Genomic DNA, 144179 nt, shown 5'->3' on the forward strand with positions numbered 1-144179 from the left:
TGTATTCATGTTATGGGTTATATGTGGGTCAATGATGGTCTCTGCATTATCTGGCGGTTACTACAATGCTCTCTGTATTATCTGGCGGTTACTACAATGCTCTCTGTATTATCTGGCGGTTACTACAATGCTCTCTGTATTATCTGGCGGTTACTACGATGCTCTCTGTATTATCTGGCGGTTACTACGATGCTCTCTGTATTATCTGGCAGTCACTGTTACACTCTATGCAATACAATAGGGGGCATTACTTCTGGGGGTAATATTATAGGGGGCATTACCACTACCATTGTGGGCACTACTACAGGGAGCATTACTTTTGATGGCACTACTAATGGGGGCATTACTACTAGGGGCATTTCTACTGAGGGCATTAATAATGGGGTCACTACTATAGGGGGAACTACTATAAGGGGCATTACCACTACCGCTGGGGGCACTATTGGGGGGCATTACCACTGGGGACATTGCATAGGGGCACTGCATAAGGGGCACTACATACGGGGCACCGTGTAAATGTGTCTGCTGGACTGGTATTTGGGGAGAGTTTGCGGAGCTGCGCATCAATTTTTTTTTTTTTTTGGTGGGGTGGGGGGGGGGTGTCACCATGAGTTATAGCACCGGGTGACACCAACACTAGTGACGCCTCTGATTGTCCGGATGGGATGCAGACCGACCGCACTGCTACTTTTGACCTTGTTACCTGGCTGGGGATTTAGACTGCTACTGCTACGTATAGAGTTAACAACTTCCTCTATGAGTGCAGTGGATATTAACACTTCCTGTACTATCACTGATGAAGATAGGGCCTCCACTCGTGCTTGTTGTGATGGAGCATCTAACATGTGTACAGCATGGGAAATGGCAGACATAACAACAGGTTCATCATCCGCATTATAAACATTTTCTTTGTGATTACTCGAGAGGGTACAAGTTACCTGTTATATTTTTATGAGTTTTTATATCGACTGTACCTCCACCCCCATCCGCATAGGGCGGTGGTGGTGCGCGTGAACCACTGGCAACACCTTCTGCAACGCTACCTTGCTGTGCGTGCGCACTATTTTGAGGCGCACACGCACCACAGTTTAGCGCTGCATGTGCACTCTCCTGCATCGTGCTCGTGACGCTAGTTTGCACACCTTTGTCACCTTTAAACCACGCATCCCCCTCATACTGCCACAACTTTAAACCAGGGGCATATCTACCCATTGGCCAGGATGGCACTTGCCAGGAGCGCCGACCAAAGGGGGGGCGCCGCCCGGCAGTGCCACCAGTAGCCAAGGGGTGGACACGTCCCTTGGCCCCACAAGTGTAGGGCAGACCGCAGTGAGAGCGGTCTGCCCTACACAGTTTACAAACAGACAGCCACCAGCGGCAGCTGTGTGTTTGTGATAGCAGCCACCTAATGAGAGTCAGACAGACTCTCATTAGCTGCTGCGTCGTCCGCGGAGGGAGCCGGCTGGAGCTCACTCATGAGCTCCGTGTTCCAGCTCCCCCCGCAGCATGTGACAGGAGAGACGTCATACGTTATGATGTCTCTCCTATGCAGGAGAAGAGCGGGCCGGACTCGGACAGCGGCGGGCGCGTCAGGATCGGGGACCAGGTAAGTTGAATTTTTTTTTTTATTGTTCTTTGTGTGTGTGTGTATGTCAGCCTGGAACTACGGGGGGGACACTGAAATAGGGGGTGTCCGCTACTGGGGCACTTTATGGGGGGGTGCCCGCTACTGTATTGGGGTGGCCACTACTGGGGGCAATTTATGGGGGGTGGCCACTACTAGGGGCAATTTATGGGGAGTGGCCACTACTGGGAGCACTGTATAGGGTGGCCACTACTGGGGGCACTGTATAGGGGGTCTACAACTGGGGGCACTGTATAGGGGACTACTACTGGGGGCACTGTTTAGGGGGGGCTACTACTGGGGGCAATGTATAGGGGGACTACTACTGGGGGCACTGTAAAGAGGGGACTACTACTGGGTACTATTACTGGGGGCACTGTATAGGGGACTATTACTGGGTCTACTACTGTTGGCACTGTATAGAGGGGGCTACTACTGGGGGCAATGCAGCATAGGGGGGATTACTACTGGGGGCAATGCAGCATAGGGGGGATTACTACTGCGGGCACTGTATAGGGGCGCTACTACTGAGGGCAATGCAGCATAGGGGGGATTACTACTGGGGGCACTGCATAAGGGGGTAGGGGGGTGCCAGTACATTACATTGCCAGGGGCGCTTGGATCCCTAGATACACCCCTGCTTTAAACACTCGTTATCTTTTTATTTCGAGAATGCACCATACAGATGCTGTCTCGGACATTGTTCAATACCTCCTTATCAAACCTGCCAAATCGGTCTAACACTCTTCCTCGGCATTTTAAACCATACATCACAGTACCTAGTTGCATAAGCACCAAACCTAGTATGCATAATATGCCGTGCCGACCCAAGCGGCGCTTCAAACAGCAGCACATCATCTAACATCTCTACCGTTTGCTTTGCTCCCATTTCTGGGGAAATAACCCTAAACTTTTCAATAGAGATTTAGACCGGTGAAAGAACGTCAAGGCTACTTTCACTTACCTGTGGACGATATTAACAGGATGTGCCCAGACACCTATGGAAGAATAACCAGGCTGCTTCCACTCACCTAATCCCTTTTTGACTACTTTTCAACTGTTAGGCATTCCAATAACACCTACCCTTTTCAGTGATTTCGTCAACCCTCTACTCAGTTCACAATCACAATTTGAAACAACTGTGCGGTTCAATTACAATGCTCAAATAACCCTAACTGATCAATGAATACTGCAATCACACTGAGAGCCGATACCTACAACAAGGACAACAACTACACCTGCTTATGTGTATAGAATGTGGTATCTACTACCGAGCCACTAGGCCGACACCAGGCGCCTAGCACTTAAGGGTCCTACGATACCCTTAACTAGGGAGCATGTTACCCCTACCAACAAATGTTCACTGTTACACACTCTTTTCCTGCGCAGAAAAATACACGTTTTCCAAGATTATGGCAACACTGATCAAAATATTTACAACAATGCTATCTATCAATATCACAATGCAATATCAACGGCTTTGTTTGAAACACTTGGCAGCAATACAGGAAATACGTATACGCTATTTTGCGACTAGTCGCATACACAATGCGACTACTACACAAAACTTATTATTACCCTTACGCTATTGTGCGACTTCCCCTTTTTAACATGAAATTCTATCAACGAAGGAAAACAAACTTTTTCCTCCCTTGTCCCTGGATTTTAATCAGCGCTCCTTGAACAACACAATAACGGGTAGCGGACTCTCAGCAACAAAGTGGTAGCAGATTTTCGAAGGCACAATGCGTTCTTTCCTGCTATGGCCCCTCCACCCTTTTGCTGAGAGATCGCTGACCGAGTGACCGGTAGCGTGATTTCACACTGCGAGCTCCCAACTATCGATTCCTACCTACCTATACACTCTAAAATAATTGTCGTTGTTTAGCGTTATGAGTTGCACAACAAATAATTGCTTTCAGACTTTGATTGTGGTTCCAAAGCACAAAAGTTATTATTCAACACAAAAACAGATAGTTACACGCTGTGATCTAAATACAATTAGTTCAAATAAATTATACAGACCCAAGGAACAGTCGTTACATACGTAGGCGCTCTGGATCCAGATCCCTGCATCAAAGATGAAACCTCTGTCAACAACAAAACAAGAAGACTGACATCCAGTTTCAGAGAGCCCACATATATACCCTTACAGATATAGGCAATACAATAGAACAAATTGGCATTATTCCATTGGTTCTTCTTCCTGGTTCTTCTGTTCCAGTATAGTTCATAGGTCAGTTCGTATGGTCACAATCCAGCCTCCAACAGCTCTTTGTGTCCATTTTTCCGCTGCATAATAAATCTAAGCTGGCTACATTACAGTGTACATTTAAATGTTTAACTTTATGTTCCATAGTTTGCAGACACATGTTGCGATCTCCTCACCGATAATACCGGAAATCTGCAAAGACACAGTGGTTTAGATTGACACCAAACACGATCTCCTTACCATGTACTAAACCTTAGATATCAAATAACATTTATTTCACAACATTACTAATACTGAATAAACCTTGAATATTACACTTCAATGCTAGGGAACCTTTTTATGTAAGTGTGCAGTGTGTAAGTATTGGGGTATTGAGAAAAGACGCTAGTTAGCGTTGTGCGACTACGTGTTTGTGGAGTACACCATGGTATGTGTTTTGCAGGGTTGATAATTTTATATGTTTAAGTGACGGTCTGTATTTGTTTAATGAGGCCTTTTAACATCTTTCTATTGCGTGGGAATCGCACGATGCTAAATAATAGCATCGCTGTATGTACTTATAATGTGCGAGACTAGCTAAAATGGCGCTGGGCGGCCAGTCGCAAAATGGCGTCTCAATGCCATTCGCAAAATGGCGTTGTGTAGATTTAATTTTAAACCGATTCTGTCTCAGCCAATTATCCGGCTTCAACAAGGTCTCCACATCTGAAGCAACGGACCCGATCTCCTCAAGGTCTGAAGAAACCTCAGAGTCCAAGGCATAAGCAGGCTGGGGGGGGTAGTGCCTTTCCGTCTGGATGGTCCACGTTTTGAAGCATGGTCACTTACAAGCATCTGCTGGAAAGAGGCGGACACCTGCACCAAACCCTCATCCATGGTGGTTCCAAAATCGGATCCTTGCAAATTAGACTGCAGAATCGCAGCAGGGTGGGCCCCCATTGGAGGGACAGGAGGATTGTGGGTTGTCAAACTGTCAACCAGCTGTAACATTACTTGCGACAGGGAGGCAGCCCAAGCCGGCTCCTGGTTGGAGGCTGTGCATCTGTGCAGAACAGGATACAGAGACTATCCTGGACTGGATCCTACGGGGAGAGACCAACAGAATAAGATCTACATGTGCGCAACACAGGAGCTGCCACCTCCTTAGGTGCTTTGTCCCTGGAAGACATGGTAGAATCCAAGGCAATCACACACAAAAGAAACCCACCGGCGGGTGAAGTCGCACCAATACTGGTGTCCAGCTGCAGTCCTCTGTGCTTGTGGAGGTCCCGGCCAAGGATGCTGACTCGGATGCCAGCGCCTGCTCACTCAAAAGAAAGTTAAATAAAGAAAATAAATAAAATAAAAACTTAGGCTGCACAAGCAGCCCCCTTGTTATAAGTGAGCTGGCTCCTTCCGGCACCAAACAAGAACTGGCCTGCCTGGGGCTGGGGGCAGGGTATGAGGGAGGACGCTGGGAAATCTAATGCTGGGTACACACTTAGCGATGTGTACCCAGACGATATATCAGGCCGACATATCGTACCTCAGGTACACACTGAGCGATGTAATGAATGACAAAACGATTTTTGTTCCACCATTCTATACCTGCAATGGTGCAGCATGCGATATCGTGCGGTTCGCCATGCAGCACGGCTGACTGGACGATATCGCGTGCAACCGAGGGAGCGTGCATATAGTCTGTACACACTGGCCGATCTGGTCGGTATGTTGCTCCAATTCGGCCAGAAATGACAAATCAGGCCGACATTGTCCTAGTGTGTACCTAGCAAAAGACTTTAACTGTTTGGTGCTTAGTCCTTCTACACAGCCCATACCCAGTGTAGTCCCTGTGTCCCCTATGGAAAGTAGAAGAAAAGGCCAGACCCACATAAAATACATTGAAAAGGCCAGATCCATATAAACTACATTGAAAGAGCCAGATCTGTATAAAATAGATAGAAAAAGTCAGATCCACATAAACAATTTTTTTACAAATCAGATCCACAAAAAACATAGAAAAAGTATGATCCACATAAAAAAAAATTTGAAAATGCCAAATCCAAACAAGATATATTTTGGAGAGCCCCAGGGGAACACATGGGTAGCTGGGGTCAGAGGAACACATGGGTAGCTGGGATCAGAGGAACACATGGATAGCTGGGGTCTGAGGAACACATGGGTAGCTGGGGTCAGAGGAACACATGGGTAGCTGGGGTCAGAGGAACACATGGGTAGCTGGGGTCAGAGGAACACATGGGTAGCTGGGGTCAGAGGAACACATGGGTAGCTGGGGTCTGAGGAACACATGGGTAGCTGGGGTCAGAGGAGCACATGGGTAGCTGGGGTCAGAGGAACACATGGGTAGCTGGGGTCAGAGGAGCACATGGGTAGCTGGGGTCAGAGGAAAACATGGATAGCTGGGGTCTGAGGAACACATGGGTAGCTGGGGTCAGAGGAAAACATGGGTAGCTGGGGTCTGAGGAACACATGGGTAGCTGGGGTCAGAGGAACACATGGGTAGCTGGGGTCTGAGGAACACATGGGTAGCTGGGGTCAGAGGAACACATGGGTAGCTGGGGTCTGAGGAACACATGGGTAGCTGGGGTCTGAGGAACACATGGGTAGCTGGGGTCAGAGGAACACATGGGTAGCTGGGGTCAGAGGAACACATGGTTAGCTGGGGTCAGAGGAACACATGGGTAGCTGGGGTCTGAGGAATACATGGGTACCTGGGTTCAGAGGCTCACATGGGTAGATGGGGTCAGAGGCACACATAGGTGTGGTGGGATAGAGCAATCACCATGATGTGAGCCCTGAACATAGTATAGCACAGCTTGCTCTCCTGGGGGCAATAATACAGTCTGTCTGACACCTACAGCGCACCTTGTCCCTGACTGCAGTTCTGTTGACATGGGTGAGCAGTGGCCATCTTGCAGGCATCTGGCTGGCAGATCAGGGTTCTGACGGGCTCCTATTATACTTGGTATTAGTTACCAATGCAAGCTGCGCTGTACTATGCTGCAGGCAGCAAACATTATATTAAAAATATCTTATTATGCGGTTACGATTATGGGCCAAGTTTTGTATGGAAGCCTGGGGCTGTAGTCCCATCCGCCCCATTGTTAATCTGGCCCTGCCGCTGTATACTCATCATGTTATTCCCGGCGCAGAGTGGCCCTCCGTCCACACAGTGATTGGTTAGACCCGTCGCTGTATGAGGAGCCATTGGGAAGTGCGCAGTGGCACACACCCCAACTCTTCAAGGTGCCTACACACTAGACGATTTTTGCACGATTTGGCCGATTCCAACGCATCGGAACGTTAAATCGTGCAGTCATTGGTTGTATCCTCAGATCTTCCCTACATGCAGTAGATCTGGCAATCTCGTTAACGAGATTAAGGTCACTGGTCAGATTGCACATTTTCATGCACGATATCGTTTGTCCGGGAGTTCAAGGGAAATCTTTGATGACATTGCATCGTTTGCGAGTCTAGTGTGTTTAGGTACCTTTACTGCACTGGAGATGGGACAGACCTTAGCTGATTTTAAATATAAGACCTGTACAGAATAATAAAACATATACAGAGACATGGAGTTGGGTATTTTGTGATTTCCCAACATACACATAGCACAAGTGATTATGGAGCATTATTACAGATTTCCCAGTGACAGTCTATAACACTACACCAGTAAGATCTACACACAGCTATTTCTAACCACAAAATCCCCTTTCCCCCAGTGTAGTGCACACACTATGCTGTGCTGCCGGCATGTGCGCCTGAGTGACAGTAGTAGAGAGGGAGCTGAGCTGTGAGGCGGCGGCTGCCGGGACTTGTAGTCCGCGCTGAGTCCAGGGCGGCGCTGGCGTCACTGTGCCGGCGGGGGGAGCTGCTGAGCTCCGGAGACCCGGAAATAGAGGAAAGGAAGGAAACCGGGAGAAGAGGGACCGGCGGCGCCCGGACCGGCTCTGGGAGTCCTGAAGGTACTTGTCCTGTGCCGTATAATGTATTTCTGTATTCATGCTGGAGGCAGGGGAATGATTACATGCTGCTGCCACAGTGACCGGGGCTCCACCTCCTCTACTGCAAGGGATCCCATCACATTTACCTGTGCAATATCCCTCTGCATACAGGGACCCCATCACATTGCCCTGTGTAATATCCCCCTGACACTCCTACACGCAGGGACCCCCATCACGTTTATATGGGTAAGATCCCCCTGACACTCCTACATGCAGGGACCCCCATCACATTGCCCTGTGTAATATCCCCCTGACACTCCTACATGCAGGGATCTCCATCACGTTTATATGGGTAATATCCCCCTGACACTCCTACATGCAGGGACCCCATCACATTGCCCTGTGTAATATTCCCCTGACACTCCTACATGCAGGACCCCCATCACATTACCCTGTGTGCCCATAATACTGCCCCTGACCCCCCCTTACATGCAGGGACCCCATCATTACCATGTGTGCCCTGCAAAACTACCCCTGACACTACCTACATGCATGTGCCCATCACATTGCCATGTGAGTCTTTTAATTCTGCCACTCACACCCCTTGCATGCAGGACTCCGAACATAAGCATGTGTCCTGTAATATCCCCACTGCATGCATGTACCCTGTAATACTGCCCCTGACACCCCCTACATACTGTATCCCATCATTACCCTGCGTGCTCTGTAATACTGCCCCTGACACCCCTACATACTGTATCCCATCATTACCCTGTGTGCTCTGTAATACTGCCTCTGATACCCCTTACACACAGGCCCCCATCATTACCCTGCGTGCTCTGTAATACTGTCCCTGACACCCCTACATACTGTATCCCATCATTACCCTGCGTGCTCTGTAATACTGCCCCTGACACCCCTACATACTGAATCCCATCATTACCCTGCGTGCTCTGTAAAACTGCCACTGACACCCCTACATACTGTATCCCATCATTACCCTGCGTGCTCTGTAATACTGCCCCTGACACCCCTACATACTGAATCCCATCATTACCCTGCGTGCTCTGTAATACTGCCCCTGACACCCCTACATACTGTATCCCATCATTACTCTGCGTGCTCTGTAATACTGCCCCTGACACCCCTACATACTGTATCCCATCATTAACCTGCGTGCTCTGTAATACTGCCCCTGACACCCTCTACATACTGTATCCCATCATTACCCTGCGTGCTCTGTAATACTGCCCCTGACACCCCTACATACTGTATCCCATCATTACCCTGCGTGCTCTGTAATACTGCCCCTGACACCCCTTACATACTGTATCCCATCATTACCCTGCGTGCTCTGTAATACTGCCCCTGACACCCTATACATACTGTATCCCATCATTACCCTGCGTGCTCTGTAATACTGCCCCTGACACCCCTACATACTGTATCCCATCATTACCCTGCGTGCTCTGTAATACTGCCACTGACACCCCTTACATACAGGCCCCCATAATTACCCTGCGTGCTATGTAATTACTGCCCCTGACACCCCTTACATACAGGCCTCCACCATTACCCTGTGTGCTCTGTAATACTGCCTCTGATAACCCTTACACACAGGCCCCCATCATTACCCTGCGTGCTCTGTAATACTGCCCTTGACACCCCTACATACTGTATCCCATCATTACCCTGCATGCTCTGTAATACTGCCCCTGACACCCCTACATACTGTATCCCATCATTACCCTGCATGCTCTGTAATACTGCCCCTGACACCTCTTACATACTGTATCCCATCATTACCCTGCATGCTCTGTAATACTGCCCCTGACACCCCTTACACACAGGCCCCCATCATTACCCTGCGTGCTATGTAATACTGCCCCTGACACCCCTACATGCTGTATCCCATCATTACCCTGCGTGCTCTGTAATACTGCCCCTGACACCCCTACATACTGTATCCCATCATTACCCTGCGTGCTCTGTAATACTGCCCCTGACACCCCTTACATACTGTATCCCATCATTACCCTGCGTGCTCTGTAATACTGTCCCTGGCACCCCTACATACTGTATCCCATCATTATCCTGCATGCTCTGTAATACTGCCCCTGACACCCCTACATACTGTATCCCATCATTACCCTGCGTGCTCTGTAATACTGCCCCTGACACCCCCTACATACTGTATCCCATCATTACCCTGCGTGCTCTGTAATACTGCCCCTGACACCCCTTACATACAGGCCCCCATAATTACCCTGCGTGCTATGTAATACTGCCCCTGACACCCCTTACATACAGGCCTCCACCATTACCCTGTGTGCTCTGTAATACTGCCTCTGATACCCCTTACACACAGGCCCCCATCATTACCCTGCGTGCTCTGTAATACTGCCCCTGACACCCCTACATACTGTATCCCATCATTACCCTGCGTGCTCTGTAATACTGCCCCTGACACCCCTACATACTGTATCCCATCATTACCCTGCGTGCTCTGTAATACTGCCCCTGACACTCCTTACACACAGGTCCACATCATTACCCTGTGTGCTCTGTAATACTGTCCCTGACACCCCCTACATACTGTATCCCATCATTACCCTGCGTGCTATGTAATACTGCCCCTGACACCCCTACATACTGTATCCCATCATTACCCTGCGTGCTCTGTAATACTGCCTCTGACACCCCCTACATACTATATCCCATCATTACCCTGCGTGCTCTGTAATACTGCCCCTGACACCCCTTACACACAGGCCCCCATCATTACCCTGCGTGCTCTGTAATACTGCCCCTGACACCCCTACATACTGTATCCCATCATTACCCTGCGTGCTCTGTAATACTGCCCCTGACACCCCTTACATACTGTATCCCATCATTACCCTGCGTGCTCTGTAATACTGCCCCTGACACCCTATACATACTGTATCCCATCATTACCCTGCATGCTCTGTAATACTGCCCCTGACACCCCTACATACTGTATCCCATCATTACCCTGCGTGCTCTGTAATACTGCCCCTGACACCCTATACATACTGTATCCCATCATTACCCTGCGTGCTCTGTAATACTGCCCCTGACACCCCTACATACTGTATCCCATCATTACCCTGCGTGCTCTGTAATACTGCCACTGACACCCCTTACATACAGGCCCCCATTACCCTGCGTGCTATGTAATTACTGCCCCTGACACCCCTTACATACAGGCCTCCACCATTACCCTGTGTGCTCTGTAATACTGCCTCTGATAACCCTTACACACAGGCCCCCATCATTACCCTGCGTGCTCTGTAATACTGCCCTTGACACCCCTACATACTGTATCCCATCATTACCCTGCATGCTCTGTAATACTGCCCCTGACACCCCTACATACTGTATCCCATCATTACCCTGCATGCTCTGTAATACTGCCCCTGACACCTCTTACATACTGTATCCCATCATTACCCTGCATGCTCTGTAATACTGCCCCTGACACCCCTTACACACAGGCCCCCATCATTACCCTGCGTGCTATGTAATACTGCCCCTGACACCCCTACATGCTGTATCCCATCATTACCCTGCGTGCTCTGTAATACTGCCCCTGACACCCCTACATACTGTATCCCATCATTACCCTGCGTGCTCTGTAATACTGCCCCTGACACCCCTTACATACTGTATCCCATCATTACCCTGCGTGCTCTGTAATACTGTCCCTGACACCCCTACATACTGTATCCCATCATTATCCTGCATGCTCTGTAATACTGCCCCTGACACCCCTACATACTGTATCCCATCATTACCCTGCGTGCTCTGTAATACTGCCCCTGACACCCCCTACATACTGTATCCCATCATTACCCTGCGTGCTCTGTAATACTGCCCCTGACACCCCTTACATACAGGCCCCCATAATTACCCTGCGTGCTATGTAATACTGCCCCTGACACCCCTTACATACAGGCCTCCACCATTACCCTGTGTGCTCTGTAATACTGCCTCTGATACCCCTTACACACAGGCCCCCATCATTACCCTGCGTGCTCTGTAATACTGCCCCTGACACCCCTACATACTGTATCCCATCATTACCCTGCGTGCTCTGTAATACTGTCCCTGACACCCCCTACATACTATATCCCATCATTACCCTGCGTGCTCTGTAATACTGCCCCTGACACCCCTTACACACAGGCCCCCATCATTACCCTGCATGCTCTGTAATACTGCCCCTGACACCCCTTATACACAGGTCCCCATCATTACCCTGCGTGCTCTGTAATACTGTCCCTGACACCCCCTACATACTGTATCCCATCATTACCCTGCGTGCTCTGTAATACTGTCCCTGACACCCCTGCATACTGTATCCCATCATTACCCTGCGTGCTCTGTAATACTGCCCCTGACACCCCTTACATACAGGCCCCCATCATTACCCTGCGTGCTCTGTAATACTGCCCCTGACACCCCTTACATACTGTATCCCATCATTACCCTGCGTGCTCTGTAATACTGCCCCTGACACCCCTACATACTGTATCCCATCATTACCCTGCGTGCTCTGTAATACTGCCACTGCCACCCCTTACATACAGGCCTCCACCATTACCCTGTGTGCTCTGTAATACTGCCTCTGATACCCCTTACACACAGGCCCCCATCATTACCCTGCGTGCTCTGTAATACTGCCCCTGACACCCCTACATACTGTATCCCATCATTACCCTGCGTGCTCTGTAATACTGCCCCTGACACCCCTACATACTGTATCCCATCATTACCCTGCGTGCTCTGTAATACTGCCCCTGACACCCCTTACATACTGTATCCCATCATTACCCTGCGTGCTCTGTAATACTGCCACTGACACCCCTTACATACAGGCCTCCACCATTACCCTGTGTGCTCTGTAATACTGCCGCTGATACCCCTTACACACAGGCTCCCATCATTACCCTGCGTGCTCTGTAATACTGCCCCTGACACCCCTACATACTGTATCCCATCATTACCCTGCGTGCTCTGTAATACTGCCCCTGACACCCCTACATACTGTATCCCATCATTACCCTGCGTGCTCTGTAATACTGCCCCTGACACCACCTACATACTGTATCCCATCATTACCCTGCGTGCTCTGTAATACTGCCCCTGACACCCCTATATACTGTATCCCATCATTACCCTGCGTGCTCTGTAATACTGCCTCGGACACCCTCTACATGCCAGGACTCCATCATTACTTTGTAATATGGCCTCTGACAATCTCTACATGCCAGGACCCCGTCATTACCCTGTGTACCCTGTAACATAGCCTCTGACACCCTCTGCATGCAGGACCCATCATTACTCTCTGTGCTTTATAATACGCTTCCTGACACCTCCTGCTTGTAGGATCCTTATCAGTATCCTGTGTGCCCTGTAACATCCCCTTGGCCACCACTGTATGCTTTACCCCTTCATTTTAGTTTGCCGTATAAAGTATGTGGTCAACTCCTACGTACATGATTCCACCTTTCATGTCTTCTCTGTAATATCTCCTCTGACACCCCCTCCCCTCATAACCTTATGTATTACCTGCAATTCATCCTCCCACATCCCCTGCATGCAGGACCCCCATCAACATATGTGTCTTATCTTATAATATCTTGCACTCCCTGCGTACAGCCTTCCACACCCATTGCCCTGTATGTGTGCCTCACCAGGTACACCCTTTTGTTCTCATAACCCCCATGTTGTCTTTTATCTTAGTTTGGAAATATTATTGTCATGACCTGTTTATAAAAAACTAATAATAATAATCCTATATAATTATATTAGTAACCATAATGGGACCTTTATCTAGGTGACTGGGAGAGATAACGTGATTGGCATCAGGACAGGGTCTCCAGATAGAAAGGGATACTTTGCTCGCGGCCTTTATGACCACTTCTAGGGGACGGGTCTTCAGCCTCTCCTTCCCCACTAGGCTAGGGACTGTCTGCCTCCACTGAGGTCAGTCAGAGTCTTCCCAGGGGGGTGGAATTTGGGAGCCTCCATACCGATCGGGTTTGGGTGCGGGGACTTGTTGACGTCACATTTTACCCCTTAGACATAGAGCGTAGGCGTTCGTAAGGGCCCATCGCACCCTATAATCTAGACATAACATTTAAAAAAAACCCCTAAACTTGAAAAAGTAATTTGCAAGCGAGCATCTAAATAAGAAAAACGCTATTACGGCTCCAGCCTTCCAGCTGGAATATTTCATTTAAAAATAATTTGTTTAGCCCGAAAAGAAAAGAAAAATCTGTGTTCCATCTCTTCTTGCAGGGCATGTTACATTACTTCTAGAGAACCCCCCACCTCTGACAGGGGTCCTTGTTAAGCTGCACAAACCCCAAGCATGTGGCTGGATCTACACTGATCTTGGCCACAAGTCCTGCTGGTGGATATAGTTGGGTGTCGGGTCCTTTTAATCTGATGTTAAGGATCACAAATGCCTACAGGATGCTGCCCCCGATCCAGTTTCCCCAGAGACCACCCATCTCTATGTGTTCTGCTTGCTCCATGCCATGGTTGCTCCCTCCTGCAAGCGACAGTGCCAGCATAGACCAATATTCCGCCGTTAGATAATGTAAAGCAGTCATTATCAGTAGATTACAGGGTGTTTTATCGTCACACACCATGTTCCTAATCTCCTCTCACACCCGGCTGTTGTCACTTAGTGTTTCACGGCCCGTCTCCGCGCTCACTTGCCTGCACCCTGACAGATGGTTTTCCCTGTCTCCCCTGCGGCCCTGTGTCCATCCGTAAGCAAGGTATGTTTATTAATCTGTCCCGCGGGACCGATAAACATGGGGAATCTTACACAAGAAGCAATTCCCCTTACTTAAACCCACCTATTTCTATTTTTCATCTGTCTGAGCAATAGAGTACGAAAGCTTGCTATACATTACAGAGTTTCCTGCATGTCATCATTTCTGAGTCACCTCCGTAAACCCGGTTGTCATGTGATTTGTTAGTCATCAGGACGGGTTTTGAAAATTAAACTTTAGGCTGCATGAATGGTGAATGGGAGAGGTAACATCTTAGGCCCCCATACTTCAGATATTGATTGCAGCAATCGTGCAATTTGCAATCGATTGTGTATAAAAATCTTTCCCTTTTTCAATTGATTGTGGCAATTCTGCAATCGATTGAAAAAGGGAAAGCTTTTATACACAATCGATTGCAAATTGCACGATTGCTGCAATCAATTGCTGATGTATGGGGGCCTTAACTCTAGAACAGACCTGTCGAATGTCAGTGTAGCATTAAACAACATGTTTTGCCGTCATGCTTAGTAGTGGCAAATTTTCATTTTGAGGTTTAGTGATCCTTAGGTTGCAGTGTCATTTGCAGACAGTATTAGTTAATTTAGTGCACTTGGGTACAAACCAGATGCTATCTACATTGCACGTACTTTTTTATGCCTGAGTGCCCTGGCACGCCTATGGCTGTATTATGTGACTGGAGCCAGGGGAGAGATTAGCTGATAGGGAGCTATCGGAAACACCCTCTAACGTGAGGTGCCAGCAGTAAATATGGCTCCTGGGAGTTTATCGCTCTGGGTTTATAGAGATCACTCAGCGGAGGCAAGAGAGGTTCTTTAGCATAAGGGCCCAGTTTGTGTGTGATTTATAACTATTCTATTAGTAGTAAAAGGTATAGAGCTGAGGTGCAGGAGTTGGGTAGGCTTTAAACGCTCAGACAGAATAACAACGACACGGGAAGATTTGCCGCAGATCCTCCGCTCAAATCCCGGTGACAGCTCTTCGCGACCTTTGGAGGGGAAAAGAAAAAAAATCACTTTTGTTTTCCTTCGTCACATCGAAATGATGCTGTAAACTCGCTTGGGCAGGGAATTTGTGGCTGTAAAAAAAAAAAAAATTCTGCGTACAACTGTCAAAATGATAAACTCAATAAATAAATGGTGTTGACGGCAGCAAAAAAATAAATAAATAAATGTAAAAAAAAAAAAAGAGTCCGCACAGGAAAAGCACCAGAGTTATAGACAGCGGGAAACAGGTGTCAGGATGCAGCAGACTGAGATTTATGGGACAGACACAGGCTGCCTGATTGTGGGACCACGGCACAGGTTATAGACTGTGAAATGAGAAAATCTTGTTGTTTAATGTCACAGAGCAACTGGATTTTTTAAAAGCTCTATCAATACTTCTCTTTATAGAAGGAGGCTCATACGAATTACCAGTCATTATGGATGTGTGTGTGTGTATATATATATATATATATATATATATATATATATATATATATATTACACAGATGGATGGGAGGCACTCACGAGACTTTACAGCAATAGTTAAAACGGTCCTTTATTCCTATGTTTCGGGAACTTCAACTCGTCATCAGGGACATACAGCAACAAATGGACAAACGTAACCCACATTTAAATTAGGGATGTGCAGGCTCGGATAGGTTCGAGTTTGCACACCGAGTTCGGATTTTTCCCTCCAAAAAAACGGAACTCAGAAAGAGGCAAAACGTCATCTTGCATGGACAAACATCATCATTCCTGGACTTTGTGGGGGGTATACGGGGTACCCAGTGTTATTATGTTTTAAAATCTAAATTTCTATTTCTAGGTTAATATAGCCAAGATTGTATTGGGTTGTGTGTAGTTTGTTTTGTCTATTTTATACATTTGTGTTTTCTATTTTATACAGTTGTTTTTACGGGTTGCCTAGCAACGCTCAGTAGCGCTCACGTGAGGGAGACGAGGGCTGGTGACGTCACTACACAGCAACGTGCTGTCTGGCAGCGCCGTCCGGGACCTCTCCGGCTCGCTCTCACCGGGTGGGATGCATTAGGATGTTGTTTGGATAAGTGACGTGGGTATTTAAATGTGGGTTATGTTTGTCCATTTGTTGCTGTATGTCCCTGATGACGGGTTGAAGTTCCCGAAACGTAGGAATAAAGGACCATTTTAACTATTGCTGTAAAGTCTCGTGAGTGCCTCCCATCGTGTATCTGTGTGTATTGGGCTGCTTAAACCCTGGAGGGCACCGGAGCCGTTGTGCCTCTATCTTTGAGTGCCGGACGTGTGTGTGTGTGTGTGTGTGTGTATATATATATATATATATATATATATATATATATATATATATTTATATTATAGCTCTGTGGAAATAAGAGAGGCAGCTTATTTCCCACTCCTGGTTTAGATAATATATTGATTAGTATGCAGGGCAATAACTGTGTGTGCCAAATATATGTGGAAATAAGTTTATCTGCATTGGTTCTCTTGGTCCAAAGGTCTTATTGCCACTATAATATCTCATACTAAGGATAGACAAAAGCACCCACAATGTACGTGGTACGTGTGTACCTGTTGGGGTAGTAGAGCCTGACATACTGATAATATTGTCATTGGTCACCGTGACATAATTTAGGAGGGAGAAAATAATTTATTATAGTTTAAACTGTTTATTGGATCCTCAATCTCCAATTGTTGCACGGAGGTCAGTGACCCCTCGCACACTTCCCTGTTCTCTCAGTGCTTTGTTGTGGAAGTGTATTCTCTGTTGGCGTAGATAGAACAGTGCTGCTGTGACTCCCAACACACAGCAGGAAATGCTAGCCGGCTCCTAAGTAGATGGACAGGACAGCTCGTGTCTAGTACTGTATTCTATCCCTCCTTCCCGCGGAACTCAGATGATTATGGATGACTGGACCTAGAAGGTGTCTCCAAGAATTGTAAGTGCGGGGACCCCTCTGAATTAAGCCAGGAGAACGTGCACCACCAAAGTTGTAATCTAGGTAAAGTGGTTGAGATATTGTGTTAGAAAAAAGTTTATAGGGTCATCTAATAGCACAGAGGTGAATGCTGGGTTAGCGAGGACAAGGGACAGTGTCATGATGTGAGGTGGGGACCGGAGGCAGAAGGAGGCCACAGAGTTATTTAGTGGGAGAAGCAGAGTTCACCAGCAGCACAGAGTATATCAGGGGATGAGTGATGTGTAAGTGAGGACGGGGCTGCATTTGATAGGGGCAGTAAAATGGAACCACAGACTGAGAGTTATATACTGGAACAAGCAAGCTCTCCAACAGCACAGAGTATTGATGTGGTGTTTTTATCACAGTCATTTAGAAAGATTGAGGTGTCCAAACACACCTTGATATGAAACAAAGTTTAATTTACAACTTATTTAACTTTTTATTGGTTAGTATTGTGGAAGCTGTATGGCACAGCAGTACAATGGTAGAATTGTTATAAGTATTTGTAGAAAGGTCTCCATGATGGCAGGCCTTATATAGGGAGACACCAGTAGAGTAATGCACTCAGAAATAAGTATTATACAGTAAATCTTACACCCCCACTTATCTAACTACCATCATCAAAACCCAGTGAAACCTCACTGTCACCTAGGTAATGATAGGGGAGAATGTGCTGGGTTACCCAGCGTGGGGGATAGATAACCTAGTCACCAATGTAATAAAGGAATTTCCAGGGACACAATTGTTGCTGAGTGCATCTTGTACAACATTGCTCTCAGCGGACCTTGCAGCACTACAGTCCCCATCATGTACTATGAGGAATAAAAGCAAACTGGAAAATTGCAACTAACATGCAGGAATAAATTCTCATTTATATGCTGTATATATTGAAAAATAGGGACATTTCCAAAGGCCAAATCTTTAAAACCTGGGACCATCTCTGGAAATAAGGGACTGTTGGCAATTATGGATTCATTCCATTAATTGCATGACCTATGCCCCATACCCCATCGCTACTATTGCTACTCTAAATTGGAAAGTGTTACGCTACTCTCTAAAGTTGCAGACAGTCTGACGTCCTGTGCAGCTATTTGTATATAGCAGTTGCTGGAAACTGAAGCCACCAATCCCACTCCTGGGGTCATAAGGTGCCGAGTGGGGATGTGAGGATTTCCTCTCACGATTAGATAATGCTGCGTGCAAGATATACAGGTCTAATGGCAGCTACTAGCCTGGGAATATACTGTATTCATATTCACCAGCAACTATCACTTAGTCAGCCTAATGCTGTGTACGATTTAAATGAATGATCGTTAAATCGTTCATATCGTTAATGTTTTTGCTGCCAATGATCGACCAGTGACCAACGATGCGCGTTCCCGCATGGACGATAACGATATTCTTAACCGTCCATGCGTGCAGGCCAACCTGAGCAATATCTATCAGTGCCTGCAGGAGGGAATGGGAATGGTCATGGGTGATATTGTTGGTCTGTGGATGAATGATATCATTCAACCAACACACCGGGAATTTCAAGGGAGAACGTTCAGCGATATCGATCGCTGAACACACCGCCCGTGTGTATGCAGAATTACACTTTGCTGCTAAGACAGTGCCTTGTATGGGCATCCTCCTATTCATACCAGGGGTTGTCATTTGCAAGCATTCTGTAGACAGCGCACACTTTGTATGGACACACCCCTAAAAATGAAAATTCATTTGTCAGTCTAAACTGTGGCAGAAAAAGAAAGCTGGGTACACACTAGACGGGAGGCAATCGGGAAGCCGACTGCCTAAATACCGGCAGCCGGCTTCCCGACTGTCTTATCCCGGCAAGGGTGAAATGCTGGGCGTCTAGATGTAGACGCCCGCATTTCCCCGACGCCGGGAGACCGGCGCCCGGCATCACGATCGTAGTGATGCCGGGCGCCGCGAGCAGACAGCCGGGGGGGGGGGGGGAGGGTTAGGTTTAGGGCTCCCGGGGGGGATTTAGGGTTAGGCACCCCACCGGGAGGGTTAGGGTTAGGCTAGGGGGAGGGAGGGTTAGGGTTAGGCACCCCCGGGGGGGACTTGGGTTTAGGCAGCGGGGAAGGGGGTGGTTAGGGTTAGGCACTTGGGGGGGAAGTTAGGGTTAGGCATCCATAAGGAGGGTTAGGTTAGTGGATACTTACCTATCCACGATCGGGATTTCCAGCGCTGTCGGGCTTCCGCTGCGTCGCACTCTGCTCCTGTCGGGCTGCCGCTGACGGGAATCGAACCGCCGTAATTCCCACTAGACGATTTCTATGGACGATGTGGTGAATTGGACCGACATATTGTTCGGATCGTCTAGTGTGTATGCACTATGCATGCTCCCGCGTGCCGAAAATTGGGTTGTTCCATCAGCTGTGCATGCACGGCGGATGGAACGACCCAACTGCCGACGCCAGGAAGGTGAATGGTGCATGGACACGATGTATCGGTTGGTTGTCGTACATCGATGTATTTTGCCGTCGCATTTGCCGTGGTTGGGTACACACATCGTCTAGTGTGTCCCCAGTGACATTTATCTGGTTGCTTAGGACAGCACCTCCTATTCTACAGTTACCTGTAGAGCACTTTTCAAAGAACGTTTATAAGCTATCTGTGCACAATGGAGGCAGCCATTTTGTGTATTTTTTAATGTGCCTCATGCCAGTGTGTCTCATGCCTCTCTGATGTTACTGGTTCCTGTTTTTTATTATTCATTTACATTTTTTTATGAAGGGCATCTCCCATGTTGTTTGCAGTATACAGTCAGGTGCATAAATATTGGGACATTGACAGAATTTTCATATTTTGGCCTCTATTCACCACCACAATGGCTTTGAAATGAAACAAACAAGATGTGCTTTAACTGCAGACTTTCAGATTTAATTTGAGAGTATTTACATCCAAATCAGGTGAACGGTGTAGGAATTACAACGGTTTCTATATGTGCCTCCCACTTTTTAAGGGTCCAAAAGTAATGGGACAAACTAAACAATCCTAAATCTAACTTTCACTTTTTAATACTTTGTTGCAAATCCTTTGCAGGCAATTACAGCCTGAAGTCTGGAACGCATAGACATCACCAGACGCTGGGTTTCATCCCTGGTGATGCTCTGCCAGGCCTCTACTGCAAATGTCTTCAGTTCCTGCTTGTTCTTGGGGCATTTTCCCTTCAGTTTTGTCTTCATCAAGTGAAATGCATGCTCAATCGGATTCAGGTCAGGGGATTGACTTGGCCATTGCATAACATTCCACTTTTTAGCCTTAAAAAACTCTTTGGTTGCTTTTGCAGTATGCTTCGGGTCATTGTCCATCTGCACTGTGAAGCGCTGTCCAATGAGTTCTGAATCATTTGACTGAATATGAGCATATAATATTGCCTGAAACACTTCATAATTCATTCTGCTGCTTTTGTCAGCAGTCACATCATCAATAAATACAAGGGAACCAGTTCCTTTGGCAGCCATACATGCCCACGCCATGACACTACCACCACCATGCTTCACTGATGAGGTGGTATGTTTTGGATAATGAGCAGTTCCTTTCCTTCTCCATACTCTTCTCTTCCCATCACTCTGGTACAAGTTGATCTTTGTCTCATCTGTCCATAGGATGTTGTTCCAGAACTGTAATAGCTTTTTTAGATGATGTTTGCAAACTCTAATCTGGTCTTCCTGTTTTTGTGGCTCACCAATGGTTTACATCTTGTGGTGAACCCTCTATATTCACTCTTGTGAAGTCTTCTCTTGATTGTTGACTTTGAAACATATACACCTACCTCCTGGAGAGTGTTCTTGATATGGCCAACTGTTGTGAAGGGGTTTTTCTTCACCAGGGAAATAATTCTTCTATCATTCACCACAGTTGTTTTCCATGATCTTCCAGGTCTTTTGGTGTTGCTGAGCTCTCCGGTGCGTTCTTTCTTTTTAAGAATGTTCCAAACAGTTGATTTGGCCACACCTAATGTTTTTGCTATATCTCTGATGGGTTTGTTTTGATTTTTCAGCCTAGTGATGGCTTGCTTCACTGATAGTGACAGCTCTTTGGATCTCATATTGAGAGTTGACAGCAACTGATTCCAAATGCAAATGAAATAGCTTTTGAGTTGATAGTCCCATTACTTTTGGCCCCTTAAAAAGTGGGAGGCACATATAGAAACCGTTGTAATTCCTACACCGTTCACCTGATTTGGATGTAATTACCCTCAAATTAAATCTGAAAGTCTGCAGTTAAAGCACATCTTGTTTGTTTCATTTCAAAGCCATTGTGGTGGTGAATAGAGGCCAAAATATGAAAATTCTGTCAATGTCCCAATATTTATGCACCTGACTGTACATGCTACCATTGGAATCAGAGTCATGCGCTGGTCTACCACTGCTATGCAGATGATACACAACTGTACCTGTCCTTTGCTCTAGGTACTGAGAACCCAATACAGGTTGAGTCTCCCATATCCAAATATTCCGAAATACGGAATAATTTTGGCATGACTGAGATAATGAAACCTTTGATTTTTGATGGTTCAATGTACACAAACGTTGTCTAAGGCCCAAATTATTAAAAATATTGTGTAAAATTACTTCCAGGCTGTGTGTATAAGGTGTATATGAAACATAAATGAATTTAATTTCTGTACACAAACTTTGCCTGAGCCACAAAATTATTGAAAATATTGTATAAAATGACCTGCAAGCTGTGTGTATAAGTTGTATATAACACATAAATGCATTCTGTATGTATATTGGGGTCCCACTCCCAAGATATTTCATTATGCAATGCAGATATTCCAAAATACGGAATATTCCGTTATCCAAAATGCCCCTGGTCCCAAGCATTTTGGATATGGGAGACTCAACCTGTACCGACCCTAAATGGCTGTCTAGCTGAGCTTCAGGAGTGGATGAGTTTCAGGTGGCTGAGATTGAACCCTGATAAAACAGAGGTCCTGATGATAGGTCACAGGACAAGGCTGCAGCATAGCCAACCAACAGGACGTACGCTTGGGGGTTCAGAGTTACAAAACACTGAACATGTGCGGAATTGTCCTGTGTTGTCCTGGATAGTGGCATCTGACACTTAAACATCAGGTATCAGCCACAATCAAATCCTCAGTCTTTCATCTGAGGAACATAGCCAGAGTCAAGCGCTTAATTCCCTCAGAAGATCTGCCTAAAGTCATACATGCATTTATAGCATCACGCTTAGACTACTGAAACGCCCTCTACCTGGTTCTCCCAGCAAAAGAATTACACCTCTTGCAGATGGTACAAAACGCAGCTGCCAGGCTATTAACCAACCAGCCCCGTTCCAGCGACATAACACCCACTCTCTACTCCCTTCACTGGCTGCCTGTCAGATGGCGAATTGCTTTCAAGACTGGCTTACTAACTTACAAAGCCCTACATGACCATGGCCCAAGGTACCTGAAGCAGCTTCTGATTCCTTACTGTCCCACTCGATTACTGCGATCCATTGATGAAGGACTATTAACCGTACCTAGAATCTCCCGGAATTTGTCTGGGGGTCGAGCTTTCAGCTTTGTGGCTCTGACTCTATGGGAAGTCACTTGCCCGCACAGTTTGAGAGGCCTCCACTCTAGAAGCCTTCAAAAATAGACTCTAAACTTATTTCTTACCCCAAGCGTTTCACTAGTGTCCCTTGTTAAGCTTATTTTGTATTTTGTGCTGTAAAGGCAAATGTAAAGCACTTTGAGTCCTTTAGGAGAAAAGCACTATATAAATAACATTATTATTATTAGAAAGGGGAACAAAATGGCAGGATATAGGGGCATCCGTAGGGGAAACAGTAACAGATGTTAGGTTGTAGATTAATGGGCTCAGCATGCAAAATGGCTGCCTTTGGTGCATGTAGGGGACTGTAGCACTTTGATTCCTATACATTGTAGTGGATGCACCTATTACCTAATTCTTTAAAAGGTCAGCTGGTTCTTGGCTATGGTGGCCGGCTCCCGGACATGCACATTCTTTGTTCCCACTCTGTCCAGTTCATGTTTGTGAAATTAGCATGAAACTGGTTGAAACTTGTTGTATACGGGGATAAGAAGCGTACTGTTACCCAATGAGGGCCACAGTTCTCAATGTGTCTTCCACAGGGGCCTCTTCCCCACATCTGAACTACATTTCCCAGTCCTGCCACCTCCATCGATGACTGCTCACCTCATGCCTCATCTGGTTTCAGTATATGTTAGTAATGGTAACAGTGACCATGACAGCATGCTGACACGCATGGTATGTAGACAATGTCAGAATGTTGATGTACTGTTGTGTATGTGGACATGGTGACTACATTACCCTTCATCATCAGTTCTGACACAGCGTCTCCCTCTCTGTGTATAATAAAGGTATATCAGCTGCCACACATGACAGTCATGTCAGCACATACCTGTCACACATTACCCCTCCCCCGTGACCATGGCTCCTATAATGGTGATGACTATACTAATATGATATGTATATATGGACAATCCTTGCAGTAGCTTTGTCTCACACACCCTGAATTATATACCACACCTTTTTGTGTATTTTTAAGAAAAACAGTTTGTTCAAGTACAAACACATTAGTACATATGCAAAATCTCTGTGTGTAAAATTGATCCGTTTTGTTATATATTCAATGACCGTAGAAATTTGCCAGTAGAATAGAAACGACCTTTTTACATTTTTCATTGATTGGGGATTTAAAAAAAGACTTCAATAGGAAATATCTATCTATATATGTATGTCTAACCACAAGCCCCAGCAGGCCTGGCCAGACGTGCGATCTGAATAGACTGAAGTGACAGCGCCACCTATAGATTTAGAAAGGAGCTTTACGTCACGTAATAGTTTGGGATTTCTATATGTTGACTTACATAAACACTGTAACTTTCCCTATCTCACGGCATTCTATCCAATGAATTGATAAGAAATTGTTATTATTTCATATGTTTCTTTCTGACGGGACAGGTGATGGGGGATTCAGATGCATCAGGCTGGCGAAACCAGCTTCCGTAATAGTATGATTATAATCATTTGTTTCTGTCGGTATTTGAAAGCTTTTATCCAGGTTTTATGTTGGCTTTATCTAGTTGTTGTGGGCTAAAGCAGTGATATTACCATGTTCAGGCATTGTCTGCTTATTACCTCACTGCTTAGAGAATGTCCTTGTCTGTGTTTGCAGGAGGAAAGACCCAGTACAGATGTGTCTGGTAATTAGATGTCTTAAGAGTATGCAGAATCTCAGTGAAACTTACATTGTCAGTGGATATAGTCACACAGCTGCCATCCCTCCAGTCACTGCTGATATAACAGAGGCCCTGCTCACTGAGGTTCCCAAAGCTCGGTAACACATCTGTTCCTGCCAGTGTAAGACTAACACGCGCCTTAAACGTTTTTTTTTTATTATTTTCGCACGCCCGTTACACGCACTGTGCTTTTAGCAACGCAATCTATTGCACGGGTGCATGCTTGCATTGCTGAAATTCTAAACGCAGCATTACGGTTTATGAACATGATGGTGCGGAAAAGTCTATTCAAATTGTTTTTAATGCAGTTGATAGGCATTAGCGGCTGAAGAGCATTTTAACAATGGATAGGTTTTGAATGATCCGTAACTGGGCGTAGTAAAAGCACGGATATGTATGGCTTGGCATAAGGACCCTCTCTCCTTTTTGAATGGGACAGTAATTTTTATTTTGTGTGCGTATATTGCTGTATATTTTTTTACCACTTGCCCTACTGTTTTGTCTTTATGAAGGAGTGAATAAGCCCTACTTCGTAGGTCCTCTTAAGATATAGGGGGTATATTTACGAAAGGGAGAGTTTTTAGATGTGGAGATGTTGCCCATAGCAACCAATCAGGTTCTGCTTAATCTAGCACCTTCTAGAAGGTATTATAGTAGCTAGAATCTGGTTGCTATGGGCAACCTCTCCACTTATAAAAACTCTCACCTCAGTAAATATACTCCGTAGACTCCGAATTTTCAGAACCATCAGACGGAGAGCAGTAACACGCCGGCTTCTGTTAGATTGTCAGCCTGTCCACGCTAATCCTACTTATGTCACTATCTTCATATGCGGGATGATGATGATAAATTGTCGCTCTGTTATTTTTCTATCTAAAATTAGGTTTTAGTACGCCCCCACCCCCCGGAATTGTTGATGTCTGTCTCTTAAGCCATATTTTTAATCTGTGTGTTCAGTTAGTTCCAACATATTTGTACACTAATCCATCTACAGCTGCTCGTTATGTTCTGAAGTGGAGCCAGAGAACTTTTTTTTTATAGAAGAGATAACAAACCTTAGGACTCTTAATCATGGGCGGATTTAGATCCCTCTATGGTACATTGCCCTGCCCTGTACAAACAGGTTGAACATGGCGACAAGGGTCCTCAATATAATTTATATTGATCAGTATGAAGACGTCATTATTGACTCTGCTCTGTTCAAACAGGAGGACAGACCCTGGATGCAACAGGCTGCAGTTTTGGACCATTAGTCATGAATACTGTAACCACTTGGCGGTACAGTGGTTAGCACGGTTTTCTCAGCACTGGGGTCATGACTTCAATTCCTAACCAGGGGCTTATCTGTGTAGAGTTTGTACGCTCTCCCCGTGTTTAACATTGGCTTCCTTCACACTTCCAAAACATACTGGTAGGATAATTGTATTCTGACCAATCTAAACCTGGCATTTGTGTGCACTTATGTGTTAGGGAATTTATGCCCGACAGTACAGGTCACCTTTATGCGTCCTTAAATATAAGAACGGCGGATATATAACTCAGAGCGGACTCTTGTGAAAGCCCATTCTACATCTCCCTTTTATTACTGACTTGAATCAATATTTTGTGTGGTTGGCATTTATCTTATTTTTCTTTCACATGTTTACCTTGTCTGACAGTTACAGAGTGCACCCGGCGGGATTTGGGATTTTTAATTAAGGAGGAGGAAATACTCCAACACACTTTCCTTCGCAGGGTGCTGTCAGCAGGTTAGCCAGTTGAAGCTGTGACGCTGTAGACCGTGTGGAGAACCAGTCAGTGTAACAGTAAAGTGAATGGGGAAGCTGCTTCAGAGGGCCATAGGGGTCTAGTTACTAAGCATTGTTAGGAGACAGAGTGAAAAGTGATAAGGTGCCAGCCAATCAGCTCCCAACTGTCATTTTTCAAACACAGCCTGTGAGATGGCAGTTAGGAGCTGATTGGCTGGCACCTTATCACTTTTCACTCTGGCTCCTAACACTGCTTAGTAAATAGACCCCATGCTCTTGACAGAATCTCTATGGTGTGACTGGGGAACGCCCATTGACATTAACGTTAAACTGACTGAACGTATCCTTGATTTAGAAGGGCTGTGGTTTCCTGGTCACAGAGCTCCGGCATCCTTAGGAAGTAATGCCATCCCGTGTTGTTTAATGGCCTCGTTAGAGGTTGGTTTGAGGCCAATAGACTTCTATATTTAGCAGTATTTGTTTGAATACGAGTGTGATGTAACAGTGCTGCACTTCCCACAATTACTTGTGAATCCTGTAAGACGAGCCCAGAATCCAGTGATTCCATCACCTTGTGTCATTGTGTGTGTCCTTTATTATACTTCATTGTCATTGTAGTCACTTCTCCCACTTTTTGTTTTTTTCTTCCCCTCTTCCCCTGCACTCTGGCTGTCTGATAAAGGTGATTCCCTCACATCTCATGCCTTGCTTCACCCTGCCCTCCCCTTGTGTCCCTCCCTCCTGACAGCTGTGCCCTCTCTCTCTCTCTCCCCGCTCATTCCCTTCCCGTGTGCTATAGCTCTCACACTTTCCCTGTCTCTCTTTCTGATGCCCCCGACGTCCCCTGGCACTTCCTGTGTGACTGTCTCGGATCTAGCCCGGGATAGGTTGCGTGAGATCGGGCAGGAGTGGCACACATGGGGAGTTCGGCATCTTCCCTGGCTGCAGAGGGCAAATCACACCATGGCTCCATGGGCACTGCATACCCCGGACTCAGCCTCCTGGGCTGGCATAGAAGCGGGGCGCCAGGGTCTGTGTGGCAGGGCACGGTCATTCCAATGTACAGGACGCACAGGTAAGAACAGGCATTACGAGTGGTATGCTATTTTTTTATGCTGTGTGGCTTTTGCATCGCTGTCTATTTGGCATATGTAGTTAATCCTACCTTTATTATAAATACTAGCAATTAATCAAGTTATTGCTTATGTGCATAATACAGCTTTTGTGCTGCTGCTGCTGTCTACAACTTATTATTATTGTGCTATTCAGCAGTGTAAATTGGGGACGGGTTTGCCCGGGGCAGCGTGGGCAAGCACTGACTGCCTATATTAGAACTGTGCAGCTTTTTTTTTTTATATATATATATTTTTGCCAGGCTCCAATGTCACTGGTACATCTGGCCCCGTAGAAAATAAACAGTCCTCTTATTGAATACGAAGTCGTGTGTGGCATACTGTAGGCTGGCACTACCACTGTCTGTACTAAACAGACGGCTGAACAAGGAACACACAACTTGGCGAGTGCCAACTATTTATGCGCTACAGTTCCAGCCAGCAGAATTCGACAGCATTTCCAGAACAAGAGTTAGCCTAACGGCCTAGCCCTTTGCCGTAAAGCAGGTCGGCGGTATTGCGTGCGTTCTGACACCGGTATCGCCTATGGAAAATGAAAAGTTTGTTACGAGAGAGAGCCTTTAGTAACGTGGCTTAGAATAGGCTGTTACACATATTCATGATTTATCAGTGTGCAGCTTACAGATCACTATGGAAAACTTGGTGCGGTTCAGTAATGATGTTCAAATCTTCGTCAGCAAAAAGTGTAACATACGGTAGGTTAGGGATAGGAAGATAAAACTACTGCATATATTATACATGATTATATGCTACAACACTATGGTTATTTATTTTAGAATGTATTTTTATTTAATTTTTTCTTCTTTATTGGCATTGTTAGTTCTCATTCGCACATTTATCTTCGCCATTGTATGCGACCGGTATGAAAAAAGCGTTCTGGGACCTGATATGCTGTATCGTGTTAACCCTTCTTACCCCCGGCCTGTGTAATCTTGGCAGATCAGATTATACTGAGCTGCACAATTGCTTAGGGTAGGAGAAAGTTACACTAAGCCCGTAACACATGGAAGGGACAGGTGCAACATGTATCACGGACTGCGTGTTCCCTGCGCTCGGAATTAGACCTACTGCAGCAGCGGGCTAGGATCTGTTCCCAGAAAATCTGTCTTTCCGCCGCTCTTCAGTTTTGGTTAAAATATTGTTTAAATTATACCCATCACATACACGTGTTGGAAGCAACCTTTGCGCAGGCATAGACCATATTCAACAACAAAAAATAGCCAGTCCGTCAGCTGGGAACTAGTGAACTCACGAGGCATGAGGTACATGGTGTCTCGGTGATGTCACTGGTTCCCAGTGAATTGACGGGATTCGTTAGTAATCAGCATGCACAATTATAGCTTCTGCTGTGTGGGGGGGAGATGGGGATTCCTTACAGCGATTACTGGATCTCTAGACTGTCTGCACCATCCTTCTATTATCACAACCAGCTCCCTTGCATCGTGCAGATCAGCTGAGGCTTGACATTTCCGTGCTGGGATGATGCACACAATGATATCATAGACAGGGCTTGTTTTACCGATACATACTTCTTGTGGTTGAAAAAAGACACCGGTTAATCAAGTTTGACCTTTAGCAGTTCCCACTTTTCTGTTGCTCCTTAAGAAATCGTAAAGTCCCAGCGGAGCTATTTTCAGTTCTGCCTCAGGAAAGGAAATAGATTCTTGGATCAGGGTCTTGCGACTTTGAATGAACCCCAAGGAGTCACAGCTGTTACAGGAGAGACTTGAGCCTAATAGGCGCACAGCGCCGGCATGCACTGCGTTTGTCCTTCTAGCAGAGCTGTAATGCACACCTCGCCTGACCTCTCTTTCATTTTAAAATTTAGAACACACACACACAGAATGTATATAAAGATTTGGTTAGCGGACTCTGGTTACAGAAATGGAGCGGTTTGCTTTACTATTTTTTTTGTTGACGCTACTGCGACAGGAGCTGTGTTTGGTTTTTACAGCCGTTTACGCCCTGCTGAGTTTGTCTTCTCGCTCATTCACATAGAATGCCACTGGCTTATTACGTTGAGCCTGCCAGTCAGGGTAGAGAATTGATGGAAAGATAAAATAGACACCGTCCTAGAATCAGGAAGCATTAATGACCACCTTCTACAACAAATCCTAATTTCTGTTTATATAGAACAAAAATATTAATAGGATTTTTAAGTCGGGGTTTTTAACTCCTATAATGGGATAACTGAAATTCATTTTCTCCGTATAGTGAATGATAGAGTTAAATAATTCCACCCAAAATTACAATGTAGAATAGTTTTGGCAGGGTCCAGCCACCGCTTGCCTTATTAGAGTAGACAGTTACGTTGACGATGCCAATTAACATACCTTCCTATAGTCTACATTTGTGCATTGCCATAGATGGCGGTAGAGAGCTAGGGGCAGTATGGCACTACTGTGTGTTTGTAACAGGCCTGCCTTCGTAGGAGAGAGGAACGTAGTTCTGGACTATTGGAGAGGGACTTGATTGCTCAGGATAACCAGAGATGTGCGAAACGGCTAGGTAAACTTTGCTCGGAACTACATTTTATTGTGTTTGTTTCAGTTGGCGTTACCATGCGTGACAATGTGATTTTACCGTCACTGAATTTCCAGAGCTGCCGGATGATTTATTCAATGCACAGGAAAACCTGTGTTTGTGGCCATTTAACACATAGGCCGAATAACTGTGCTCCAAGGCGCGCAGCCAGTGTAGACCCAAGCGCAAGCTGATGTAATCATCAGTCAAGCAGGTTTTTTAGATCAAATCTGATCACAACTGGTTCAATCTGATTGTCGGGAATGCCGGTCATTTTGATCAAAGGTAACCATGGGGCTAAAATTACAGAGGCTTGTGGTCTGGTGGGCTAGGATACTGTCAAGCGTATATCTCAACTTCAAAAGTAAAGCTGGGTACACACTATATAATGTATTGTACGATCTATATAGTCCTGATGTGTATTGGATCAATGTATCATACATATCGTATAGTGTGTTACACCTGATCCGTCGTTAACAACAATCGTTCATTGCATCGTCCCATCTGCTATTCTGCACAGTATATGGGATGATGTAATGAATGACGCGGTGCTGTTAGATGCAGGCATGTGAAGACCATTTGCGCCGTCGTACACCGGATCATACAATGTGTAGGGCGCATGCAATGTATCGTTATATCTCATTGTGGCTGAGTCGCACCATTGTATGGTGTGTACCCAGCCTAAAATATAATATATTAAGTGTTTTCTGTGATAATAGAGTGGCTTTAAGCCTTAAACGGTGGCCGCACATTACCTACAGGGAAGCATGAGGTCACATTATAAGATCAGGGCACCAGTATAAATGTTTACACCCCTCAAATAGTGTAGTAAGCCATCGCTGACCGGATGCTGTGGTCTTCTCACCAGCCTGGCCAAACCTGGACTAACTTGCTACTAATGGTGCGTACACACGTAGCGATCAGCCAGCAATACGATATTGCTGGCAGATCGTAAATGCACCCTCCCTGGTGTGCTGGATGATCGATATCGATCATCCAGCACACCTGCCACTTACCGGCGGCTATAGCGACCCGTGACAACGATCGCAGGTCCCTATAGTAACTTGCTCGTTATCGAGCAAGTTGACAGGCATGCACGGCCGATGGACGACATCGCCCATACGTGGCCGCGCATCGCTGGTCGACAGTAAGTTGGTAAGGACCATTTCAATGAACGATTTGATAGATAACGGTAGCAATATCGATATCGTTCAAATCGTTCTTTTAAATCGCTACGTGTGTACGCACCATTAGACTGACTATGTTGTGATTACACTAGAGAGTACAGTGTTGTGTTGGGGTACATAGATGATAAACTAGCAAGAATATGTGACTCCCACCATGTCAGTGATTGGCCATTGTGTGGTTCTCTGATAAAGATAATAACCGCCGGCCTGGGAAAAACAAACTTTCTCCCTCTTTTGTGTAAGATCGTTGTTTGTTCAACTAATGCAAAACTCAAACTCTGCGCCCTCATCTGTGTTCTCGGATTACTGTTAAGGCTGTGGTAAAATGAAAATATCTGGTTTATTTCCTTAGGGCTTAGAAACCTAAAGGAATAAATCATAGGAGAAACCTTAATACGGTCTCTGGGTGTAATAGCCGGATAGTTCCTGCTGTATTCACCTTGTTACATTCCAGTGTAAAGGTAGTCATCTACTAGGAGTATTAATGAGTGCGCACGTCACACGTGCTGCCAGGAGCATGCTCCGTGGGCTCTTGCGAAACATCCTGTGACATCATCAAGCTGCCAGCACATGGGCTTGTATGAACCCAGTGTCGCAGGAACTTGTCTCTGTCATCGGCTCATTATCACAATCCTGATGGCACAGAGAGGGAGTGGACACGCTTCTATAGCTGACTTTCCTCTGTAAGGGTATACATGGCAATAACTGCATTGTAATTAAGCCTATAAACAGGCTGCACTTTTAATGTTAGATTTACTTAATTATTTTTTTTTAATAAACCACATGACAGCTGCACTTTAAATACTTCCCGATAACATTTTCTAAATATTTTGCTAACTCTGTCCAACAATTTCAAGGACCTGTGTGTCCAAACATGTAACATGAATAATAAGTTGTTACCAATGGGTGATTGCGCTGACACGCCTGCGATTGTCCCTATGTAAACAGAAGCTGTCTTATTTTGGATATATTGTATCAGGTTTTTTGCCAACTCCAGTACTAATTTTGTACAAGGCCACAGTGTGCGTATTTTGTACAAGGCTACATAATCATGCATAGTAATGGCCATTCTACTTCTGGCATTCATTGAAGAATAGTTTAATATCCACTATACCTTTTCATGCTCGGTGTGGTTTTCATTTTTGATATTATGGTTTGTAAGGAGTTTTCAGTGCCAGCTAGTGGGGGGAAATTGGACATCCTTAAAACGGGGACATACAAGATAGGTAAAATAGAGTAGAATGGAATTTGGGACAGTGGTGGCGGTGTAATAGTGTGGGGGTAGAGTAAGCTCCAATAAAGGGATTTCCATAGGTGACTAGTGGCATGGGATAAGTTTTGTTGGTGGGAGTGATGGACAGAGACTAGCGGTATGAGGGGAGGTACAGTATTTTGAGATGCGGTGTGAGGGGTGGCGTTGAGGGGTTTCAGGTCATGGTGAGTAACTTGCAGTTCAATTCTGGATGATATAGGGAGCCAGTATAGGGATCTGCATAGCGGAAGACCAGATTTGCCTTTAGCATTAAGGTTGAAAGCTGAGACTGATTGGTTAGGTTAATGCCAGATAATAGGAGGTTGCAATAGTCACGGTGGGAGATGGAGAGGATGGATTAGAGTTCTGGTTGTATCTTAGGTCAATAAAAATGGTATGTTCTAGCAATGATTTGTAGGTGACCGGAAAGCAAAGTCAAGGCAGTGGGCTTTAGAGACCGGGGAAATTATTCTGCTGAACTGTGAGAGGGATTTTATGAGAGGTGGTGACTTGGGGAGCAGAGAAGATGATGAGCTCTTTTTGGTACTTGCGGAGCTTTAGTTAGCACTGATACATATATGGTAATAGAGAGATTGTTGTTCCCACAAGCTACTTGAGAAGGGGGGAGGGTGGGACGGATGGAAGATTTGGCGTCATTGGCATAAAGGTGGTAGCGAAGACCGAATTGGGTCACCAAGAGAAGAGGCGTGTAGTGAGAGGAGCATAGGACCCACACCAGACTTTGTTACATGCATTTACTATCAAGCTAGCATCATTTTTTTTATGCAACTGGTTAAGAAGTTTTGGCAAATAGCAGAAATATCCAGCCTTAGCATTGTGCTACATAACCCTGCTTTATTTTAGTTTCTGATGTAAATGTAGGGAGAGAAGTGTGTGCGGACCGGGGATAAACGTACATCTCCAATTGTTAGGGGTCTTCATCTGCACAGGACCCATTCTGTGCATGTGCAGAATGAGCCCTGCATTCTTTCTTGCAGACCCCCCCCCCCCCCCAAGTCGGCGGACACAGATTCCTGACCTCTTGCGTCACCAGGCACTGGCCAGGCTGCGGGAAGCTTCAGCTCCCTCAGCCTGAACAAGGAAGCAACCATTGTGACCATCGGTCATGTTGGTGATCCCAGCCTGTGGCATCGGTTACAGTGCTGGGATCGCAGATGCAGCAAGGAGGTGTTTGACACCACCTTCTGCATTTGCATCGGAGATGGACGGATTTGCACAGCCGCTTGTGTGCGGCTCTGTGAATCCGTCCATCTCTGAATGAGGCCCTCTGTTCGCAGAGTTCATCATTCACTGGCAAGCCATGGTTTTTGTGTCTGTCCCATAATCCTCTTCTCTCCTACCAGAACCCTCCTTGTTAGTCTTATTCATGGTGTGATAATCCTCTCTTGACGCAACCGATTGTGAGAGTAGGTTACTGGAAAAAGAGTAAGTACAGCTTGTTTCCTCAGTAAATACAGATCATGTAATGGTTTAGAAAATACTTGTCCTTTGCGTTAAACATTTAATACACAAAATCCTAATTTGTGTTTTATCTCAAACATAATTTAAAGGGACATTATTTGACCCAAATCTATGTTAAAGGCCGTCTGAGCTGTGTAACATGCATGAGATAACCCTAGTGTTGAAATATGGCCACGGTGCTTTCTCACTGCTCTGTTGTCATGTCGCGTTAGGAGAGGTCTGATTCTCTGATTAAACAAACCGTCAGTGACTGACAGCTTGGCGGACTTGGCAGATTGGCAGGCTTGCTTTGCAGTAATGCATTGTGTGGAATGATTGATTCGTACACATGGGCTGGCTACTGATGTCACAGCAAATCATTCTTCGCTTTACCACTTGTATCAGACCCAATCAGGGCATGGCCTTTAATATGTGGGAGGTGCTTCAGCTGCCTGTAAAGGAGAAGGGGGATGTAACCCTTTTTTTTGTCGTAAAGACATGCAATAAAAAGTTAGCGTAGCGCAGGACATTGGGGGACATGTAATATTGCGGCACTTACCGAGCTGCCGCTATAGCTCGTCCTGCTTCACCTGTTATTGAGGCGAAGCAGGAAGCAATAACGGCAAGATGTATTAACATTTCGGTCGCCGGAGTTGGGTAGAGATCCCTGCAAGTCCCGCAGCGCATCAGCCTAGATTTAGCGCATTTGGCACTTATCAACCAACAGTACATTTACCCCATTTTATTTTGAGTGGGTCATCCTTTAAACCAGGGGTCTTCAAACTTGGCCCTCCAGCTGCTGTGGAACTACACATCCCAGCATGCACTGCCATAGTTTTAGCATGCTGTTATATCAAAAAGGTGGCAGTGCATGCTGGGATGTGTAGTTCCACAGCAGCTGGAGGCCCAAGGTTGAAGACCGCTGCTTTAAACATTCTGTCTGCTCCATATACACTTTACACTTGTCGCCATGTACTTTATACTATTAGTCCCCAAGTGCGCTCTAACCTGTATCTACATTGTACCTCTTCTGCCGTTTTTCTCCCCAATCTTTTCTTTTATCGAACTCTTCTTCTGAGGATACAATGTAGTGTGTGGGCAGCAACAGGGGGTGGGATGGGGCGATGAAAACGCAAGCGTGTTGTTGGGGTGCGTCTCATTCTGCAACTTCCATCCCACATGCAATAAAAAATAGCTTCGGCATCACCGTTCTCGTGGCCTTTCTGCGCGACCAAAGAGCTGCTCGGAAGGCCGGTAATTGTCTGTTCTGCATCCGATGCTGCGTCTCTGTACAGTCGCTTGGATTTGCAAAGCTGCCGGTGGGCGTCTCGATACAAATTCCGGCGGCTGCGACATTTGCGTGTTTTCGCACAGCCGCTACGGTGGAATTAGTGCACATCTCTGTATCAGGCCCAATATTTGATGCATATAATATACCAGGAAACAGGAAAATTCACGCTTCCGTTCAAGTCTACATAGCCCGCAATTGGACGCCCCCTCGGTGAGCTTTGCCTTTGTGAGAACGCTCCGTTACTTCCCTTCAGTTCCCAGGAGAGATGCGAGTGAAATGCGTAGAACTCTGCAGCTCATTCTTGTGACTGGGGCCAGAGCATGTGCAGGTGACAACACACAATATACACTCTACAAATGCTCATACCCACCTGCTGGGCAGTTTTATATATAATTTGTCTATAGACCGAGTCTCTTAGAGTGCCGCCTATCACGTAGTCCACTTACAGTATGATCCATTGGAATGGGTAAGATGAAGTCCCGGCGGCGGTTCATATCCCGATGCCGGCAGCCCGAAGGGAGAAGATCCCAACAGGGCAGGTAAGTGCTCCATCCCTAACCTCTTCCTGGGGGTGCCTAACCCCCTATTACCGCTCCCTAAACCTAACCCTCCCAGGGGTGCCTAACCCTCCCCCCTAGGTGTGCCTAACCCTGACCTTCCCCCCCCCCCCCAAAACCTAACCCCGCTACGCTCCTTAAACCTAACCCTCCCCCCACGGCTAATGCTAAGGGTGCTTCGGACTACCAGGTTCGGGCTGGCATCCTTCGGCGTTGCAGCGATTATCGACGTCTATCTTAAGTCCCTTGTCGGGATTCCGATGTCAGCCGCCGGTCTCATAACTACATCCCGACTCATTAGTAGCTGCCCTCTGGACATGCTGGTTGGTATTAGTTAATTTAAGTCTCCATCACTTTATTGGTGAAACGCGTGACCACTGGTGAATGAGAGCAGGTAGTCCAGTTCTTTAGCGATGTGTTTCAGAGGGATCACTGAGTCACTGAGAGTTTAGTGATACTAATTTTATCACACAAGTTCTTAATGTGTATACTAGAATTCTATTTGTACTTTCTGCTTCTTCCATTTAAGTAAATCACTGCCATAGACGCAGGTGGGTTGGGTACGGGAAGCCGGTCAGAATCCCGACGCCGACATCCCGGCAGGGTTAGGATACCCACACTTGTTGGTCAGTATCTTAACCCTCCCCCCCTCTTCCCTACCCCTAACTCTCCCGTCCTGGTGCCTAAACCTAACCTCCCCCTAGTGCCTAAACCTAACCTCCCCCTCCGCCATCCTCAATCTAACTCTGCCCCCTTAGTGCCTAACCCTGCCCCTAACCCCAGTACTTACCGTGGGGATGCGAGCACCGGCATCCTGATTGTCCGAATTGTGTCCGAATGCTGATGCGGATACACGCATCCAAAAATGGAAAGATCCAGTCATTTGGGGCATGGCCGACAAGGATAACCCGTACAGAGCACACGTAGCCTAGCTGGTTGCTGACTGGCTTTATTAGCTGTACATGGGAATCTATTATATTGCAGCATATAGCGGCACGTGTTAGTTAACTACTTAATTACTGAAGCAGTTTCTTTGACGTGTTCCATATCCATTTAGAAGTAAATCCAATCTAAAAACAGAGAGCCTCACTGTTATTTAAATATCCTGTATTAGTCAGCATCAGTAAAACGGATGATTAGACAATTTGTAATGGTAATGTACTTCCCTAAATAATACATTCGTCCAAATAGGCTTGTACACATCCCTGCTGCAGCGTTTAATTAAATACATTTGCGATATCTTTTTAGCTTTCCTGTGTGTTTTCGCCTTTGTCCTAATTAACTAATTTGAATAACAAGTATGTTCATGGAGTGATTAAATCTATGAAAGCCTATGATTGCTCCATATTATTGTTAATGCAAACACTGTAACGTTGCCTGCATCTATTGCCAATTCAGTCACATTGTACTATGTGTGAGCTTGTCCTACCTGATCAAAATCCCATCCTGTTCCCTGTTTCGCCTGGGAGACCTGCAGTGCCGTCTGGTTGTTTAACTCACTGATCTCTCTCTCTCGAAGGGCCGTATTTAATTAGCGGCAATAATGTCTCGCCGATTTATCATGTGAAAATGGAGAAAACTTTTCTCCATTTTAAAAAAGGGGTGAAATGTGCAAAATCCTTATTTTTGGGTAAAAATGTGGGGATTTCTTACAGAACCCTTTGGACAGCCCCCTAATGATACTTTAGCATGAAAAATGTGTTTAACGTATTGGGTCTGCTATTTTGGAGGGCCATAAGGATGCACCAAGTGTTTTAAACATTGCACGTTTTTAGCAATTCTAAAAAACCACCTGCACCAGCCATGTGCGATGTTTAAAACACTTGGCGCCTCCTTATGGCCCTCCGAAATACCAGACCCAAAATGTTAAACGCATTTTTCACGGAAAAAAAATTTGACTGAAATTTCAGCGGTCGTTTTTCGCAAAAGTTCGCAACTTATGATTATTGTTCCGCTAACGTATCATTAGGGGGGTTGTCCAAAGGGTTCTGTAAGAAATACCCACATTTTTACCCAAAAATAGGGATTTTGCACATTTATTTTTTCTACCTTAGGCTGCCCATCCACTACTAGATGCGGGGACGACGGCACGATTACGTCATAGTAATCGCACCGGCGTCCCCCTAGGGGTGAAGTGCATACACTGAACGTTCAGACGTTCAGTGTATGCAGATCAATCATCCCCGAACATGGAAACCTGACGGCGGTCATCAGGTTGACCGTCATGTTCGGGCGATGATAGATGTTCAAAACGACCAGCGGGCGCGCGCATCGCTGGTCGTTTTTAACATTTTGCTGCCCGATTTGCGGCCGATAGCCAAACGATTAAGCGATAACGACGGCCGTTATCGCTCAATCGCTAGGTTTAATCGCCTAGTGGATGGGCACTAGACTGGGGAAAAGTTTTCTCCACTTTTTAGGCGAAAAACTGACGTTTTATCGCCGTCGTTGGCGAAATCTGCAACAAATCGGCCGATTGCGTCCGATATATTAGCCGATCGGAAGGCCGATTCGCCAATGACTGCGAAAATAGCAGATTTCGCCTCTAATTGAATACCGCCCTAAGTGTGGACAGCACAGTCTGACTGCAGCGTAAATGGGTAACTTGGATCTGCTTTGGATATAATCTACACAAATGTTCGTATAGCCAGATGACATAGGTGCTGTTTTTGAACCATTTATCTTCCTGACAGACTGCTACAGCTTGTGTGAATGTATTTGCTGCACCTTTAAGTTTGTTGCTAACCGCCGTCACTTTTGACTCTTGTCTTTTAGGCTTCCGGTCCACATGGCTGCCCCCTCTGCCTGTGGGGAGTGGTCATGCTGCCGCTGTACCTTCCTGAATCCCCATGGGCAGCGACATTGCTCCATCTGTGAAGCTCCGCGCCACCTGCCGGACCTCAACCACATCCTGCGGCTGAGCTCGGCAGAACAACGTTGGTCTTGCAGCCGCTGCACCTTTTCCAATCCTACTCCCGCCAACCCATCACCTCCTCTTACTGGCTGTCAGCTTTGTGGGTTCTTGCCACCTCCACCTGTTCCCAATGGCATCCCGAGTGGACCACACGAGGAGGCCGCATCCCCCGTCCAGGAGACAGAACCCGAGGACATGACGGCCACTAATCTCCCGTCTGCAGTAAGTGCAGGCTGGAGCTGCCCTCGTTGCACTCTACATAACACTCCGGTGTCCAGCTCCTGCTCCGCATGTGGTGGCCCACGCAAACTGTCCTTGCCCAAAATACCCCCGGAGGCACTGGTGGTTCCAGAAATTGTCCCACCACCTGCTGCCTTTCAAGGCACAGATGAACAAGCAACAGTTTCTCTCCGTGAGCCAGATTCCCCGCGACCACTGCCACCGCTGCCGCTATCGCCTGGTCCACATAATATTCCCGTTCCAAGAAGTAGAAGGGAGGTGGCACCGGATAATCCGCTCTCACCTCCTTCTGCTCCAAATCGTCTTCCTAAGCGCCTGAGCGTCTTAGAAGAAGAAGTAATGACAGCTGATACTACACCAATCGCTACTGAGCCACAAAGTCCAGACACCAGCTGGCCGTGCGGGAAATGCACTTTGCGGAACCATGGCAGTGCCAGCAGATGCCGGGTCTGCGCGGCAGTGCGGGAGAACGAGAGAGAAAATGGCCCATCCGTAACTGATGTCCTGCCGTCACCCTCCATCACACCCGTTCTCCCCGTACCTGCTCCCCGGAGGACAGAGTGGGCCTGCCCGGCTTGCACACTCCTAAATGAGACTCACTCCACACACTGTGTAGCCTGCCACACGCCGCAGGGCTACCTAGCACAGCACCGCAAGCAGAGGACGCGAATGCTCCGACGGAGAGAGAGCGTCCGGGCCGAGACCAAGAGGCAGACGGATGAAGGCGAGGCCAAGGAGCTTTGGGAAAACATTGTCAGCTTTTGTCGAGAGGTGAGCTTGTTCTTACAAACCCACAAAAAAGGGGTATTGATGATAGATGATAGACAAAACAAAAATACCTTGTTCACCTCCTTATGCTGCTTCAGTCATCATTGTAGGCTTGATAAAATAGATCCATCACCTATATTATAGACAAAAGAAAATATGAAAATATTGTATGTCGGAGGAAGATCTCGCAACCTCAAATTTATTTTACTTGACAAGAAAGCAGTAGATTCTAGTATTGTATCCTAAGGGGCGTCCTCCGCAAGGTGTTTTGGTTGCGGCAGGCTATGTGTGCGGTCGGCAATGGAATATTGATCCAATTCAGGGATGTCCCATGTTCTGATGGAAATGCGTCGGGCTTAGATGCCATATAATCTGTGCTCTCCCCCAACTCTATTACCTCTGACGTAAAGGCAGGCCCGCCTATCAGAAATTAGGTCTGAATTTATTGCAGCGTTTATACTGTTAGATGACCGCCTTAGGCCCGTATTCAATTTGAGGCGAAAAGTCCGGATCCGCGATACTTTTTCGCCGATGACGTCATTTTCGCCTGTTTTGCTTTTACCCCGTATTCATTTTGAAAGACTTTCCGCCTAGGCGGAAAGTCAATGCAATGTAGGTGAAAAAGTTTTGCCTATGAACAGCAGGCGGAAAAAAGTGCAGTCCCCCAAAGGTAAACTGTGTCAAAAAATTTGTAAAAAACACCTGACACCCCAAAAAAGGACTTTGGAAAAGGGGGCAAAAAAAAAAAAAGTTGGGGTACAAAGTTACAAACTAGCGAACTTGACTCTGGGGTTCCCCAAGTTTGCCCCAAGTGTTTTTTTGATTGCAGGTGTTTGCGGCAGGTGGATTTTTCACGATTTTTTCAACTTCACTTTAGCAACTTTTAAATATGCAGACCCCCATTTTCATGTACCCCAAATTTGCTAGGATAAGTTATTTTCTGCAAAACATACTCCTGAATACTATTCTGCACCACATATAGAAAAACGCTATTTAGCAGCTATTGAACCCATTTAAAAACACCAAATACCTTCAGCTAGCCAAATCGGGGGGTACCATAGTGAACCCCCATGTCAGAGCATCTTTTGGGGGGTGTCAGCCTGATTTCCCCAAATTTGACAGTACTTTCAGCCTGTTCAAGTTTCGCCGGGTCCCGTTTTCGCGTACTTTCAAATTGAATACGGGGTAAAGCGGACATGCGGGCTAACGCGTTGATTATCATCTGAGGATGTTGTGTGAGGCCTAATGAAATGGATAGAGGGGGACAGGCTTTTTTTTGGCACATTTTGCAAAGCTCAGTGATTAGGTTATAGTGCATAATCCTTCAAGAGACAGGGTGTGTAAAAGTCAAGTTGACCAGGTTGAATATCTATTAAGCTGCCGTAACACATGGGCAGAGGGAGGGAGGGATGCCTGAGTTGCAGTCAGTCACACGTGTCCATAGAGTCAACAGTGTGGAGGCAAGTTGACAGATGTGAGTGCTGTAGCCGAGCCTGGTTCTTACATCTTGGTTGGTTCTTAACACTGTGTTGGTGTCAAGGCCCTGACTGCTCGCTGGTGTTCTGCTTCAGGTAGCTGATGATTAGAGATGAGACATAGAAAGCCAGCGTGGTGGTTGTTAATGTAAAAGAGGCAGCTGGTGTGAAGAGATTAGTGGAGGGAAGAATCCCAGTGCGTCTCCACCACACCAGATGTTTATAAAAGTTGCCTCCAGAGGGTCACGAATGATGAGGACGAGCAGAGGAAGCTACTGCTGGACCTGTCCCATTGGCAGCATTCCACCCCCCCTCCCACCGCACTATGGCCCTGATTTAGACCCGCTCGCTGCTGCAGGCAGCTCGCAGGGTCTGTGGGCGTTTTTTTTTTTTTTTTTACTCCAGGCCGCTCGCAAAGCTGTGGGCGTCCACCCACAGCTTGTGCGAGCGGCCCGGAGACCGTCGCGATTATCGTGACCATTGCGCTTGCGACGAGACCCTGGGGTAGGGTCTCGGCTGCCGCAAGCCCGAGTGGACTCCCTGCTCTAATAGAGCAGAAACTCCACTACTGACATCACTAGTGATGCCAGTAACCCCACCTACAAACGCCAGGCGTTCCCTAGGGAACGCCTGCGTTTGTCCGGCCACTCCCCCCCCCCTCCCAAAAAACGGGGCGAGCTGTCAATCAACATTGACAGCCTCCCCGTCTTGTTGCGAGCCCCGCAGTTACTGAACTTCAGTCGCTCAGCGGGCCTCTCACACGCCGGACACGACGCTTGTGAGCGGCTCTAAATCGGGCCCTATATTAATGCAGCTTCCACAGAAGTACAAATGATTACACTTTTAGTACGGTACAGGTATGGGATCTTTATTAGTAAGTAAATGGTGATAATATAATATACAGATGGATATAATCACTGTATTCCCGCTGCAGCTGCTAAGAAACTCTCCTGAACGATTTAATGACTAAGGAAACGAAAGCCAGGGAACATCTGGCGGGAGAAGGAGTTATTTATAAATGTCATTTAGTATATTTTAGGCAGTGTTCCAAATAAATAAGAAAAAAAAAAATCGCTCTGAATTCCCAAATCCCATTACAGGTAATAGATGGCACACTTGGGTATATGTATATATAGTTACATATACATGCACACTTTCTGGTTCTACCTAATTTAAGCACCTCTATGTGTAACCCCCCAATCTCGCTAGTTTTCTTGGGAGGGAAGACTGAAAGTGGATGGAAATGAGCCGCAGCCCTGTGTGCCGTTATACACTGTTGTGGGCATCGATCTCTGTAACGGCCGTGAACGTCGCTACGCTCAATAAAACCACTTTACCTGCAGCCATTGATATATTCAAAGAGGAGCCGCTAGCAGATGAACCTGACACCGAAGCTGAAACAGACACCTGACAGTTTGTTTCAGCACTACATTACATGACACTATTGTGTACACAGTAACACAGCGGTTTCCATTTAAAGTGCGCTGGCGGTGTGAGAAATCTTAGGAGGCCCGGGGTAACTCTATGTATGCCGACATTCAAGGTACACGGCTACCGGCATGAGACAGGTGAACACCTCATATTATTATTGTTAACCATATTTATATTTAAAGTTCATTCATACTTGCTTTTATAGTACGAGACATTGTGCAGAGCCAATGCTCTGCTAAATGAAATGCTGGAGCCATGCTATTGGTTGCTTTGTACAGTGTGTGGCCATGCAGCGAGCCTAAAGATGGGTACACACTGTACGATGTGTGACCCAGCCGACTGTGTAGTGCGATATAACGGTACATTGCTCGCGTGTGTGCACCTTGCACTATCCTGTATACAGTGAAGCAATGTGTCATTTACGTGCAGCACAGCAGATGGGACGATGCGATGAACGACCGTTATACACACTGCGCGATCCATACGATATATATCCTTCCAATCCGCGGCAGAACGATATATCATAAAGTGTGTACCCAGCTTAAGGTACAGTGGTTAGCACTATAGCGATAACAAAGGCATCCCATTTAGGGACATCTGTTGGGCTGCTAGTTTGGGATAGGACTGTACCACCGGCAACAAAGCCCACCCCCCAAACATCCAGTAACCAGTCAGCAAAACGCATCATATTGACAGTACAAGATGAGACTTGATTAAAGAGGAAATGTCTTTGTCCCCTTCTGAAAATTTGCCCTCCCCCCCCCCCTCTCCCCTTTCTCTCATTTCGGTACCTTGCTCTGTTGCGCCTCCCCCGCACTTTGCAAGAAGGGTCCTCACTCCGTCCAACCCTTCCCATTAGCTGCTGCTGATTTTTGCTCCGTCACTAACCCATGCATTGTGATGGCAGTCTAGGCCCTGACTGTGCTCATTTTCACTGCCGTAGAGTATTTTGCTCCTACGTCTCATCCAGTGTATACTTTGTATATAAGGCCCAATGAATATTTCTTATTAATTATAGATAATATATTGCATGGAGTTCCTTCTCAATGGGTGGGGGGTAGCCACACACATCTGTCAACTGCTCAGCATGTATCTGTAGACAACAGCAACCAATGAGACATTAGGTTTCATTTTAGGTACTAGAAAATTGCTGACATCTGATTGGTCGCAGCACAATATTCAGTTACTTGTGTGTTTCATATGTGTTCCCCTTTTTCATTTAAAACTATTTACATGATGACTTCACCGAACTAAGGGCAACAAAGCCAAAAGATTGAGTATACATATAAGGGTTGTACAAAAAGTAACGCCTAAACGCTCACAACTCAAATTTTATTATAGATACAGATTTTAAATTTTGCAGTAAAATCCTTTGAAGTCTTAGCAACAGAATGACTCATCACCTGCCCTCAAAAATTTTCTCCACCTCTCAATACAAGCTGTGAATCCACTTTGGAAAAATTCCAGTGGTTGGTGTTTGACCCAGGAACGTATGGCGTTTTTAATAACCTCTATGTCTTCAAAATGTTGGCCCCGGAGACAGTATTTGAGAGGGCCAAACAGATGAAAGTCAGAAGGGGCCAAATCAGGACTCTATGGTGGATGTGGCATTATTGCCCACCCCATTGTTGTGGTGTAAGATGACATTTGACAGTGGAATTGTTGACCTTTTTTTGCAGATGGCTTTTTTCATCTTCTTAAGTGTAATAATGTATCGATCACTGTTGATTGATTGGTTTGGTTGCAAGTAATCGATGAGAATAACACCTCAGCAATCCCAGAAGAATGTGGCCATGACTTTGTTTACAGATCGCTGTTATTTAAACTTTTTTTTGGCCTAGGTGAACTTGGGCGTTTCCATTGCTTTGATTGGGTCTTTTGTTCTGGGTCATAATGGAATACCCAGGTCTCATCTCCTGTAATGACATTTTCCAAAAACGTCTCAGGGTTGGCTTCAAAGTTGGTCAAAAGGTCATTGCACACTTCCACCCTCTGGGCCTTTATGATCCATGGTTATTTTCTTTGGAACCCATTTAGCACACACTTTACGATATCCCAAATCATTGATTAGTGTTTCTACAGTGCCATGACTCCATTCAAGTTCATCACTGATATCTCTGATGGTCACACGACGGTCTTTCTGAATCATGGCATCGACTTTGTGTCGGTTCTCTGCTGTCACTGCAGTCGATGGTCTGTCACCACGAGGTTTGTCGCACACGGACGATTCTCCCAATTGAAAATGCTTCATCCACCTTCTCACATTGCTATAAGTCAATTGTACGCTCACCATACACTTTTCTCAGTCTTCTGTGGATTTCTGTAGCACTGCAGCCTTTTTCCAGAAATTCAATGACGGCTCTTTGTTTCATCTTGGATCCCATGATATTTCTTGGACTACCTAAACAAAAATACACATATAGCTAGCAGACATATTAAACTACAAAGTTTCAAATAAATGTTGCATATTATTTCAGAGTTATGAGCATTTAGGCATTACTTTTTGAACAACCCTCGTACATTTGGTATAATATATTTGGTTCTAATATTGAAATTTGTGTTTCCCTGCTTGTGTTTCTGATGATCTGTTCTTTCAGCCTCTCTGCTGGTATATGGATACATGTGCTTTATTGTAAACCCCTATTTCACCTTCCTTCTCTATCAGTTTCCTAGTATTCTTTGACCATTGCCATCCAATCCACTCTGGCAGATCTAGTCCCAGGTGCTGCTAACCCGCTTTGCTTCCCATTCATTGTACAGTAACTGTATGATCCTCAGCAGAATCTACTTCTCATTCTGTACTAATCCTCTCTCATTCTATCCCTCCTCTGTCCCCTTATCACACTACCTATACACACTACTACATCCCTCCTGACAGTTGTCCCCTTGGCTGTCCCCATCCCAGAACAGGGTGAATTTTGTGGACGACAGCTTCCCCCCCGGCCCTCGCTCCGTCGGCTTTCCAGAGTCTGATAGTGTCCAGCAGCGGGTGAAGCAGTGGCTGCGACCGCAAGAAATCAACGGCAGCATCTTCAAGGAACGCACAGTGAAGTGGTCCGTCTTTCGGACGCCGAGACCTTCTGACATACTGCAGGGGCTGCTGGGAAACTGCTGGTGAGCACATGCACAAGTGACCTGTACCTGCAATGTCTTTGTGTTGTAGGAAACAACGTTGGGATAAAACATTTTACTGGTGCATCATTTTTATTGTGATTTTTGACGACATATTATACTGTGTGCAATTGTCGGAGATGAGCTGGCTGGACCATAGATCCCCCCCATTCAGCTCGTCTCTGACAACTGGGCTCCATGCAGAAATGTCTTCCGCAAGGACAGCCGGGGTAAATAATGCCCAAACTATGAGAGTAATGGGTGTTAGGTTTCTGATTATTGCTCTGTTGGCATGTACAGTCAGGTGCATAAATATTGGGACATTGACAGAATTTTCATATTTTCGCCTCTATTCACCACCACAATGGCTTTGAAATGAAACAAACAAGATGTGCTTTTACTGCAGACTTTCAGATTTAATTTGAGGGTAATTACATCCAAATCAGGTGAACGGTGTAGGAATTACAACGGTTTCTATATGTGCCTTCCACTTTTAAAGGGGCCAAAAGTAATGGGACTATCAACTCAAAAGCTATTTCATGGACAGGTGTGGGCTATTCCCTCGTTATTTCATTATCAATTAAGCAGGTAAAAGGTCTGGAGTTGATTCTAGGTGTGACATTTGCATTTGGAATCAGTTGCTGTCGACTCTCAATATGAGATCCAAAGAGCTGTCACTATCACTGAAGCAAGCCATCATTAGGCTGAAAGATCAAAACAAACCCATCAGAGAGATAGCAAAAACATTAGGTGTGGCCAAATCAACTGTTTGGAACATTCTTAAAAAGAAAGAACGCACCGGAGAGCTCAGCAACACCAAAAGACCCGGAAGACCACGGAAAACAACTGTGGTGGATGACAGAAGAATTATTATTCCCTGGTGAAGAAAAACCCCTTCACAACAGTTGGCCAAATCAAGAACACTCTCCAGGAGGTAGGTGTATATGTGTCAAAGTCAACAATCGAGAAGACTTCACAAGAGTGAATATAGAGGGTTCACCACAAGATGTAAACCATTGGCGAGCCACAAAAACAGGAAGACCAGATTAGAGTTTGCCAAACAACATCTAAAAAAGCTATTACAGTTCTGGAACAACATCCTATGGACAGATGAGACAAAGATCAACTTGTACCAGAGTGATGGGAAGAGAAGAGTATGGAGAAGGAAAGGAACTGCTCATGATCCAAAACATACCACCTCATCAGTGAAACATGGTGGTGGTAGTGTCATGGCGTGGGCATGTATGGCTGCCAATGGAACTGGTTCCCTTGTATTTATTGATGATGTGACTGCTGACAAAAGCAGCAGAATGAATTCTGAAGTGTTTTTCGGGCAATATTATATGCTCATATTCAGTCAAATGCTTCAAAACTCATTGGGCGGTGCTTCACAGTGCAGATGGACAATGACCCGAAGCATACTGCAAAAGCAACCAAAGAGTTTTTTAAGGCTAAAAAGTGGAATGTTATGCAATGGCCAAGTCAATCCCCTGACCTGAATCCGATTGAGCATGCATTTCACTTGATGAAGACAAAACTGAAGGGAAAATGCCCCAAGAACAAGCAGGAACTGAAGACATTTGCAGTAGAGGCCTGGCAGAGCATCACCAGACTTCAGGCTGTAATTGCCTGCAAAGGATTTGCAACAAAGCATTAAAAAGTGAAAGTTAGATTTAGGATTGTTTAGTTTGTCCCATTACTTTTGGCCCCTTAAAAAGTGGGAGGCACATATAGAAACCGTTGTAATTCCTACACCGTTCACCTGATTTGGATGTAATTACCCTCAAATTAAATCTGAAAGTCTGCAGTTAAAGCACATCTTGTTTGTTTCATTTCAAAGCCATTGTGGTGGTTAATAGAGGCCAAAATATGAAAATTCTGTCAATGTCCTAATATTTATGCACCTGACTGTATATAAGGGCAGCCTCTCCTGTTATTGGCCCTTCACATATCATGCACATAATGTAGAATGGTACTTGGTCTTAAGCTGGGCACACACCATACGGATACATCGTGCGCGGTACACACTGCGATGAACAATGGATTGGGTTATACGATGTGTATGATATTTTTCTGATCCGTATTCAAGATAGGGGTAGTGCACTGGTGTGTCCCAGTCAAAACAACACAAATGTATTTATAAATAATTTATTAAAAAGACAATAAAAATAACTTTTTTCTAGATAGCAGATTGTTTTTTAAAATCTTCTATAGCAGGTCCAATGGAAGTGTAATCATAAACACACAATGGTAACTTATATTGCAACAATGTCCCTTTCAGATACAACATTTCATATTTCAAAGATCTCTAATGTAGAGACATCTGCATGATAACATCAGTTGATATTGCGGCTATAATGTACTTCGTAAATGTAATCAATATTATTAAACCAGTACTCCCATTTTAGATCCAATGTATTAATAGAAAACAGTCCAGACCTGGACCACGGCTTGTATCAGCCGAAATTATCCCGATTTCCAGTTTTATATGCATCAGTTGTAATTAGGTAAAAAGTGCATGTCCGACTGTTTAAACAGTCAAAAGGCCAGATTAGCCAAATAGGGAAAACTTACGCTGTGTTCCCTACAATGGTTGTCTCACCACAGTCTTTAGTCTGGATCCTAATAGACAGCAAACGTAGTCTGGCAGACCGCGGCTCAGCCGTGCAGTTCTGGAGTGCCGATGGGGGCGATGACATACAGCGTGGCCGCTACCGGCAGAGTTTGTGAGCCGGATCCTTCTGGTAGTGAGCGGAGCGTCAGCTGCGGCCGCGGACCACGTCCAGGCAGGGAGAAAAACCTCCAATTCCTGCAGGCAATAGGATCAGGCTGGAATCGGGAGACACCTTAATGTCTTTGTAGAAATCAAAGTACTGGGTTTGTGGATAGGTTTCTGATCCGTGTCAGAACGATATATCGTACGATACATCGTATAGTGTGTACCCTGCATTATAAAGAAACGGCAAGTCTAAGATGTCCTGAAAAATAATTTCTTCCTGTCTCATCCTGGTTAAGTTCCTATATAATTCTCATATCGGACATGTCAGACATATATATATATTTTTTTTTCATTAAATATAAAATACAAATAAATTATTGAACCAAAATAAATGAACCCTAATTGGCTCCAGCAATAATTAAGTCCTCTGTCTTGTTTAAGGATAACAAAGTTGATGGTTTTTTAATTAGTAGTTTTAAACCCCCTCTGCCTGCTGATATACATAGTTGGCTGAAAAGCACAGAAGGAACCTATATTTACTAAACCCTGCAGGTGTTTTTTGTGAGACCCAATAACTTAGAGCTGCATGAAAGTGGAAAACCATCAACTTGTTACTGTCATCCCAAACACTCTAGTTGAAGAGGTCGCCTCTTTATTTTCTCCCAGGGGGATGGGCGTCGATTTCCACGGCCAATGTATCACAAAAAAAAGTTTAACTTATTTTAAAATTGTTTCTGGGGACATGACGGTTTCACTAGAATCACTCCCAAAATGACGTTGCTGCAGCAGTGCTCTACTTAACTTAATTACTTTTTTCTTTTTAACCATGCATACGCAATTTTCCCTATATCCTTAACAGTGCATGGTCCCAAAATAATATCTACCTTAGGAAAGATTGATGATATGTTATTTTGGAGATCATTCCCTGTATCAAATACAGTCATGCCGATCCAGTATCAGTTTGAAAGATTGGTACGGGACCACCGGTTGGGCATCCCTATTTCTCCCCCATCCATCTCAGCGTTTTGCAGAATATGCTCTTAACATCAGGGCTGTATTCTGCAAAGCGTGGTCATTAAAGTTTCTCTATGTAATACACTGTTAATTCTTTAGGGTCCATAGGGATCCACAGGGATACCATGGGGTAATGTGGTTGGAGAAATCCAGGCACCAAACAGTTAAACTTTCAACTCCCAGGATGCCTTGGGTCCTCCTCCATATATATACCCCAGCCACAGGCCTTCAGTTGTTCGTTTGCTGCGGCAGAATTCAGATGCACCTTTGTAACAGTGGACTGCTCAGGCAGTTCTAAGCTTTTATCTTATGTTTTATTTAATTTTCTATGTTTTTGGGTTGACAGTGCTGAGCGTATGAATTAAGACGCATGTACTACGACTCCTACCTCCGTCGGGCCGCAACGCCAGTAATTGGGCTGGTGATTCCGGCGGGTCTCGGCTAAGCTTGTTAGCAGTGGTGCTGTAACCGGACACACGGAGATGTCAGGTAAGGCGATTCCTCGCTTACGAGGAATCGCGCTCGGCAGTCCTTGCTACCGGGGCAGGAGACGCACCGGAAGCTGCTGCAGCCAGGGCCTGGAGCGTCTGCATCCTCACTAGACCACCGGGGCCTTATCATCTGACGCCGGAGATTGGCAGCAGACGCTTCTGCTGCCACGAGGCCAGCATACCCGGCCGGTTGATGCAGCTTATGGGAGGTAGGCACACCCCCGGCAGCTCCTCCCCCGACCCAGACAGTCCCTTCAAAGGTTTTCGTGCGCCTGGGTCGCTCCTCTTACCCTTCTCATCTATATGAGACGCTCACAGTCCACTATCGGTGCGCTGCTGTTGGTCTCAGGAGGTTTTGGGTCAGTCTCCCCCCTCTCCCATGGGCCAGGTATAGTGCTCTATATCCTACCAAGCATTGTGTTTTGAGTAGTTGATTCAGAGCCCAGTGCACTTAATTTGCAGATGCATTGTATGTGACTGTTTGCTATCTGCTGTGTTAATACTGCCTTTCATTTCTGACTGTCAGTTATAACTATCATTGTTTTTCTCCTCATCCCTCTGTTGCAGGTCTGTGGGGGGTTTTCTTTATACTTCACATTTATTTGTTATTTGTGAAGGCTGTCACATTACATTGCATTGTTACCTTTATAATTGATATGTCAAAAAGTAAAGGGAATCAGAAGGGGGAGGCCACTGTGCTGGTTTCATGTAAAGCCAGTTTGGCGGGCTTGACCTCTCAAGACTTTATAAAGGATGGTTTGTGTGCTGTCTGTTATAAAGAACCACCTCACCAGTCCAGTATACCAGTCCTTGTATAGGGTATCCACAGCATGTTATGTTTGCACCTCCTATACATCCTTCCTGGATGGATGCTTATGCCCACTCAAGTTTGGCTCAAGGTGCCCACACACATAGCGATATTTTACACGATTTGGCCGATTTCGACGAATCGTGACGACGAATCGGGTAAAAAAAAGTACAAATCGTGAGTTTATACTCGCGAGCACGATGCCGATGCGCGTCCCCGCTCGTCGTACATCGCATCTTCTGATCTGCCGTGCTGTAGGGCAGATTAGCCAATCTGGGATACAATGCATTGGCTGCAAGATGTATCTTTAGTCAGATTGGACATTTTTAACTCCAAATCGTGATCACGACGGCAAGGGAGCTCCCGTGAAAGTTCATGAGGAAATTGGCCATAAAATCGTATCGTGAGGACATCGTTATGTGTGTGGGCACCATCAGTCAGCTGTTGCAAGCAGACCCGGTAGTTATCTTTTATTGGCCTGTTCAGCATATGGATTCAGACGCCTCATCAGGGGAATCAGATGATGCGCAGGATTCTTCTCTAGGGTCTAGCTCAGGAGAGGAGGACCATCCGTCCACAGTGGATGTTCCTCCTTTGGTGAGGGCGGTAAATCAATCCTAGATAATCAGGATGATGCACTAGCCCCTAGTAACAAGGCTTCAGTGTTTAAACACCGGAAGGTGGCCAAAACGGAATTTCCTAAATCCGAGCAGCTCACTGAGCTTATGGAAGAGGCATGGGGTAACCCGGATAAACGTTTTTTTGTGAATAATAGAATAACATAGTTGTACCCTTTCCCAGCTTCTGAATGTACTAAATGAGAAGTACCTCCTATTGTGGATGCTCACGTGACGCACTTAGTCAGAAATGCTACATTACCTATTCCGTCAGCATCTTCTCTTAAGGATTCTACAGATATGAAAATGGAAACATATCTTAAGGCAAAATTTTCATCATCGGGAGCCGTTACTCGTCCCGCTATGGCTGGAGCCTGGGTAGCCAAAGCTGTTGAAGAATGGACGGGGGCATTGGAAGACACTCTAGCAGATGCTACCAGAGAACAGATGATGTATATCTCCCACATACGGGAAGCGGACTCCTATTTGGGAGGAGCTGCAGTAGATGCTGGAATTTTAGCTTCTAAAGCATCAGCAGCTTCAGTAGTGGTGTACAGGGTCCTTTTGGTTAAGATCCTGACAAGCTGATACAGGATCAAAGAGGCTCTGGAAACCTTACCTTTCTATGGAAATATAGTTTTTGGAGCAGAGTTAGATAAGATAATAGCTACTCTGGTGGCTTCAAAGTCTGCAGGTCTGCCATCTACTGGTACAATAAATCTAAGCAGTTTCCTTTTTCACTCCTTTCATCCTCCGGGACAAGCAAAAGAACAGTCTTCCTCCAAGCCGTATCGATTTAGCAGACTTCCAGCTTCTAAGCCTGATGACAAACCCTCTGCCTGATGGGGCGGACCTCCTCTTGGGGTATCCCAGTGTGGGAGGCTGACTTCTTCATTTTGCGGATTACTGGCCTCAAACAACAACAGATTCCTGGGTCCGAGAAGTGGTCTCTCAGGGGTATACCATCACTTTCCAGAGGCATCCTCCTCAGAAGTTTTTTTGCACAGATCAGGTACGGTCAAGGCCTTGGCCCTTCAGGAGGCCATTCACTCCCTTCTGCATGCAGGGGTAATAATCCCAGCTGCTGTGTTGCAACAAGGAAGAGGTTATTATTCCAATCTATTTTTGGTTCAGAAACCAAATGGGTCTCATCGCCCTATTCTAAATCTAAAAACCCTCGACATGTTTATCCATGTTCAGAAGTGGAAAATGTGAACAGCGCTCAACAAGATATTTATTGTTTTAGGGAGCAGCTTAGTACTGGGGATGTCCTGTCTCCAAAAGAGTTATATAGATAAAAATAGATATTGTACCATGCGCTCACCTTGTCATGATATAGGGGATGTAACAGATGTAAAAATTGTGGAGATTACGACAGATCTAATGGATGTTATAAAACAATATTTTATTTATTTTAATTTATTTAATTTATATAGACACAATGTACCAATGTGTCTAGTGATATAAATAGCTATTATAAAAACTATTATATCTCCTTTCTGGTAATAGGAGTATAATAAATAATCTGATAAAATATATCTGATGACTAAGTCCTATATGGAAGGATCCAAGTTTGGGTGGTAGGTGTGCCCTTTGAGGGGGTTACCTTTCCGTAAATATATACTGTACCCTTATATAATAGTATCAGCTCGGTTTATGTCCACACCGATTTGCAGTGAAAAAGGCAGCCAATAGAAATGTTCCCAAATGGGTCAATAATGTCTGGGTGGCCTTTGAGAGGGTTACCTTCCCGTAAATATATACGGTACCCTATGTCTAAAAAGACAGATACATGTGTGTCTCTTTGGCTACTTGTAGTGTGCTAGGGAAGTAAGGGTAACCTTGTATAGAAAGGTAGCTCTCCGTATGCAAATATATACATACGTGTCCCTGCACCGTCTGATGCAATGTCCCGGTGGCAATGTGTGCCGTACACAGTGTGACTACAGCATCCCGCTTGCGGGGCTTACCGGTTAGCGTCTTCACTGAATGTCTTCACTGAATGTCACGTGTTGCGTTGTCCATACGATGTGTAGAGGAGGGGAGCGGTGCGCTGTGATGTGAGTTGTCGCAGTCAGTCCAGCCGGACCGCTTGCTCAACCCTCTGGCTCTAATACACGCTGCTCTGTAGTGTGACGGAGACGGGTGCTGTTTCCAGTTTGGAGGATAAGGAGTAGCAGCGTGAGGCTGTGCGTATGGACAGCGCAACACGTGACATTCAGTGAAGACGCCGACCGGTAAGCCCCGGGAGTGTTTCAGCTCTTGGTGAAAAAATGGGGTCTACCAGACATAGACCTCATGGCATCACATAGCAATTACAAGGTTCCTAGGTACGGGTCCAGGTCCAGAGGCCCATCAGCAGGCTTCGTGGATGCACTGGCAGTAAGATGGGACTTCAAGCTGGGGTATCTCTTTCCTCCAATTTCCCTCCTCCCAAGAGTTCTCAGGAAATTCAAGCAGGAAGGCAGAACAGTAATACTAGTGGCTCCGGCTTGGCCCAGACGTCATTGGTTCACCAACATACAGAATCTATCCATAGACTGTCCATATCCTCTTCCTCTATGGCAGGATCTGTTAACGCATCCGGATTTACATTGTCTGGCTTTGATGGCGGGGCTCTTGAATCTTCCGACTTAAGAGCCAAAGGTTTTTCTAGTTCTGTAATTCAAAAGATGCCTCTGCCCGAATCTATTACAGGGTTTGGCATTCTTTTGGTCAGTGGAGTTCCCACAGAAAGTATGACCCTTAGGTGTTTAGGGTTTCCTGGGTATTGGCTTTTCTCCAGGCTGGGTTAGACCTTGGTCTTCGCTTGGCCTCTTTGAGAGTGCAGGTTTCTTCATTGTCAGTCTGGTTCCAGAGAAAGATGCTTCATTACCAGATGTTAGAATTTTTATTATTTTTTTCAGGGAGTCTTGCGAGCTCAGCCTCCTTTTGTCCCACTGGTAGCACCGTGGGATCTGTCTTTGGTTCTTAAGGGGCTACAAGCTCCTACATTTGAACCTCTTGACTCTCTAGACTTGAAACGGTTGATGGCGAAGACTCTTTCTCGTCACTATCTCTTCTGCAAACAGAGTCTCTGATTTGACAGCACTTTCTTGTCGCTCCCCATTTTAATTTTTTTTTTCTTACCAGGATAGAGCTGTTCTTCGTACAAGGGAGGGTTACCTTCCTAAGGTAGTGTCCTGTTTTCATGTAAATTATGAAATTGTAGTTCCAGCTTTTCAGGTGCCAGATCTCTCGGTAGGTGAAGCCTCCCTCCATGATCTCCGTATCTATTTGGAACGTACAAACTCTGTTACAAAATCAGATGCTCTTTTTGTATTATATCATTTCAACAAATGAGGATGGCCAGCTAACAAGCAGACTTTGGCTCGATGGTTACGTATGACTATCTATCAGGTGTACACACAGGCTGATCTCCCTGTCCCAAACACGGTGACAGCACATTCTATTCGGTTTGTGGGGCCATCGTGGACATTTAGTCGTGATGCCTCAGCTGAACAATTGAGCAAGGCAGCTGCGTGGTCTTCTGTCCACACTTTTCTTAGGTTCTACACCTTTGATTCTTTTGCCTCTCAGGATGCTTCCTTTGGGCAACGAGTTCTGCTTTCTGCTAAGGAGCATCCCCCACCCTTAGGGGAACTGCTGTAGGACATCCCTATGGTATCCCTGTGGATCCCTATGGACCCTGAAGAAGAAAATAAGAGCTATGGTAGACTTACAGTACCATTGATAACTCTTTATCTTCGAAGTCCATAGGGACCACAGGGCACCCACCCTGACGCACCTGGCTGCTTTGGGTATTTTTTCTTTCGGTCACGGATTCCCTCATCTTGTGTGAGAGTGCTTCTGGTGTACAATTGTTCTTCCTTCTCCTCTTTCCTTCTCCTTCCTTGAGCTTGTTTACAAAACTGCAGGCCTGTGGCTGGGGGCTGTGTATATATGGAGGAGGTCCCGAGGCATCCTTGGAGCTGAAAGCTTTAACTGTTTGGTGCCTGGATCTCTCCAACCAAATTACCCCATGGTATCCCTGTGGATGCTGTTGACTTTGAAGAAAAAGAGCTATCAATGCTAAGTCTACCGTAACTCTTATTTTCTCTTTTAGTTTTTCTCAAATCATTTTTATCCACAAGGTTCTGTCCATTCATAAACCTCTTTATTTTTCTGTTAAACTTAAATGAGTGGAGACTGAACTCTGGGGGTTCCTGCTTGTTACAGTAGATCAGACAACGCCCCCCTGTGGGTTTATTGTGAATATGCAGAGTTCCTAGTGACAGGGCACAGAACAGTGTAGCAGTTGCTGTAACTTTTTATCTGAAAGCTCAGCTGTTTCGTTTTGTATTCCTCCCTGAAACCATATGCTGAAACTCCATTATATCCAGCGAGCCTGTACACCCTGCAGTGATAGTGTATTCTGGGGCTGTGGAGCGCATAGAATACATCAACAACATTTTTGAACCACTCTAACTAGAGATCTCGGCTACTGTTCTGTTCTTTAAAGGACCCTTTCCACTGCTGAGGGCAAAATCTCCTCCTGGTGCAGAGCTAGCTTAGGCAGTGTTCAACCTCTGTGGAAAAGCTCTTTAACTTCAAACCAGCCAGCATAGTAGGCATCCGCCTGTACTGCACTGATTTGGACCCTTAAACTCTAAACTTTTTGGATTAATTGTTTTTCTAATAGTTTTTATGTCTTAGTGATGTAAGTGGTCGAAGCAGGAATATTTATTAAGCACCCATTTTATGCAGCATCCTCCTCTTGGGCATGGTTGCTGTTACTATGTAAAAAGCAGGAACAGCGGGGGTCTTCATTTACTTGGGGGCCACGTGATTTTGGGTCATGGACAGAACAGCCCTCAGCAACTGTGTACAATGATAATACACATATCACGAATAATAAATTAGGCAAAATAATATAAATGACTTTGTAATAAGTATAGAAGAGGCTTAGAGGGATGGGGGGTCCAGCCATTCTGGATGGTGGTCCGTGTTTGGGTCCTGGTCCATAGGTTGCTCTTACGTTTTCGGATTTCAGCTGCAGGACAGAAATAATCGGTCTGAGTTCCATGGAATAATTCATTACTGTTCTTTCCAACCAACGTACAATAGGAGGAAGTTAATGTCCAGTCGTTTCCATTGTCTGGGTATCTGTATCAGCTAGGTGACACAATGTATGGAAGAAATGCAGCAATTGCGGAAAACTAATGTATCATAACCAGCTGCGTGTGTTTGATTTTGCATTTTGTTGCAACATGACTGTAGTTATGAGAAGTCACCTACTGAGCCCGGCCTTAGGCAGTCAGTGGCTCTACAGCTGTTGTCATAGACGTGTCCCGGCATTCCATGCCAACCAGAGCTGCACCTCAGGCCATGCTGCAACTTGTAGTGCCACCAGAGCTGGAGAGTCATGGGATCCCTACCACTGGTCTTCCTTGGACCGTTTAAAAAATTCCCTGAATCTTGACTCGCCCAGCACTGCTGTATTCTGCTGTGTGCACTAATCCCAATTGCCTGTTTCAGGCAGGCATTGTGTTTTAAGACCCCCTTCCCACATGTGGATCTCCACCCAATGCAACGTTTTTGGTATTCTACAGAGCATGGCACATTTGCTGCCTTGTCATATGGTGGATATGGGCTCTTTCTATCCTGGGCCAAAAAATCTGCTGAGTGCACTATTTGGGCCGTGTCTTCTCACGGACCAGGCTTTTGGAATTACATGGTAGCCAACAAAGCATGGAGCGTAGCATAAATCTTGTTTGGCCGAGTATCGGTACCTGTATCATGACAACTGGGGATAATGCAGTATCTGTACTTGGGAGCTTCCTTTCATGGGTATGAATGTGTTTGTTGATCACTAAAGGCAGTCGTTGGTACTCCCGTTAATGGAAATGTTGAGCCTGCTGGGAATATGATGATGATGATGATGATAGCTTATGACGTCTTCTCATTTGTCTAGGTTCCTGAGTGCTTTGGCTGTGTTGGCAGAAAGACCCGAGCTGGTGGAGAGGGTGATGATCACAAGGACAATTTGCCCGGAAGGCGCCTACCAGGTCCGACTATGCAAAGACGGGACATGGACCACAGTCCTGGTGGACGATATGCTGCCCTGCGATGAATCTGGATATTTACTCTTTTCCCAGGTACACATTGCCAAAACCCTGCTTGGATACAAAGGTTGTGTGTAATACATGTCATTTGGTTTTGAGCAGACTGGGATCTGTTTTCCTTGCAGGCCCAAAGAAAGCAGCTCTGGGTGGCTCTAATCGAAAAGGCACTGGCCAAGCTTCACGGCTCGTACTTCGCCCTCCAGGCTGGCCGTGCCATCGAGGGCTTAGCCACTTTGACTGGTGCTCCCTGCGAAAGCCTGATGCTTCAGGTCAGCTCTACCAACCCCCGAGAGGAAACGGTAGACACGGACCTCATCTGGGCCAAAATGCTGAGCTCTAAAGAAGCAGGGTAAGAACAAAGTAAAGGGTTAATATCCTTCCCTGATTATCTGGGTGTCCTCATACTGATCACACACCCACAGTACGGCTTCTTTTCCTGGCCCCATACACTGCAAAAGAGATTTATCATTACCTCCAGTACAATTAATTCTCCGGCTAATGTTCATGAGAACCTTTTCATCTGCTGCTTTGTGTGGGTTTCAGCTGGCTATTCTGGAGAGGTGCTTGAGATGCACTTGTGTGTAGATGTTGAATATATATCTCTATTTTGGTTTCTTCCTCCCATGTTGTTGATCCTCTATGGCTTTGTCTATACACTTACACATGGGCTCATTGTTGTCTGATACAGGTTTCTAATGGGAGCCTCTTGTGGTGGAGGGAACATGAAGGTAGATGATGCAGCATATGAAAGCGTTGGACTAAGACCTCGACACGCATACTCTATACTGGACGTTAGAGATGTCCATGTCCACGGTTCCCGGTGAGTATAAGATGTAGGCGTTAGATATGACCATGGTGATTAGAAGACCTGATTTTATAGCACTTGTGTCTTGTTCCTTGGGAAATATCTGTATTCGTTCACCTTTCCATTCTTCCCGGGCAGTCTTCTTCGACTCCGTAACCCTTGGGGCCGCTTCTCTTGGAACGGTAGCTGGTCCGACGAATGGTCCATGTGGCCATCCTCGCTGAAACATGAATTGATGCCACACGGTAGCAGCGAGGGTGTCTTCTGGATGGAGTACAGTGACTTTATCCGGTGAGCTCATTGTCAGGACTGAAATACAACTAGTAATGAAATGGTTTGCAATTTGAGGTCACCCTTATATGTTTTGTTCAGCAGAGTAACCAACATAATCAAAGGGCTATACATTTAGGGGTATATTTACTAAAGTGAGAGTTTTTAGAAGTGGAGATGTTGCCCATAGTAACCAATCAGATTCTACTTAACATTTAACTAGCATCTTCTAGAAGATAATAGCGAGAATCTGGTTGCTATGGGCAACATCTCCATTTCTAAAAACTCACTTTAGTAAATTTACCCCTTGGTGTCCCCTAGGATTGCAGTTTCTGATGTGAAAGGTGCAGTGTTTGTTTCTTGGTGCTTTTGTTGTTTTTGGGTTTCAAATATTCAAACATTTTTATATTTTGTTTACTAGAATTTTGAATGACAGATCACCAAGTAACAGTATAGATTCCCTCTATAGGAAAGGAACATCATTTCTCATGGACTTTTCCACTTTAAACCATTTAAAAAAAAAAAATGAAACTAAACCCCTCTACTGCACACTAAAATATTGTTTAGGGACACTACCCTATGACCCTCGTAGTGTGCGCTGCTTGCTGAGCTGCTTCTTCTGGTCAACTGCAGTAAGGATCTGTGTGCTCCGGCCTATGATTGGATGAGCACACGACTACCGAATCAGGAGCCAGGAGTCGGTTCTTCATACGCATGATTCTTAAGTTGCACATTGACCATCAGGTGACCAGGGAATTGTACGTACAGGACCTTGGTGAGCGCAGAAAAAGTTGCATGAACGTACACCACCTTTTACATTCGCTGGACAGTTGAAAGCACGGATTCTGAGCTCCTTTAGCCATAGTGTCACCTAGAAGTAAACAGAATAAATTTATAAGCTTCTAAACTGTGCTGTCAGATTCCAATCTTATCGTGGAGAACAAAGCAGTAATAATGAAAATATACTTGGTGCTCTACAATTGAAGTTGGACATATACAGTTCACTATGTACAAAGACTATGGGCCTGATTCAGACCCGGTCGCTAAGCTGCGAGCGCTCGGTAGGGGCGATAGTCGCACATCTGCATGTGAGTCGCAGTGCGTGTGCGCAAGCCAGTCACTGCGATCGGGAATCGTGCGCTCGTTGTACACAGACTGAGCGCTACTTTGAGTGACAGCGCCGTTTGTGGGTGGTAACGGGAAATTGTTTGTGAACGGGGGAGTGGATGTGTGAACGCAGGCGTGTCTGAGCTTCAAAACGGAGTTTAATGGGTGTACATAATTGGTAAAGTAGCGTCATTGAACACGTCACTTGGTTGTTTTTTTGCCTGAACTGATCGCAGTGCTTGTGGTGGTGGTGGGGTAGGGTCTACGTAAAGGCCTGGGAGCTACTCCGATGGCTCTCGATGTTACCGATGATTCATATGCTTCCTGGAGATGACGTGGGCTAAGAATGAAAAGTGGGCATCTTTGAACACCAGCGTGCGCTTATTGCCGTCGCTCTCCAAGACATAGAGGGCGTCCTTAAGCCAGACAATGTGATCGCAGAATTTGCAGACCCGGCCCCTTTTGGCAATGAGCGAGCGTAGATTAGCGACCGGGTCTGAATCAGGCCCTATGTTCAACTTTGTGCACATTTGTATTTTATTACTATTTTAATGTAAAAGACCTTTACATTAGACATCTTTCTAAATGATCTTTTTGTTTCTGTTTGTTTATTGTTGTTTTTCTCTACATATCGGCCCTATTGGTTCTTTCCTTGGCTTGTCAGTCATGCGTCTTTGCTCTGTTTGGGCTCATAACCCTCTCCTTTGACTCCCACAGGTATTTTGATTCTGTCGATATCTGCAAAATCCACACAGACTGGCATGAAGTCAGAGTCCAGGGAACCTTCCCGAACAAGGCCTCCATCCCAGTGACCGTCACATCTCTCACAGTGGTGGAGCGCACAGCTGTGGAGTTCTCCCTCTTCCAGGAAGGCAGCAGGTAAGGAGAAGTAACAAGAAGTTGGGCAAGGAGGCCACAATGCTATTCTGTACCGACTGTTTTACTGGCGCTAACTAATGTTACTCACTGCCAGCTGCTGAGCTGGGTGCCGGTTATTTCCAGGATCCAAAACTGATTCCGGTCTACAAAGCTCTCCACATTACCGCAGCCTCTAACATGTCTTCATAGCCTCTGTAGCTCCCCCACCTTGCTCTTCACGTTGTCAACGACATATGCCTAAATCCTCGCTTAGTGCCATTAGTCTCCAGGACTTCTCCCGTGCTGCCCCCATTCTCTGAACTTCACAACCTCTCCCATATTGACTACCTGTGCGCTGAAATCCATCTCATCAGGGAAGCTTATCTAAGTACCAAAGCTGTGATCAATAGATGAGCCCACACATAGCGTTCACAACATCTTCCTCTGCTATAATTACCATCGTCCTTCTCCTGCTCTTTCCTCCTCCAGCTTTATGCTTGGGCAGACACTAACCGGGTTGCTGATAAATATAGAACTACTTAGCAGTGTCCAAAATGTGATTAATGTGGCTGATCTACTGTACACAACAAACTCTTATGTTTAAAGCCCTGCATGTCCTTTAAACTGTAAGCTGTATCCAGCAGGACTCTCTCACCTTCTCTTCCATTGTTTATTAAGGTTAAGCTATTTCTGGTATGTCCAGTTTTCTCTCCTCTGCTGGATAGTGCGGCAGAATCTGCTGCCAATTCTATGACGCATCGTAAAAAAAAAAAAAAGGCAGGCCCTGAGAAATCTCCTTGCGTCATGCACATTGTAACCGCCCTCTTCCCCTGTAGACGATCGGACACGGTGGACAGTCACCTCCTGGACCTCTGCATCATGGTTTTCCGGGCGTCTCATGGGGGAGCTGGGAAGGTGATGTTGGGAAGGCTCATGGCACACAGCAAAAGGGCGGTGAAGAAGTTTGTGGGCTGCGATGTAATGCTGGAACCTGGAGAGTACGCGGTGGTATGTTGCGCATTTAACCACTGGCATACCGTGAATCTGGCTGGCTCATCCGCGGTTCAAGGTAAGCACGAGACTGACGCGATTGCTTTTCTGCAAGGACGAGTCATAAGTATGAGATCTGACCAGAACACGTCTCTTGTCTTTTAGCTTCCAGCCCCACGGGTAGCAGTAATAATCGCCGCTCAGTAGCAGACCCCATGGGGTATATTTTAGCTATTTATAGTTCCCGACTTGTCATGGTCGAGCAAGTGGAGGCCCAGCCGACAACTCTTGCAGATGCCATTATCCTGCTGACAGAAGACAAGGGGGAACGGCACGAGGTGAGAGCATGCTGGGGTCATGTACTGCCTCTCCATAGAGATCGATAATTCATCATTGCTCACACATCACAGCTCTTATTCTAGTTCTGTCTCACAGTCATTGTACTCGGTTTCCAATTATCCACAATAAAGTCTTCAACATCCAGTTCTTGCATGTAAGAGAATGTTACTCATTATAGTCCTTGCCTTTCTTCTGCTTCCACAGGGCCGTGAGGGGATGACCTGCTATTATCTAACGCACGGATGGGCCGGGCTCATTGTGGTTGTGGAAAATCGTCATCCCAAGTCCTTTCTACACATCCAGTGTGACTGCACAGACAGTTTCAATGTGGTGTCCACCAGAGGCAGCCTCAAAACCAGCGACAGTGTCCCCCCTCTTCACAGGTGAGCTCTCCAAGCCGGCTGTCCTCAGTCCTTCACTGCTCTCAGTATCTCCCCTCCTCGCCCCCTGACGTTTTGTTTCCCCTGCTGCCCTCACACCGCGTGATCATTTACTTATTGTTTCTTCTTCTCCTTTCTCAGGCAGGTGCTGGTCATCTTGTCCCAATTGGAGGGCAACGCTGGCTTCTCCATCACTCATCGTCTGGCACATCGGAAAGCTAACCAGGCTTCTCTGAATGATTGGATGTGCAGCAAAGGCACCCACAGTCCCCCTCTGTCCCCGGAGGTATCCGGCCTACATGGCCCCCGCCCACTCTGACACACACCCACAAGAAGACATCACGTTGGGGGGGGGGGAGGGGGGCTTTGACTACCCAGGTTCAGTGGGAGCACTTTACGGACTAAACAATTCCCGGAAAACTACACTTGAAATCTACTCAGGACTTTTATCCTGTGTAAACAGGGACCCTATCCCATCCTAGAATCCTGCCCGTTACCCCCGTTTATTTTAAAGGGCCGCACCATAAACAGGAAATGACATCCTTGTTCCTCAACTTTAAATTGGAAAGATTTGTCTCTTTGTGTTTTTTTTTTTTTTTTAACTTCATGTGCCCATCGCCTTCACGGTGTGACTTGGAACGCGTGACCTCAACGGGGTCACGTGTTCCTAATGAGTCGATAGGCTGCATTCTCATATGTCTGTCTCCACTGTGAGTAACTGGCGGCCACACCGCAACTACCTTGTCATCCTTCACTGCAAGATGTGTATTCATCAAGTTCTCCTTTTTTAAGATGCGTATTTTAATAATTCATTGTGTATCTAACGCAAAACATATTCTGGCTGCTAATTCTCTCTCATCCATGACCATAGGGAGAACTCTACGGTCATTAAATATTTGATAATATGCATGGGCACAAGCTTTACCTGATACAGGTGAGAGGGAAATTGTGTCAATAGCCTGCTGTCTTCATTCTCTACTACAGCAACCCTCCAGGGTGTTCTGCTACTACCCCAAATCTGCACATCCCACTGCCTGCTGAAGTCTTAACGATCACACGGAGCTTATATACCATATATCGGGGTGGTGTTACCCTCCGTCATGCAATAAATGTAAAGCGCATATTTTTTTATTCTCAAGTGAGGAAAATGCAGCCATGATTCTAGGAATACGGTAATCCTGTAAATTTGCAAACAGGGTAAGTATGAAAGTAAAGCTTATATATGTATATCGCAGAACATTTGTTTTTATCACCTCAAAAAAAACAAAACATACATTTTAGATGAACCTATAAGTAGCTGATCTCACAGAGAATGAGGCCCTACGACAAAGTTCTGCGTAGTAATGTCTAATCCCCTATGCACTGGCCCCCTGGCAGCTGTGTGACTTGTGGCAGAATTTATTATTTAACAAACAGGGAGCTATTGTTCTCAGACGTGCGTGGCTCAGAACTCACAATGCTTTAAGACATGACCTACAAATTCTCCTGGAAATGCGTTGCGCCTACACTTGCGCGGTGACTGCTGTTGCTAGGTCAGGCCTGGGCAAACTTTGAGTCATCAGGTGTTGTGAAACTACAAGACCCAGCATATCTGTCAGCTACCAACTGGCAGGGCATGACAGGTTGTCCAGGCCTGCGCCAGGATGAGCGAGATAAAGGAAAGCTTCGGAAGCCAATCAGCAACTAGGTTTTATAGCTTAATGGTAGGTGTTTAGAACTTTGGGCAGCATAGATAAGAGGAGGAAGGGGTTCGGCTTTCCAAGGTTATAGTCTCAGGGAAAGAAAGGCTGCTTACTCATTTCCCCTCTATCTAGGACTAATCCTTTTCCTCTCTAGGTCCTGAAATGAAATACACTGGGCTATTTGTTTGTACAATGTTCATGTGGGGAAGGTGTACTAAGCATTGAAGAGAGAGAAAGTACCAACCAATCGGCTCCTAACTGTCATGTTACAAGCGATGTTTGAAAAATGACAGTAGCTGATTGGTACTTTCTCTCTCTCCAAGGCTTAGTACATATATCCCTGTATATATTGAAATATGCTGAACAGAACTGTAATTAATGTACAGTACATTGTCTGAAATGGTGAGGGGGAGTTGTGCATGGCAGTGTATATCAGCCTGGTCTGAGACTGCTGATAAGACAGGTGATCAGGATAACCACTAATGCGAGGTTGGATTACATGAAATACTGGCTGTGTCATTCTAGGCCTGAAGGCTGGTGGCAGCCAAATATGATTAGTGTCATAATCAGAATAATAATTATCACTCTTTAAACCCACCTGTGACTAATCTGAGGCATTTCCCACCATCTGTACCATTACCTTGTCTTTCTGTCTGGCTCTGTGCAGACCACCATTAAATTGTGCTGGTCATCCTCAGAGGCAGCCATTATGTGTATACATGAGTATAGCTGCAGTCCTGAAAATCTGCTTTATTAGCAGTCATTGTGAGTGGTGTAGCACTAATATGTACCAATAATAATATAATAGGGACCTGTGGAGAAAGATGTCTGCCACATACCCCTTAATCTTCTCTAAAACATCTGTAATCTTGTAGGATGATTATTCTTATCTGCTGCTATAGTCAGTACACAATTTTACTTATTTGTAGCATCTCTGATTGCTTTTAGCTTTACAATTCAGTATTGGGACCAAATAAACAAGTATCTGCTCTCACAGCATTGTACATACTTTGCACCTGTCAAAACACAATGAAGGCAGCCATTTTGTGTCCAGCACCTATAGGGGATAATAGATTTGCAAAAAATGAAAACTAGAAGTGTCTCCAATAGCAACCAATCAGATCCTTGCTATAATTCCTCTTTTAATTTTTAGAAGTTTAAATAAATCTACTTTTGAAAATAACACCTACTGTACCCATTCACTAGTATCCAATGATATCACTGACAGGCACTTATTCTTTCTCCATGCATACTGGTTCAACCCACAAAATGGCTACCTCCACTATGTGTTGACAAAAGATGCACGTCAACCCACAAAATGGCTGCCTCCACTGTGTGTTGACAACAGATGCACCTTAAAGCCCTCCCGATATTGGAATTAAACCTACACACGTCTCTCTCTTTTGGGGTGTAGCTGAAATGTGAAACCAATATAACCAGGTTAGTCTGTTAATTGGTCCATTTGATCCGTGTAGTTTTTACCAAAGCTGCTGAGTGTAATGGGGGCTGTTATCATTCACTTATTAACCGTTAATGGAAATGTCACAATGCAGAAGTTAGTTTCAGGAAATGTGATGCCAATATTAGAATTACCATGTTTTTTATTTGATGTTTGCCAAAAGCTCAGACGGATGCACTGCATACCTATCTTATTGCCCTCTTTACCTTACAGGGTCCTTGCTAGTAGCACAAAGTGGTGGTCAGTTAATTCTGTGGCTGATGCATTTATTGTAACATGGCCTAATTTGCAAAGCGCGTTGGTTGCACGCCGCAAGGCGACGTGGTTTTGCACATCTAATCACCATTCTTGAGAGGCACTTCTGCAAATGCCAATTTGCTGCTTAGATCATGCTCTTTAATCTAAATCTAGATGCACTTGCAGAAATTGACCTTTGCTGCAGTACCACACTGATCTTGCCCTGCGCTTTGTAAATTACCTCCACTGCGTTCATTTTATGTCAGATGTTTGTAAAATCCAATAGCAGACCTTTTATGGTTCACCAAACTCTTCCTCCTCTCCCGCCAAACAAGTATAATGGGGTCCCTGTTCCCTCTCTGTCTCCCCGTCTGCCACAACTGGGAATATTTGAAACTTGTATATATTGTTCAGCTGTAATAAGACAAAATGCTATTTTATCAGCTTATATACTCAGATTGTATAGATAGTTACATTTTGGGTGGCCCTCGCTCCCATCTCAGGTTCTTTCGGACCAAATAAAGATTTTGTTTTTTAAAGACTCGTTTCATGGTTTTTGTCAGTACATGATCATTTGGGGGTTTTATACTCGATAGAACATTACTGTTCTAACTCACTATTGATGTAAGACTTGTTGTATCAATTAAACTTAGTACTTGGACTTGTTAATGCCTACATATGGATTAACCCTGGCACTCCTAAAAAGCATTTACAAGTGTCTAGACAAAACCCTGTAATAATTTCCACAATAACCATCATGTGCAAAAAAAGAAAAAGCCATGGCTGAATGTTTACATTCAAATTAGTAAGTCATATATTTGTCAGATTATGCATTTAAAATAATATATTTTTGTCTAATTTATTTTCTAGTACGCTTCAAATCAATTTATATTGCCTATTGATAGCATGTTAAAACAAATATTTTTTTTATTTAAAATGTAATACATAGGAAAATCTGCAAAATTAAGGGGGAAGTCAATTATATATTTTGAAATCTTTTTATTATTATTATTTTATAAATCAAATCGCTGCTACTCCCGTGTATAATGGTATCAAATGTTTTTACTGTATAGTCTTAGGTTAGATGGTTAAAATTACTTTTTAGTTTTTTTGTTTTTATTGCAAACATTGCTATAATCAGTGTAAACTGACATGGAGAACAGACCTGATCCAGTCTGAAACGCACTTCCAACTCCTCCATTCCAGTCTGGTGTATCACTGGCCATGTGGTAAATGGGATGTAGTCAGGATACTGGTGGGCGCTATACCGCCCGCTGATATCCCAACAGCCACGTCCCGACACCTATCATTAGCCCTACTACTAAATCTCGACACCCGGCTTGCCAAACGAAGGGTATTTTAGCGTGTAGCCGCGGGGGATGGAGGGTTAGCTTTAGGGACCCCCGGGGGGACTTAGGGTTAGGCACCCCACTGGGAGGGGGAGGGGGGGTAGGTTTAGGCACTAACGGGGGGAAGTTTGGGTTAGGAACCCCCAAGTTAGGGGTCTTACCTGCTAGTGTCAGGATTTCGACCTGTCAGGCTGCCGCTGTCAGTATTTGATCCGGCAGCTACACAGCCGCCGGCATTGCATACCTATTCTGTGGTAAATGACTGAATTTTTGTTACTTCCTCACTGTTGTTTTTTAATTTGAAAGGATTAAAAACAAAACAATTATTTTAACCAGCACATTATAGTAATTTACAGTTTTATGGACTACTGTTCATTTATTCCTTTTTTTTTTTTTTTTTAGTTTTTATAATAAAGTAAAAAAAAGGCAAGATTTACTAAGAGGCCATTTTTGTGAAACTTTTTGAACATTTTTTAATTTTTTTTTCTTGGTGTTGGGGGGGGGGGGGGCATTTTAGAAACCGCACAAATTACTAAAGGCCAGCAAACTGACGGAAATTCAGCTATACGAAGCACAACCTTTTAAATAGCTGTACCTTTCTTTTATTTTTTACGTGATAAAAATGCAAACCATGAAATTTATCAAAACTCCAGAATTATGAGAAGGTTGCAAGAGGCGAGATTGTTCAAGCACTTATTATTTTTATGGCACCCCTCACAATACATTTTTATTGAATCCATTAATATTAAATCGTATTGCCCCCATAAGTTAACCAATAAATATTGCCCCCTAATGAAATGAAATATCACCCTCTTAAAATTTAATAATTTATTTGGTCCCATAATATATTCATAAAATGATTTTGCCCCACAACATAATTATTGTTTTTGCCTGCTTAATAAATAATGATTGCCCTTATAATTAATAAGTGCATTGTGCCATCTTATACTCTTTATGACCAGATCGATCGAACAGCATATGGTTGTCTGGTAGTTTTTCTAGCGGATTTGCCTAAAGTAAACCCACAGTGATTGGTTAGATAGAAAGTGGAGGTGAAAACTGCAGCAACATCGTCGCAAATAACAATTGTTAATAATTCTATTCCTTGGTGTGCATCTATAGTGTGATGTAATTTTGCAGCCTTCCAGTTGGGGGAGCACTTACACCACAGAATGTATTCTCCATCTATTCAGAATACTGGCATCCCTGCAAGAGCCAACAGAGAGTTGGATGTAGTGGAGTTACCAGGAGAAATAGGAGTTAACGTTCTATTTATTTTGCTGGCTGACATACTGCGCATAAAGGTAGTTTATGAAAGTCCATTGCTGAGCCTTATAAAGAGTTACTTACCCCCAGCAGGTCTCTTATATGGAATTTTTGTCTCTTTTTGCCATGAGCAGTGTTCCAATTTGGTTGGAGGACAAAAGTATTGATTTTAAGGACATGGCTGCCCATGGGATGGACAAAGCTGGCATAGGGCATAGTATCATTGATTATAATTGCAAAGTGGCTGCTGAAACACAAGAATAAGCAGAACTTAATGGGTGGAATTCACAAACATGCCATTGAAAATAAACAACAACATTTTTTAAACCATTATACTCACAAAAGGGGAAATGATCATTTGTGAACACTTCCTAACAGAGGATTTTTTACTTTCTAACACAGAACTTGTAATACAGTCAGGTGTATAAATATTGGGACATTGATAGAATTTTTATATTTTGGCCTCTATTCACCACCACAATGGCTTTGAAATGAAACAAACAAGATGTGCTTTTAACTGCAGACTTTCAGATTTAATTTGAGGGTAATTACATCCAAATCAGGTGAACGGTGTAGGAATTACAACGGTTTCTATATGTGCCTGCCACTTTTTAAGGGGCCAAAAGTAATGGGACAAACTAAACAATTCTAAATCTAACTTTCACTTTTTAATACTTTGTTGCAAATCCTTTGCAGGCAATTACAGCCTGAAGTCTGGAACGCATAGACATCACCAGACGCTGGGTTTCATCCCTGGTGATGCTCTGCCAGGCCTCTACTGCAAATGTCTTCAGTTCCTGCTTGTTCTTGGGGCATTTTCCCTTCAGTTTTGTCTTCATCAAGTGAAATGCATGCTCAATCGGATTCAGGTCAGGGGATTGACTTGGCCATTGCATAACATTCCACTTTTTAGCCTTAAAAAACTCTTTGGTTGCTTTTGCAGTATGCTTCGGGTCATTGTCCATCTGCACTGTGAAGCACCGTCCAATGAGTTCTGAAGCATTTGACTGAATATGAGCATATAATATTGCCCGAAACACTTCAGAATTCATTCTGCTGCTTTTGTCAGCAGTCACATCATCAATAAATACAAATTAACCAGTTCCATTGGCAGCCATACATGCCCACGCCATGACACTACCACCGCCATGCTTCACTGATGAGGTGGTATGTTTTGGATCATGAGCAGTTCCTTTCCTTCTCCATACTCTTCTCTTCCCATCACTCTGGTACAAGTTGATCTTTGTCTCATCTGTCCATAGGATGTTGTTCCAGAACTGTAATGGATTTTTAAGATGTTGTTTGGCAAACTCTAATCTGGTCTTCCTGTTTTTGAGGCTCACCAATGGTTTACATCTTGTGGTGAACCCTCTATGGCCCTGATTCAGAGCCGGACGCTCTGACCAGAGCGCTCGCTCTGAATCAGGGCCCTCCTCCATTAAAATGGAGCGTCCTCCTGGACGCTCGTATAGCTGTGGGTCACCACCCACAGCATATACGAGCGTGCAAAAAGATGGTCGCAATGGTCTTGACCATCGCGACCATCGGACTAGTGATGTCAGTGGGGCCGGCTTCAGACGGTAGGCGTTCCCATGGGAACGCCTCCGTCTGGCAGGCACGTCCCCGGCACGCCCACCAAAGGGGGCGTGCTGTCAATCAACATAGACAGCACGCCCCCTTTGGTGCGAGACCCCGAGCGATGGAAAGCCCGTCGCTCGCCGGGTCTCGCGCATGCGCACGACGAAGCTCCCTCCGTCGTACGCATGCACAGTGGGGAACATCGACCCACTTGCGAGCGTACTGCCGCTCGCGAGTGGGTCTGAATGACCCCCTATATTCACTCTTGTGAAGTCTTCTCTTCATTGTTGACTTTGACACATATACACCTACCTCCTGGAGAGTGTTCTTGATTTGGCCAACTGTTGTGAAGGGGTTTTTCTTCACCAGGGAAATAATTCTTCTGTCATCCACCACAGTTGTTTTCCGTGGTCTTCCGGGTCTTTTGGTGTTGCTGAGCTCTCCGGTGCGTTCTTTCTTTTTAAGAATGTTCCAAACAGTTGATTTGGCCACACCTAATGTTTTTGCTATCTCTCTGATGGGTTTGTTTTGATTTTTCAGCCAAATGAGAAAATAACTTACCCCAGTCCTCAGCAGTCCAATCCCTGTACCTTTTGCAGAAAATTACTGTCCCTGATGTTTTTTTCTTTAGAGAAGTGGTTTCTTTGCTGCCCTTCTTGACACCAGGCCATCCTCCAAAAGTCTTCGTCCTGTGTCATGCCAACAGTAAAGCATCCTGAGACCATTCATGTGTGTGGTTGTTTCTCAGCCAAGGGAGTGGTCTCACTCACAATTTTGCCTAAGAACACAGCCATGACTAAAGAATGGCACCAAAACATCCTCCAAGAGCAACTTCTCCCAACCATCCAAGAACAGTTTGGTGAGGAACAATGCCTTTTCCAACATGATGGAGCACCTTGCCATAAGGCAAAAATGATAACTAAGTGGCTCGGGGAACAAAATATCGAAATTTTGGGTCCATGGCCAGGAAACCCCCCATACCTTAATCCCATTGAGAACTTGTGGCTAATCCTCAAGAGGCAGGTGGACAAACAACAACCCACAAATTCTGACACACTGTAAGCATTGATTAGGCAAGAATGGGCGGCCATCAGTCAGTATGTGGCCCAGAAGTTGATGGACAGCATGCCAGGGCGAATTGCAGAGGTCGTGACAAAGAAGGGTCAAGACTGCAAATATTGACTCTTATAAACGTAATGTAATTGTCAATAAAAGTCTTTGACACCTATGAAATGCTTGTAATTTTACTTCAGTATACCATAGTAACATCTGACAAAAAGGACTAAAAACACTGAAGCAGCAAACTTTGTGCAAACCAATACTTGTGTCATTCTCAAAACTTTTGGCCACGGCTGTACACTGAAATTTCAGTTCAGAGCTGCCAAGTTACCCCTAGAAACCGATGATTACCAACCACAGATGTTTCCTCCTCGATGGCCATCAGAAGGAGTATCACAGCACCTTTTGTGCATGCGCACCAAATAGCCATCAACAGTTACCTTGCCATGGCTACATGCCATCGTTATGATGGCAGCATAGCAGCCACTATTCGATGCCCATCCCTACTTACCCCCCAGCAGGCTTCTTGCTGTAACTAAAATGACCAATAAATGAAAAGAGGCAGGCAATGTTGCATATTAATGAGTGAATCTAACCCAGTAAGGAGCCTTCACTCCTTACCCAGCTCCTCCCATTTCTGGCAGAGTCACGTCTTGGTGCAGCATTTCAAGCCAAATCAAGCCAAATCTTCCAGGATTGAGAAGGGCAGGGATGAGATTGAAGGTTCCTTATTGGAGGTTAGTCACCCACACTAATTTCTAGTGATGCACCATAGCCCAGTTTGCTTGGGGTTTGGAGGGTGAGTGTTTATAATACCCAGAGTACTTTTTGTTGCCTATATGCCGGGTAGAACGCTGTCTGCAATAGAATATTGTAGTCTGCCAGGAGGATATGTATGCCTCCCAGGTTCTTTGAAATCATGACCAGAGTCTTTTTGGGCTCGCTCAGCTTAATGAGACCACACTCCCTGATGCATGACACTTTGGGGACATGACCACGTGTTACGCACCAGTTTCTCATCATGCTGGGGGTTTGCCCAGCGCTCTCGGACTGCACTACTGCTGGTGGGGGGGGGGCGCTCTGCATAGCAGAGCAGCGGTGAATGGATAATGCGCGTCATCCACACTGTGCTGGGACTGGCTGGGTGCTGCCGCCAACCAGACTGCCCCCTGCCAACCTCCCCCCATCCACAGGAGAGGCATTGACGAAGCGTGGGACTGTCTTACTGAAATTGGGATGTATGGGAAGTATGCTATGTGGGATGGGTACAGGATATCGGCCAAAATACAGATGCCGGAATTCTGACAGGGTTAGGTTACCAACAACTGTTGGTCGGCCACTAACTCTCCCCCTCTGCCTACCCTAACCCTCCCCGGTGCCTGAATATAACCTCCCCCTCCCAACCCCAATACTTTATTCCAGAATTTCGGCAGTCGGGATGCCGTCGACAAGTGTTGGGATTCCAGCGCCGGTATTCTAAACGCCGGCATCCCCTGTGTCGGGAAACTGAACGTATCCCTGCTATGAGACGAAAAGTCCATTGTGGGTGTAGATGTATGTGGATGGCAGACAGGAAGCGTATGTTATACAGGAAGTGCATCGGCAGCCATTGTTTAGCATGATTGCAGTGGTGATTTGCACACAGAACACTTGACATGGTGTCAGTAGTCCGTCTGTGGTAGCACAAGGATTCCGACGCAGAAACCCGCTAGTTTTTGATTACCTCATCGCAGACGCATGGCTCAAGTTCAAGAAAGAATGGCGCATACACTGCTGTGCAGAACTCTCAGCCAATTCAAAAAAAGGAGCAGGCATATACACTGCTCAACCTAGCCGTGGCTGAGACTGTGGATGAAGCAGACACATTTGTCTATTCAGACTGAGGGGGAAGATCAGGAGGATCCAGGATCACTAATAAAAGAAGTTTGATGAGATATGCTTACCAGCGAAGAATTTTATAAAGGACTGACGTACTCTTACCACGGCCGTGCAGAGGCCCTCTGAGAGTACCCAGTCATATGCTGCCAGCTATGTGAATTACGGTGGTTGCCATTCCCATGAAAGCCACACATGTCCTGATTTCAATAATTGCTGCAATGATTGTGCCAAACAAAATCATTTTGCACGTTGGTGCAGGTCTAAGTCTAAAGCCGATGACAGACAACCTTACACTGCTCGTTCCAGCAGCCCAACGCACCAAGTTCACACTGTTGTCGCTCCGCCAGAAAACAACCCAAACACCATTCTCCACTGTGAGAGTATTGACCTCAGGGCCAAAAAGGGTGAAATATTTACCACCATAATAAATCAGGAGAGAAATATGCCAGTGCCATTGGGAAACTCCCAGTCACATATCACACATTTACATGAGACACTTTCTCCCACAGTATGTGCTCCGGGACGTGTGCCTATCGCCATGAGAGAGCAGAGTAACATCGTAGGACAGCACTGAGTGTCATTGCTCAAGTGGTAGAAGCCACCCCGTGGTTGTCGGCTATTGTTGCTGCAGTAAAAACAAGAGATGGTTCGGTACCCCTCTGCAATAACCCTATGCATCTGAACAAAGATCTGGTGAGCAGTGGCGTCACTAGGGTATTTGGAGCCCAGGGCAAGTTGAAAAAGCACCTCCCCCCCTCCTTATGTGCACGTGCTGAAAAATGGGTGTGGCCACTGAAAAAATGTGGCGTGTCAACATGACACACACCCCTTTCTTGGCACTCTGGGAACATTCCTTTCCATTCCATATGCACCTTAATGTAGTGTCCCTTATACAGTCCCCCCCAATAGTGGTCATTATACAGTACCCCCAGTATGCAATGCCCCCAGTAGTGGTCCCCCTTATGCAGACCTCCATTAGTGCACCTTACACAGTACCCCAGTAGTGGTCCCCCTTATACAGTGCCCCCAGTAATGGTCCCCCTTATGCAGGCCTCCATTAGTGCCCCTTACATAGTGCCCCCCCAGTAGTGGTCCACCTTATGCAGGTCCCCAGTACTGATCCCCCTTATGCAGGCCCCCATTAGTGCCCCTTACACAGTGCCCCCCCAGTAGTGGTCCCCCTTATGCAGGCCCCCATTAGTGCTCAGTGCCTCCAGTAGTGATCCCCCTTATGCAGGCCCCCATTAGTGCCCCTTACACAGTGCCCCACCCCAGTAGTGGTCCCCCTTATGCAGGCCCCAATTAGTGCCCAGTGCCTTCAGTAGTGATCCCCCTTATGCAGGCCCCCATTAGTGCCCCTTACACAGTGCCCCCCCCCAGTAGTGGTCCCCCTTATGCAGGCCCCCATTAGTGCCCAGTGCCTTCAGTAGTGATCCCCCTTATGCAGGCCCGCATTAATGCCCCTTACACAGTGTCCCCCCCAGTAGTGGTCCCCCTTATGCAGGCCCCCATTAGTGCCCAGTGCCTCCAGTAGTGATCCCCCTTATGCAGGCCCCCATTAGTGCCCCTTACACAGTGCCCCCCCAGTAGTGGTCCCCCTTATGCAGGCCCCCATTAGTGCCCAGTGCCTTCAGTAGTGGTCCCCCTTATGCAGGCCCCCATTAGTGTCCCTTACACAGTGCCCCCCCCCCAGTAGTGGTCCCCCTTATGCAGGCCCCCAGTAGTGATCACGCATAGACATACACACACAAAACAGAAAAAACCCTGAAAACCCCGCTCCGGCCGCGCCCGCAGCAGTCTGCTCCTCCGTCTCCATCCTCCCACTTGATCCTATGGGAGAGACGTCATGATGTCTCTCCCATCACCCACTGCAGGAGCCGGAAAGGAGGAGCTCATGATTGAGCTCCAGCTCGGCTCTGGCAGTGAGTGCAGCAGCCAATGAGAGTCTGTCTGACTCTCATTAGCTGCTGAAACACACAACGCCGGCGGCGATGTGTCTGTAAATGTGTAGTGCGACCGCACTCACTGCGGTCTGCACTACACTGGCTAACTAGGAAGGGCCTGTACCGTGGCCAGCGGCACCCCACACGCCACCATTCCCACTGCTCCCAGGGCATGAGCCCCGGCGGCTCTGCCCTAGTTACGTCACTGCTGATGAGACCGCATCTTCCCCTCAGAACTGTGGAGCAAGTAATAGCTAATATTCCAAGTGCAAAGGTATTTACCAGTCTGGATGCCAAATGTGGATTCTGGCAGATCACATTGGACAAGGAATCATCCATGCTCACCACAGTCATGACACCTGTGGCCAGGTATGCCTTCCTCTGAATACCCTACAGCATATGCACTAACAGTGAAGTATGACAACATTGCATGGAGGATCTATTTGAGGTATACCCTGTCAGACCATTGTGGAAGGCATCCTCGTTTGGAGTTACAACATGGAAGAACTCAATATGCACCTCCACAAGGTCCTCCAAAGAATCTGTGATATCAACATGCAGTTAAACTCTGACAAGTGTCATTTTAGAATCATTGCAGTCCCATATATTAGCATTAGCCATCTCCTAACTTCAGAGGGTGTAAAGCCGGATCCTGCTAAGATACAGGTTATCCAACACATGCATACCCCCACAGATAACTTGAGTATGCAGCACTTTTTGGGTATGACCAACTACCTTTCAATATTTATGCCACACTACAGCCCCACTCCACCAGCTTTTGCACAACGACGTTGAGTGGTGTCGGTTGGACTGCCATGCTGCTGCGATTTCTCGCCTCAAGGCTATGCTCACTACCAGCCTGGTGCTCCAAGTTTGTTTTATTTTATGTGCATGTTTCTGTTGTGATCTCTGCCAATGCCTCCCAGCATGGTCATGATGCTGTCTTTCCACAGCGTAACAAACTCAGAGGCTTTGCACTCAGATTGAAAAGGAACTGTTGTCTCTAGTCTTTGCTTGTCATAAGTTTCATGAGTGCATCTATGGACATCCAGTGCTGTTTGAGAGAGACCACCAAATCCTGATCACCATTCTCCGCAAACCCATACATACTGCCTCAGCACTAATTCAATGTTTCATGCTCAAGCTCCAAAGGTACCATCTGGATGTGGTGTACAGACGTGCAAAGGACCTCCATGTCACTGGTGCCTTATCGCAGGCTCGCCTCCCAGACTCAGGAGTCCCTGATGATGACCTAAATGTCATACAGTTTGATGTCCTCTCTTCCAGGCACATAGAGCTCTGTGATGTGACACTCAGGGTTGAACTCTGCCAGTGGTTGTCTCGTGTTGTTCTGCATGCCTGTCCTTCTTCTTCCGGGGAACTGTCTTGTGACCTCAAGTCTTTCTTCGCCTTCTGCGATGAATTAACTCTCTCCGTGGTCAGCGAGATACCTTATACCCTTCTAGGTTTCTATGCTCAGCAGGCTCACCAGGGGCACCCGGCTATGAGGCCACCATGAGACTGGTTAAGGATGCCCTGTATTAGCCTACTATGGCTGCTGACATTGATCGGGTTGTCTCTGCCTGTGCCCCCGGCAATACTTTATGGGTCCATCTTGCCAAGCAACCTATCACTCTCCATGAGGTTCCTGACCTCCCTTGGTCCATCGTTACTGCAGATCTCTTTGAATGGAGGGGAAAGAGCACCTTGTGTTAGTTGTTTAATATTCTGGTTGGTTTGCGTTAGATTATCTTCCAAAACATACAAGTTCTACAGTCATCAACAAAATTAGAAGACACTGTTCTGCACATGGCATAGCACCCAAGATATTTACTGACAATGCCATGCAGTTCATGAGTGGTGAGTTTCAGATTTTCACCAGTGAATGGGACATGTCACCAACAGTCCTCGCTATCCACAGACCAAGGGACTAGAAGAAAGGGAAGACCATTCTAATAAGCACCTGTTAGACAAATGTTATAGAGATGGTTCTTTGAGAAATACTCCGATAGATGGACTTCCCCCTCCTGCTCAATGCCTTCTGTCCAGCCGCATCTGCCGCATCATTTCACCACCAAGTTCAAACTAAAGACCACAAGTTGAGAACAACGTGCAAGATGCTCTGTTCTCATTATAAAACATGTAAGGGCTCAAGACCATTGTCCCCTGGCAACACCATACACATCCAGGCCCCTGTCAGGTTAGACAGAGTTGGGACTATGCAGTGATCTTCCAACAAGCCCATTAGCTATATGGTACAATCTTATGGTGTTTTGTATGACTGCAATTGGTGCCACCTTCTAGGGGTGTGTGAACCAACACCTCCACCTTCCCTGACACTAACTGAGGGTGTCATAACACACATCATCTTGCACAGTGAGTCCCCTGAAGATGCACCTATTAGGGTACAGGACAGTCCAATGCCCTTGCCCAATAGTGAACCTATTCAGACACTGGACACACCACTAGCCCCTTTCCTTGTAGCCAGATCTGGGAGAATTTCCAGGCCTAATCCAAAATTCCAGGACTATGGCCCTCATTCAGAGGCGGTCGCTAAGGCGCGATCGATCGTATCATAAAAGAGTGAGAAAATGCAAATCAAGCGCAAAATCGCAGCGCACATCGTAGGCGAGGAAACTCCCATCACAATGTAAACACACCTCCTGAGTCTCGTAAAGGGGTGAGCGAGGACTACAATCTCAGAAATTTGTCGGTCGCTGGCGCAAAGCTATGTGACCATCGTGGTTTTTTGGCAGAGTCAAGTTTTCACATCTGCACTTTCGATGGTTCTTTTGCCTATTTCGATGCGGATGCAAGCAGCGTGTAATCGTTTTATTTTTTTTTGTCTATTCTTCTAATGTAAATTTTGCATGTGTTTTTTGATGTTTGGTTTAAGAAATCTGGTTATGGGCTTTATAATAAAAAACAAAACAAAAAGCAAAGCATGCTGGGATGTGCAGTACCACAAACCTAAAAAACTATAAAAAAAACATCTACAAAAACATGTATTTAGTATTTGAACCAAAAAAAGGGAATTATGATTATTAAATGTATTTTAAATGGTTTTGCAAACAAATGTAATATAAATATCACATACCGAGACCAACCAAATGTAATGTCCTTTTAAAAAGAAGAAAAAGCCAATTAACGCAACCACTTTGCTAATATACATTGCAATGGCAAACACCTGTTACTTTGTTAATTGACTCCAGACATCGGCAGAGGCAGAAACCATGGCCTGCAGTCGCAGTGCTTGAGGTAGACCCTGGGCTCACTCAAGCACTACGAGAAGTAGCATCTTAAAGGCTGCGGTATGACGTGTGTGATGACCCGCTCAGTAATTTATGCACGCCTTTAAATCTCTCTTTTTACGACAGACACGCCTGCGGTCGCTGCGCCACGCCCCCGTTCACATGCACCTTCCCCTGTTACCACCCACAAACGGAACTATCTGGCAATCAGAGCTACGACCAAGTAGTGACTGACGACAGACTCCATATAGCTTGCAAGAACTGGCTTGCGCACGCGCACATGACAAAAAATCGCTTGTTGCGATCGATCGTGCCCTAGCGACCGCCACTGAATGAGGTCCTATGTTCCTTAATCTCACATTTTTTCTTTTTTTTTCTTTAAAACTTAGGTTTAGGCAGCGGGGAAGGGGGGGTTAGGGTGGGCACTTAGAGGGGGGATTACGGTTAGGCACTTGGGGGGGAGGTTAGGGTTAGGCACCCCTAAGGAGGGTTAGGGGGTTAGGTTAGGTTAGTATATACCGATGAACACACTCTTAAAATAAAAATGAGAAATTAAACTACATTAACTTCATGTTGAGACAGCAGTAAAACAGCCAACAGCAGCAGGACAGACCATTCAAAAACATCTCACCCTCGTCCAGTCTCCAGCATGGTTGCCCACTGTCAGCTTTATCTTCGCTCTCCCCTTCCTCCTCTGCTGCCCCATTCTCCAACTTGCCCCAATCAATCGCACAATACAGCCAGCATGATATCAGAAGAGGCTCCTGTGCTGCAGCTGCTACTCAGGTCTCCCCATATTCCTCTGGGCTCCTGATTTTGGTTGTACAGTCCCGATCTGGGGGGACTTTTCTATCAGCTCTACAGTCAGGACTGCTGAGGACTGTCCTGCTCACAACCACATGCCAATAGTGTCTGCGCCAGCCGAGTGGTGTCCATAGGGGATGTACTCTAACGTGATACAGCCCTGCCCCTGTACTCCACTACGACCCTGCTCCCCAATATTATATCTTGCATAAAACTTACTAGAATAGTGGAATCTAGCACCCAGACTGTCCGACATGAGTATTTTACAGTGCCGTAACATTCAAGTAAAGCTTGCGGACATGCAACTCAGAATAAAGAACCTGGCTCATGTTTAACTGACAGTAAAAGATCGATGCCTTTGTCAGACTGTAGGAATAATTTATATAGCACAATGCACTTGTGGAAGTCTAGAGACAAAATACCAATGAAAGAAACAAGAAGTTGTAGCTATAATTCTGTAAAACTCTCAATGTCCTTATTAAACATAGGGAGTTATTTAGAGTTAAGAACAAACAAAATAGGCATTTCAGCCCCCTCAATTCCACCACCCCACCCCTTTCATTACCTTTTGTATCTAAATTATTTAATGTCTTGTTGGTAGGAATCTAGACCTGGAAATCCCGCCTAGTCTGCCAGTTAGGGGCTGCTACAAATGGGATGCAGTCAGGGAGCCGACGATCGAAATGCTGACCGCCGGCTTCCCGACTGTCTAATCCCGGCAGGGGACTAATGACAGGCATCATTTTACCTACGCCGTGAGCCCGACGCCCAGCATACCGATCGAAGGTAAGCCGGGCGCGGGCAGCCGCAGGGAGGGGGAGGTTAGGGTTAGCCCCCCCCGGGAGACAGGTTTAGGTTGCGGGGAAGGGGGGGTTAGGTTTAGGCACTTAAGGGGGGGTTAGGGTTAGTAATAGTTGAAATACTTACCTGTCGGGATCTTCACAGCCGGTCTTCCAGCGTTGGGATTTTGGTATTGGTATTGGTATTTTATACCGATCTTTTACAAATATTCAAACTAGATTCTGAGGCACAAAGAGACAGATGAGTTATGTTGGGTACAAGCTAGGATGACGGATCGGTCAGCAGATCAATCTGTCGTCAGAGCGGCCGATTGGTAAGATATACACACACCAATCGGTTGCTCAATGTGTCCGGTCTAACATCACAACTTTTTAATGTGATGTCAGTGTCGGCGGTCCCTGCAGCCGGTGTACGGGTAGTCGGGGGGTCGTCCGTACCCACAGCCAGATGCACCAATATATCTTTAAGCTATATCAACATCGGCTGTGTTGCAGGGGCCTGATTCACTACGGAATGCAACTGCGAATGCAATAGCAATTGCGCATGCAGTTCAACTGCGATAGTATACTAATTCATTACAATTGCAATACCACCGCAGCACTACATAAGGACGCCCACTTTACCTTACACGCATCCGTAATGTTTAGCAAGACTGCGAAACCATCGGTACAATCGCGTACCATCGCAGCCTCACGCACACTTGCACAAGCTCTGACCTTATTCAGGAATTGATAACTTCCACGCACGCTATCAGTACTCAGGCTGTGTAGGGAATCGCAGTGGATCATTTTGCACGTCCTTGCAACGGCATTCAAACGCACTGGCACGCCTGCGTTCAGCCGACCACCCCCCACTACCACCCACAAACGGCACTTCCTGTCAATCACTGCGATGGGTCTGATTTGAATGGCTAGTTCGCTCATGGGCACTGAGATGCATACGCATGTGCCACAATCGCCCGATTGCGTGCATATTAGTAGCTGAATCAGGCCCTATGTCGTTCACAGAGTAGAGTAGAAGAGAAGGATAGAGGGAAAAAGTGTTAAAGATGAAGGGAGAGTAAAAGGGATGAACGAGTCAGTGTAAGAGAAGGAAATGGATAATGAGATTAGAAGACGGAAAGAGTGCGAGAGCGAGGAAGAGAAAGTGAGATGAGGGATAAGAAAGAAGGACTAAGTCCGTTGTCGGACTTTTTGCCGTCATAGCTGGTTTCAGCCGCGAAAAAGTATTGTGCGCGTCCCCGCATTCAGTTTGAAATCGGCGAAGACGGGACCCGGCAAAACGTAAACAGGCGAAAAGTGCTGTCGTTTTTGGGGAAACCAGCCTGACACCCCCCAAAAGATGCTCTGCCAGGGGGGTTCACTATGAGTACCCCCTGATTAGCCTTGCTGGAGGTATTTGGGGTCTTTGAATGGTCTCAATAGGCGCTACTTAGCGTCTTTGGGACAGGGGTGAAAAATAGCATTTAGCAATTTTTTGGGGGGGGGGGGAATAAGTAGTCTCATCAAATTTGGGGTACATGAAAATGGGTGCAAGCATATATTAAAGTTGTTAGGGTAAAGCATTAAAAAACGCCAAAAACGCACCTTCAGCAAGCACCTGCCATCCAAAAAAGGCTATTTTGCTAGTTTTTGCATTTGTATCCCCAATTTGATTTTTTTCGCCCATTTTTTCAAAGTGCTTTTTTGGGGTGTCCTTTGTGGGGTTTTTTTTGTTGTGTTTTGACGCAGTTAGCATCAGAGGGGGTGTCCAAAGGGTGCAATATGGTTCCCGCAACATTGCACCCCAAAACCCCAATTCTGCACTTTTTTCCGCCGGGTATTCTTAGGCGACATTTTTACGCCTATTACATTGCATTGCGTTATCGCGCCAGCGAAAAGACGCTGAAATTGAATACGGCCCTAAGTGTGAGAGGAAGAGAGACTAAAGGGTGTATTTACTAAAGTGAGAGTATTTAGAAGTGGAGATGTTGCTAATAGCAACTAATCAGATTCTAGCTATTATCTTCTAGAAGGTGCTAGTTAAATGTTAAGTAGAATCTGATTGGTTGCTATGGTTAACATCACCACTTTTTTTTTTTTAACAATTTCTTTTATTGAGACACTGCACGTAAGCACAATCAAATACATCAAAATAACAATCACAGAAAATACAAATATACATAGAGTACATTAGACATTTAGATCATAGTTGTTACGGACATTATAAAGTAACAAATCAAAAAACCATATATATATATATACGTAGCTTATGATAGTAGTGCTCCTCGATATAAACACTGTATATATCCTAATTATCAGATCATATTGTATATCAGATAATGTTTGAAACTTCCAACATCTGACAAATACAACCAAAAACAAACATAAATAATACAAGAACAAAAACAAAAACAAAAAGGGCTCTCTCCCAATCCTCCCCCCCCCCCCCGCCCCCAAAGGAATCACAATCATCTGCATCCGATGTAGACACATTAGGTCGTGGTAGAGTTGATGTCTATCGGTGGATTATTTCCAATAGTCTGGAGTAGAAACCAAGATGTATCCTTCACACTATAATATATTTGGCGCCGCATGTCTAGGGATAATGTAGATATATATGATTCCCACATATCAAAAAATGTCTCTACTTTCTTATCCTTCTCTAAGACTACCTCTACCCAATCCATTCGAAATATGTTATATAACTTTGCCTTAAATAACGCAAAAGATGGGGAGGAGGTTGAAATCCATTCCTGCAGTATTGTTTTACGAGCAGCTGCGCTTATTGCCAATAACAATCTTCTGCTTCCTTTGCTAGCCCTCATATCTGTAGGTATAATGCCAAAAATAGCCCACTCTGGAATGAAAGGGATATAATTGAGTAAAGCTGACTCCGCATATCGTTTAATCCGTAACCAAAATCCTCGGACTATTGGGCATGACCAAAAGCAATGGTATAAGTCTGCATTATCTTCTCCGCACCTATAACAGGAATGAGAAACCGAACGTCCCATTAAAAAACTCCTATGCGGAGACAAATATGCTCCATGAAAGATGTTTAGAAACATCTCCACATATATTGTTGATGTTAAAGATTTACAAGAATAATTAAGGGCAGTCAATAGCTCGTCAACTGTATACAAGGGAAATTTATGAACCCACTTCGAAAGACCCCTAGCATTGGACATGTGATCCAAAGACACTTTAAAATATTGGTAATAATTAGAAATAGCTTTCTTAAGTATTGGGGGTTTGGAAAGAAGGTCATCTACTGGATTATCCCAATCTTTCGCCGCAAACTCCTGGATTACTAAATTGATATAATGTTTTGCCTGCAGGAAGGCCATGGGGAACCCCAACAGAGTATCATACTTTTCTGCTGCTTCGCTAAAAGACAAAGCCCGACATGTTTCTTTATCTACTAAACAACCTATTCTCTGAATGCCACCCACTCGCCATATTGTGAACGGATATGTCGCCTGTCCAGATTGGAAATGCGGATTTCTTACAAGAGGAAGAAATAATGACTTGTGTGAGTTAAGGCCCGCCTCATGTCTTATTAAATGCCATACTCGTTTTGTATTCCACAATAATGGATTAGTTTTAATTGTGGTGGGTGATTCCTGATCATGGGAGTGAAGAAACGTAATCAAATCGCCCTGGTCTAAAAACTCTCGTTCAAGTGAAGTATTAGCGTAATTTTCTGTTCCATTTATCCAATCCGACAAATAGCGGACCATAGCTGTCTTGTTGTATAATCTGATGTCTGGAAAGCTTATTCCCCCATTCAATTTGGTTTGTTGCAATTTTATCAAACTAATCTTGGGCCGTTTACCATTCCATATAAAGGATCTAAATAACTTATTTAAAAGTCGCAGATCTTTAACTGTAATGAACAAAGGTAAAATCTGAAGCGTGTACATTAACCTTGGAAATGAAATCATTTTGACTAAGCTCGCGCGTCCCATATATGACAGAGTGATATTCCTCCAGCCTTCCAACTCGTCTGAAATTTTTTTTATAATGGGCCTATAATTAAAAGGATACAAGTTTGCCAAATTGCTAGGAATTACAATACCTAAATATGCAATCCTGTCCCTGGCCCAATTGAGTGAAACATCGCTAGGCAGACGTGGCAATGAATTGCGCGAGCCCAAATAAAGTGCCTCTGACTTACTGATGTTCACTGCAAACCCTGATATTTCTTCAAAACTTTTCAAAAGCCCCAATATATGAATTAGACAGTCATGAGGATTGGCAATGTAAAGCATAATATCATCCGCAAACGCTGTTAATTTTATTGTTTTAGATCCAATTTTTATCCCTTTAAAAAGATTGTCCTTTTCCAGTATTCTAATCAACGGATCTATAGCTAGATCAAATAAGAGGGGTGAAAGGGGACACCCCTGTCTTGTTCCTCTAAACATCTCTATAGGTGCACTAGTACAACCATTTATCGTTAGGGACGTCACTGGGGAAAAAGAAAGATATTTGATCAATCCGATAAATGAAGGGTTGAACCCACGCACTTGTAATATGTTAAATAGATGGGGCCATAACACTGTGTCAAAAGCCCTTGTCGTATCTAAACTTAATAAAGTGTTAGTAGAAATTGAAGATACCCCGGCTGACACTGCCACTGCGGCAATGGCCGCTCTAACTCCTCGAACTGAGTGACGCCCTTTTACAAAACCCAATTGATGGGGAGTTAGTAATTCTGGCAAAATAGTTTGTAAGCGACTTGCCATAATTTTAGCTAATAACTTTACGTCTGTATTTAACAAACTGATAGGCCGGTATGATTCCAATTTTTGGGCATCCTTTTGAGGTTTAGGGATCAATATTGTGGTAGTATTCGTAAAATATGGAAATGGAGAGTTGTTGTCTATTATATCATTAAACAAATCCACTAAAATCGGAGCCATCTGATGCCGCAATATTTTATAATACTCGTTTGAGAAACCGTCTGGGCCTGGTGATTTCCCAAGTTGTAACTGTGATATAACCGACAGCACTTCATCTAGTGTTATTTTTCCAGAGAGTGCCTCCTGTTGTTCTATAGTTAATAAAGGCAACAAGTCATCAGGGATCAAAGCATCATATCGAGATTGATCAAAAGGAAGATCTCTATACAAGTCCTTATAATACTCCTCAAACTTACTCATAATCTCTTTATTCGTAGTGAGTAAAGCATTAGTATGTGGATCTTTAATGGCTGTGATATACGTTCTTTTACGCCAGGGCTTAGACATGTTGGCAAGCAACTTTCCAGCATTATTCCCCCATCTGTAAAATTTATGCTTAGTAAACAATACATCCTTTTTAGCTTGGGATAAAAGATGCGATTCTAAGAGTTGTTTCGACTGAACATACGTTTCCCGAGAAACTTCAGTAGGGTCTGCTATATAATTTTGTAACGCTAAAGTTAAGGCCTCTGACATTGATTTATAAACAGCAGCCTCTGCCTTTCTTTGGGAAGAGACAAAAGCCATGATCTGTCCCCGCATTACAGCCTTCGATGCACCCCAAAAAATTACTGGCGTATCCCATGCCTCTATATTATCGTCTTGATAATTCATCCACTGTGTTAATAGGTGGTCTTTAAATTTAGTGGACTTGTACAAGTAAGACGGAAACCTCCAATGTTTCAAGCCCCTCGGTGACTGCGTTAGACTCAAAGAAATTGTGATGGGCGCATGGTCAGATATTAGAATTGAATGTAATCTGGAATCCTGTATTCTAGATACCAGGCTGTCTGATACCAGAAATAAGTCAATTCTCGACCAAGATTTATGGACAGCCGAATAAAAAGTGTATGATTTATCTGTAGGGTTCAACAGCCTCCAAACATCCGTAATTTGATGGTTTGCTTTGAAAGATTGGAATTGTCTCCAGATTGTCAACCATCTCCACTTCTAATAACTCTCACTTTAGTAAATATACCCCTGAGGGTTAAAATTACTAAAAGGTCAAGTTTGGTTCTTTGGGAGTTTTTTGTTGGTTTTGCAAACCGCCCGGTTACTAAGGGCAAAAGCTATGAAACTTACCGACTGTTTTAGTTAAAAGAATGGAAACCCCGGATTTACTAGGCAACAGCTTTAGAACCCAATGCAAAGCCGCTCAAACAATTGCCCTGCGATCAAAAAAAATAATGCCCTCCCCCACCAAAAAAAAATATGAGATATGGTAAGAACTTACCCTTGTTATCTCTATTTCTACGAAGTCCATAGGGTTCCACAGGATACCTTGGGGGTATAGGCGATGGCGGCAGACATCCAGGTACCACAGAGTTAAATTTTCAGCCTCCCAGGATGCACTGGGGTCCCTCTCCTATAACCCGCCCCCGAGCCTCAGGCCACTCAGTTTCGTAACAAGCCATAGGCCGGAGCAGGAGCAAAAAAAAAGAGAGAGAAGACAGTCTGGAACACACAAGAATCACATTCTCACCAGAAGGAGACGGAGAAACCGGTGACCAGATCAAAGCCCATCTGCAGTACAGGTGTGACAGGGCGGGAGTCCTGTGGAACCCTATGGACTTTGGAGAAATAGAGATAACAAGGGTAAGTTCTTACCATATCTCATATTTTCTACTTCAGGGTCCATAGGGTATCCACAGGATACCTTGGGGATGTCCCAAAGCAGTATCCTTTAAGAGTGGGGACGCTCCTGTGCTGTAAGGAGAATCCGCCGCCGAAAGGAAGCATCCTGAGAGGCGAAGGTATCAAAAGCATAATACCTTACAAAAATATGGACAGATGACCACGTGGCTGCCAATCACCGCTGAGGCGCTACGTCGAGCTGCCCACGAAGGACCCACGAAGGACCCACGAAGGACCCACAGACCTAGTGGAAGAGCTTTAAAAGAGGATGGAACAGGAAGACCTGTGAATCCATCCTGCCAAAGTTAGTGTAGTGGCAGGCCAACCCTTTTTATGGAAACCAGAAAGGACAAAACCGAGAGTCTGATTTCCTAAATGGACTGGTACGGTCAACTTAAATTCTTAGCGTCCATACCACAGCCAAATAGGCCTCACCAGCAGACAGGACTGGGGAAGTAAAGGCCAATACTATAATTTCCTCATTGATGTGGAAACTAGACACCCCCGTAGGTAAAAAACCAGGGCAAGTGCGAAAGATGAGAAAAAGGGAGGTCTACATGACAGAGTCTCCCATTCTGAGATCCTACTGGCCAAATTAAGAGCCAGAAGGAATACAGTCCTAGCCGTAAGCCATTTGAAATCCACTGAGCCCAGTGGATCAAATGGCGGTCCTCAGAGAGCCCTAAGGACCACAGCCAAATCCCAAGGAGCCACAGGTGGAACAAAGGGATGCTGAACATAACTTACACCCTGCACAAAAGTGCGGACATCAGGAAGAGTAGCAATCCTACACTGAAACCATACTAACAGGGCAGAAACCTGCACCTTCAGGTAAGCAAGGCGAAGACCGTTATCTAAGCCCACCTGTAGGAAAGCCAACCTCTGGATATCCGGAATACCCGAGGAGCCTAGCCTCTAGGGCGACACAACTGAAAGAAAGTATACCATACCCAATGGTAAATTCTTGCAGATAAAAGCTTCCGAGCTCTTAGCATGGACAGAGCCCCTGTTAACTATAGAGCTGGAAAAACTCCTAGACCTTAAGAGGGCAGTCTCCACCGCCACACCGTCAAGGACAGACAACCCAGGTCTGGGTATCAGCCAGGATCCCGAGACAACAAGTCCAGGTGTAGAGGCAACAGCTTCGGAGTGTTAACTGAGAGGCTCCGAAGATCTGAGTAATAGTGCCATCTGGCCCACGCTGGAGCTATCAGCTGGAGCGTGCCTCCTTCTTGCTATTACTGGAGGAAGAAGGGATAACGGAGGGACGAGGTACACCACTTGGAAGGTCCACTGGACCTACCTACGTCTATCAGAAGAGTCTCACCTCTGAAAGGCTCCACTTGTTCACCAGAAGATTGAACACCTCCTGATAAAGAGGACATTTCCCTGAATGCACGTCTTGACGGCTGAGAAAGCCTGCTTTCCATCTGAGGATTCCTGAATGAACACTGCCGATGACGGCAGGGATATATCCTTCCACCCAAGCCAGAATTCGGGACACCACTGTTAGTGTCGCCTGACTTCGGGAACCTCCTAGGTGGTTTACATAAGCCATCATGATGGCGTTGTCAGACTGTACCTGCAAGATATTTCCGTGGAGGACCTATCCTGCATGCTGGAGAGCCCTGAATACTGCTCAGAGTTCTCAGATGTTTATGGGAAGCACAAAAACTACTGGTGTCCACCTGCCCTGGAACAAGTGTGGACCCGTCACTGCTTCCCAGCCACGGATACTGGCGTCCGTCATCAGAAGGACCCTGTTCGCAATCCCAAAGGGGGTGCCCCTTGTTTAGGTGAGCCTTCCGCTGCCACCAGGCCAGAGAGAGAAAAACCTCCGGGGAAAGCCTATTGACTTTATCCGATGGGGCAACCCATCCCATCCGGAGAGGATCAAGTTTTTCAGAGGTTTAGAGTGAAGCTGGGTACTCTCCACCATGTCGAACAGCGACACCCTGGAACCCAGGAACCACATTGCCAAGTGAATAGACACTCGGCGACTCTGCAGGCAACTGCGTACCTTTGCCTATAATGCAGAGATCTTTTCCTCAATCACAAAGATCCTCCGATGTTGGGATATGGATCATCCTCTGTGATGAATCAGAGAGGACCATTTCCAGTTTATCAGTCAGCCCTAACGTAGCAACACAGATATTGTCCGTTGCATATGGCACTGAAGTATCCCTGGGGACTGTGGTAACAACAGGAGGTCGCCTGGATAGGGTAACAAGCGGACCCCCTGCATCCACAGGTGGGCTGCCATAACCCTGGTAAACCGTGAGGTGCGGAGGCCAGACCAAGGGGCAATGCCAGAAACTGGAAATGCTTATCGACCACTGCAAACCTGAGGAAAACACTGGTGTGCTAAGAAAACAGGGATATTCAGGTAGTCACCCTGAATACATCCAAGGACACCACAAATTTCCCAGGCTCCGTTGAATGATGGAATGCAGGGTCCCCCTCCTGAACCGAGGAACCCTTAAGAATTTGTTGAAGGATTCGAGGTTGAGAATGTCCTGGTAAGACCCATTGGGTGTCTGTACCAGAAAGAGGATGGAGTAATACCTCGTTCCCCTTTGGGGCAACGGAATAGGTACTATAACTCCTGCCTGGAGTGTAACACCCTCAAAAATTACAGGGCCTTGTCCTGAATTGACAGAAGACCTGTAACGAAAAACCATCTGGGAGGCTTTTACCGGGAGGAGAGGACATACCTTCAAGAAAATACTTCTCTTACCCCAGTGTCCGTGGTGGTCAGACACCAGCACTGGGTGAACTGGAGAAGCCGGCCTCCAACTCTGGGGTCTCCCGAGAGGAGGCCCGTCCCATGAGGCTGAAGGCTTATAGTCCAACCTGGGAGTAGGACGTCTTGTACTCCAAGCCCGTTCTTATGGCTGAGTAGATTTCCTGGCTACTGTGTTGGAAAGCTGTATTTTAGACTTACCCTGGCCTCACAGGGTCGAAAAGACAAAGCCCCAGACCCTGATGGGACTGTAGCCGATGGCAGACACGCAGACGTAGCTGCTACCTGCAGGGCCACAATTGTGTCCAGACGAGGGCCAAACAGGACTTGTCCCGTAAAAGGCAAAGCATTCCAAATGGAATCTGCGTCCGCTTTCCAAGAGCGCAACCACAGGGAGCGGCAAGCCGCTACTGCTGCCGAGGATATTCTGGAAAGGAGTAGGCTATATGTAAGACCGTCTCATTATGAACGTGGCAAAGTCTCTGAGGATTTGCCACTATCCACCTGCTCTGCTGGAGAGTCAGTGTGCAGAGATCCAGTTACCTACTCAGCGCTCCATGGCTCTGTCCCCCCAGCACACAGCCATAGCCGGCCTGGAAGCCCCTCCAGCAAGGGAATATTGGATTTTAGATATATTTGCACCTTGCAATCTGGAACCTCCTTCAAAGAGGACCTGGAGGGCATGGGCAACGTAGCACTCCTCACTAGACGTGTATCTACCCGTAAAGGTAACTCCCATTCGGAAATGTAATTATCCGCAAAAGGGGTATGCAAAAAGTCAACCGTTTTTGAGGCTGGAACCGCTTACCCAGATTTTCCACGCCTCCTCTAAATGATCCACCTGACCAGATAGAGGAATTACAGTGGCAACACCCTTATCCTTAAAGAAGGCATATTTGGATTTAGCCACGGGGGATATGTAATAACCAAAGCCGCACGGACTGCCCGTAGAAGGCCAGGTATATAGACTTTAGACCCAGGCTATGCCTCCTTTGCACTAAGGGGCTCGTGTCTGAAAAAGTCAATAATGTCACCGTCATCAGACATCATGCCTTTACCCGTCTGAGACCCGAAAGGCCGTTTAGAAGGCCAAAATGGTGACTCCCCCTGTAAAACGTCCATCAGGTGCTATACCATTTGGACAATAAATTCACCCACACAGGCTCCTGCGAGACCTGGGGGGGCAAAAAACAGGATACACTGGGGTACCATCAACTGTCCAGGGACCCCTGCATGTGATGAGACCACCACAGGCTGCGATAACCCTTATGGGGAAACGCAGGGAGTGTTGCCCACAAAGGCTGGAAGCATCTTAGCCAGCCGAGGGCGGTCCCCTTTTTTGTGCAGGCACAGTGACAGAAATGGGGCGTGATATATAATACAACATGCCCTCCATAAACCCTCAGCGTCTACATATCCCTCCGCTAACTGCACATGATATCAGTACATTATAGCTGGAAGAGGATATCCTCGTTCACTTTCACACATGAGGAATGTGAACGGAGCGTATGTGACCTCCCACACAGAAAAAACACGTATACTGTGAGGTAATAAACACCCTGCAACACCGCACCGCAAGGGCTGTAGCAGAAGAACAGGGATAGGAAAAAGGCTGACAGTCAGAAATGAAAGTACAGGCAAACAGTGCTAGCATTTAAGTCACATACAATGCACAGATAATATCCTGCATTACAAACACTGCGATCAACTACACAGACCAGAGCCTGGTAGGAAACAGTGCTGCATACACTGACCTTATTGAAGGAGAGGTATGCGGGGGAGCCGGACCGCAATGGCATCTGAATCAGCTTCCAGCAGCGTTTGCCATCCCCAGCACGTGTAGTGAGAAAATGGCCACCGAGGAGCAGAGAGAAGGCAGGGCCCGGGGGAGGAGCGCTGACACAGCCCGCTCAGACCGCTGTGGAATGGCACTGTGCAGCGGGGGAGATGCCGGCTGTGAGACAGGGAAGGCGTTCTCCCCTGGCTTGCTATTAACCCCTGGGACGCCGCGCTGTACCGCACATGCTGCGGCCCGCTGTCCCTGGTGGTCTAGTGGAAGGCGCAGGACCAGTACCTGGCCCCACGCGCAGCCGGTCCCCAGGGAGCCCCCTGCCTGGGGACCAAACAGGACTGTGTTACCGGCGGGTGCCCACCGCGGGACCCCAGCGCTTACCTTGTTCCCCGTGCATCCGGCCACAGTCCAGGTAGCCGGGATCACCGCTAGCTGTGACCCCAGCTACCTACCAGCATCCCCGGATCGGTATTGGCGTTCTGGTACTGGCGGGGTGTAGGAGTCACAGCATGGACGTCAATACTGACTGTCCTATGCTGGAGCTCTCTAGTTGTGCAGCCACAGCTGCGAAGAAATATTCAGGGGCCTTAAAAAGACCCCCCTCTGTACGGTGCGACTGGTCCGGCCAGGCACCGACGAAAACTGTGGCCTGAGGCTCGGGGGCGGGGTATAGGAGAGGGACCCCAGTGCATCCTGGGAGGCTGAAAATGTAACTCTGTGGTGCCTGGATGTCTGCCGCCATCGCCTATACCCCCAAGGTATCCTGTGGATACCCTATGGACCCTGAAGTAGAAATAAAAAAATAACCTGCCCCGGTCTTTTGAGCCTAGGCTACTATTGGGAAACAGGGGTAAAAACGAGGGATGGGGGTCTCACCTATTTTCCAATAACCATCACAAGGCTGAACCAGCTGGGTGGCTGACGCTATAGCAGGGGTCCCCTTGCCATAATGGTAAACAGCTTCAAACTGGTCAGCCCAGGACTGAAATCTCTAGGGAAATGGGGACCCCCTCCCCAAGTACAAACAACCCTGGCTCTTCTCCACACCCCCTGGGCTTTGGGTGAGGAGGTGATGGTAATAAATGATTCAATAATAACTGGCTATACTGCACCTCACGGAGCCAAGTCACGAGTGCCAGGTCACACACAGTCACTCCATAGTTATAAATTGGAACGCGGCAATTCACAGGCTCTGACCAATCAGCAAGTCCCCATTCATTCGTATGGATATTTTCCCGAGTGACCTGATTTGCGATAGGGCTCTGTCAAAATTCAGAATGCTACATGGACCAAAGAGGACGTGACCCCTTCATATTGTAAGGGATAAATTGTTGAAAGAGGGATGTGTGGGGGTGTTTTTATTTAATACAAAACTTCTACATTTGGTGTGTGTTGTGTCTTTTGTTTAATTTTTTTCTTACAGGTGGACTACAGGCTCCAGCGGGCCCTTCATGTCCAGGCTTGCTGGCACTTGTGGTTCGAAAAGTGCCATCATCCTGGGGCAGGCTTGCTGGGTCCTGTAGTGTACATGTAAAAAAAAATATTTAACTATTTATTATTACTAATACCTGTGCACCCAAAGCTCAGGTGGTTGTTCATGGCGGGGGGCCCCTTTTTTTGGGCTGGGAGGACTTCTAGCCCTGGGATGATTAGTTTCGTACTGATTGCCATAATGGCACGGGGGCTCCATGCTGTGTGTCCCCCTGCTATATCGTCAGCCCCCCGCCTTGTTAAGCCAAGTGCTGTTATTGGTAAATAGGGGGACTCCTACATCATTTTCCAATACCAGCCAGGGCTGGGGTGGGGGGCGGGGCTACAGTAAAAAAAATTAACCCTTAATACACTGTATACTATAACAAAGCCTGCACAGGTCTCAGTGATCTGTGCAGTGCTTCCACTGCGCAGCAGATTGATAGCGGGTTTGCTGTCGGATCTGCTGCAGAATAGGGTCTGTCGGGCATTGACGTCTGATTTTAAATGACAGTAAATAGTATTTTTTTTAAATCTGCAATCTGATGTCAATACCCGTCAATTTCAATGTGACACCAAACCTGACCCTTAGTAAATTTACCCCTGAGAGAGGGAAGGATTCAGTGTGACAAAGAGAAAGAGAGTGAGATAAGGGGACGGAGAGAAGGAGTAAGTAGAAGACAGAAGAATGGGAAGGAGGAAATGTGAGAGAGGATGTAGAGAGTGATGGAGAGAGAATAAGTGGAGAGTCAGGAGAAAGAGGAGGGTGAGAGTGAAGGAAAGTAAAAGAGAGTGAGGCTGGCAGAGAAGATGGAGGCCAGGCTGGGAATGCTCGCGGGGCTCAGCAGACGGAGCCCATGTCCTCTCTGTCTTAAAGCAACTTCTTCCCATGTTGTATTCCTGCAAAACAGATTTACTGTCAGAAGCCTCTGTCATCTTCAATTATGATTAGTGCGATAGACATCCAGCTGGAGTCAGCCAGGCTAGGACATGGGAAGCTTTATGTATATAGTTCATATATTAATATGATTATCATTCTCTTTGTATATATTAAAACATACCGTGTTCCTGGAGACTTTTACCCTCATGTGCTCACCTGAGTTTCTGCAGGTACATTCATGACCTTCATTTATGTCCAGCACATTTCCAGGGCTGCTGGTGGCTGTCTCTCAGGTGCAATTACCTGCCCCATGGAGCTTACAGTCTAAGGGCCTGGTTCTGACTCGCACGCAGCCGCGTCTGGGTCTTTATGCTGATGCCACTGCCCATTTCATTAATACTGAGATGCCCACTTGCAGCGACTTGGGGCGTTGCAGTTCCATCTCAGGGCGTCTTTAGATGCAGCATTGAAACTTGCAGCAGTCCTGTGGCAGGTGCAGTTTATTCGTCTAACCATGGCCTCAGGTGCGAGCGGCTTTACAGCGTCACCCCCACATCTGCCCCCCGTTACCTACCTTCGGCGTCTCTCAGCACTGATAATCAGGACACATGCTGTTCGCCTCCGATGCGTGTGCAGACTTACATCAGCCACCTGAGTGCGCCATCGGCACTGCGTGCAAATCAGAATCAGGCCTTAAATGTCAGTGACCGGCACACAAGACATCTGATGATGGTCCCACTGCCCACTATGATTATCCAATAATAACATTAACCTGCATTCAGATCAATTCCCCAAATATTTACATAATGATTCACCACTAGGAAATGTATGAGAAGCCCTGGAAACAGCCATAGTACATAACACCTACATACAGTATGGGATAGCCCAGGCATATTGCAGCATCGGTATTGCCTAGGTTGTAGAGGAGTTAACACAAGAGAAACCGACAGAACTTCATCCATCTGTCCCCAGACACCCAGAGGAGATCATTGTGCTGCCTCTAATGACTCTAGCACAACAGACTTCCTGCACTTCATTACAGCCTGAACACAGCACCCACTACTGCCAGACCATACACACCGCACCCACTACTGCCAGACCATACACACCACACCCACTACTGCCAGACCATACACACAACACCCACTACTGCCAGATCATACACACCGCACCCACTACTGCCAGATAATACACACCGCACCCTCTACTGCCAGACCATACACACCGCACCCGCTACTGCCAGATCATACACACCGCACCCCCTACTGCCAGACCATACACACCGCACCCACTACTGCCAGACCATACACACCACACCCACTACTGCCAGACCATACACACAACACCCAATACTGCCAGATCATACACACCGCACCCCCTACTGCCAGACCATACACACCGCACCCGCTACTGCCAGATCATACACACCGCACCCGCAACTGCCAGACCATACACACCGCACCCGCTACTGCCAGATCATACACCCCGCACCCACTACTGCCAGACCATACACACCGCGCCCACTACTGCCAGACCATACACACCACACCCACTACTGCCAGATCATACACACAGTACCCACTACTGCCAGATCATACACACCGCACCCCCTACTGCCAGACCATACACACCGCACCCACTACTGCCAGACCATACACACCGCACCCACTACTGCCAGATCATACACACCGCGCCCCCTACTGCCAGACCATACACACAGCACCCACTACAGCCAGATCATACACACCGCACCCACTACTGCCAGATCATACACACAGCACCCCCTACTGCCAGACCATACACACCGCACCCGCTACTGCCAGATCATACACACCGCACCCGCTACTGCCACACCATACACATACCGCACCCACTACTGCCAGATCATACACACCACACCCACTACTGCCAGATCATAAACACCGCACCCACTACTGCCAGACAATACACACCGCACCCACTACTGCCAGACCATACACACAGCGCACCCACTGCTGCCAGACCATACACACCGCACCTACTACTGCCAGCCATACACACTGCACCCACTACTGCCAGACCATACACACAGCGCACCCACTGCTGCCAGACCACACACTGCATCCTACTACTGCCAGACCACATACACCGCAACTACTACTGCCAGACCATACACACCGCACCGACTACTGCCAGACCATACACACCGCACCCACTACTGCCAGACCATATACACCGCACCCACTACTGCCAAACCATACACACCACACCCACTACTGCCAGACCATACACACCACACCCACTACTGCCAGACCATACACACAACACCCACTACTGCCAGATCATACACAACGCACCCACTACTGCCAGATCATACACACCGCACTCCCTACTGCCAGACCATACACACCGCACCCGCTACTGCCAGATCATAAACACCGCACCCCCTACTGCCAGACCATACACACGACACCCACTACTGCCAGACCATACACACCACACCCACTACTGCCAGACCATACACACAACACCCAATACTGCCAGATCATACACACCGCACCCACTACTGCCAGACCATACACACCGCACCCCCTACTGCCAGACCATACACACCGCACCCGCTACTGCCAGACCATACACACCGCACCCGCTACTGCCAGATCATACACACAGCACCCGCTACTGCCAGACCATACACACACCGCACCCGCTACTGCCAGACCAAACACACCGCGCCCGCTACTGCCAGACCACACACACCGCGCCCGCTACTGCCAGACCACACACACCGCACCCGCTACTACCAGGCCACACACACCGCACCCGCTACTGCCAGACCATACACACAGCGCACCCGCTACTGCCAGACCATACACACAGCGCACCCGCTGCTGCCAGACCATACACACAGTGCACCCACTGCTGCCAGACCATACACACAGTGCACCCACTGCTGCCAGACCATACACATACCGCACCCACTACTGCCAGACCACACACACCGCACCCGCTACTACCAGGCCACACACACCGCACCCGCTACTGCCAGACCATACACACAGCGCACCCGCTACTGCCAGACCATACACACAGCGCACCCACTGCTGCCAGACCATACACACCGCACCCACTACTGCCAGACAATACACACCACACCCACTGCTGCCAGACCATACAAACAGCGCACCCACTGCTGCCAGACCATGCACACCATACCTACTACTGCCAGACCATACACACCGCACCCACTACTGCCAGACCATACACACAGCGCACCCACTGCTGCCAGACCACACCCTGCATCCTACTACTGCCAGACCACACACACCGCAACTACTACTGCCAGACCATACACACAGTGCACCCACTGCTGCCAGACCATACACACCACACCCACTACTGCCAGACCATACACACTGCACCCACTACTGCCAGACCATATACACCGCACCCACTACTGCCAAACCATATACACCGCATCCACTACTGCCAGACCATACACACAGCACCCCCTACTGCCAGACCATACACACTGCATCCATTACTGCCATACCATACACACTGCACCCACTACTGCCAGACCATACACACCGCACCCACTACTGCCAGACCATACACCCACTGCTGCCAGATCATACATACCGCGCCCACCACTGCCAGACCATACACACTGCGCCCACTGCTGCCAGATCATACACACCGCACCCGCTACTGCCAGACCATACACACACCGCACCCCCTACTGCCAGACCATACACAACGCACCCACTACTGCCATATCATACACACCGCACCCACTACTGCCAGACCATACACACACCGCGCCCACTACTGCCAGACCATACACACCGCGCCCACTACTGCCAGACCATACACACCGCGCCCACTACTGCCAGACCATACACACCGCTCCCACTACTGCCAGACCATACACACCGCACCCACTACTGCCAGATCATACACACCGCACCCCCTACTGCCAGACCATACACTCCTCATACAGAACGCACCCCCTACTGCCAGACCATACACACCGCACCCCCTACTGCCAGACCATACACACCGCAACCGCTACTGCCAGATCATATACACTGCACCCGCTACTGCCAGACCATACACACACCGCACCCGCTACTGCCAGACCATACACCCCGCACCCACTACTGCCAGACCATACACACCACGCCCACTACTGCCAGACCACACACACCGCACCCGCTACTGCCAGGCCACACACAGCGCACCCGCTACTGCCAGACCATACACACAGCGCACCCACTGCTGCCAGACCATACACACAGTGCACCCACTGCTGCCAGACCATACACACCGCACCCACTGCTGCAAGACCATACACACCGTACCCACTGCTGCCAGATCATACACACAGTACCCACTACAGCCAGATCATACACACCGCACCCCCTACTGCCAGACCATTCACACCGCACCCACTACTGCCAGACCATACACACCGCACCCACTACTGCCAGATCATACACACCGCACCCCCTACTGCCAGACCATACACACAGCACCCACTACAGCCAGATCATACACACCGCACCCACTACTGCCAGATCATACACACCGCACCCCCTACTGCCAGACCATACACACCGCACTCGCTACTGCCAGATCATACACACCGCACCCGCTACTGCCAGACCATACACATACCGCACCCGCTACTGCCAGATCATACACACCGCACCCGCTACTGCCAGATCATACACACCGCACCCGCTACTGCCAGACAATACACACCGCACCCACTACTGCCAGACCATACACACAGCGCACCCACTGCTGCCAGACCATACACACCGCACCTACTACTGCCAGACCATACACACCGCACCCACTACTGCCAGACCATACACACAGCGCACCCACTGCTGCCAGACCACACACTGCATCCTACTACTGCCAGACCACACACACCGCAACTACTACTGCCAGACCATACACACAGCGCACCCACTGCTGCCAGACGATACACACCGCACCCACTACTGCTAGACCATACACACTGCACCCACTACTGCCAGACCATATACACCGCACCCACTACTGCCAAACCATATACACCGCATCCACTACTGCCAGACCATACACACAGCACCCCCTACTGCCAGACCATACACACTGCATCCATTACTGCCAGACCATACACACCGCACCCACTACTGCCAGACCATACACCCACCGCTGCCAGACCATACAGAACGCACCCACTGCTGCCAGATCATACACACCGCACCCGCAACTGCCAGACCATACACACACCGCACCCCCTACTGCCAGACCATACACAACGCACCCACTACTGCCAGATCATACACACCGCACCCACTACTGCCAGACCATACACACACCGCACCCGCTACTGCCAGACCATACACACCGCACCCACTACTGCCAGACCATACACACCGCACCCACTACTGCCAGACCATACACACCGCGCCCACTACTGCCAGACCATACACACCGCTCCCACTACTGCCAGACCATACACACCACTCCCACTACTGCCAGACCATACACACCGCACCCACTACTGCCAGATCATACACACCGCACCCCCTATTGCCAGACCATACACTCCTCATACAGACCGCACCCCCTACTGCCAGACCATACACACCGCACCCCCTACTGCCAGACCATACACACCGCACCCGCTACTGCCAGATCATACACACTGCACCCGCTACTGCCAGACCATACACACACCGCACCCGCTACTGCCAGACCATACACCCCGCACCCACTACTGCCAGATCATACACACCGCACCCCCTACTGCCAGACCATACACACCGCACTCGCTACTGCCAGATCATACACACCGCACCCGCTACTGCCAGACCATACACATACCGCACCCGCTACTGCCAGATCATACACACCGCACCCACTACTGCCAAACCATATACACCGCATCCACTACTGCCAGACCATACACACAGCACCCCTTACTGCCAGACCATACTCACTGCATCCATTACTGCCAGACCATACACACCACACCCACTACTGCCAGACCATACACACCGCACCCACTACTGCCAGACCATACACACACCGCACACCCTACTGCCAGACCATACACCCACCGCTGCCAGACCATACAGACCGCACCCACTGCTGCCAGATCATACACACCGCACCCGCTACTGCCAGACCATACACACCGCACCCCCTACTGCCAGACCATACACCCACCGCTGCCAGACCATGCAGACCGCACCCTCTATTGCCAGTTCATACACACCGCACCCACTACTGCCAGACCATACACACACCGCACCCTCTACTGCCAGACCATACACCCCGCACCCACTACTGCCAGACCATACACACTGCGCCCACTACTGCCAGACCATACACAGCGCACCCGCTACTGCCAGACCATACACACAGCGCACCCACTGCTGCCAGACCATACACACAGTGCACCCACTGCTGCCAGACCATACACACCGCACCCACTGCTGCAAGACCATACACACCGTACCCACTGCTGCCAGATCATACACACAGTACCCACTACAGCCAGATCATACACACCGCACCCACTACTGCCAGACCATACACACCGCACCCACTACTGCCAGACCATACACACCACACCCACTACTGCCAGATCATACACACAGTACCCACTACTGCCAGATCATACACACCACACCCACTACTGCCAGATCATACACACAGTACCCACTACTACCAGACCATACACACCGCACCCACTACTGCCAGATCATACACACCGCACCCTCTACTGCCAGACCATACACAGCGCACCCACTACAGCCAGATCATACACACCGCACCCACTACTGCCAGACCATACACACAGCGCACCCACTACTGCCAGACCATACAAACAGCGCACCCACTGCTGCCAGACCATACACACCGCACCTACTACTGCCAGACCATACACACCGCACCCACTGCTGCCAGACCATACACACAGCGCACCCACTGCTGCCAGACCACACACTGCATCCTACTACTGCCAGACCACACACACAGCAACTACTACTGCCAGACCATACACACAGCGCACCCATTGCTGCCAGACCATACACACCGCACCCACTACTGCCAGACCATACACACTGCACCCACTACTGCCAGACCATATACACCGCACCCACTACTGCCAAACCATATACACCGCATCCACTACTGCCAGACCATACACACAGCACCCCGTACTGCCAGACCATACACACTACATCCATTACTGCCAGACCATACACACCACACCCACTACTGCCAGACCATACACACCGCACCCACTACTGCCAGACCATACACACCGCGCCCACTACTGCCAGACCATACACCCACTGCTGCCAGATCATACACACCGCGCCCACCACTGCCAGACCATACACACCGCACCCACCGCTACCAGACCATACAGACCGCACCCACCGCTACCAGACCATACAGACCGCACCCACTGCTGCCAGACCATACGCACCTCACCCACTGCTGCCAGACCATACACACCGCATCCACTACTGCCAGACCCTACACACCGCACCCACTACTGCCAGACCATACACATAGCTCCCACTACTGCCAGACCATACACACCGCACCCACTACTGCCAGACCATACACACCGCACTCGCTACTGCCAGATCATACACACCGCACCCGCTACTGCCAGACCATACACACCGCACCCGCTACTGCCAGATCATACACACCGCACCCACTACTGCCAAACCATATACACCGCATCCACTACTGCCAGACCATACACACAGCACCCCCTACTGCCAGACCATACACACTGCATCCATTACTGCCAGACCATACACACCACACCTACTACTGCCAGACCATACACACCGCACCCACTACTGCCAGACCATACACACACCGCACCCCCTACTGCCAGACCATACACCCACCGCTGCCAGACCATACAGACCGCACCCACTGCTGCCAGATCATACACACCGCACCCGCTACTGCCAGACCATACATACACTGCACCCCCTACTGCCAGACCATACACCCACCGCTGCCAGACCATACAGACCGCACCCACTATTGCCCGTTCATACACACCGCACCCAATACTGCCAGACCATACACACACCGCACCCGCTACTGCCAGACCATACACCCCGCACCCACTACTGCCAGACCATACACCCCGCACCCACTACTGCCAGACCATACACACCGCGCCCACTACTGCCAGACCATACACACTGCGCCCACTACTGCCAGACCATACACACCGCACCCGCTACTGCCAGGCCACACACACCGCACCCCCTACTGCCAGGCCATACACAACACACCCACTACTGCCAGACCATACACACCGCACCCACTACTGCCAGACCATACACACCGCACCCACTACTGCCAGACCATACACACCGCACCCACTACTGCCAGACCATACACACCGCGCCCACTACTGCCAGACCATACACACCGCTCCCACTACTGCCAGACCATACACACCGCGCCCACTACTGCCAGACCATACACACCGCACCCACTACTGCCAGATCATACACACCGCACCCCCTACTGCCAGACCATACACTCCTCATACAGACCGCACCCCCTACTGCCAGACCATACACACCGCACCCCCTACTGCCAGACCATACACACCGCACTCGCTACTGCCAGATCATACACACTGCACCCGCTACTGCCAGACCATACACACACCGCACCCGCTACTGCCAGACCATACACCCCGCACCCACTACTGCCAGATCATACACAGCGCACCCCCTACTGCCAGACCATACACACCGCACTCGCTACTGCCAGATCATACACTCCGCACCCGCTACTGCCAGACCATACACATACCGCACCCGCTACTGCCAGATCATACACACCGCACCCACTACTGCCAAACCATATACACCGCATCCACTACTGCCAGACCATACACACAGCACCCCTTACTGCCAGACCATATTCACTGCATCCATTACTGCCAGACCATACACACCACACCCACTACTGCCAGACCATACACACCGCACCCACTACTGCCAGACCATACACACACCGCACACCCTACTGCCAGACCATACACCCACCGCTGCCAGACCATACAGACCGCACCCACTGCTGCCAGATCATACACACCGCACCCGCTACTGCCAGACCATACTCACCGCACCCCCTACTGCCAGACCATACACCCACCGCTGCCAGACCATACAGACCGCACCCACTATTGCCAGTTCATACACACCGCACCCACTACTGCCAGACCATACACACACCGCACCCTCTACTGCCAGACCATACACCCCGCACCCTCTACTGCCAGACCATACACACCGCGCCCACTACTGCCAGACCATACACACTGCGCCCACTACTGCCAGACCATACACACCGCACCCGCTACTGCCAGGCCACACACACCGCACCCGCTACTGCCAGACGATACACACAGCGCACCCGCTGCTGCCAGACCATACACACAGTACACCCGCTGCTGCCAGACCATACACACCGCACCCACTACTGCCAGACCATACACACCGCACCCACTACTGCCAGACCATACACACCATACCCACTACTGCCAGATCATACACACAGTACCCACTACTGCCAGATCATACACACCACACCCACTACTGCCAGATCATACACACAGTACCCACTACTACCAGACCATACACACCGCACCCACTACTGCCAGATCATACACACCGCACCCTCTACTGCCAGACCATACACAGCGCACCCACTACAGCCAGATCATACACACCGCACCCACTACTGCCAGACCATACACACAGCGCACCCACTACTGCCAGACCATACAAACAGCGCACCCACTGCTGCCAGACCATACACACCGCACCTACTACTGCCAGACCATACACACTGCACCCACTGCTGCCAGACCATACACACAGCGCACCCACTGCTGCCAGACCACACACTGCATCCTACTACTGCCAGACCACACACACCGCAACTACTACTGCCAGACCATACACACAGCGCACCCATTGTTGCCAGACCATACACACCGCACCCACTACTGCCAGACCATACACACTGCACCCACTACTGCCAGACCATATACACCGCACCCACTACTGACAAACCATATACACCGCATCCACTACTGCCAGACCATACACACAGCACCCCGTACTGCCAGACCATACACACTACATCCATTACTGCCAGACCATACACACCACACCCACTACTGCCAGACCATACACACCGCACCCACTACTGCCAGACCGTACACACCGCGCCCACTACTGCCAGACCATACACCCACTGCTGCCAGCTCATACACACCGTGCCCACCACTGCCAGACCATACACACCGCACCCACCGCTACCAGACCATACAGACCGCACCCACTGCTGCCAGACCATACGCACCTCACCCACTGCTGCCAGACCATACACACCGCATCCACTACTGCCAGACCCTACACACCGCACCCACTACTGCCAGACCATACACATAGCTCCCACTACTGCCAGACCATACACACCGCACCCACTACTGCCAGACCATACACACCGCACTCGCTACTGCCAGATCATACACACCGCACCCGCTACTGCCAGACCATACACACCGCACCCGCTACTGCCAGATCATACACACCGCACCCACTACTGCCAAACCATATACACCGCATCCACTACTGCCAGACCATACACACAGCACCCCCTACTGCCAGACCATACACACTGCATCCATTACTGCCAGACCATACACACCACACCCACTACTGCCAGACCATACACACCGCACCCACTACTGCCAGACCATACACACACCGCACCCCCTACTGCCAGACCATACACCCACCGCTGCCAGACCATACAGACCGCACCCACTGCTGCCAGATCATACACACCGCACCCGCTACTGCCAGACCATACACACACTGCACCCCCTACTGCCAGACCATACACCCACCGCTGCCAGACCATACAGACCGCACCCACTATTGCCAGTTCATACACACCGCACCCACTACTGCCAGACCATACACACACCGCACCCGCTACTGCCAGACCATACACCCCGCACCCACTACTGCCAGACCATACACCCCGCACCCACTACTGCCAGACCATACACACCGCGCCCACTACTGCCAGACCATACACACTGCGCCCACTACTGCCAGACCATACACACCGCACCCGCTACTGCCAGGCCACACACACCGCACCCGCTACTGCCAGACGATACACACAGCGCACCCGCTGCTGCCAGAACATACACACAGTGCACCCGCTGCTGCCAGACCATACACACCGCACTCACTACTGCCAGACCATACACACCGCACCCACTACTGCCAGACCATACACACCACACCCACTACTGCCGGATCATACACACAGTACCCACTTCTGCCAGATCATACACACCACACCCACTACTGCCAGATCATACACACAGTACCCACTACTACCAGACCATACACACCGCACCCACTACTGCCAGATCATACACACCGCACCCTCTACTGCCAGACCATAGACACCGCACCCACTACAGCCAGTTCATACACACCGCACCCACTACTGCCAGACCACACACACAGCGCACCCACTACTGCGAGACCATACACACAGCGCACCCACTGCTGCCAGACCATACACACCGCACCTACTACTGCCAGACCATACACACCGCACCCACTGCTGCCAGACCATACACACAGCGCACCCACTGCTGCCAGACCACACACTGCATCCTACTACTGCCAGACCACACACACCGCAACTACTGCTGCCAGACCATACACACAGCGCACCCATTGCTGCCAGACCATACACACCGCACCCACTACTGCCAGACCATACACACTGCACCCACTACTGCCAGACCATATACACCGCACCCACTACTGCCAAACCATATACACCGCATCCACTACTGCCAGACCATACACACTACATCCATTACTGCCAGACCATACACACCACACCCACTACTGCCAGACCATACACACCGCACCCACTACTGCCAGACCATACACACCGCGCCCACTACTGCCAGACCATACACCCACTGCTGCCAGATCATACAGACCGCACCCACTGCTGCCAGACCATACGCACCTCACCCACTGCTGCCAGACCATACACACCGCATCCAATACTGCCAGACCATACACAGCGCACCCACTACTGCCAGACCATACACATAGCTCCCACTACTGCCAGACCATACACACCGCACCCACTGCTGCCAGACCATACACACCGCAGCCACTACTGCCAGACCATACACACCGCACCCACTACTGCCAGACCATACACACCGCGCCGACTACTGCCAGACCATACACCCACTGCTGCCAGATCATACACACCGTGCCCACCACTGCCAGACCATACACACCGCACCCACCGCTACCAGACCATACAGACCGCACCCACTGCTGCCAGACCATACGCACCTCAGCCACTGCTGCCAGACCATACACACTGCATCCATTACTGCCAGACCATACACACCACACCCACTACTGCCAGACCATACACACCGCACCCACTACTGCCAGACCATACACACACCGCACCCCCTACTGCCAGACCATACACCCACCGCTGCCAGACCATACAGACCGCACCCACTGCTGCCAGATCATACACACCGCACCCGCTACTGCCAGACCATACACACACCGCACCCCCTACTGCCAGACCATACACCCACCGCTGCCAGACCATGCAGACCGCACCCACTATTGCCAGTTCATACACACCGCACCCACTACTGCTAGACCATACACACACCGCACCCACTACTGCCAGACCATACACCCCGCACCCACTACTGCCAGACCATACACACCGCGCTCACTACTGCCAGACCATACACACTGCACCCACTACTGCCAGACCATACACACCGCACCCGCTACTGCCAGGCCACACACACCGCACCCGCTACTGCCAGACGATACACACTGCGCACCCGCTGCTGCCAGACCATACACACAGTGCACCCGCTACTGCCAGACCATACACACCGCACCCACTACTGCCAGACCATACACACCGCACCCACTACTGCCAGACCATACACACCACACCCACTACTGCCGGATCATACACACAGTACCCACTACTGCCAGATCATACACACCACACCCACTACTGCCAGATCATACACACAGTACCCACTACTACCAGACCATACACACCGCACCCACTACTGCCAGATCATACACACCGCACCCTCTACTGCCAGACCATACACAGCGCACCCACTACAGCCAGATCATACACACCGCACCCACTACTGCCAGACCATACACACAGCGCACCCACTACTGCCAGACCATACAAACAGCGCACCCACTGCTGCCAGACCATACACACCGCACCTACTACTGCCAGACCATACACACCGCACCCACTGCTGCCAGACCATACACACAGCGCACCCACTGCTGCCAGACCACACACTGCATCCTACTACTGCCAGACCACACACACATCAACTACTACTGCCAGACCATACACACAGCGCACCCATTGCTGCCAGACCATACACACCGCACCCACTACTGCCAGACCATACACACTGCACCCACTACTGCCAGACCATATACACCGCACCCACTACTGCCAAACCATATACACCGCATCCACTACTGCCAGACCATACACACAGCACCCCGTACTGCCAGACCATACACACTACATCCATTACTGCCAGACCATACACACCACACCCACTACTGCCAGACCATACACACCGCACCCACTACTGCCAGACCATACACACCGCGCCCACTACTGCCAGACCATACACCCACTGCTGCCAGATCATACACACCGCGCCCACCACTGCCAGACCATACACACCGCACCCACCGCTACCAGACCATACAGACCGCACCCACCGCTACCAGACCATACAGACCGCACCCACTGCTGCCAGACCATACGCACCTCACCCACTGCTGCCAGACCATACGCACCGCATCCACTACTGCCAGACCCTACACACCGCACCCACTACTGCCAGACCATACACATAGCTCCCACTACTGCCAGACCATACACACCGCACCCACTACTGCCAGACCATACACACCGCACTCGCTACTGCCAGATCATACACACCGCACCCGCTACTGCCAGACCATACACACCGCACCCGCTACTGCCAGATCATACACACCGCACCCACTACTGCCAAACCATATACACCGCATCCACTACTGCCAGACCATACACACAGCACCCCCTACTGCCAGACCATACACACTGCATCCATTACTGCCAGACCATACACACCACACCCACTACTGCCAGACCATACACACCGCACCCACTACTGCCAGACCATACACACACCGCACCCCCTACTGCCAGACCATACACCCACCGCTGCCAGACCATACAGACCGCACCCACTGCTGCCAGATCATACACACCGCACCCGCTACTGCCAGACCATACTCACCGCACCCCCTACTGCCAGACCATACACCCACCGCTGCCAGACCATACAGACCGCACCCACTATTGCCAGTTCATACACACCGCACCCACTACTGCCAGACCATACACACACCGCACCCTCTACTGCCAGACCATACACCCCGCACCCACTACTGCCAGACCATACACACCGCGCCCACTACTGCCAGACCATACACACTGCGCCCACTACTGCCAGACCATACACACCGCACCCGCTACTGCCAGGCCACACACACCGCACCCGCTACTGCCAGACGATACACACAGCGCACCCGCTGCTGCCAGACCATACACACAGTACACCCGCTGCTGCCAGACCATACACACCGCACCCACTACTGCCAGACCATACACACTGCACCCACTACTGCCAGACCATACACACCACACCCACTACTGCCAGATCATACACACAGTACCCACTACTGCCAGATCATACACACCACACCCACTACTGCCAGATCATACACACAGTACCCACTACTACCAGACCATACACACCGCACCCACTACTGCCAGATCATACACACCGCACCCTCTACTGCCAGACCATACACAGCGCACCCACTACAGCCAGATCATACACACCGCACCCACTACTGCCAGACCATACACACAGCGCACCCACTACTGCCAGACCATACAAACAGCGCACCCACTGCTGCCAGACCATACACACCGCACCTACTAATGCCAGACCATACACACTGCACCCACTGCTGCCAGACCATACACACAGCGCACCCACTGCTGCCAGACCACACACTGCATCCTACTACTGCCAGACCACACACACCGCAACTACTACTGCCAGACCATACACACAGCGCACCCATTGCTGCCAGACCATACACACCGCACCCACTACTGCCAGACCATACACACTGCACCCACTACTGCCAGACCATATACACCGCACCCACTACTGACAAACCATATACACCGCATCCACTACTGCCAGACCATACACACAGCACCCCGTACTGCCAGACCATACACACTACATCCATTACTGCCAGACCATACACACCACACCCACTACTGCCAGACCATACACACCGCACCCACTACTGCCAGACCGTACACACCGCGCCCACTACTGCCAGACCATACACCCACTGCTGCCAGCTCATACACACCGTGCCCACCACTGCCAGACCATACACACCGCACCCACCGCTACCAGACCATACAGACCGCACCCACTGCTGCCAGACCATACGCACCTCACCCACTGCTGCCAGACCATACACACCGCATCCACTACTGCCAGACCCTACACACCGCACCCACTACTGCCAGACCATACACATAGCTCCCACTACTGCCAGACCATACACACCGCACCCACTACTGCCAGACCATACACACCGCACCCACTACTGCCAGACCATACACACACCGCACCCCCTACTGCCAGACCATACACCCACCGCTGCCAGACCATACAGACCGCACCCACTGCTGCCAGATCATACACACCGCACCCGCTACTGCCAGACCATACACACCGCACCCGCTACTGCCAGATCATACACACCGCACCCACTACTGCCAAACCATATACACCGCATCCACTACTGCCAGACCATACACACAGCACCCCCTACTGCCAGACCATACACACTGCATCCATTACTGCCAGACCATACACACCACACCCACTACTGCCAGACCATACACACCGCACCCACTACTGCCAGACCATACACACACCGCACCCCCTACTGCCAGACCATACACCCACCGCTGCCAGACCATACAGACCGCACCCACTGCTGCCAGATCATACACACCGCACCCGCTACTGCCAGACCATACACACACTGCACCCCCTACTGCCAGACCATACACCCACCGCTGCCAGACCATACAGACCGCACCCACTATTGCCAGTTCATACACACCGCACCCACTACTGCCAGACCATACACACACCGCACCCGCTACTGCCAGACCATACACCCCGCACCCACTACTGCCAGACCATACACCCCGCACCCACTACTGCCAGACCATACACACCGCGCCCACTACTGCCAGACCATACACACTGCGCCCACTACTGCCAGACCATACACACCGCACCCGCTACTGCCAGGCCACACACACTGCACCCGCTACTGCCAGACGATACACACAGCGCACCCGCTGCTGCCAGAACATACACACAGTGCACCCGCTGCTGCCAGACCATACACACCGCACCCACTACTGCCAGACCATACACACCGCACCCACTACTGCCAGACCATACACACCACACCCACTACTGCCGGATTATACACACAGTACCCACTTCTGCCAGATCATACACACCACACCCACTACTGCCAGATCATACACACAGTACCCACTACTACCAGACCATACACACCGCACCCACTACTGCCAGATCATACACACCGCACCCTCTACTGCCAGACCATAGACACCGCACCCACTACAGCCAGTTCATACACACCGCACCCACTACTGCCAGACCACACACACAGCGCACCCACTACTGCGAGACCATACACACAGCGCACCCACTGCTGCCAGACCATACACACCGCACCTACTACTGCCAGACCATACACACCGCACCCACTGCTGCCAGACCATACACACAGCGCACCCACTGCTGCCAGACCACACACTGCATCCTACTACTGCCAGACCACACACACCGCAACTACTGCTGCCAGACCATACACACAGCGCACCCATTGCTGCCAGACCATACACACCGCACCCACTACTGCCAGACCATACACACTGCACCCACTACTGCCAGACCATATACACCGCACCCACTACTGCCAAACCATATACACCGCATCCACTACTGCCAGACCATACACACTACATCCATTACTGCCAGACCATACACACCACACCCACTACTGCCAGACCATACACACCGCACCCACTACTGCCAGACCATACACACCGCGCCCACTACTGCCAGACCATACACCCACTGCTGCCAGATCATACAGACCGCACCCACTGCTGCCAGACCATACGCACCTCACCCACTGCTGCCAGACCATACACACCGCATCCAATACTGCCAGACCATACACAGCGCACCCACTACTGCCAGACCATACACATAGCTCCCACTACTGCCAGACCATACACACCGCACCCACTGCTGCCAGACCATACACACCGCAGCCACTACTGCCAGACCATACACACCGCACCCACTACTGCCAGACCATACACACCGCGCCGACTACTGCCAGACCATACACCCACTGCTGCCAGATCATACACACCGTGCCCACCACTGCCAGACCATACACACCGCACCCACCGCTACCAGACCATACAGACCGCACCCACTGCTGCCAGACCATACGCACCTCAGCCACTGCTGCCAGACCATACACACTGCATCCATTACTGCCAGACCATACACACCACACCCACTACTGCCAGACCATACACACCGCACCCACTACTGCCAGACCATACACACACCGCACCCCCTACTGCCAGACCATACACCCACCGCTGCCAGACCATACAGACCGCACCCACTGCTGCCAGATCATACACACCGCACCCGCTACTGCCAGACCATACACACACCGCACCCCCTACTGCCAGACCATACACCCACCGCTGCCAGACCATGCAGACCGCACCCACTATTGCCAGTTCATACACACCGCACCCACTACTGCTAGACCATACACACACCGCACCCACTACTGCCAGACCATACACCCCGCACCCACTACTGCCAGACCATACACACCGCGCTCACTACTGCCAGACCATACACACTGCACCCACTACTGCCAGACCATACACACCGCACCCGCTACTGCCAGGCCACACACACCGCACCCGCTACTGCCAGACGATACACACTGCGCACCCGCTGCTGCCAGACCATACACACAGTGCACCCGCTACTGCCAGACCATACACACCGCACCCACTACTGCCAGACCATACACACCGCACCCACTACTGCCAGACCATACACACCACACCCACTACTGCCGGATCATACACACAGTACCCACTACTGCCAGATCATACACACCACACCCACTACTGCCAGATCATACACACAGTACCCACTACTACCAGACCATACACACCGCACCCACTACTGCCAGATCATACACACCGCACCCTCTACTGCCAGACCATACACAGCGCACCCACTACAGCCAGATCATACACACCGCACCCACTACTGCCAGACCATACACACAGCGCACCCACTACTGCCAGACCATACAAACAGCGCACCCACTGCTGCCAGACCATACACACCGCACCTACTACTGCCAGACCATACACACCGCACCCACTGCTGCCAGACCATACACACAGCGCACCCACTGCTGCCAGACCACACACTGCATCCTACTACTGCCAGACCACACACACATCAACTACTACTGCCAGACCATACACACAGCGCACCCATTGCTGCCAGACCATACACACCGCACCCACTACTGCCAGACCATACACACTGCACCCACTACTGCCAGACCATATACACCGCACCCACTACTGCCAAACCATATACACCGCATCCACTACTGCCAGACCATACACACAGCACCCCGTACTGCCAGACCATACACACTACATCCATTACTGCCAGACCATACACACCACACCCACTACTGCCAGACCATACACACCGCACCCACTACTGCCAGACCATACACACCGCGCCCACTACTGCCAGACCATACACCCACTGCTGCCAGATCATACACACCGCGCCCACCACTGCCAGACCATACACACCGCACCCACCGCTACCAGACCATACAGACCGCACCCACCGCTACCAGACCATACAGACCGCACCCACTGCTGCCAGACCATACGCACCTCACCCACTGCTGCCAGACCATACGCACCGCATCCACTACTGCCAGACCCTACACACCGCACCCACTACTGCCAGACCATACACATAGCTCCCACTACTGCCAGACCATACACACCGCACCCACTACTGCCAGACCATACACACCGCACTCGCTACTGCCAGATCATACACACCGCACCCGCTACTGCCAGACCATACACACCGCACCCGCTACTGCCAGATCATACACACCGCACCCACTACTGCCAAACCATATACACCGCATCCACTACTGCCAGACCATACACACAGCACCCCCTACTGCCAGACCATACACACTGCATCCATTACTGCCAGACCATACACACCACACCCACTACTGCCAGACCATACACACCGCACCCACTACTGCCAGACCATACACACACCGCACCCCCTACTGCCAGACCATACACCCACCGCTGCCAGACCATACAGACCGCACCCACTGCTGCCAGATCATACACACCGCACCCGCTACTGCCAGACCATACTCACCGCACCCCCTACTGCCAGACCATACACCCACCGCTGCCAGACCATACAGACCGCACCCACTATTGCCAGTTCATACACACCGCACCCACTACTGCCAGACCATACACACACCGCACCCTCTACTGCCAGACCATACACCCCGCACCCACTACTGCCAGACCATACACACCGCGCCCACTACTGCCAGACCATACACACTGCGCCCACTACTGCCAGACCATACACACCGCACCCGCTACTGCCAGGCCACACACACCGCACCCGCTACTGCCAGACGATACACACAGCGCACCCGCTGCTGCCAGACCATACACACAGTACACCCGCTGCTGCCAGACCATACACACCGCACCCACTACTGCCAGACCATACACACTGCACCCACTACTGCCAGACCATACACACCACACCCACTACTGCCAGATCATACACACAGTACCCACTACTGCCAGATCATACACACCACACCCACTACTGCCAGATCATACACACAGTACCCACTACTACCAGACCATACACACCGCACCCACTACTGCCAGATCATACACACCGCACCCTCTACTGCCAGACCATACACAGCGCACCCACTACAGCCAGATCATACACACCGCACCCACTACTGCCAGACCATACACACAGCGCACCCACTACTGCCAGACCATACAAACAGCGCACCCACTGCTGCCAGACCATACACACCGCACCTACTAATGCCAGACCATACACACTGCACCCACTGCTGCCAGACCATACACACAGCGCACCCACTGCTGCCAGACCACACACTGCATCCTACTACTGCCAGACCACACACACCGCAACTACTACTGCCAGACCATACACACAGCGCACCCATTGCTGCCAGACCATACACACCGCACCCACTACTGCCAGACCATACACACTGCACCCACTACTGCCAGACCATATACACCGCACCCACTACTGACAAACCATATACACCGCATCCACTACTGCCAGACCATACACACAGCACCCCGTACTGCCAGACCATACACACTACATCCATTACTGCCAGACCATACACACCACACCCACTACTGCCAGACCATACACACCGCACCCACTACTGCCAGACCGTACACACCGCGCCCACTACTGCCAGACCATACACCCACTGCTGCCAGCTCATACACACCGTGCCCACCACTGCCAGACCATACACACCGCACCCACCGCTACCAGACCATACAGACCGCACCCACTGCTGCCAGACCATACGCACCTCACCCACTGCTGCCAGACCATACACACCGCATCCACTACTGCCAGACCCTACACACCGCACCCACTACTGCCAGACCATACACATAGCTCCCACTACTGCCAGACCATACACACCGCACCCACTACTGCCAGACCATACACACCGCACCCACTACTGCCAGACCATACACACACCGCACCCCCTACTGCCAGACCATACACCCACCGCTGCCAGACCATACAGACCGCACCCACTGCTGCCAGATCATACACACCGCACCCGCTACTGCCAGACCATACACACCGCACCCGCTACTGCCAGATCATACACACCGCACCCACTACTGCCAAACCATATACACCGCATCCACTACTGCCAGACCATACACACAGCACCCCCTACTGCCAGACCATACACACTGCATCCATTACTGCCAGACCATACACACCACACCCACTACTGCCAGACCATACACACCGCACCCACTACTGCCAGACCATACACACACCGCACCCCCTACTGCCAGACCATACACCCACCGCTGCCAGACCATACAGACCGCACCCACTGCTGCCAGATCATACACACCGCACCCGCTACTGCCAGACCATACACACACTGCACCCCCTACTGCCAGACCATACACCCACCGCTGCCAGACCATACAGACCGCACCCACTATTGCCAGTTCATACACACCGCACCCACTACTGCCAGACCATACACACACCGCACCCGCTACTGCCAGACCATACACCCCGCACCCACTACTGCCAGACCATACACCCCGCACCCACTACTGCCAGACCATACACACCGCGCCCACTACTGCCAGACCATACACACTGCGCCCACTACTGCCAGACCATACACACCGCACCCGCTACTGCCAGGCCACACACACTGCACCCGCTACTGCCAGACGATACACACAGCGCACCCGCTGCTGCCAGAACATACACACAGTGCACCCGCTGCTGCCAGACCATACACACCGCACCCACTACTGCCAGACCATACACACCGCACCCACTACTGCCAGACCATACACACCACACCCACTACTGCCGGATTATACACACAGTACCCACTTCTGCCAGATCATACACACCACACCCACTACTGCCAGATCATACACACAGTACCCACTACTACCAGACCATACACACCGCACCCACTACTGCCAGATCATACACACCGCACCCTCTACTGCCAGACCATAGACACCGCACCCACTACAGCCAGTTCATACACACCGCACCCACTACTGCCAGACCACACACACAGCGCACCCACTACTGCGAGACCATACACACAGCGCACCCACTGCTGCCAGACCATACACACCGCACCTACTACTGCCAGACCATACACACCGCACCCACTGCTGCCAGACCATACACACAGCGCACCCACTGCTGCCAGACCACACACTGCATCCTACTACTGCCAGACCACACACACCGCAACTACTGCTGCCAGACCATACACACAGCGCACCCATTGCTGCCAGACCATACACACCGCACCCACTACTGCCAGACCATACACACTGCACCCACTACTGCCAGACCATATACACCGCACCCACTACTGCCAAACCATATACACCGCATCCACTACTGCCAGACCATACACACTACATCCATTACTGCCAGACCATACACACCACACCCACTACTGCCAGACCATACACACCGCACCCACTACTGCCAGACCATACACACCGCGCCCACTACTGCCAGACCATACACCCACTGCTGCCAGATCATACAGACCGCACCCACTGCTGCCAGACCATACGCACCTCACCCACTGCTGCCAGACCATACACACCGCATCCAATACTGCCAGACCATACACAGCGCACCCACTACTGCCAGACCATACACATAGCTCCCACTACTGCCAGACCATACACACCGCACCCACTGCTGCCAGACCATACACACCGCAGCCACTACTGCCAGACCATACACACCGCACCCACTACTGCCAGACCATACACACCGCGCCGACTACTGCCAGACCATACACCCACTGCTGCCAGATCATACACACCGTGCCCACCACTGCCAGACCATACACACCGCACCCACCGCTACCAGACCATACAGACCGCACCCACTGCTGCCAGACCATACGCACCTCAGCCACTGCTGCCAGACCATACACACTGCATCCATTACTGCCAGACCATACACACCACACCCACTACTGCCAGACCATACACACCGCACCCACTACTGCCAGACCATACACACACCGCACCCCCTACTGCCAGACCATACACCCACCGCTGCCAGACCATACAGACCGCACCCACTGCTGCCAGATCATACACACCGCACCCGCTACTGCCAGACCATACACACACCGCACCCCCTACTGCCAGACCATACACCCACCGCTGCCAGACCATGCAGACCGCACCCACTATTGCCAGTTCATACACACCGCACCCACTACTGCTAGACCATACACACACCGCACCCACTACTGCCAGACCATACACCCCGCACCCACTACTGCCAGACCATACACACCGCGCTCACTACTGCCAGACCATACACACTGCACCCACTACTGCCAGACCATACACACCGCACCCGCTACTGCCAGGCCACACACACCGCACCCGCTACTGCCAGACGATACACACAGCGCACCCGCTGCTGCCAGACCATACACACAGTGCACCCGCTGCTGCCAGACCATACACACCGCACCCACTACTGCCAGACCATACACACCACACCCACTACTGCCGGATCATACACACAGTACCCACTACTGCCAGATCATACACACCACACCCACTACTGCCAGATCATACACACAGTACCCACTACTACCAGACCATACACACCGCACCCACTACTGCCAGATCATACACACCGCACCCTCTACTGCCAGACCATACACAGCGCACCCACTACAGCCAGATCATACACACCGCACCCACTACTGCCAGACCATACACACAGCGCACCCACTACTGCCAGACCATACAAACAGCGCACCCACTGCTGCCAGACCATACACACCGCACCTACTACTGCCAGACCATACACACCGCACCCACTGCTGCCAGACCATACACACAGCGCACCCACTGCTGCCAGACCACACACTGCATCCTACTACTGCCAGACCACACACACAGCAACTACTACTGCCAGACCATACACACAGCGCACCCATTGCTGCCAGACCATACACACCGCACCCACTACTGCCAGACCATACACACTGCACCCACTACTGCCAGACCATATACACCGCACCCACTACTGCCAAACCATATACACCGCATCCACTACTGCCAGACCATACACACAGCACCCCGTACTGCCAGACCATACACACTACATCCATTACTGCCAGACCATACACACCACACCCACTACTGCCAGACCATACACACCGCACCCACTACTGCCAGACCATACACACCGCGCCCACTACTGCCAGACCATACACCCACTGCTGCCAGATCATACACACCGCGCCCACCACTGCCAGACCATACACACCGCACCCACCGCTACCAGACCATACAGACCGCACCCACCGCTACCAGACCATACAGACCGCACCCACTGCTGCCAGACCATACGCACCTCACCCACTGCTGCCAGACCATACACACCGCATCCACTACTGCCAGACCCTACACACCGCACCCACTACTGCCAGACCATACACATAGCTCCCACTACTGCCAGACCATACACACTGCACCCACTACTGCCAGACCATACACACCGCACTCGCTACTGCCAGATCATACACACCGCACCCGCTACTGCCAGACCATACACACCGCACCCGCTACTGCCAGATCATACACACCGCACCCACTACTGCCAAACCATATACACCGCATCCACTACTGCCAGACCATACACACAGCACCCCCTACTGCCAGACCATACACACTGCATCCATTACTGCCAGACCATACACACCACACCCACTACTGCCAGACCATACACACCGCACCCACTACTGCCAGACCATACACACACCGCACCCCCTACTGCCAGACCATACACCCACCGCTGCCAGACCATACAGACCGCACCCACTGCTGCCAGATCATACACACCGCACCCGCTACTGCCAGACCATACTCACCGCACCCCCTACTGCCAGACCATACACCCACCGCTGCCAGACCATACAGACCGCACCCACTATTGCCAGTTCATACACACCGCACCCACTACTGCCAGACCATACACACACCGCACCCTCTACTGCCAGACCATACACCCCGCACCCACTACTGCCAGACCATACACACCGCGCCCACTTCTGCCAGACCATACACACTGCGCCCACTACTGCCAGACCATACACACCGCACCCGCTACTGCCAGGCCACACACACCGCACCCGCTACTGCCAGACCATACACACAGCGCACCCGCTGCTGCCAGACCATACACACAGTACACCCGCTGCTGCCAGACCATACACACCGCACCCACTACTGCCAGACCATACACACTGCACCCACTACTGCCAGACCATACACACCACACCCACTACTGCCAGATCATACACACAGTACCCACTACTGCCAGATCATACACACCACACCCACTACTGCCAGATCATACACACAGTACCCACTACTACCAGACCATACACACCGCACCCACTACTGCCAGATCATACACACCGCACCCTCTACTGCCAGACCATACACAGCGCACCCACTACAGCCAGATCATACACACCGCACCCACTACTGCCAGACCATACACACAGCGCACCCACTACTGCCAGACCATACAAACAGCGCACCCACTGCTGCCAGACCATACACACCGCACCTACTAATGCCAGACCATACACACTGCACCCACTGCTGCCAGACCATACACACAGCGCACCCACTGCTGCCAGACCACACACTGCATCCTACTACTGCCAGACCACACACACCGCAACTACTACTGCCAGACCATACACACAGCGCACCCATTGCTGCCAGACCATACACACCGCACCCACTACTGCCAGACCATACACACTGCACCCACTACTGCCAGACCATATACACCGCACCCACTACTGACAAACCATATACACCGCATCCACTACTGCCAGACCATACACACAGCACCCCGTACTGCCAGACCATACACACTACATCCATTACTGCCAGACCATACACACCACACCCACTACTGCCAGACCATACACACCGCACCCACTACTGCCAGACCGTACACACCGCGCCCACTACTGCCAGACCATACACCCACTGCTGCCAGATCATACACACCGTGCCCACCACTGCCAGACCATACACACCGCACCCACCGCTACCAGACCATACAGACCGCACCCACTGCTGCCAGACCATACGCACCTCACCCACTGCTGCCAGACCCTACACACCGCATCCACTACTGCCAGACCCTACACACCGCACCCACTACTGCCAGACCATACACATAGCTCCCACTACTGCCAGACCATACACACCGCACCCACTACTGCCAGACCATACACACCGCACTCGCTACTGCCAGATCATACACACCGCACCCGCTACTGCCAGACCATACACACCGCATCCGCTACTGCCAGATCATACACACCGCACCCACTACTGCCAAACCATATACACCGCATCCACTACTGCCAGACCATACACACAGCACCCCCTACTGCCAGACCATACACACTGCATCCATTACTGCCAGACCATACACACCACACCCACTACTGCCAGACCATACACACCGCAACCACTACTGCCAGACCATACACACACCGCACCCCCTACTGCCAGACCATACACCCACCGCTGCCAGACCATACAGACCGCACCCACTGCTGCCAGATCATACACACCGCACCCGCTACTGCCAGACCATACACACACTGCACCCCCTACTGCCAGACCATACACCCACCGCTGCCAGACCATACAGACCGCACCCACTGCTGCCAGATCATACACACCGCACCCACTACTGCCAGATCATACACACCGTGCCCACCACTGCCAGACCATACACACCGCACCCACCGCTACCAGACCATACAGACCGCACCCACTGCTGCCAGACCATACGCACCTCACCCACTGCTGCCAGACCCTACACACCGCATCCACTACTGCCAGACCCTACACACCGCACCCACTACTGCCAGACCATACACATAGCTCCCACTACTGCCAGACCATACACACCGCACCCACTACTGCCAGACCATACACACCGCACTCGCTACTGCCAGATCATACACACCGCACCCGCTACTGCCAGACCATACACACCGCATCCGCTACTGCCAGATCATACACACCGCACCCACTACTGCCAAACCATATACACCGCATCCACTACTGCCAGACCATACACACAGCACCCCCTACTGCCAGACCATACACACTGCATCCATTACTGCCAGACCATACACACCACACCCACTACTGCCAGACCATACACACCGCAACCACTACTGCCAGACCATACACACACCGCACCCCCTACTGCCAGACCATACACCCACCGCTGCCAGACCATACAGACCGCACCCACTGCTGCCAGATCATACACACCGCACCCGCTACTGCCAGACCATACACACACTGCACCCCCTACTGCCAGACCATACACCCACCGCTGCCAGACCATACAGACCGCACCCACTGCTGCCAGATCATACACACCGCACCCACTACTGCCAGACCATACACACACCGCACCCGCTACTGCCAGACCATACACCCCGCACCCACTACTGCCAGACCATACACCCCGCACCCACTACTGCCAGACCATACACACCGCGCCCACTACTGCCAGACCATACACACTGCGCCCACTACTGCCAGACCATACACACCGCACCCGCTACTGCCAGGCCACACACACCGCACCCGCTACTGCCAGACGATACACACAGCGCACCCGCTGCTGCCAGAACATACACACAGTGCACCCGCTGCTGCCAGACCATATACACCGCACCCACTACTGCCAGACCATACACACAGCACCCACTACTGCCAGACCATACACACCACACCCACTACTGCCGGATCATACACACAGTACCCACTACTGCCAGATCATACAAACCACACCCACTACTGCCAGATCATACACACAGTACCCACTACTACCAGACCATACACACCGCACCCACTACTGCCAGATCATACACACCGCACCCTCTACTGCCAGACCATAGACACCGCACCCACTACAGCCAGTTCATACACACCGCACCCACTACTGCCAGACCACACACACAGCGCACCCACTACTGCCAGACCATACACACCGCACCTACTACTGCCAGACCATACACACCGCACCCACTGCTGCCAGACCATACACACAGCGCACCCACTGCTGCCAGACCACACACTGCATCCTACTACTGCCAGACCACACACACCGCAACTACTGCTGCCAGACCATACACACAGCGCACCCATTGCTGCCAGACCATACACACCGCACCCACTACTGCCAGACCATACACACTGCACCCACTACTGCCAGACCATATACACCGCACCCACTACTGCCAAACCATATACACCGCATCCACTACTGCCAGACCATACACACTACATCCATTACTGCCAGACCATACACACCACACCCACTACTGCCAGACCATACACACCGCACCCACTACTGCCAGACCATACACACCGCGCCCACTACTGCCAGACCATACACCCACTGCTGCCAGATCATACAGACCGCACCCACTGCTGCCAGACCATACGCACCTCACCCACTGCTGCCAGACCATACACACCGCATCCACTACTGCCAGACCATACACAGCGCACCCACTACTGCCAGACCATACACATAGTTCCCACTACTGCCAGACCATACACACCGCACCCACTGCTGCCAGACCATACACACCGCAGCCACTACTGCCAGACCATACACACCGCACCCACTACTGCCAGACCATACACACCGCGCCGACTACTGCCAGACCATACACCCACTGCTGCCAGATCATACACACCGTGCCCACCACTGCCAGACCATACACACCGCACCCACCGCTACCAGACCATACAGACCGCACCCACTGCTGCCAGACCATACGCACCTCAGCCACTGCTGCCAGACCATACACACTGCATCCATTACTGCCAGACCATACACACCACACCCACTACTGCCAGACCATACACACCGCACCCACTACTGCCAGACCATACACACACCGCACCCCCTACTGCCAGACCATACACCCACCGCTGCCAGACCATACAGACCGCACCCACTGCTGCCAGATCATACACACCGCACCCGCTACTGCCAGACCATACACACACCGCACCCCCTACTGCCAGTCCATACACCCACCGCTGCCAGACCATGCAGACCGCACCCACTATTGCCAGTTCATACACACCGCACCCACTACTGCCAGACCATACACACACCGCACCCACTACTGCCAGACCATACACCCCGCACCCACTACTGCCAGACCATACACACCGCGCTCACTACTGCCAGACCATACACACTGCACCCACTACTGCCAGACCATACACACCGCACCCGCTACTGCCAGGCCACACACACCGCACCCGCTACTGCCAGACGATACACACAGCGCACCCGCTGCTGCCAGACCATACACACAGTGCACCCGCTGCTGCCAGACCATACACACCGCACCCACTACTGCCAGACCATACACACCGCACCCACTACTGCCAGACCATACACACCACACCCACTACTGCCGGATCATACACACAGTACCCACTACTGCCAGATCATACACACCACACCCACTACTGCCAGATCATACACACAGTACCCACTACTACCAGACCATACACACCGCACCCACTACTGCCAGATCATACACACCGCACCCTCTACTGCCAGACCATAGACACCGCACCCACTACAGCCAGATCATACACACCGCACCCACTACTGCCAGACCATACACACAGCGCACCCACTACTGCCAGACCATACACACGGCGCACCCACTGCTGCCAGACCATACACACCGCACCTACTACTGCCAGACCATACACACCGCACCCACTGCTGCCAGACCATACACACAGCGCACCCACTACTGCCAGACCATACACACTGCACCCACTACTGCCAGACCATATACACCGCACCCACTACTGCCAGACCATACACACCATATCCACTACTGCATAATGGCAAACCACTACTGGGGACTACCACTGGGGGGGATACTACTGTGGGCACTGCATTGTGGGGGACCACTACTGGGGACTACTACAGGGGGCACTGCATCAAGGGGGACTCCTAATGGGGGAACTATATAAAGGGCACTGTATAGGAGGGACTACTGGGGACACTACTGGGGGCACTATATAAGGGGCTCACTACTGGGGGCACTGCACAGGGGGGTCCACTACAGAGGGCACTGAAAAGGGAGAACCACTACAGGGGGCACTGCATAAGGGGGACAACTAGTGGAGTCACTGTTTAAGGGGCACTGCATATGAGGGATCACTACTGGGGGCACTGTATAAGGGGAATTAATGGGGGGCTGCATAAGGGGGACCACTACTAAGGATTCTGGATTCTAACCTCTATACACTCCTGCCTATACCTTCTAATATCCTGCCTATAAACCTCTAAGGTTGACGCAATTTGCGTATGCAGTCATACATTAATTAAAGACTCAGACCTTGAACTTGTGGTTCCAAGCGCTCTGGACCAGATCCCGGCATCAGCAGGATAACCTCCGTCAATCAGCAAGAAGACTTGAAGACTTGAAACCCAGGGTCAGAGCACACATATTTATACCCCCCCAGAAATAGACAACACAATAGAAAGGCTTGTTGCTGATGCCATTGGTTCCCAAGGGGGACACATCTGTTACAAAGAATTTAATAGGTTTGTTCAAATGGACACAGAACAGCCTCTAACAGCTTGTTGCCTCCTCTATTTCCCCTGCATGCACAAAAATACATTTTGGTTCTTTATGTCTTTACGGTCCATAAGTTGCGAACGCATGTTCCAATCTTCATACCGTTGATACCGGGAAGCTGTGGATAAAGTGCGGATCAGTATCATTTCAAACACGGCTTACTTATCATGTATTAAACCTTAGATACCAAAATAGTCTTTATTTCACAGCATTTGTAATAAATGAATAAAACTTGAATCTTTTACTTTATAGTTATGGAACCTTTTGTGTAAGTGTGCATTATGTAAGTATTAGGGATATGGGAAAAGACACTAGTTAGGTTTATCTGATTTGGGGCAGATGTGCAGGCATGCAGCTAATAAACAGCGTTCGCATGCAGAATATTGTGCATTCGCTACTGAGCGTCATGTTAGCAGCTCAACTGTGCGTAATGTGCGGTGTTCATGCATGAGATTCCATACACATATATATATGTGTATACATATATACACATACATATATATATACACGCATACACACACACACATATCTCATTCCTTATTTACAGTTTCAAACTGTAATGCAAATGTGTTACCCCCAGCTGTGAAGCCAGGGCCATTCTGTCTGGGTGTGGGACTAAAACCTGTTTAGGATTCAGACAAATTCAATTTTGTAGATCAATGCCTGGGTTATATTACAATTGCCACAACTATACTTGTCTACATACAGGGATTCCCAATTTGTATTTAAAACACTCACAGTATTCAGGTGCATTGTCTATTCTATTTACTTTTTCTCAGGGGCTGTTCTTCCAGTTGCCCTTGGTAGATTATCAAAAACATTGCCATCTGTACTTAGCTCGTGAGTTGTAACTTAAAATGGCACTGGTCACAAAATGGCGTCTTGCAGATTCTTGTTTCTAAAATAGAGTCTAGCTGTCATTCGCAAGATCGCGTCGCGCAGGCTAATTTCTACGCTGATTCCGTCTCAGCCACTAATCCAGCTTCAACAGTCCACCCTTTGATAGCTTACAACATGCTATCACATCCTGATGCTAAAATTAATTTTAGGCATACATACGTATATTACTTAATGTTATTAGGGGTTGGCACAAGGTGGTTCTTAATCCATCAATAATGTGTCTCTAGGAGGGGACATAAAACTACCATTATACGCACACCGTGGACCTTGGGAGATCATGTGAAAGATGTGGGGATGCACCAGTCCTATAAAGGCAGTCTTGAAGGGAAATTGAGACTTTACATTATCTGAGGTGTTTCAAAAGTAACATTTCAATAATACATTCTATGCATGTCTAAATATAATACATTACATGATGGTATTTCCTAGTTCAGGGTTGTAATGCAGTTCTATATTTACCTCAGTATTCATATTGCCATTACTGACCAGCATCATAATTTCGTTCTTTCATCTTACTCTATTTTTACATTTTCCACACTTCAACACAATAGGAACATACCGGACACATAGGCCAATTACTATGATGACAATCAGTATAAGGATCAAGAATTTGCCTATGCTGGCGATTACTTCCTGGACCCATTCCCCTAGCCCTGAGAACCATTTTACTGGGTTCAACTATGAGACCCATCCTTCTATTTTCTCCCCTACTTCAGCCACTGAAGCATTATGGTTCTTACGAAACTCCCATTTTAGCTGCAGAATTTCATCCATCTTCCAGTCTATCACCTCTTTGGGGTCGCTGGTATCATTGGTGACATAGGTGCAACACTTCACTCCAAATTGGGTGGCCAAAGTTACGCAATACCCTCCAGTAACAGCAGTTAAATAATTTAACACTAGTCTGTGTTGCACCAGTTCTTTCTTGTATGCTTGCAATTCTCTCCCTGTATACCTGAATGTGTCATCATACATCTCGGTGATATTATCTATTAATTTAGCAAGTTCCTGAATATATCTAAAATATAATGTACCCCGAGCGATTCTGGTGGGATCCAGTGCGACTAAAGCTTGGAAGCCAGTTGTCTCACTAATTAACTGAGTGGCTTTATGCACATAACAGATCATGGTTTATGTGAGAAGGTCATCGTCTGATTATTCCCCGTCACTTCCCAACTCCCGGGTTTATTGGGATTGGTTATGTTTAAACACAAAAGTGATCTATCTACTTGGAATTGATAGAGTTTGAAATGAGGTGGTTTGGATGAGAGGAATTTTCCATCCAATGTTTTCCCTTTTTGTAATTCTAAAATTTCCGTGATATTCAGCGGAAATGGCACCAACCCTACGTTATGCTGTCCCTGTGGCACATGTGAACACACCCAGCAATCAGTTTGATTTAACACTTTGCCTACCATGCTATGATAATCCTCTAAAGGATACCCACCCCAGCACGGGTTATATTTAGGCTGGCACCGTTGAATACAGTTCTCATCAACTAGGGACCTACAAAGCTCACAAATACAGGAATCTTCAGACGATAACCCTTCACACCTTCCCCGAGTATCCGGAATGACAGCTCTCTTAACAATAACAGTACTAAGATTGGTCAGACACTCCCCTGATTGGCATTGCACTCCTCCTGACTCCACTCCATCAGCACTGCCATCAGCTCCCATCTCCTCTATCGGTCCTCCATCACAGAAACTGGGTATCCCCAAACAAACCAAGATGACGGAAACTCTGGAAGAATACAAAAATGAACACAGCAGAACAATCCCTTGCTGTGACACTGATCTACAGTTTTATTTTAGCTCAGGTTTCTCACTGTCACCTTTTTAATCCTCCCGGCACAAGCTCGCAATCAACAGGTCCACGTTATCGGCCTCGTCTCCGCCTTGTATCTCCACCAGTTGGTTAACCTCCCTATAGTGAATGGAATGGATCCACGTATCTTCCCCGGCCACCCTTTGAGGATGTGGTACTTTGTCAACAATGTCAGATACGGACCTTTCCACCGATCAGTCAAACAACCTGAGCTAAAAAAAATTTGGATCATAACAAATTCTCCAGGTTTAACATCATGAGAGTTTGCTTCAGTCATGTTAGTTAATAACATTTTCAATTTCAGTTGTTCCTATTCATCTTCGTGAGACACTGCACAGTAACCTCCTTATCATATTTTCACATGAGGCTGCCTGTTAAACAGTATCTCAAAAGGGGACAGGTAGACAGATGGTCTGGGATGATCTTGATATTAATACCTGTCACCTTACACAGGTTATAGAAGACATTACTTGTGAAATGAGTATCCCTCCTATATTCAATTATTCTAGGGATACTGTATTTGTACACAAATTCCTGCAATTTAAATTCTGTTATCAATATCTACTTCTCTAAATATTGCCTGGGCCCCTGGGTTGGACAGTATTCCGAGTATTTGACCTTAGCCTGGCATGGCTGCTGTTTGTCCTTATAGCGACCTTGTGTCCTGTATGTGAGAGATAAAGCACAACAGTTTAATATCATTTAAACATGACCTAAATACAACAATAAATTGTCCACATTTTACATTAGAACAGATCCATTGGCAGGTTGAAAAGATTGTAAACAGTCATATAAGGCCTGGGAGAAGATACTGGGGTTGTCTATGAACCCATGGGACACTCGTGTCCATGTGTAGTCTACACCTCCCCCTAGGTGGGAAAAGAAAGATACTGACAGTCAGGGTTTTTTAGGCACAGGGAAGAAAGCAGAACAGAGATTGGGTATTATTTACATCAATTACCATTACCAGTTTTTCCCTAGTACTTCCCGTCAACCTGTCTATCTGCAGACCACAAGTATGACCCGACTCCTAGCGTTGGCTCCCACTCTCCAATAAAGCATTAACGGCCACAATTGGAGCTGGTGCCTGATGGACATTTGCTGGTCTCTGTGCATATCCCTTATGGGGATATCTAGGTACTCCCTGGTTTGGGGGTCCTACCCTCTTTGCCGTGCAGCTCTTACTTATGTGTCCCGGCTGGTTGCAATTAAAACACTTTCGTGGGAAGGATTGTTGTGTGGGTTGAGCAGGAGAGAAAGGTGGTGGGCATGGGTAAGGATATTGAGGAAAAGGATATTGTGTGAGGTATGGAGCTTGTGGGTAGTATGGGACTTGTGGTTGTGTAAGATAAGTGGGATAAGGCTGTGTTTGCTGTGGTGTAGGATTAGTGAGGGCATATAACTATTCAGGTGAAAGTGTGTGTGTGGGTGCAAGTGTGTCTGCTGGCTGTGATGTTACCGTCATTCCTTCCAGAGCTTGAATACTGACAGCCATTAGTTTTTCGCTCTGGGTCTCTCTCTTCTTTGAGATGTTTTTATCATGTTCTATGGCAGATTCTATGAGGGTATCCATTGTGACTCCCCTCCAGCCAGGCTGTGAGGTCTGAACCCGGGTTTTTTAGGTTCTCTTTAAGGCAATCCATGAGTATGGTGACAATCATTCCCCTGTGGTGAATGCTATCTTTAATATTCTCTAACCCAGTGTACTGGGTGATAGCCTGCAGAGCCCGGTCGCAATAATCTTATGCAGATTCACTCTCCTTTTGCTTTATGGTGAAAATTTTGTTCCAGTTAATTACTACTGGAAAATATATATACCCAATTGAGTTACAATGCGGGAAATGTTACCTTGGTTTACTTGGTCTGTTAAGGGAACGTCACCATCCAATACACAATCCGTGATAAATTTTGTCACTTCGATATTGCGTGGTAGACAGGCCTTAACACCACTCGCCAATCTTTATTAGTTGGCTCATGAGAACTACCCAAATTCCTCAAAAATCTTTGACACTTAGCTAGTTCCTTTTTGGGATCGGGGAAATCATTTATGATGGAATTTAGTTCTGCCCTAGTCCAAGGACAATGCATTACCACTTCCCTCGTGGGTACTACACCGTTCGCATCTGCATTTCCATTCGGAACAGCTATTGTCCGAATGGGATGCAGACCGGCAGCGCTGCTACCTTTGACCTTGTTACCTGGCTGGGGGTTTAGGGGGTCATTCAGACCCGCTCACGAGCGCAGGACGCTCGCAAGCGGGTCGATGTTCCCCCACTGCGCATGCGCACGACGGAGGGAGCTCCGTCATGCGCATGCGCGAGACCTGGCGAGCGACGGGCTCTCCATCGCTCCGGGTCTCGCACCAAAGGGGGCGTGCTGTCGATGTTGATTGACAGCACGCCACCTTTGGTGAGCATGCCGGGGGCGTGCCTGCCAGACGGAGGCGTTCCCATGGGAACGCCTACCGTCTAAAGCCGGCCCCACTGACATCACTAGTGATGTCAGTGGGAGTGATTTTGGCTCTGATAGGGCCAAAATCACTCCAGGGCTTGCGGCGAGACCCTGCCGCAGGGTCTCCGTCGCAAGCCCGATGGTCGTGATGGTCAAAACCATCGCGACCATCATCATGGACGCTCGCATATGCTGTGGGTGGTCACCCACAGCTATGCGAGCGGCCAGGAGGCCGCTCCATTTTCATGGAGGAGGGCCCTGATTCAGAGCGAGCGCTCTGGTCAGAGCGTTCGGCTCTGAATCAGGCCCTCAATCTGTTGCTGCTACGTATGGTATTAACAACTTCCTCTACGGGTGCAGAGGGTGTTAGCACTTCCCTTGCTGTTACCGATGGAGATGGCGGCACCACTCGTGATTGTCGTGGTACAGCATCTATCATTTGTACAGCATGGGAAATGGCAGACATTACAATAGGCTCATCATCCACATCATTAACATTTTCTTTATGGTTGCTTAAGAGAGGGTACAAATTGCTTGTTACATTTTTTTTTTTTTTTCCGATAACTGTACTTGCACCCCCATCCACATAGGGTGGCGGTGGTGCGCGTGAACTGTTGGCAATACCTCCCGCAACGCTACCTTGCTGCACGTGCGCGCCATTTTGCGGCTTGCATGCATTGTAATCCAGCGCCGCGGGTGTATTTGCTGGCAATGCGCTCACAACGCTAGTTTGTGTCGCTTGCACATTTTTAAGCCACACATCCCCTTCATGCTGCCACAATTTTAAACATTCATAATATTTTACCTTCTTACCTCAAGACCACATCAGACTGATGTGGTCTTGGACATTATCCAATACATCTTTATCAAAACTACCAATTCTGGGAAACGATCTAACACTCTTCATCGTTATTTTAAACCATACGTCACAATACCTTATTGCATAAGTACCGTACTTAGTATGCATAATATGATGGGCCGATCCAAGCGGCGCCTCCATTAGCAGCACATCATTGTCTAACATTTTTATTGTTTGCGTGGCTCCCATCTTGGGACAACTCCTACATTTTTCATTAAAAATTTAAACTTGTGAAAGACAATTAAGATACTTTCACTTACCTGCGAACGCCTTGGAAATAGGGTGTTTCCGCAAACCCAATGGAGGACTTCTAGACGCTTCCACTCACCTACGGAAGTAAAGGCCGCTTCTGCTCAGCAATCCCTTTTTGACTACCTTTCAACTGCTAGGGGTCAGCAAAGTACCCTTTGTGTTCCAGTTGATTTCGTCCACCCTCCCACCAGCTCACAATCACAATCTAGCCAAGATTATGTGGTTCAATTATAGTGTTCAAATAAGCCTAACAGATCACACACATTGATTAGTGAATGCTATAATCACGCTGGGGGCCGAACCCTAACAAAAATAACAACCCATACACCTGCTTTGTGTAAAGTAAACGGTAAGCTGCTACCGAGTCACCAGGCCAACTCCTGCGCCTAGCACTTAAGGGTCCTACGATACCCTTAACATTTAGGTCCCGTGTTACACCCTAAACAAACACTCACAGTTACACACTTTTTTCCTGCGCAGAAAAATACACGTTAACTCAGTTATTGGCAACAATTGAAAAATGTAAACCTCAATGGCTTTGTTTAAACACGTGGCAGCACAACCGGAAATACGTATACGCTATTGTGCGACCAGTCGTATACACAATAATGCAACTACTACACAACCGTATGACTTACCCTTAGCTGCGAATGCAAGTGTGTCTTTACCGTGCGTGCAAAACTGCGACTCAGCCGCGTGCGCAATAATGCGGCGCCCCCTTTTAGCATAAAATACTATCAACAAAGAAAAACAAACTTTTTCCTTTCTTGTCCCTGGATTCTAGTCAGCGTACCTTGACTCACATGATAACGGATAGCGATCTCTCAGCATAGAGTGGTTGCAGGGAAAACTGCGTGTGGCCACCCTTTGGTGACCACCCTTTGGTGAGATATCGATAACCGTATTTTATCGCGTGAACAGGTAAGTGACTTCACTATGAGCCCCCAATTAAGGATTCATTTATGATGGAATTTAGTTCTGCCCTAGTCCAAGGACTATGCATTACCACTTCCCTCGTGGGCACTACACCGTTCGCATCTGCATTTCCATTCGGAACAGTTATTGTCCGAATGGGATGCAGACCGGCAGCGCTGCTACCTTTGACCTTGTTACCTGGCTGGGGGTTTAGGGGGTCATTCAGACCCGCTCACGAGCGCAGGACGCTCACAAGCGGGTCAATGTTCCCCCACTGCGCATGCGCACACGCTATGATCTAAGTACAATTTAGCGCAAAGAAATTATACAGACCCAAGTACAGTTATACATACGCAAGTGCTCTGGACCATATCCCGGCATCAGCAAGATAACCTCCGTCAATCAGCAAGAAGACTTGATACCCAGGGTCAGAGCACACATATTTATACCCCCCCCCAGAAATAGACAACACAATAGAAAGGCTTGTTGCTGATGCCATTGGTTCCCAAGGGGGACACATCTGTTACAGAGCATTTAACAGGTTGGTTCAAATGGACACAGAACAGCCTCTAACAGCTTGTTGCCTCCTCTATTTCCCCTGCATGCACAAAACTACATTTTGGTTCTTTACGGTCCATAAGTTGCGAACGCATGTTTCGATCTTCACACCGTTGATACCACGAAGCTAAGGATAAAGTGCGGATCAGTATAATATCAAACACAGCTTACTTATCATGTATTAAACCTTAGATACCAAAATAATCTTTATTTCACAGCATTTGTAATAAATGAATAAAACTTGAATCTTTTACTTTATAGCTATGGAACCTTTTGTGTAAGTGTGCATTATGTAAGTATTAGGGATATGGGAAAAGACGCTAGTTAGGTTTATCTGATTTGGGGCAGATGTGCACGCATGCAGCTAATAAACAGCGTTCGCATGCAGGATATTTTGCATTTGCTACTGAGCGTCATGCTAGCAGCTCAACTGTGCGTAATGTGCGGTGTTCATGCATGAGATTCCATGCACATATATATATATATGTGTATAAATACATATATACACATACATATATATATATATATACACACATATCTCTCATTCCTTATTTACAGTTTCAAACTGTAATGCAAAGTGTTGCCCCCAGCTGTGAAGCCTGGGCCATTCTGTCTGGGTGTGGGACTAAAACCTGTTTAGGATTCAGACAAATTCAATTGTGTAGATCAATGCCTGGGTTATATTACAATTGCTACAACTATACTTGTCTACATACAGGGATTCCCAATTTGTATGTAAAACACAGTATTCAGGTGCATTGTCTATTCTATTTACTTTTTCTCAGGGGCTGTTCTTCCAGTTGCCCTTGGTAGATTATCAAAAACATTGCCATCTGTACTTAGCTCGTGAGTTGTAACTTAAAATGGCGCTGGTCGCAAAATGGCGTCTTGCAGATTCTTGTTTCTAAAATGGAGTCCAGCTGTCATTCGCAAGATGGCGTCGCGCATGCTAATTTCTATGCTGCAATTGGAAAGAAATGTTCCCAGTGACAAGAAAGGGGTGGGTGTCATGTTGACATGACCCATTTTTCAGTGGCCACGCCCATTATTCGACGCGCGCGCCTGTGGTGCGCGCACATAGGGGGGGCTCCATTTTCAAATTTGCCCTGGGCTCCAAATACCCTAGTTACGCCACTGTAGGAAAGCCATGCCTATGGTTCTCAAAGTATTTGCAGAGTTTAGCAGCTATTCAGGCTTTGTTACTAATTGGGGTGAATCTTTTATATGACCATTGAGGGGCGCCCCTCCTGTTGCTCCTGAGATGCCTTTGCCTCTTTGTTGGGTTTCTAGATTTAAATATTTTGGGGTCTGGATATTTAATCGAACAGGAGAGTTTATAGATTTGAATTTAATGCCGTTGTTCACTTATTTGAGGGAGAAGATTGGTTCTTGGACTAAGCTTCCTCTTACAATTATGGGCAGAGTGAACCTGATAAAAATGGTGTTGCAACCCAAATTTCTCTATATTTTGCAACAGTCCCCTGCATATATTCAGCCTTGAAGAAGAGACCCAGTATCTCGAAACGCGTCGGCAAGCTACACCTGTAATCACTGCCAAGGACTCTGGACTTTTTCCACAGGATCTGATTTCCGTTTGGGTAAAGCGTAAGGAGCCTTGCAGGGCAACCCGGGCACCCTGCAATTCAACACCCGCTGGCTCCCCATCACCCACCGGGTATGATATCCTGTACTTTTTTGCCTACTACCAAGTGTACAATTATTACCATTTATTTGTACATTGCACGATAGTGCTTATTTTATAAACAGGAGTCACATTTCCTGCTGCAATCAGAACCCACCAGACCTGTCATTTGTCTTATGTTTCATGCCTTGATTCATCCACAATATATATAATTCACCTATTGCATATGTCTAATGTCCATGGCAGATACCATTTTTCTGCCTCACCCAGTATTTATCAACTGATTCTGTGAATTCTCATCCCTTTTGAATCTACAGCACGTCTTGACTGTATGCATTTATATTCCATGCATCACCTTGTATTCATGAATAAATTTTATTTTGTCTACACTGACCTATGTCATCTATACGGTCGACTCCGTCACAGCATTTATGTTGAGGAGCGCCTAAATACATGGTAATACCTACCTTTAGACACATATATTCCTTCATCTATATTTCGGAAATTAAATAGTATGCTTTCTTCTCTTACTTGGGCAGGTAAGAGGCCTCAATTAAAAACTGATGTTCTCACTAGATCCAGGGTGAATGGTGGTATGGCCCTTCCGCATTTTCGATTCAACTACTTTGCTGCACAGTTGGCTCATGTTCGGTCTTGGTTGCAGGACAGCCATGCTGACTCCTTACTTGCTCCATTTGTGTCGCGGGCAACGCCGGGACATACCCCACTGCAGGCCTTGCTAAGTGGTAAGATTTCCAGAAGTAGTCTTCCCCTACTTGTTCAAGCAATTAAAATATGGTGAGAGGTACATACACTAATCCAGTTTCATGGGATTAATCCGGACACCCCCTTCTGGTGTTCGTGTCATTTATCTGAATTGGACACTCTTTCTGTTAGACAGGTTTGGGATAAAAGAGGTATAGGTACAGTGGGGCAGTTATATTTAAATGGGGTTTTGAAATCTTTTAATGAACTGAAGGAAGAATTTAATCTTCCGGCTACATATTTCTATAAGTTTTTGCAACTCATACATGCCCTAACTGCCCAATTTCAGGATGTTCCTCCTTCTATTTCCAATTCTCCAGTAAAAGACTTTGTGTTATCTTTAGGTCCTCAGAAGTCAGTGTCAATTCTATACTCTTATATGATGTCATCGCATGGTTTAGCCAAACTGCATAGTGGATGGGAATCTGAAGTCTGTGTTTTCAGTGATGAAGAGTGGGAGTCAGCTTTAGGGTTTCCATGCAAGGCTACTGCATCTATACGTTTTCAGCAGATACAATTATTTATTTATTTTTCAAGGCACGTTTTGGCATTTATTGTGGGAATGTTCGGTGGTTCAGGTTTTTTGGACTAAGTTAAAGGCTGCTATGTCTCACACCAGTATTCCCATTACAGTACTTACGCCCGAATTCTGTAGTCTGGGGACTAGAGAGGATGATGAGCTGGACCATTATAGCACTCAATATGCAATTAATTTATGTGCACTGGCAAAAGTCTGTTTGGCTCGATCATGTTGGCTCCAAGTGGGTCTGAATTTCAGGAGTGGGTTTCTTTGGTTAATGCTACTGTGGAACATGAGCGATATTTATATTTTGCCCGTAAAACAGAGTCTAAATTTGACAGTATTTGGACAAGATGGATAGAGTCGAGATATGCACCCCCTCGGACTTAGCTATGGCTATAAATTATAAAATTGTCTTTATTTTGGTCTATAATATGATTTCCCTATTTTATTTTATATTATTTGTTGCTCAGGAATACTGAATGTGGAATGTATTTTTTTGTTTATTGTATGTATGTTTTATTTTGTATTTGTTTAAAATTGAAATATTTTTAATAAAGAATACTTTAATTAAAAAAAAGATGGACAGAAAGGTTGTGAGAGAGGTTTAGGAGGTTCTGCTTTCCTGCTTCGGCCATAATTATGTCAAATTGTATATAGCATGTAAGAAAGATGTCCAGGAAAATTACATGACATCTGGTCAGACCCTTGATAACCAGTTCTTAAGAGCCCTGTGTTCTATTTAGGGTCAGAGATCAAAGGATTGCTTATACCAGAGACACGCAGTCGTGAAAGGTGTGTATTCCCCCACCTAAGTCCATGGGGATGTTTATTGACACAAGTCTGTGATCCCAAACCTCTCAGCTTCACAAAGGGCTGAAGGTATAATAAAAGAACCCCTGCCCAAATGACCGGGAGACCCTGGAACTCCAGCTAGAGGGACAATACACTGAGCTGACAAGGGTTAAAATCACCCTAGGGAGGGGGGTGAGGGGTTGATGCTGGAAAAGCAGGCATAAAAGTGTGATACACTGGTAGTTCAGTGTTCATTCTGAGAGAGGCTATCGAAAGGTACAGATGATCCGCAGTTTGACAGTGGGACTGCCTCGTCCCAGAACCACTTAAGTGACGTGGTTTCTTCCATTTTATTTTATTTCTGAACTTGCAAGTAATTGTATGATTCCTTTTTTACCATTATTATATTCTTGTAACTTTTTGTAACTAAGCTTTGCCAGACCATACACACTGCACCCACTACTGCCAGACCATACACACCGCACCCACTACTGCCAGACCATACACACCGCACCCACTACTGCCAGACCATACACACCACACCCACTACTGCCAGACCATACACACCGCATCCACTACTGCCAGATCATACACACCACACCCACTACTGCCAGACCAAACACACTGCACCCACTGCTGCTGCACCCACTACTGCCAGACCAGACACACCGCACCCACTACTGCCAGACCATACACACTGCACCCACTACTACAGCCCATACACACAGCACCAACTGCTGCCAGATCAAAAACACCGCACTCACTACTGCCAGACCATACAAACTGCACCCACAGCTGCCAGACCACACACTGCATCCTACTACCAGACCACATACACTGCACCCACTACTACCAGACCACACACACAGCAACCACTACCACCAGACCACACACACACCACACCCACTACTGCCAGACCACACACACCGCAGCCACTACTGCCAGACCACACACATAGCACCCACCACTGCCATACCACACACATAGCACCCACTACTGCCAGACCACACACACACCACACCCACTACTGCCAGACCACATACACCACACCCACTGCCAGACCACACCCAATTCTGCCAGACCATACACACGGCACACACAACTGCCAGACCAAGCACAAGGCACCCACCACTGCCAGACAATACACACGGCACACACTACTGCTAGACCAAGCACAAGGCACCCACTACTGCCATGCCATACACACCGCATCCACTACTGCCAGCCCATACACACGGCACCAACTGCTGCCAGCCCATACACACGGCACCAATTGCTGCCAGACCATACACACCACACCCACTGCCAGATCACACACTACACCCACTACTGCCAGATCAAACACACCGCACCCACTACTGCCAGACTACACACACCGCACCCACTACTGCCAGACCATACACACTGCACCCACTATTGCCAGCCCATACACACAGCACCCACTGCTGCCAGATCATACACACCGCACCCACTACTGCCAGACCATACACACGGCACCCACTGCTGCCAGACCACACACCTCACCCACTACTGCCAGACCACACGCAGCACCCACTACCGCCAGACCACACACACCACCCACTACTGCCAGACCACACACACCGCACCCACTACTGACAGACCACACACAGCACCCACTACTGCCAGATCATACACACAGCACCAACTGCTGCCAGATCATACACACCGCACTCACTACTGCCAGATCATACACATAGCTCCCACTACTGCCAGATCATACACACCGCACCCACTACTGCCATGCCATACACACCGCATCCACTACTGCCATGCCATTCACACCGCATCCACTACTGCCAGCCCATACACACGGCACCAACTGCTGTCAGCCCATACACATGGCACCAATTGCTGCCAGACCATACACACCACACCCACTGCCAGATCACACACTGCACCCACTACTGCCAGATCAAGCACACCGCACCCACTACTGCCAGACTACACACACCGCACCCACTACTGCCAGACCATACACACTGCACCCACTATTGCCAGCCCATACACACAGCACCCACTGCTGCCAGATCATACACACCGCACCCACTACAGCCAGACCATACACACGGCACCCACTGCTGCCAGACCACACACCTCACCCACTACTGCCAGACCACATGCAGCACCCACTACCGCCAGACCACACAAACCACACCCACTACTGCCAGACCACACACACCGCACCCACTACTGCCAGACCACACACAGCACCCACTACTGCCAGATCATACACACAGCACCCGCTACTGCCAGATCATACACGCCGCACCCTCTACTGCCAGACCATACACACCGCACCCACTACTGCCAGACCATACACACCACACCCACTACTTCCAGACCATACACACAACAGCCAATACTGCCAGATCATACACACCACACCCACTACTGCCAGACCATACACACCACACACTACTGCCAGACCACACACACCTCACCCACTACTGCCAGACCACACACACCGCACCCACTACTGCCAGAGCATACACACCGCACCCACTACTGCCAGACCATACACACCGCACCCACTACTGCCAGACCATACACACCGCAGTCACTACTGCCAGACCATACACACCCTGCCTACTACTGCCAGACCATACACACCGCACCCACTACTGCCAGACCACACACACAGCACCCACTACTGCCAGATCATACACACAGCACCAACTGCTGCCAGATCATACACACCGCACTCACTACCACCAGACCACACACAGTGCACCAACTACCGCCAGACCACACACACCACACCCACTACTGCCAGACCATACACACCGCACCCACTACTGCCAGACCATACACACCGCACCCACTACTGCCAGACCACACACATAGCACCCACCATTGCCATACCACACACATAGCACCCACTACTGACAGACCACACACACATAGCACCCACTACTGCCAGACCACATACACCACACCCACTGCCAGACCACACCCAATTCTGCCAGACCATACACACGGCACACACTACTGCCAGACCAAGCACAAGGCACCCACCACTGCCAGACCATACACACGGCACACACTACTGCTAGACCAAGCACAAGGCACCCACTACTACCATGCCATACACACCGCATCCACTACTGCCAGCCCATACACACGGCACCAACTGCTGCCAGCCCATACACACGGCACCAATTGCTGCCAGACCATACACACCACACCCACTGCCAGATCACACACTGCACCCACTACTGCCAGATCAAACACACCGCACCCACTACTGCCAGACTACACACACCGCACCCACTACTGCCAGACCATACACACTGCACCCACTATTGCCAGCCCATACACACAGCACCCACTGCTGCCAGATCATACACACCGCACCCACTACTGCCAGACCATACACACGGCACCCACTGCTGACAGACCACACACCTCACCCACTACTGCCAGACCACACGCAGCACCCACTACCGCCAGACCACACACACCACCCACTACTGCCAGACCACACACACCGCACCCACTACTGACAGACCACACACAGCACCCACTACTGCCAGATCATACACACAGCACCAACTGCTGCCAGATCATACACACCGCACTCACTACTGCCAGATCATACACATAGCTCCCACTACTGCCAGATCATACACACCGCACCCACTACTGCCATGCCATACACACCGCATCCACTACTGCCATGCCATACACACCGCATCCACTACTGCCAGCCCATACACACGGCACCAACTGCTGCCAGCCCATACACATGGCACCAATTGCTGCCAGACCATACACACCACACCCACTGCCAGATCACACACTGCACCCACTACTGCCAGATCAAACACACCGCACCCACTACTGCCAGACTACACACACCGCATCCACTACTGCCAGACCATACACACCGCACCCACTATTGCCAGCCCATACACACAGCACCAACTGCTGCCAGATCATACACACCGCACCCACTACTGCCAGACCATACACACGGCACCCACTGCTGCCAGACCACACACCTCACCCACTACTGCCAGACCACACGCAGCACCCACTACCACCAGACCACACAATCCACACCCACTACTGCCAGAACACACACACCGCACCCACTACTGCCAGACCACACACAGCACCCACTACTGCCAGATCATACACACAGCACCAGCTACTGCCAGATCATACACACCGCACCCCCTACTGCCAGACCATACACACCGCACCCACGACTGCCAGACCATACACACCACACCCACTACTTCCAGACCATACACACAACACCCAATACTGCCAGATCATACACACCGCACCCACTACTGCCAGACCACACACACCGCACCCACTACTGCCAGACCACACACACAGCACCCACTACTGCCAGAGCATACACACCGCACCCACTACTGCCAGACCATACACACCGCATCCACTACTGCCAGACCATACACACCGCACCCACTACTGCCAGACCATACACACCGCACTCACTACTGCCAGACCATACACACCCTGCCTACTACTGCCAGACCATACACACCGCACCCACTTCTGCCAGACCACACACACAGCACCCACTCCTGCCAGATCATACACACAGCACCAACTGCTGCCAGATCATACACACCGCACTCACTACCACCAGACCACACACAGTGCACCAACTACCACCAGACCACACACACTACTGCCAGACCATACACACCGCACCCACTACTGCCAGACCATACACACCGCACCCACTACTGCCAGACCATACACACCGCACCCACTACTGCCAGACCATACACAGCACCCTTTACTGCCAGACCATACACAGCACCCACTACTACCAGACCATACACACCGCACCTTGAGCCACACCTCCACATCTTTGCACCAGAAGTCTATAATTGAAAGCATAGCCTGCTTTTGACTCTTCATTTCAAACGTGCCAAGCTACGACTCTAGCCGACCTATACATGCTATTTATTAGGTGGAAGTATCTGATGATGTTCGTGTGCCCAGCGGTACGAGTCCCCAAATAGCATGCAGAGAAATCAAATATCCCCGCATTCCAATTGGAATAGTACTGGAAGGCTTCCAGGCCTATACCACCTTTGCGGCTCGCAAACCTTTCCTTATTTTTATGTGAGGCAGAAACACATCAATGTATTGTCCTTTACGGATCTTGTACCTAATGCGGGGACATACGCCACACAGGACTGCCGTGTTAGCACATCGGACGACGCCTGTGTTATTGGTAGGCGTAATGCCATTATGGCCGGTAGAGCGGGTCCGCCAATTCCGTTTGTCAGCTTGCAACTTAGCAAACTTGCCCGCACGCCGACGTGGCTTACGCACCATCCAAGATGGAGTAGTGCTACTAGAATCATCAGATGCAGATGAGCAGACCTTGCTAAAGCTGGATTGAAAGTCAGATAAACCCCCACCTGAAGCTTCAGTGGTATGATCCTCCGACAATCCTGACTGCTAACCCCCTGCAGCCTCCTTGTCACCAGCTTCCCAAGATGCATCGTCAGAATCTGAAAAGAAGGTAACGGACCCTCTGGGGCTGGGGGGAACACACTGCGGTGGGACGGGGCATAGCGACCACAAACAGTGGTATAGAGAGGAGGAACAAGAGAGGAACAGAGGCACCGAAAATAAAGCCAGGGAAAGATAGAGATTAGTTAGTCGAAAGAAAATGAGTGAGATGAAAGAAAAGGAAGAGAGAAGGATAAGCCAAATACAATAAAGACACTATATACTGTATATACAGTATTCAAAATATCTTGTCACCTTCCTGGAAAAGTTTTCTTCAGGAAAGAGGCCTAAAACCTGCACTCTAGAACTTAAGTAAACTCTGCAAAACCACACCCCTAGCCTTCCTATAGGTTAACTGAAATGCATGTGATCATCACCCCGGACAGCCCCCAGCTTTCTGGTTTAATCCACTCCTGGCTCATCCAAGCCCTCTGTTATTCTATTCACAGTATTATTCTCTGTGATGGATTTAGACTAAGGGGCCTATTCATGATGTTAATAATCGGACCCCAATAATTAACATTCTAACTCGCCGCGGAATCCTGGGCAATTCATCATTGCTCCGGCGCAGTGTCAGCTGATGCAAAATCAGCTGTTCCCGCGAGCGGCTTTACTGCTCCTTTTCGGAGCAGTGACTGGAGTGCGCATGCGTGACCTACAGGTCACACATGCACACAAAAGCCCTAACGTCCTGTGAAAGGAGCTAGATAGGGGCTGAGGGATCCGAAAGGATTCCTCTTCGCAAACCGGACCTCCTTCCCATAGGGAATGAGCGGGTATGGGGAGCACTCGACATCTGAAGATGGTGGATGCTACTGTACCCAAGCTCTAAAAATATTGTATTTGCGGAGCTTGATGAATTCTGTCCCCACTCTCTCTCTCATACTAGTGTATGGGGACAGCAGGCCATTCCGCCAGAGGAAGGTAAGTAGGAGATATCTGTGATACTAGTGTATGGGGACAGCGGGCCATTCCGCCAGAGGAAGGTAAGCAGGAGATATCTGTGATACTAGTGTATGGGGACAGCGGGCCATTCCGCCAGAGGAAGGTAAGTAGCAGATATCTGTAATACTAGTGTATGGGGACAGCGGGCCATTCCGCCAGAGGGAGGTAAGCAGGAGATATCTGTGATACTAGTGTATGGGGACAGCGGGCCATTCCGCCAGAGGAAGGTAAGTAGGAGACATCTGTGATATTAGTGTATGGGGACAGCGGGCCATTCCACCAGAGGAAGGTAAGTAGGAGATATCTGTGATACTAGTGTATGGGGACAGCGGGCCATTCTGCCAGAGGAAGGTAAGTAGGAGATATCTGTGATACTAGTGTATGGGGATAGCGGGCCATTCCGCAAGAGGAAGGTAAGCAGGAGATATCTGTGATAACAGTGTATGGGGACAGCGGGCCATTCCGCCAGAGGAAGGTAAGCAGGAGATATCTGTGATACTAGTGTATGGGGATATCGGGCAATTCCGCAAGAGGAAGGTAAGCAGGAGATATCTGTGATACTAGTGTATGGGGACAGCGGGCCATTCCGCCAGAGGAAGGTAAGTAGGAGATATCTGTGATACTAGTGTATGGGGACAGCGGGCCATTCCGCCAGAGGAAGGTAAGCAGGAGATATCTGTGATAACAGTGTATGGGGACAGCGGGCCATTCCGCCAGAGGAAGGTAAGTAGGAGATATCTGTGATATTAGTGTATGGGGACAGCGTGCCATTCCGCCAGAGGAAGGTAAGCAGGAGATATCTGTGATACTAGTGTATGGGTACAGCAGGCCATTCCGCCAGAGGAAGGTAAGCAGGAGATATCTGTGATACTAGTGTATGGGGACAGCGGGCCATTCTGCCAGAGGAAGGTAAGCAGGAGATATCTGTGATACTAGTGTATGGGGATAGCGGGCCATTCCGCCAGAGGAAGGTAAGCAGGAGATATCTGTGATACTAGTGTATGGGGACAGCGGGCCATTCCGCCAGAGGAAGGTAAGCAGGAGATATCTGTGATACTAGTGTATGGGGACAGTGGGCCATTCCGCCAGAGGAAGGTAAGTAGGAGATATCTGTGATATTAGTGTATGGGGACAGCGTGCCATTCCGCCAGAGGAAGGTAAGCAGGAGATATCTGTGATACTAGTGTATGGGGACAGCGGGCCATTCCGCCAGAGGAAGGTAAGTAGGAGATATCTGTGATATTAGTGTATGGGGACAGCGGGCCATTCCGCAAGAGGAAGGTAAGTAGGAGATATCTGTGATACTAGTGTATGGGGACAGCGGGCCATTCCGCCAGAGGAAGGTAAGTAGGAGATATCTGTGATACTAGTGTATGGGGATAGCGGGCCATTCCGCAAGAGGAAGGTAAGCAGGAGATATCTGTGATAACAGTGTATGGGGACAGCGGGCCATTCTGCCTAGAGGAAGGTAAGTAGGAGATATCTATGATACTAGTGTATGGGTACAGCAGGCCATTCCGCCAGAGGAAGGTAAGCAGGAGATATCTGTGATACTAGTGTATGGGGATAGCGGGCAATTCCGCAAGAGGAAGGTAAGCAGGAGATATCTGTGATACTAGTGTATGGGGACAGCGGGCCATTCCGCCAGAGGAAGGTAAGTAGGAGATATCTGTGATACTAGTGTATGGGGACAGCGGGCCATTCCACCAGAGGAAGGTAAGCAGGAGATATCTGTGATACTAGTGTATGGGGATAGCGGGCCATTCCGCAAGAGGAAGGTAAGCAGGAGATATCTGTGATACTAGTGTATGGGGACAGTGGGCCATTCCGCCAGAGGAAGGTAAGCAGGAGATATCTGTGATACTAGTGTATGGGGACAGCGGGCCATTCTGCCTAGAGGAAGGTAAGTAGGAGATATCTATGATACTAGTGTATGGGTACAGCAGGCCATTCCGCCAGAGGAAGGTAAGCAGGAGATATCTGTGATACTAG

At 48.4% G+C, this 144179-nt stretch overlaps 1 protein-coding gene across 2 annotated transcripts; it reads left to right on the plus strand.

The window, feature by feature from the left end:
- Positions 1–7679: 7679 nt before the first annotated feature.
- On the plus strand, positions 7680–66316 carry CAPN15 (calpain 15). 2 transcript variants are annotated; one of them, XM_088448198.1, is made up of 13 exons: positions 7680–7801; positions 27237–27629; positions 38734–39883; positions 45692–45900; positions 57500–57683; positions 57776–57999; positions 58339–58470; positions 58594–58746; positions 60550–60711; positions 61527–61759; positions 61846–62018; positions 62224–62402; positions 62541–66316. In XM_088448198.1, exons 2-13 carry the CDS (start codon positions 27472–27474, stop codon positions 62716–62718), a joined length of 3135 nt encoding a protein of 1044 aa, XP_088304324.1. In that variant the 5' UTR covers positions 7680–7801; positions 27237–27471; the 3' UTR covers positions 62719–66316. The 2 variants fall into 2 exon arrangements, with proteins under 2 accessions (XP_088304324.1, XP_088304325.1); XM_088448199.1 differs by lacking the exon at positions 27237–27629 and having other exon boundaries at positions 7681–7801.
- Positions 66317–144179: the final 77863 nt, after the last annotated feature.

The sequence above is a fragment of the Taudactylus pleione genome, unplaced genomic scaffold (assembly GCF_031769625.1).
Source record: "Taudactylus pleione unplaced genomic scaffold, aTauple2 ptg000451l, whole genome shotgun sequence".
Classification (NCBI taxonomy): Eukaryota; Metazoa; Chordata; class Amphibia; order Anura; family Myobatrachidae; genus Taudactylus; species Taudactylus pleione.

Bases quoted from the DNA above. Each gene is read 5' to 3' on its own strand.
- CAPN15 (XM_088448198.1), top strand. From the start codon at position 27,472: ATGGGGAGTTCGGCATCTTCCCTGGCTGCAGAGGGCAAATCACACCAT. The intron at 27,630-38,733 runs GTAAGAACAGGC...CTTGTCTTTTAG, and splicing joins CCAATGTACAGGACGCACAG to GCTTCCGGTCCACATGGCTG. The intron at 58,000-58,338 runs GTAAGAACAAAG...TGTCTGATACAG, and splicing joins CTGAGCTCTAAAGAAGCAGG to GTTTCTAATGGGAGCCTCTT.